At 44.5% G+C, this 144,179-nt stretch overlaps 1 protein-coding gene and 1 non-coding gene across 3 annotated transcripts; one reads left to right on the plus strand and one right to left on the minus strand.

The window, feature by feature from the left end:
- Nucleotides 1-17,376: 17,376 nt before the first annotated feature.
- LOC119929380 lies at nt 17,377-17,514 on the minus strand. Its single transcript, XR_005451506.1, has one exon. It is a non-coding gene; the product is annotated as a small nucleolar RNA SNORA7 (small nucleolar RNA).
- A 42,715-nt stretch (nt 17,515-60,229) lies between these two features.
- NDUFV2 (NADH:ubiquinone oxidoreductase core subunit V2) lies at nt 60,230-119,391 on the plus strand. 2 transcript variants are annotated; one of them, XM_038746921.1, is made up of 9 exons: nt 60,363-60,417; nt 64,653-64,760; nt 89,107-89,172; nt 94,282-94,344; nt 94,447-94,563; nt 96,271-96,439; nt 97,444-97,553; nt 100,887-100,963; nt 119,212-119,391. In XM_038746921.1, the coding sequence occupies exons 2-9, from the start codon at nt 64,752-64,754 to the stop codon at nt 119,303-119,305; spliced, it is 705 nt and encodes a 234-aa protein (XP_038602849.1). In that variant the 5' UTR covers nt 60,363-60,417; nt 64,653-64,751; the 3' UTR covers nt 119,306-119,391. The 2 variants fall into 2 exon arrangements, with proteins under 2 accessions (XP_038602848.1, XP_038602849.1); XM_038746920.1 differs by lacking the exon at nt 64,653-64,760 and having other exon boundaries at nt 60,230-60,417.
- Nucleotides 119,392-144,179: the final 24,788 nt, after the last annotated feature.

Here is a 144,179-nt window from a genome sequence, read left to right on the forward strand (position 1 = left end):
CTTTGCTCAAAGAAAACAATCATCTTTCCCAAATGCTGCTTGCCAAGCTGGTCTGATCACTGCAGTTGTCTCCCAACTGTCCATTGCTATTTTTCTTTATCTGAGATGATGCTTCACTATGCTTTTATATCAGTTGTTCTACCCTCTTTGCTTGTGGTTCCCCCTACCAGTTCACCAGCGTGGCTCAGTGGAAAAAAGCACGGGCTTTGGAGTCAGAGGTCGTGGGTTCAAATCCCGGCTCTGCCAATTATCAGCTGTGTGACTTTGGGCAAGTCACTTCACTTCTCTGTGCCTCAGTTACCTCATCTGTAAAATGGGGATTAAGACTGTGAGCCCGCCGTGGGATGACCTGATCACCTTGTAACCTCCCCAGTGCTTAGAACAGTGCTTTGCACATAGTAAGTGCTTAATAAATGTCCTCACACTACCTGCCCACAGAGCTGTATTGCTGGAATCAGTCCCTCAATCTTGAGGCGCTAACTACATTTCAGGACCTCATTGTTGGTGTCTTGTCTTGAGTAGGGTTTTCTAGCTGTGCTAGTGAAATAAATCAGTGGTCTTTAGTGAGTAATTACTATGTGCAGAGCACTGTGCTAAGGACTTGGGAGAGTACAATACAACAGAATCTGCTCTAGAAGCTGGAAATGTCTTCTGTCCTGAATCCAGGTCTCACAACAGTAAAAGAACTTGAACACCAGAACAGCCTTATACACATTCAACTTGGTAGGGGGATTGATAGCCATACTCTGTTTTACAGTCTGCCAAAAGCCAGGCTGGCCTTTTTTATCCTATATTCTATCTCTTTATCGGTGTATCAGTGGCTGCTTTTAATTTTGCAAACATTTTGAGTTTCCTGAAAGAGCACAGGTTTGGAAGTCAGAGAACCTGGGTTACAATCCTAACTTTGCCTCTTGTCCATTGGGTGACTTTGGGCCAGCACTTAACTTCTCTGTGCCTCAGTTTCCTCATCTGTAAAATGAAGATTAAATCCTATTTCCTCCTACTTAGACTATGAGGACTCATAGTCATAGCCCTTAGAATATGAGCTACACTGACTGTGTCCAACCTGATTATCTTGTATCTATCCCAGTGCTTAGTATAGTGCTTGGCCCAAAGTAAGCCTTTAACAAATCTTATAATTAAAGGTATCATAAATCTCAGATAACCATCACTGTTGCTTTGATTTTGGTGGATTACCAATCACCACAAAAGGTCATTATTTATTTTTTCATCCTCAGATTCCCTCTGTCCTCCTGTCCTATAGGGACAGCGTGGTCTAGTGGAAAGAGCACAGGTCTGGGGATTAGAGGACCAGGGTTCTGATCCTGGCTCTACCACTTGTCTTCTGTGTGACCTTGGACATATCACTTCTCTGTGCCTCAGTTATCTCATCTGTAAAATGGAGATTGAATCCTTCTCCCTCCTACTTAGACTGTGAGCCCCATGTGATACCTGATGACCTTGTATCTACCCCAGTGCTTAGTACAGCGCTTGGCACATAGTAAGGACTTAACAAAAGCCATCATCATTATTATTAAATTGGCACGTAGTAAGGTAGGGATTGGTCTCCATCTGTTGCCGAATTGTACTTTCCAAGCGCTTAGCACAGTGCTCTGCACACCGTAAGTGCTCAATAAATATGCCTGAATGAATGAATGAATGAACCAATATCATCACATATTTATTACTCTAATTATTTATTTATTTATTACTCTATTTATTTTACTTGTACTTACCTATTGTATTCGTTTTATTTTGTTAATATGTTTGGTTTTGTTCTCCGTCTCCCCCTTCTAGACTGTGAGCCCACTGTTGGGTAGGGACTGTCTCTATATGTTGCCAACTTGTACTTCCCAAGTGCTTAGTACAGTGCTCTGCACACAGTCAGCGCTCAATAAATACGATTGATTGATTGACTTCACAAATGCCACAATTATTATTATTATTATTAATTGGAAAGAGAAGATCAACTTCACTGACCTTGCCCATATGTCTAGGCCTCCCTCAAAGTTAGTGGCACTGCCTTTTAAAAGCATGTTTCTAGAGGCTCTCAAGTGAAATGTGGAAGTGGGGTAGCAGAGAAACTATTTACACTAGCAAAGGTTTTCTCAGAGTGAATGGAGCCGGAGTGGAAATGTCATTTGTCTCACTGGGTGCAGCGAGTTGAATTTTTCTTCTAGAGAAACGTGTGAGAAATCAGATATAACCCAGGGATTATCAGAAAGCAGAACCTCCAGGCAGCTATGAATCCTTTTGCAATAATTCCAGTTGTCGGTGCCACTAATGAATTCAAACCCAAACACAAGGGCTCACCCCACTAAAATCTTACACATGATTTATTCAGCAGGCCTATATTAGGAACTGACATGTTTTCTGTTTTTATCTTAACCAAAATCAAGAAAAAAAAGAGCAGAGATGGAAAAAATTGTCTTTGACAGCTAGACTGTTCAGAAATGATTCATTTAAGTTTATTGATGTTGCCTAGGAAGGAGTGTTGCTGATGCAAGCAAAGTTCATTCTGAGATCTTGCAGATTGAAGGTGATTTTTTGAAGCTAAGTGGATTCTGGGCTGATTCCCCAACAGAAGCTGAAAATAGGTAGCTGAGTTAAATTGGGTGACCATTTCCCTCCTTGAGAAAGGAAAAAAAATCTAGCTGTGTCTGAATTTGGGAGGGTACCAGTTTGGATTAGGTCTCCTCGAGGGTTCTCGTTTGGGGGTGGGAGTCTGCAGATGTAGGGGTTAATTTGAGACCAGGTCCTTTCTAGCTCCCCCGAGAAGACACTAGAGCCATCTTGGAGCTGACTGTGAGCTCAGGATTCATGGCCGAAGGGTATATCCACTCCAGAACAGCGTAAACCACCATGGATCCAAACCTAATCCCAAAAGTCTTGTTAAGAATGATCAGCAGATCCCAAAATCCAGGGAGGAATCAGCTGGCCCATGGCTTCTCAAGTCTCTGGTTGCAGCACCCTGCAATGTAACCTCAGTTAACTGCTCTGAAGGCATTGGTAGGCTAGTAAACATCCTCCATATAATGTTACTCCACATTCCAAAATCCACATCTGTCCCCTACCTTGCTCCCTTTATTCATCCCCCCTTTCCAGTTCCATGGCACTTATGTACATATCAGTAATTTTATTTATTCATATTAAGGTCTGTCTCCCCCTCTAGACTGCAAGATCACTGTGGGCAGGGAATGTGTCTGTTTATTGCTTTATCGTTGTCTCCCAAGCCCTTAGTTCAGTGCTCTGCACACAGTAATCTCTCAATAAATACGATTGTCTGATTGATTTCATCCAACATTGGTAAAACACGGTGTTAAACTAGGAAGTCTGCTCTCTGCTGCCAATCTGAAGACTGCTGTCAATCACTCAATCCATCATTGGTAATAATAACGATGATGGCATTTGTTAAGCACTTACTATGTGTGAAACACTTTTCTAAATTCTTAATGAGCTCTCACTGTGTGCATGGCACTGAACTAAGAGCTTGGGAGGGCACAGTAAAACATCTTTGTTAGACACAGTCCCGCAGATTACAGAAGGGTCCTCAGGCAAATTGATCAATTTTAGCAACTAGCTGCAAATCCACCGGATTGGAGGGAAGATTAACCTTGTGTAGTCTTGTGGGGGTGTCAAGCATTGGAATGTCATCCCAAGCGTTAAAACTGACCTGGATTTGTGCAGAGGGGAGTTGGGAGAAGTTTGACTGGGTGAGATCTGTTGTGTGGGTTCCCTTCCTCCAGATTATGCCTGAACAGGTGAAACCTGGCATGTGACATGTCGGTGGGACGTTCCATTAAAAATATTCGACTGGTAAACTGGCATTTCAGTGGGTGGCACCTTCAGGATCTGTTATCCTCTGGGAAGCTGGCATACTGAGGTGTGGACAGTGGTAACAATCTGCAACTAGTTGGTAAGGCTGACAGTGCTATTAAAGTGTATGCAAATGCAATCACCTGATGGATGACACTTTCCTGAAAACAATGTCCTTCCTTCACTGAGAGAGGGTTTTGTATCAGCACAGTCAGGTAAGACAATTCTGTCCAATTTTCTAAATTCTGATATGAATTTATTGACATTCACCAAATGCATGTTTCTTTCTTTCCCTTCTATCTAAGCAGCATAGACTACTGGAAAGAGCATGGGCCTGGGTGCCAGAGGACCTGGGTTCTAATCCCAGCTCCACTATATGTCTGCTGTGTAATCTTGAACAAGTTACTTAACTTCTCTTTGCCTCAGTAACCTCATCTGTAAAATGGGGATTAAGACTGTGAGCCCCCCGCGGGACAACCTGATCACCTTGTAACCTCCCCAGTGCTTAGAACAGTGCTTTACACGTAGTAAGTGCTTAATAAATGCTGTCATTATTGTTATTATTATCGTTATTCAGTTACCTCACCTGTACAATGGGGATTAAGACTGTGAGCCCCATGTGGGACATGGACTGAGTCCAACCTGATTACCTTGTATCTACCCCAGTGCTTAATACAGTGCCTGGCACATAGTAAATGTGGTGAGCCCATAAAAAGTTGCTTTGTAAATGACTGTTTGTGATACCACCACCACCAACAACAACGAAGAGACTGGCAAAGGCACTGAGGCTCTCTATTTGAGGCAAGTGATTGCGGGCCTGGTGGGGTGGAGCATGGAGGGAGGTATGGCTTTCTCTCCCTGTTCTACCCAGTAACAGGCCTGTCAGTGACTGTCATGAAGAGCCACAGCTGTGATGCCTAAGGCAGATAAAAGGCAGTCGTTTTGAATGCCAAGGGGGCACCTGGAGACAGGATGGAGGCACACAGAGGAGCAGAAGAATGCAGAGAAGCAAGACAGGGGCATGCTGAGACGCAAAGAGGAGCAAGCATTGAAGCAGCAGGAGAGCAGCACTTGGAAGCAGAAAGAAGCATTGGCAGAAGGGGCTCCTTTAACCCCAGACTGGTATTGGACCCTTGGTGGAGTGGAGTGAGTGATTGTATGTATATGTCTCTCCCTTTCAAGCTGGTAAAACTAAGTAAAGAAACTTTCCACATTAGCCTTGGTGATCAGAGGTGTGGTTTGACTTCTACTACGTGTCACCAAGGCTTCTGTGGTCCAGGAAGGTCCTGGTTAGTACCAACCGGGGGCTCGCAACAGTAAGCCCTTAACAAAAACCATTTAAAAAAAATTAACTTCCTGAAACACACCAGTCTCCTCATACCCTCATACCCAGCTTTGCCTGAGCCTCTCCATGGCTTCCAGGCTGTAACCTAAGGCGGACAGGGAGGGAATTCTTTGGAGGCTGCCAACAACACCTTTGTCTTCCATCCCAAGAACAAAAGATGAAGCTTCTTTGGCTGGGGGCAATCAAGAATCACAGCTAGATCTTTCCCAGTTCAATCAAATCAGGGACCCTAAATCGGTGGTTTTCAAATCGCTTGAGAGAATTACACAGTTAATAAGCTCCCTGGTGGCAAACATACTCCAAGACAGCAAGATCCATCTCCCCCCTAGGAGAATAGAACCCAGAGAGTCTTCAGATGGGAAGGGGGAAGAGGAGGATGTGACTCTCCTCAATCTATTTTACAGAGTGAATCCAGGCACTTTTGAACTACCAGTCTTTTCTGATCCCCTCAAAACTACAGGCCCCTACTTGGTAAACCATAACCCAGAACGAGGACTTTTGGAGTAGGTCAATGGGCTGATAACAACAGAATGCAACCTGACCTAATTATTATCATTCCGCAGAGAACCCGTTTCCTGTTTTATTGTAACATATTCAACTTTGTCAGAGTGATAAAAACTTAATGTAGCTGTTCCTCTTTTGGAGTGTATAGTGATAATTTGAAATGTGGGATAAGGTTGGAGAATTAATTTGCCTTAACTAAATTAAAACCTCTATAAATATCATGAAATAGACATCAGACCTGAGGCCTTCTAAATGTTTCAGTTTTGTCAAATTAGGTAAACTATATGTTTATCCTGATTTGTCTCCTACCTTTGTGGATGCTCCTTCTTGATCTCTTTCACTGGCTTCTTCTCTGCCTCCCACCCTCTAACTGTGGGGACCCTCAAGTCTCAGTTCTGAGTCTCCTTCTCTTCCACATGTACTCCCACTCCCTTGGAGAAGTCATTTGCTCCCTTGGCTTCCACTACCATCTTTACAGATGATAATTTATTCATATTAATGTCTTTCTCCTGCTCTAGACTGTAAGTTCATTGTGGGCAGGGAATGTGTCTGTTTATTGTTATATTGTACTCTCCCAAGGGCTTAGTACAGTTCTCCAGGGCTTAGTACAGTGTCTGGCACATAGAAAGCACTTAGCAAATGCCGTAATTATTATTAATTATTATTACAGTGCTCTGCATGCAGTAAGGGCTCAATAAATACCGCTGACTGACTGACCGACTGACTTTACACAGGTGATTCCCAAATTTACCTTTCCAACCTGACTTCTCTACTATCTCACATTTCCTCCTGCCTTCACAACATCTCTACCTGAAAGTTCAGCCAGTAGCTCAAACTCAACATGTTCAAAATTGAACTCATCTTTCCTCCCCATAAATTTTCTATCACTGCTTACAACACCACCATCCCACCCTGTCTCAAAAGCCTGAAACCATGGCATTATCCTGACCTCATCTGTTTCCTTCATCCCACATATTTAGTCAGTCCCTAACTCTTGTAGATTAATTTATTTATTTATATTAACGTCTGTCTTCCGCTCCGAACTGTAAGCCCATTGTGTCTACCAACTCTGTGATATCGTTATACTGTATTTGTCCAAACACAGTATGGTGTTCTCTACACGGTGAGTGCTCAATACATATGATTGATAAAATTTAAAAGCAAAATGAGCCTGAAGGGTAACTGTATTTTCTACCTAGCCCAAAGTAAGACTATGCCAGTCAGAAAAGTGTATTTATTTTAAATTACCTTCAATTGGAAAACACTAGAGTGTAAAGCTCCTCGAAGGTAGGAATCACGTGATCCAACTCCATTATACTCTCCCAAGCACTTATAACAGAGCTCTACCCACAGTAGCCACTCAATAAACTCCACTGATTGAAAACGGGAATGAAAATTTTATTTCCTTAAAATTGAAACCATAATCTGACCCTTTTAAGATAGGCAGTCTGACAGAAATAAAAGTCAGAGAATTATTATTGTGGTATGTTGTCCTTTATATGAGAATCAGATTTCAGTAACTGATTTCAGTAGTTCAGTAGCTAGATGGAGACTGAATGCAAAGGGATTACACTGTATGCCTATTCCTCCAACTTCACGTAAATGATACAATTTTATCAAACCTCTGAGAAAACCTACAAGGATTTTTCTTTCTGTTAATAAATAGGCACATCCAAAGCTAATTACAGATTTGTCTTTATAATCAATTTAGATCAAATTGATGTCAACGGAACAGATTTGTTTTTCTTTTCCCAACACTTTACCTATGATATTCAAAGGCAAATCAATTAACCAGTAGCCAGTCCTAAAATTTCAAGAAACCTGAAAAAATAGCATTTGTATGAATAACTTGGTTTTTAGCCCCCAAACAGGCATTTGATCATCTAAATGACACTGCACATGTTCACTAGCTACATAACTCTTAACCCTCTTCAGACTGAAGAACGAAACAATCAATGGTATGTATTTATTAAGTGCTTCCTGGATCCAGAGCACTGTAGTAAGCACTGGCAGTGGGCAGGGAACATGTTTGCTAACTCCGTTGTATTGGACTCTCGCAAGCACTTAGTACAGTGCTCTGCACATAGTGGGCCCTCAATAAATACCACTGATTAATTAATATCAAGTGCCTATTTGCCCTTCAGTTTATTTTCTGAAGCGAATGAGGGAGAGAGTTGATTATATCTAGATTTGGGCTATCAATTATGAATCCATTTAACTTAAAAGTCTTATTTTCAAATTGCTAGGGAGAGAGCAAAAGAAATTCAGAGAAGGGCCTTTTCATATGGACTTTTCAATTGGAGGGCTGCTGCTGCTCCTGCTGGCATAGCAACCAGATGCCTGGAAGATCAAAATGCTAGAGAGAAAGCATTGCACCAGCCCAGCTGTTCGGCATGGGGAATAACAACTACATTTTCTTTCTGGGTCATCAGAGTCTCTGCCAATGAAAGTGCTGTCAATACGTTTCCGGAATTTTGGCTTCCACCTCAGTGAATCGATGAACTTGCTCTGGGACCCCGGAGAGATCCAGGAACTCTGTCTCCTGGGCCCAATGCCTCTTTCCCTCTGCATCTTGCCACTTCCCCACCTTCTGAACAGGGAAGGCAGGACCTTACTTACTCTATTTATTTATTCATTTTACTTATTACTCTATTCATTTATTTATTTGACTTGTACATATCTATTCTATTTATTTCATTTTGTTAATATGTTTGGTTTTGTTCTCTGTCTCCCCTTTCTAGACTGTGAGCCCGCTGTTGGGCAGGGACCGTCTCTATATGTTGCCAACTTGTACTTCCCAAGCGCTTAGTACAGTGCTCTGCACACAGTAAGCGCTCAATAAATATGATTGATTGATTGATTGATTGACCTTGGGAACATGGTGGGGCAGTTGTGAATAGAGTAAGCAACATGGCATAGTGGATAGAGCACTGCCTGGGAGTCAGCAACTGATCCCGACTCTGGCACTTGTCTGCTGTGTGACCTTGGGTAAGTCGCTTAATTTCTCTGTGCCTCAGTTATCTTAGCTGTAAAATGGGGATTGAGACTGTGAGCTGTGCAACTGTAGAACTGTGAGGAACCTGATTTGCTTGTATCCACCCCAGTGCTTAGTACAGTGCCTGGCACATAGTAAGCGCTTTAAAAATACCATAATTATTAAATTATCATTCTCTCCTATCCTCCTGTTTCCCACAGGGGACTCCTGCACTACAGTGGGGTAGATAGAAGTTAATTAGGTTGAACACAGTCCCTTTCCCCCCATCGGGGATCCGTTCACAAGCTGCATGGTGTAGTGGACACAGCACATATCTGGGAGTCAGAAGGACCTGGGTTCTAATCCCGACTCCACCACACGTTTGCTGTATCACCTTGGGCAAATCACTTCACTTCACTGGGCCCCAGTTACCTCATCTATAAAATGGGGAATAAGAGTGAGAGCCCCACGTGGGACCGGGTCTGTGTCCAACATTGATTAACTTGTATCTACCTCAGAGTTTAGAACAGTGTTGGGCACATAGTAAGTGCTTAACAAGTAACTTTATTGTAATTATTATCATCAAGGATGGTAGTGAAGCTCTGCATACTGTCCTCTCCATCTACCGCTGATTATTTTTAACTTGTTAAATTTGTAGATGCTTCTAAGATAAGTGGATTGTATCCTGATTTTCCTCTTCCATTTAGATTTCCAGCCCTTTGTTGGCCAGGGATTGTGTCTTGATTTTCATATAACTAGGCCAACACTTAGCACAAGATCCTGTATAGTATGAGTGCTTAAGGAATGTTGTTGGTAACAGTGCAAATGAATACCTGGAATGCCCAGCAGCCCCTGATCTGAGCATGAGCAGGGCCTGAGGATTCTTAGTCTAGGGATGTCAGAAATGGATGTTAAAGTATCACTGAACAGGAGGGAAAATGCTGAAGTTTTGTTTGTTTTGTGTTTTGACGAGGCTGGGTGCTGTGAGGCAATGGAAAAGCCAGAGAGGTGGAAAATTCACTATATCCAGGTAGACAAAGAAACTCACTTCTGTATTGTTTCTCTTCCATATTTGTTTACAGGAGCACTCAAGAGATAGATACAAAGCAAGAATAAGCTTAAAAACTAGGGAAGACAAAGGATTGTTGGACCAAAGAAGGACAACTCCTCCTTCTTAACTCTCACATAAATAGATTATAGCATGACCTTTCCCAGCTGCAGTGCCTCGTTCTCGCCTATCCTGCCATCGACCCCCGGCCCACGTCATCCCCCGGGCCTGGAATGCCCTCCCTCTGCCAATCCGCCAAGCTAGCTCTCTTCCTCCCTTCAAGGCCCTACTGAGAGCTCACCTCCTCCAGGAGGCCTTCCCAGACTGAGCCCCTTCCTTCCTCTCCTCCTCGTCCCCCTCTCCATCCCCCCATCTTACCTCCTTCCTTCCCCACACCACCTGTATATATGTATATATGTTTGTACATGTTTATTACTCTATTTATTTATTTATTTATTTTACTTGTACATATCTATTCTACTTATTTTATTTTGTTAGTATGTTTGGTTTTGTTCTCTGTCTCCCCCTTTTAGACTGTGAGCCCACTGTTGGGTAGGGACTGTCTCTATATATTGCCAACTTGTACTTCCCAAGCGCTTAGTACAGTGCTCTGCACACAGTAAGTGCTCAATGATTGATTGATTGACCTTGGACAAATCAATTAACTTCTCTCTGCCTCAGTTACCTCATCTGTAAAATGAGGATTAAGACTCTGAGCCCCTCATGGGACAACCTGATTACCTTGTAACTACTCCAGTGCTTTGAACAGTGCTTGGCACATAGTAAGTGCTTAACAAATACCATTATAATTATTATTATTAAGCCAGGCAACACTGAGCTAATCTTGATTGCCCCAATCCTCCTTGATTCTTTTCCCAGTGTGTTGCCAACCTAATGACCCCTTTAAGAGAACCTGTTTCCTGTTCCCTTCCCATGAAGTGAATCTCAAGAGGTTTGGGGCTGGCTAATGTACTAATTCCATTGACAGCTTCTTCCCATGCCTGCTGTAGCTCTCAGAGATTAGTAACAATAATAGGGGTACTTATTTAATGCTCACTGTACTAAGCACTGGGATAGATACAAGATAATTAGGTTGGACACATAGGGCTCACCGTGTAAGGGAGAGAAAGAAAATTAAGTACTTAATCCCCATTTTATGAGTGAGGAGACAGATGAGGCACAGAGACGTTAAGTGATTTGCCCCAAATCAAACAGCAGGTAAGTGGCAGGCCTGGGATTAGATTCCAGGTTTCCTGACTCCCAGGACCATACTCTTTCCACTAGGCCATGGGATGTCTGTGAAGAATTCTAGAATTCTTCCCCCCTGACTCAGTTGCATCTCAGTTAAGGAGCTTCCCAATCAATCAATCAATCAATCAATCGTATTTATTGAGTGCTTACTATGTGCAGAGCACTGTACCAAGCGCTTGGGAAGTACAAATTGGCATCACATAGAGACAGTCCCTACCCAACAGTGGGCTCACAGTCTAAAAGGGGGAGACAGAGAACAGAACCAAACATACCAACAAAATAAAATAAGTAGGATAGAAATGTACAAGCAAAATAAATAAATAAATAAATAGAGTAATAAATATGTACAACCATATATACATATATACAGGTGCTGTGGGGAAGGGAAGGAGGTAAGACGGGGGGATGGAGAGGGGGACGAGGGGGAAAGGAAAGAAGGGGCTCAGTCTGGGAAGGCCTTCTGGAGGAGGTGAGCTCTCAGCAGGGCCTTGAAGGGAGGAAGAGAGCTAGCTTGGCGGATGGGCAGAGGGAGGGCATTCCAGGCCCGGGGGATGACGTGGGCCGGGGGTCGATGGCGGGACAGGCGAGAGCGAGGTACAGTGAGGAGATTAGTGGTGGAGGAGCGGAGGGGGTGGGCTGGGCAGTAGAAGGAGAGAAGGGAGGTGAGGTAGGAGGGGGCGAGGTGATGGACAGCCTTGAAGCCCAGGGTGAGGAGTTTCTGCCTGATGCGCAGATTGATCGGTAGCCATTGGAGGTTTTTGAGGAGGGGAGTAATATGTCCAGAGCGTTTCTGGACAAAGATAATCCGGGCAGCAGCATGAAGTATGGATTGAAGTGGAGAGAGACACGAGGATGGGAGATCAGAGAGAAGGCTGGTGCAGTAGTCCAGATGGGATAGGATGAGAGCTTGAATTAGCAGGGTAGCGGTTTGGATGGAGAGGAAAGGGCGGATCTTGGCAATCTTCCCACTGAGCCATAGTCCACAAGGACTGACAGACATCCTGAAGAAGCTGAGAGAGACTGGAAAATGGCTTTTCAGAGACCTAGGAGGGGGAAGTGGAATGCTTCAGAATATTGCTTAGTCCATGTAGAAGCCCCTGGGCCTGAAAACAAACCACTGAGCTTACCCACTTGCTCACTCCAACATGGCTGAAGTGGGGATAGTCATATACAGTTTAGATTTGAGTTTTCCTCTGGTGGCCCCCCTACCCTCAAGGGGAGTCACTTGTCTGCTGTGTGGGACCTTGGGCAGGTGACTTCAATTCTCTGTGCCTCGGTTATCTCATCTGCAAAATAGGGTTTAAGACTGTGAGCCCGATGTGGGACAGGGACTGTCTCCAACCTGACTAGTTTATATCTACCCCAAAGCTTATTACAGTGACTGGCACAGAGTAAGTACTTAACAAATAACATAAAAAAGGGATTACTCTATGGCTTGACACAACTAATAGATGCCTCCTTATTCAAACTCCAAGAACAGCTTATTTCCAGGTACCTCCTCTTCATTTATAAAGATAAACTCAAATCCCTACCCGCTTCCCCCAGCCTCCACAACAGTAATGTCAATGGCCTCTGAGATGCTATCTTTGCTAGGGTAGGCTTGGAAACATTGTTTTCTCTGACCTGCTCTGTCAGGCCATCAGCAATTTTTTTTACTTCAGAGTTGCCATATCCCTTGCAGTCTTCGTGTCAAGCCAAGCATGGCCAAACATGCTGAGATAACTGTGCCACCAGAACCACTGATGGATTAAAAATTGAATCTTGGGAGGATTTTCAGTGCAGTGACCGACAGGTACTTTCCAAACCTCATGGGAACAGGGTGATTTCAACAATGAGAGGCTGACCCAAAACTGCTTCTATTTCCATTTCATGGGCCATCACCAGAAATATTGGTTTGGAGCTGATCTTTTCCTGTGTCATTGTGTCTCAACTCAAGGTTGCCGGGCTAGGCGGGACAGATTGCCAGGCTTGTTGGCCAGTAGGATAAATCCCAAGCCCAGTGGAACCTATTTAAACTGGGCTGATCCCTCTTTTTCTCTTGATCAATCAATCGATGGTATTAACTGAGCACCTATTGTGTGCAGAGCACTATACTAACGAGCTGTGCGGTCTAGTGGATAGAGCAGGGGCTTGGGAGTCAGAAGGACCTGGGTTCTAATCCCAGCTCCGCCACTTGTCTGCTGTGTAATCTTGAGCAGGTCACTTGGCTTCTCTGTGCCTCAGTTACCTCATCTGTAAAATGGGGATTAAGACTGTGAGTCCCATATGGGACATGGACTCCGTGCCATACCGCAGAGTTAGTACAGTGCCTGGCACATTGTAAGTGTCACAGTACCACAAATACCACAATTATTATTATTATTATTACACAGGGAACTACGGCTGCAATCTTTTCTCTTCACAGTGCCCAAATTTCAATTTGAAATAGAATTGTCACAATTTGTACTACTTCCAAGAAAGGATGAGCTGAAGCAAAGTGGGTGAGGGATAGAAAAGAAGGGGGATAAGAAACCCCAACTAGTTTTTCCAAGGACAAATAGTTTTTGAGACTATTCCAGGATGTTTGATAGGGATATAGGTGAGGGAGAAGATCAGAAAATTATCATAGATAGAGGAGTACAAGATGCCTGGCCTGGAATGCCCTCCCTCCACACATCCACCAAACTAGCTTTCTTCCTTCAAAGCCCTACTGAGAGCTCACCTCCTCCAGGAGGCCTTCCCACACTGAGCCCCCTTTTTCCTCTCCTCTTCCCCATCCCCCCACCCTACCTCCTTCCCCTCCCCACAGCATCTGTATATATGTTTGTACAGATTTATTACTCTATTTATTTTACATGTACATATTTACTATTCTATTTATTTCATTGACGATGCGCATCTAGCTTTATTTCTATTTATTCTGATGACTTGCCACCTGTCCACATGTTTTGTTTTGTTGTCTGTCTCCCCCTTCTAGACTGTGAGCCCGTTATTGGGTAGGGACCGTCTCTATATGTTGCCAACTTGTACTTCCCAAGCGCTTAGTACAGTGCTCTGCACACAGTAAGTGCTCAATAAATATGATTGAATGAATGAATGAGTGAATGTTCAAATGGGCAAAGAATTACCGTCTTACGAATCACAAGGCAGTGACATTTGGGGAAGCGTTGGGTGTACAAAATAAATTAAGCTCTTTTGAATAATTGGGACTGGCTCAACAGGATCCTAATACGAACCATATAAACCAATCAAATGTTAATAGCCCAATCAAAGCCTAGTACTTGGAGCCCAGCAAGAAAGATAATCTTCTCCCAAAAAGCAATTATTCTCAGATTAGGACCTGATGATAAATGTTAACTTATTGCTCTCCAGTGTCCCAACCTACCTTGTAGATGGTGACTTGGGCCTTGTTTATGAGTGAATGACATGAAATGTGACACGTTAGCTTCATCTACTATCTTGGATTTGTTCCTGGGACTCTTTCCCTGGAACAATGATTCTTCACGCCTCGAACAGATGTAATGGAGAAACTTCAGATCTCAGCACCGGAGAGTGAAGAGATCATAACTGTGGTATTTGTTAAGTGCTTACTATGTGCCAGGCACTTACTGAGCATTGAGGTGGATACAAGTAAATGGGTCCCAGGGTGTCCCACAGGGAGTTCCCAGTCTTAATCCCCATTTTACAGATGAGATAACTGAGGCCTAAAGAAGTTAAGTGACTACTTGTCCAAGGTCTCACAGTAGACAACTGGTGAAGCGGGGATTAGAACCCGGGTTCTTCTGACTCTCAGGTCTGTGCTCTATCCACTAATCCATGCTGCTTCTCCTTTCCTTGATTAATATGAGTAGCAATCACCCTATCATCGACTAAAATATGAATTTGGGGCAGAGGGTTTGAAACCATCGAGCGTGATCTCCCTAAAATCTCCCATGCTCCTCTCTAGTCCCTTCCTCCTGTTCCCTCTTCAACTCTTCCATCTTTGCCAGCAGTATCTCAAGAGGAAATCTTCTGTCTCCTCCATAATCCACCCCAACCACCTGCCCTTCCAATCCCATTCCTTCACACCTCAACAAAACACTTGTCCCTTCCCTTCTTTCCTCACTGACCACAATCTTCAACTTCTCACTTTTCACCCAAACCTTGTCCTCCCCACGACTGTCCCATCACTGTAAACACCGCCACCACCACTACCATCCACCCTGTCTCACAAGCTTTGGCATTATCCTTGACTTATCTCTCACATTCAACAGGCATATTTTTCTGTGCCTCAGTTATCTCATCCGTAAAATGGGGATTGAGACTGTGAGCCCCATGTGTCCAACCAGATTTGCTTGTATCCACCCCAGAGCTTAGTAGAGTGCCTGGCATATAGTAAACGCTTAACAAATACCATAATTATTATATTAATTCTATCACCAAATCCTAACGGTTTTCCTTTCACAACAGCTCTATAATCCACCATTTCCTCTCCATCCAAACTGTTGGCACGTTAATCCAAGCACTTAAAATACCCACCCTGACTCCTGCATTAGCCTCCTCACTGACCTCCCTGACTCTAGCCCCTCCCTTCTCCAGTTCGTACTTCATCATTTTTCTGGAAAACCATTCGGTCCACGTCTCCCCACTCCTCAAAAACTTCCAATGGTTGTCCATCCATCTCCAAATTAAACAGAAAATCCTTACCATTGACTTTGAAGCACTCAAGCAGCTTTCTCCATCTTACCTTAACTTACCGATCTCGCACTTCAATCCAACCAACATACACTGCTCCTTTAATGCCAATCAACTCCCTGTACCTAAATCTCATCTATATCACCGCCTACCCCTTGCCCATGTTCTCCCTCTGTACTGGAACTCTTTCCCCCTTCATATCCAACAGACGACCACTCTTGCCACCTTCAAAGCCTTATTAAATTCCCATGTCCTCCAAGAGGCCTCCCCAGACCAGGCCCCCATTTCCCCTACTCCCTCTCCCTTCTGCATCACCTAAGCACTTGGATCTGTACCCCTTAAGCACTTGAAATTCACCCCCACACCCTCAATCCCACAGCATTTATGAATATATCCTTATATTCTCCCATTTCCCCTGCCTGTAATTCATTTTAATGTCTGCCTCCCATCTGGACTGAAAGCTCCTATGTGCCAGGCACTGTACTAAGCGCTAGGGTGGGTACAAGCAAATTGGGTTGGACACAGTCCCTGTCCCGTGAGGGGCTCACCGTCTCAATCCTCTTTTTCCAGAGGAGGTAACTGAGACACAGACAAGTGAAGTGACTTGCCGAAGGTCACATGGTTGAAAAGTGGTGGAGCTGAGATTAGAACCCATGACTTTCTGAGTCCCAGGCCCATGCTCTATCCACTACGCCATGCTGGTTGGAAGGTTGGGTAAGGAACGATAAAAATAATTGATAAGGCTTACTTTTTCTGGGCTGTCTTTATCATATATCTGAAGTTATTCTGGCATTGTTCTCAGGATTTCAGAATGCATTTTATTAATTTACTTATGCAACTATTTTACACCCTGGTTTGGTTTGCGCCGAATAAGGTTAAATGAATGGCAGAAAGACGGCCTCTCCAGCCTGAAATACAGCTATGAGCAAGAAAAGGGAACACTCCCACCTTCTGGCTGCTCATAATACCAGACTCCATGTTCCCTGCATTGGCTAATATTACTTTCATTCATTCAATTGTATTTATTGAGCGCTTACTGTGTGCAGAGCACTGCACTAAGCGCTTGGGAAGTACAAGTTGGCATCCACTGTGCTGTCTGGCCTAAGCTCCCTCAGCTTCCACGGATCAACCACTAAGTGAGTTTAAAAATGAGAACTTCCAAAACAATCTCATCACCAGGATCTAAATGTTATGGATAGCTCAGACTCACATCCCCATTTAATCAATCAATCAATCAATCAATCAATCGTATTTATTGAGCGCTTACTATGTGCAGAGCACTGTACTAAGCGCTTGGGAAGTACAAATTGGCAACACATAGAGACAGTCCCTACCCAACAGTGGGCTCACAGTCTAAAATTTAAGCCCTTATAGACTATGAGCCCACTGTTGGGTAGGGACTGTCCCTATATGTTGTCAACTTGTACTTCCCAAGCGCTTAGTACAGTGCTCTGCACACAGTAAGCGCTCAATAAATACGATTGATGATGATGAAGCCCTCTTTTCCCCAGCTCCCTCTCCCTTCTGTGTTGTCTATATACATGGACCTGTGTCCTTTGGCCTGTCTTATACTGCCAAGTTGTTTCCAACCATAATGACTCCATGGGCACATCTCTCCCAGAATGTCCCGCTCTCCATCTGCAATCGTTCTGGTAGTGTATCCATAGAGTTTTCTTGGTAAAAAATACAGAAGTGTTTTACCACTGCCTCCTTCCATACAGTAAACTAGAGTCTCCGCCCTCGGCTCCCTCTCCCGCCGCTGCTGCCCAGCGTGGGTGAGTTTTGACTTGTAGCAGATTGCCTTCCATTCGCTAGCCGCTGCCCAAGCTAGAAATAGAATTGGTATGCCTCTGCTTGACTCTCCGTCCTCTAGCTAATACTGGTAGAGTCCTAGAAACTCTCCAAGTGTGACCCTGAGAGGGGTGTGTCCTTTGGGAATTTGATATTAGACCCATCCTCAACCCCACGGCACATGCATGCTTCTGTATCACTTAAATATTATAAATTATTTATTTATATTAATGTCTCTCTCCCCCTCTAGACTGTAAGCTCACTGTGGGCAAGAAAAGTGGCTACCAACTGGGTTGTACTGTACTCTCCCAACCGCTTAGCACAGTGATCTGCCCACAGTAAGTGCTCAATAAATACCATTGTTGATGATGATGATGATGATGATGATGACAACTCAAATCCACTTTCTTCTTTTTGGTGTCTTTTAGACTGTGAGCCCACTGTTGGGTAGGGACTGTCTCTATATGTTGCCAATTTGTACTTCCCAAGCGCTTAGTACAGTGCTCTGCACATAGTAAGCGCTCAATAAATACGATTGATTGATTGATTGATTGGTGGCTACGAAACCAAAGCGTTATTTATTGAGCACTTAGAGTGTGCAGAGCACTGTCCTAAGCATTTGGGAGAGTACAATATAACAAAGTTGGTAGACACATTCCCTGTCCATAAATAGATTACAGGCTAGAGGGGAAGACCCTTCTCTTGGGGAAGGGAAAGAGAAGTCTCTATGCACATGCTTCCCTCTCTAATGAGTCAGTTCTTCCCTGTCCGGGATTCATGACGTGAGATTTCTGTCTTGACGTCGTTTCCCAGCAACAAACTCTAAATTGTTCTCCATTTCTCTCATGAGCATTCCCCCAGGAAACAGGTAATTATATCTCTAGCTCAGGCGGATACTATTACCCACACAGTCCCTGCTGGAGTAACAATCAGTGTTCATATAGTGCTCTTCATCGTTTAAATTGATTTAGGAACATTAATTTACCCAGTGGATTACAAAGAAGCTGATTCAGAGGCTTTGCAATTAATGGATTTCCTGTTGTATGACATAATTCCCAAAGATTATGTCAATAGCCAGACTCTAAGTTGATAATAATATCTGCCACTGATTCCATAGGCCTGCTGGGATAGCTTGTCTGCTCTTAGGCATGAGTTGTACAAGAGGGGGTTAATAGGAAATTCTGAAAGCAAGTTGAAGCTGAGAATAAAATGGTTCTTGGGCCTGAAGTGGAAAAGGGAAAAATAATTAAAGCTTCTGAGCTCGTCCATCCCCACAGTCCTCTGCATGTAAGCTTGTTGGGGGCAGGAAATTTGCCTGTTTATTGTTAATAATAATAATAATAAATGATGCTGGCATTTATTAAGTGCTTACTATGTGCAAAGCACTGTTTAAAAGAGCTAGGGAGGTTACAATGTGATCAGGTTGTCCCATTGGGGGCTCACAGTCTTAATCCCCATTTTACAGATGAGGTAACTGAGGCACAGAGAAGTTAAATTCATGGGTTCATGGGTTCAAATCCCGGCTCCGCCAAATGTCAGCTGTGTGACTTTGGGCAAGTCACTTAACTTCTCTGTGCCTCAGTTACCTCATCTGTAAAATGGGGATTGAAACTGTGAGCCCCATGAGGGACAACCTGATAATCTTGTAGCCTCCCCAGCGCTTAGAACAGTGCTTTGCACACAGTAAGCGCTCAATAAATGCCATTATTATTATTATTAAATGACTTACCCAAAGTCACACAGCTGACTATTGGTGGAGCCAGGGTTTGAACCCATGACCTCTGACTCCAAAGCCCTTGCTCTTTCCACTGAGCCACGCTGCTTCTCTCCCAATTGCTTAATACCTTGCTCTGCACATAGAAAGTGCTCAGTAAATACAACTGAATGAATGAAAGGGTTGTTCCGACCAATTTTCTGGATTGTTCTGGTCCCAAGCCACTCTATATCTATTCTATTTATTTTATTTTGTTAGTATGTTTGGTTTTGTTCTCTGTCTCCCCCTTCTAGACTGTGAGCCCACTGTTGGGTAGGGACCGTCTCTATATGTTGCCAACTTGTACTTCCCAAGCGCTTAGTACAGTGCTCTGCACGCAGTAAGCGCTCAATAAATACGATTGATTGATTGATTGATTGATTAATGAACTGCTGTGAAGCATATAAACTGGAGCACCAGAACCCAGGATTCCAGAAACGCAGGGGCCATGCCAGCAGGGATCAAGGGGCAGAGTTTGGGGATCCAGGAAATTCCCCAAATTCCAAAGGGCAGGAGAACTCCCCGGCTGGGAAAGAACACAGGAAGGAAGGAGAATCACATAAATTCTACTGTCACCACCCAACTCACTTCTAACCTCCAAGCCCAAACAAGACCTGAGAAATCCTCAGTCAGGGAAGATCAAGGGGCCACGGGCCATGGGGTGGAAATTCCAAGTGTGCTATCACCCCTAGAACGATGGATGCCATTTTCCATGCTGTGGGCATTTATCAAATGTGCCACCCTTTAGGTATAGCTCAGCAGGTAATCCACTCAGCTGTCATGGGAGTTAAAGATCATATGGCAACGTGGCTCAGTGGAAAGAGCCCGGGCTTGGGAGTCAGATGTCGTGGGTTCTAATCCCAGCTCTGCCACCTGTCAGCTGTGTGACTTTAGGCAAGTCACTTCACTTCTCTGTCCCTCAGTTCCCTCATCTGTAAATCAATCAATCAATCATATTTATTGAGTGCTTACTGTGTGCAGAGCAATGTACTAAGCACTTGGGAAGTCCAAGTTGGCAACATATAGAGACAGTCCCTACCCAACAGTGGGCTCACAGTCTAAAAGGGGGAGACAGAGAACAAAACCAAACATACTAACAAAAGAAAATAAATAGAATAGATATGTACAAGTAAAATAAATAAATAAATAGAGTAATAAATATGTACAGACATATATGCATATATACAGGTGCTGTGGGGAAGGGAAGGAGGTAAGATGGGGGGGTGGAGAGGGGGACGAGGGGGAAAAATGGGGATTAAGACTGTGAGCCCCACGTGGGACAACCTGATCACCTTGCATCCACCCAGCGCTTAGAACAGTGCTTGGCACATAGTAAGTGCTTAACAAATACCAACATATATGTTGCCAACTTGTACTTCCCAAGGGCTTAGTACAGTGCTCTGCACACAGTGAGCGCTCAATAAATACGATTAAATGAATGAATGAATGAATGAGTGAAATTTCTTGTGAATGTGTGGCTGAAGGTATCTAGTTGAGAAGGACTTTCTCTTTCACACTGAGCATATGTTAAGTACCATCCTTTACCAAACCTATGAATAAGCATTTACCAATGTTATTATCAATTCTGCCACTTGTTACCATGACTCTCTCAAAATGTTCATTCTAAAGAGCCATTTCATTCCACTCTAGGCTGCTCTACCTGGTGTCATCTTCTACTAGCAGTTGACTGCTGTGTCACCTTGTTGTCTTTTTTATAGTGTTTGTTCAGCACTTATGTGTAAAACGCTGTTCTAAGCACTGGGGTAGGTATAAATTTATTAGGCTGGACATGGTCCCCGTCCCTTATAGGGCTCACAGTCTAAATAGGAGGGAGAACAGGGGAACTGAGGCCCAGAGAAGTTAAATGACTTGCCCAAGGTCACACAGCAAGCAATTGGTAATTGAGATTAGAACCCAGGTCCTCTGACTCCCAGGGCTTCACTGTCTTCTTTGCTTATAGGCCATCCACGTCAGTTCATCATATGGCAGTAGCTTCAGTAACCGGCTATCGTCTATTCTTCTCAAACGTTGGCCTAGCAAGCTATGGGGATGAGCAATTTTCAGGCTTCTATACTTAGCGTGCTTTAAGACTTTGTGATCTCATTTTGCGTTTGATATTAACTAAGGAAAGTAAGTGACGCTGACAAAAAGTACTGAAGAAATCAAATGAGAAGCAGCGTGGCTCAGTGGAAAGAGCCCGGGCACCACCAATTGTCAGCTGTGTGACTTTGGGCAAGCCAGTTAATTTCTCTGTGCCTCAGTTACCTCATCGTAAAATGGGGATTAAGACTGTGAGCCCCCCGTGGGACAACCTGATCACCTTGTAACCTCCCCAGCGCTTAAAACAGTGCTCTGCACATAGTAAGCGCTTAATAAATGCCATCAAAAAAAATGTGAAACCCATGGTAGGACCAGGTCTCTTGGCTCTGTAGAAGTTTTAATACTACAGTGGGCTCATAGATCTTTAGTTTGCTATAAAGCTTTATGCACTGTTGGCACCACATTCTGCCTGTTAATCTCCTAAAAGATGCTAAATTTCTTGATTCAGTTTTCAACTTTTACTGTATGTGCATTTTTGAGCTCTGTTCTGCCAAAGGTAGCAGAAATCAGTATTTGCTGATGAAATCCTTTGGTTTTGTAGGGTATTTTTTAAATAGGTTTCAGAATTTCCAGGTGCTAGCTAGTGTATGACATGAGTTTTCTTCAGAGTTATTGCCAGTCCATAGCACTTAGCTAACTCTGTAATAAAGATTTCATAATTGTTAGAATTCTTTTATGTATGGGTTTCCAGAGCACAGTCACCAGGCTATAGTAGCTCAAGGATAACTGATTCATATATTTTGCTGCTCTTAATCTGTTGAACTGGAAGAATTTCTCAGACAAGGAATTGCGTGTTCTGACTGGCTTCCAAGTCTTCGTGTCATCACCTGCAATCAATAATATTTATTGAATGCGTACTGTAGGCAGAGTACTGTACTAAGCATTTGGAAGAGTACAATAAAGGTAAAAGACATGATTCCTGCCCTCAAAGAGTTTACAATCTAGCCAGGGAAACAGTCATTAAAATAAATTACAAGTAGGAGAAAATTATAGAGTATGTAAGTATGGATATCAGTGCTTTGGGAGATTTTGAGCACTTAAAAATAGTAATAGTAAGCGTGGTATTGTTAAGAGTTACAATATGCCAAGTACTGTATTCAAGCTAATAAAAGATATTCAGTCCAGACACGGTCCCTGTCCCACATAAGGCTCACAGTCAAAAAGTAGGAGAGAATGGGTATTTAATGTCTATTTTACAGATGAGGAAACTGAGGTCCAGAGAAGTAAAGTGACTTGAATGAGGACACACAACAGGCAAACAATGGAGCCAAAATTAGCAAGGTCCATGCTCTTTCCCCTAGGCCAAGAAGTACTGAAGTGGCAACTGTGGGAGATAGAAGGTGGAGTGGTTAGAAATTAATTGGAAAAGGCATCCTAAAGACAGTGTGATTTTGAAAGGGCTTTGAAGTAAGGGAAAACTGTGGCCTGTCAGTTATAAAGTGTGAGGAAGATCCACGTTCGTTGTAGGCAGGGACGTGTCTGTTCATTGTTGTGCTCTCCCAAGCTCTTAGTATAGTGCTCTGCCCACAGTAAGTGCCCAGTAAATATGACTGAATGGATGAATGAATGAATCAATCAATGATATTTATTGAGCACTTACTATGTGCAGAGCACTGTATTAAGGGCTTGTGAGAGTACGCTAAAACAGAATTAGCAGATACATTCTGTGCCCATAACGAGCTTACAGTCTAGGGGGGGATACAGACATTAATATGAATAGATAATTCATAATGTATACTTTAAAAATGTGTACGTAAGTGCTGAGGGGTTGAGGATGGGGTGAATATCACTTATCCAGAGGTCTCAGATCCAAGTGCATAGATGACTGATGCAGAAGGGAGAGCCAACTAGGGAAAAGAGGGCACAACTGGGGAAGGCTTCTTGGCAGACATGTGACTTTAATAATGCTTTGAAAATGGAGAGAATGGTGGTCTGGCACATATAAATGGGGAGGAAGTTCCAGGCTAGGAGGAGGAGTTGGGTAAGGGGTCGGTAGTGAGATAGACAAGAACAGTTGCCTCCTCTTCCACACTCCTCCTCCCCGTAAGTCTGTACTATTCTCCCACAGAGACCTCCGCTCTCGACCCATCCATCTCTCTCAGAGCATCGCACCCCACCTAGCTTCCATACTCCTTCTACCCACTCTTGATGACCAAATAGATGCTCTGAACTCCACCCTCTCTACTCAACTCACTCGCTTCTTTATCCCTTAGTTGTTCTCGCACCACTGACCCACAGCCCTGGATCACCTCCACTGTCTGCTTCCTTCTCTCTTATGCTCAAGCCGCTGAATGCTGCTGCAGAAATCTAAATATCAAACCAACCTTGTCCACTTCAAGTTTGTCCTTTCTTGCCTTAATTCTGCCCTCTCCTCTGCCCAGCAAAACTATTCCTCTTCCCTTACTGACATGAATGCCCATCACCCTCATCAGTTGTTCTGTACATTTAACTCCCTCCTCAAGCCCCCTGTCCCTCCCCCTCCCTCATCCCTTACCCCCAGTGATCTGGCCACTTGCATCATTAGGAAAATTAACACCATCAGATCTCAGCTTCCCAAAATCACCCCTCCCCCTCCCCCATTCCCCTTCCTGCATTCCCCCTCCTCTTGACCCCCTTTTCAACTTTCCCATCCTTCACAGCAGTATCTTCAGAGGAAATCTCCTTCCTCCTTTCAAGTGCCAACTCCTCCACTTGAGCATTGGACCCCATTCCCTCGCACCTTCCCTTCTCCCCTCAACTTCCATCTTCAACCTCTCACTTTCCAATGGCTTCTTCCCCTCTGCCTTCAAACATGCCCACGTCTCCACCATCCTAAAATAACCTTCCCTTGACCCCAAAGCCACCTCCAGTTATCGGCCCATCTCCCTCTTACCCTTCCTTTCCAAACTCTTGGAGTGAGTCGTTTACACTCACTGCCTCAAATTCCTCTCCTCCAACTCTTGCCTGGACCCCCTCCAGTCTGGCTTCTGTCCCCTCCACTTCACTGAAACCGCCCTCTCAAAGGTCACCAATGACCTCCTTCTTGCCAAATCCAATGGTTTATGCTCCATCCTGATCCTCCTTGACCTCTCAGCTGTCTTTGACACTGTGGACCATCCCCTTCTCCTCAATATGTTATCCAATCTTGGCTTCACTGACTCCATCCTCTCCTGGTTCTCCTCTTATCTCTCCGGCCATTCATTCTCATTCTCCTTCATGGGCTCCTTCTCCCCCTCCCATCCCCTAACTGTGGAGGTCCCTCAAGGGTCATTTCTTGATCCCCTTCTATCCTCCATCTACACTCACTCCCTTGGTGAACTCCTTCACTCCCACACCTTCAACTATCAACTCTATGCAGATGACACCCAAATCTATATCTCCTCTGCTGTTCTCTCTCCTTCCTTCCAGGCTCACATCTCCTCCTACCTTCAGGACATCTCTACTTGGATGTCCTCCCACCACCTAAAACTCAACATGTCCAAGATAGAGTTCCTTATATTCCCTCCCAAACCCTGTCCTCTACCTGATTTTCCCATCACTGTGGACAGCACTACCATCCTTCCTGTCTCAAAAGCCCACAACCTTGGTTTCATCCTTGACTCCACTCTCTCAATCATTCATTCATTCAATCGTATTTATTGAGCGCTTACTGTGTGCAGAGCACTGTACTAAGCGCTTAGGAAGTACAAGTCGGCAACATATAGAGACGGTCCCTACCCAACAGCAGGTTCACTGTCTAGAAGGGGGAGACAGACAACAAAACAAAATATCCCTTGTTCACCCCACATATCCAATCCATCACCAAAGCCTGCCGATCTCACCTTCACAACATCACCAAGATCCGCCCTTTCCTCTCCATCCAAACCACTACCACATTAGTACAATTACTCATCCTATCCCAACTGGCCTACTGAGTCAGCCTCCTTTCTGACCTCCCAACCTCCCATCTGTCCCCGCTTCAGTCCATACTTCACTCTGCTGCCTGGATTATCTTTCTACAGAAACATTCAGCTCATGTCACCCCCACCTCCTCAAAAATCTCCAGTGGTTGCCTATCAACCTCCATATCAAACAAAAACTCCTCAGTATTGTCTTCAGAGCTCTCCATCACCTTGCCCCTTCTTACCTCACCTCCCTTCTCTCCTTCTACATCCCAGCCCACACACTCCGCTCCTCTGATGCTAACCTTCTCACTGTGCCTCATTCTCACCTGTCCCACCATCGACCCCTGGCCCAAGTCCTACCTCTGGCCTGGAATACCCTCCCTCCTCAAATCTGTCAAACAATCACACTCCCCTCCTTCAAAGCTCTATTGAAGACTCACCTCCTTCCCAGACTAAGTCCCCACTTTTTCCCTCAGCTTTCCCTCCCCTCTTCATAGCCACGACTTGCTCCCTTTTTTCTACCCACCTCTCTCTGCCCACAGCACTTGTGTATATATGTACATAACTAAAATTCTATTTATTTATACTGATGCCTGTTTGCTTGTTTTGATGTGTGTTTATCTATAATTCTATTTATTTATATTGATGCCTGTTTACCTGTTTTGATGCCTGTCTCCCCCCTTCTAGACGGTAAGCCCAACATGGGCAGGGATTGTCCCTCTTTATTGCTGAATTGTACTTTCCAAGTGCTTCTTACAGTGCTTTGCACACAGTAAGCGCTCAATAAATATGAATGAATGAATGAATGAGGGCACAGTGAGTAAATTGGAGCAAGAGGGGTGGAGAGTATGGGCTGGGCTGTAGTAGGAGATCAGTGAAGTGAGGTAGGATGGGGTGAGCTGACAGCTTTAAAGCTGGTGACAAGGAGTTTCTTTTTGATTCAGAGATGATGGACAGTCTTTAGAGGTTCTTGGGGAATGGGAAGACAAAGACTGAATGTTTTTGTTGAAAAATGATTCATGCAGCAGAGTGAAGTATGGACTGGTGTGAGGAGAGACAGGAGGCTGGGAGTTCAGCGAGGAGGCAAATGCAGCAGTCAAGATGGGATAGGATAAGTGCTTAAATCATCATGATAGCAGCCTGGATGGAGAGAAAAGGGTAGAGTTTTTTTGTGGTATTTGTTAAGCGTTTACTATGTGCCAGGCAGGGTATTAAGCGCTTGGAGAGATACAAGTTTATCAGGTTGGACACAGTTCCTGTCCTACATGGGTTCACAGTCTTTATTCCCCATTTTACAAATGAGGGAACTGAGGCACAGAGAAGTTAAGTGGCTTGCCCAAGGTCACAAAGCTGACAAGTGGCAAAGTCGGGATTAGAATCCAGGTCCTTCTGACTCCGAGGTCCATGCTCTATCCATTTGGCCACGCTGCTTCTCATGGCCTTTTCAACATTTTAGCAATGTTGTGAAGGTAGAACTGACAGGATTTTGTGACAGATTTAATATAGTAATAATAACAATAATAATAATAATGACATTTGTTAAGCGCTTACTATGCACAAAGCAATGTTCTAAGCACTGGGGGGAATACAAGGTGAACAGGTTGTCCCACGTGGGGTTCACAGTCTTAATCCCCATTTTACAGTGAGGTAACTGAGGCCCAGAGAAGTAAAGTAACTTGCCCAAAGTCACACAGCTGAAAAGTGGCAGAGCGGGGATTAGAACCCATGACCTCTGGCTCCCAAGCCCGTGCTCTTTCCACTGAGCCACGGGTGGAATGAGAGATATGAGTTGAGGAAAATGCCAAGGGCTTGTAAAATAGGGAGGTTAGTGGTGTTGTCTACGATGATGGGACAAGTTGTCTGCTGTGTGACCTTGGGCAAGTTATTTCACTACCCTGTGCCTCAGTTACCTCATCTGTAAAATGGAGATTGAGACTGTGATCCCCACTTGGGGCAGGGACTGTGTCCAATCTGATTTGCTGGCACGTAGTAAGCACTTAACAAATACCTTTATTATTATAATTATTATCATGATTATTGCTATTAATAATAATAACTGGGAGAGGGTAGGATTTTTAATTATAAAAAACTGGGAGAAGGTAGGATTTAGGTGGGAAGATAAGAAGCTCAGTTTTGGACACACATAGTTTGATGTGTCAGCTGAATACCCAAGCAGGGATTTCCTGAAGGCAGGAGGAAATAAGAGATGGCAGAGTAGGAGAGAGATCCAGGCTGGAGATGTAGATTTGGGAATCATCTGCATAGAGATGGTTATTGAAGCCATGGGAGCAAATAAATTCTCCAAAGGAGTGGGTGTAGAGGGAGAATAGAAGGAGATCTAAAACTGAGCCTTGAGGGACCCCCCACTGTCAGAAGGTGGGAGGTAAAAGAGGAGTCAGTAGAAGAGACTGAGAAGGAGCAGTTAGAGAGATAGAAGAACCAAGAGAGGACATTGAATCCAAGTTTGGCAAAAGTTTTAAGGAGATGGTCTACAGTGTCAAAAACACCTAAAAAGGCCTAAAAGGATTAGGATAGAGTAGAGGACATCTGATTTGGTGAGAAGAAGGTCATTGGTTTCCTAAGAGAGGGCTGTTTCTTTGGAGAGAAGGGGATGGAAGCCAGAATGGAGGGATCTTGGAGAGAATTGGAGGAGAGGAAGTAGAGACAATTGGTGCAAGCAACTCTACGAGGCTACAGGAAAGAGCATGGGCTTGGGAATAAGAGGTCATGAGTTATAATCGTGGCTCCATTACTTATCAGCTGTATGACTTTGGGTGAGTCATTTAACTTCTCTGTGCCTCAGTTACCTCAACTGTAAAATGGGGATTAAGACTGTGAACCCCACGTGGGACAACCTGATTACCTTGTATCTACCCCAGTGCTTAGAGCATTGCTTGGCACATAGGAAGCACTTAACAAATACTATTATTAGTAGTAATAATAATGATTTTGAAGAGAAATGAAAGGAGAGTGATGCAACAATAACTGGATAGAACTATGGGGCCAAGGGTGAGTTAGGATAGGGGCTACCTAAACATAAAGTAGCATGGCTTAGTGGATAGAGCACAGAACTTGATGTCAGGTCATGGGTTCTAATCCTGGATCTGCCACTTGTCTGCTGCGTGACCTTGGGTGAGTCACTTCACATCCCTATGCCTCACTTACTTCATCTGTAAAATGGAGATTGAGACTGTGAGCCCCACGTGGGACAGGGACTGTGTCCAACCTGATTTGCTTGTATCCACCCCAGCGCTTAGTACAGGGCTTGGCACATAGGAAGTGCTTAATGAATACCATTATTATGATTATTATTAATATTATTGAAAGCAGTGGGGAAGAAGCCACTGGAAAGTGAACTGTTCAAGATGGCAATCTAGAAGGGAAGAAGAGAGTGGGTGAGAATTTTAAAAAGGTATAAAGAGACGAGGTCAGAAGCACAGGTAGATGGGGTAGAGAGATTTCATCTTGAGTTACTATAGGGAATATAGGGAGAGCCCAAGAGGGTGAAGGAGGGGTCACTGATTGGAAAGAAGAAGGGGAGACTTTAGGAAGATCACGCCTGATGGTTTCACTTTTGTTGAAGAAGTATGAGGCCAGGTCATTAGGGGAAAGAGATGGTGGAGACAGGGGGATAGGAGGCTTGAGGAGGGATTTAAATGTCTGAAACAGATGACAGGACAGTTGTTATGGATGTAAAATAGGAAAAATTGTTGTTGGACAGTGGAGAGGGCTTTAGTTGTCCTGGGGATCCCACAGACATTTCAAGGGCCTGCGTTCAACCTCCAGGCTGCTGCTCTGACAGGACTGATGCGGACATTTGTATTCTTTTGCTCCAGGGAATTAAAGGCAGAAGAGCACTGTGGCCTAATGGATAGAACACAGGCCTGGGAATCAGAAGGACCTGGGTTCAGTCAGTCAGTCAATCAATTGTATTTATTAAAAGTGCATAATGTGTGCAGAGAATTGTACTAAGCACTTGAGAGAGTACAATACAACAATAAAGAGACACATTCCCTGCCCACAACAAGCCTACGTCTAGAGGGTTTACAGTCCAGAGGGTTCTAATCCCATCTCAGCCACTTATCTGCTATGTGACGTTGGGCAAGTCACTTCACTTCTCTGTGCCTCAGTTGCCTCATCTGTAAACTGGGGATTAAGCCGGTGAACCCTATGTGGGACAGGGACGTGTCCAACTCGATTATCCTGTATCTATCACAGTGCTTAGAACAGCGTCTGGCACATAATAAGTGCTTAAGAAATACCATTTTTTCTTTAAGAAAAGGGTGTGGGCCTGGAAATCACATCCTGGGTTCTAATCCCCACTCCACCACTAATCAGCTGTGTGACCTTAGGCAAGCTGCTTAACTTATCTGTGCCTCAACTTCCTCCTCTGTAAAATGGGGATTCAATGCCTGGTCCCCCTCCTACTTAGATTGTGAGCTCCATAGGGGACAGGGACTGTGTTTGACCTGATTAACATGTATACCTACCCCAGCATTTAAAATAGGGTTTGACACAGAGTAAACGCTTAACAAATACAATAATGAGCTTCTCAAATCTCAAATGAACATCACTTTAAAGGTATACCTTACTGGTAAATGGCTTTTCTAACGTGTAAGCTTCTTGTAGGCAAGGATCATGTCTACCAACTCTATTGCGTTGTACTCTCCTAAGCACTTATGTTGTGCTCTGCACGTAGCAAATGCTTAATAAATACCATTGATTGGCTAATTGATTAGTCATGTTTGCCTACCACTTAGGTAATGAATGAATCAATCAATCAATCATATTTATTGAGCGCTTACTGTGTGCAGAGCACTGTACCAAGGGCTTGGGAAGTACAAGTTGGCAACATATAGAGACAGTCCCTACCCAACAGTGGGCTCACAGTCTAGAAGGGGGAGACAGAGAACAAAACCAAACATATTAACAAAATAAAATAAATAGAATAGATATGTACAAGTAAAATAAATAAATAAATAAATAGAGTAATAAATACGTACAAACATATATACATATATACAGGTGCTGTGGGGAAGGGAAGGAGGTAAGACGGGGGATGGAGAGGGGGACGAGGGGGAGAGGAAGGAGGGGGCTCAGTCTGGGAAGGCCTCCTGGAGGAGGTGAAATGGTTCCCATCCGGAGGTATCCTAGTCATAGGGAATAAATTTCAACATCCAAAATAAAGCATAACTTCCAGGGTTGATTTATCTTTTGCCTCTCTTAGCTGAGGCTCCATGTGGAACAGGTTTCATTGCCCAAGTACACAAAGTTCTTGACCTTGGGGCTATGGAACATGCCTAATTCCCATCCATGTTCTTTTCCCCAGTGCTTAGTATGGTGCTCTGCACACAGAAAGCGCTCAATAACTGCCATTGATTGATGGACTGATTTGGTAGAAAATAAGGTATTTGACCTTCTCTTGGAACACAATCACTCAATTCAAACATTGTTCCTATGGGAAAATTCTTTCCAACCTACAGTATTTCACCTTAAGATAGAGTTTCCACAAAACAGTGTGGCTCAATGGAAAGAGCCTGGGCTTTGGAGTCTGTGGTCATTCATTCATTCATTCAATCGTATTTATTGAGCGCTTCCTGTGTGCAGAGCACTGTACTAAGCGCTTGGGAAGTACAAGTTGGCAACATATAGAGACGGTCCCTACCCAACAGTGGGCTCACAGCCTTTCAAATCCCGGCTCCGCCACTTGTCAATCAATCAATCAATCAATCGTACTTATTGAGCACTTACTATGTGCAGAACACTGTACTAAGCGCTTGGGAAGTACAAATTGGCATCACATAGAGACAGTCCCTACCCAACAGTGGGCTCACAGTCTAAAAGGGGGAGACAGAGAACAGAACCAAACATACCAACAAAATAAAATAAGTAGGATAGAAATGTACAAGTAAAATAAATAAATAAATAAATAAATAGAGTAATAAATATGTACAACCATATATATAAATAGAGTAATAAATATGTACAAACATATATACATATATACAGGTGCTGTGGGGAAGGGAAGGAGGTAAGACGGGGGATGGAGAGGGGGGTGAGGGGGAGAGGAAGGAGGGAGCTCAGTCTGGGAAGGCCTCCTAGAGGAGGTGAAATGGTTCCCATCCTGAGGTATCCTAATCATAGGGAATAAATTTCAACATCCAAAATAAAGCATAACTTCCAGGGTTGATTTATCTTTTGCCTCTCTTAGCTGAGGCTCCATGTGGAACAGGTTTGGAACATGTGGAACTTGTCAGCCGTGTGACTTTGGGCAAGCCACTTAAGTTCTCGGTGCCTCAGTTCCCTCACCTGTAAAGTGGGGTTAAGACTGTGAGCCCCACGTGGCACAACCTGATCACCTTGTAACCTCCCCGGCGCTTAGAACAGTGCTTTGCACATAGTAAGTGCTTAATAAATGCTATTATTGTTATTATTATTATTATTATTATTATTATTATTATTATTATTATTAGGAATTCAGGGACCTCCTGTAACTGTAATCTCATGAAGAAGAGAAGGGTATCCTGGCCCACTAGATGGCATAATTGAACAACAGACCTTTCTTGCTCTGTGACATTTTCAGTAGATTGGTGAGCAGAGCAGTAAGTGCTTAACAAATACCATATTATTATTATTATTATCATTATTACTGTGTGTAGAGCATCGTCCAAAACACTTGGGAGTGTACAGTGTAACAGAGTTGTTAGATACGTTCACTGCCCACAACGAGTTTACAGTCTAATAATAATAAGAATGATGATGGTATTTGTTAAGCACTTACTATGTCCCAAGCACTATTCTAAGTGCTGGGGGAGATACAAGGTAATTAGGTTGCCCCACGTGGGGCTCACAGTCTTAATCCCCATTTTACAGATGAGGCAACTGGGGCCAAGAGAAGTTAAGTGACTTGCCCAAGTTCACACAGCTGACAAGTGGTGGAACTGGGATTAGAACCCATGACCTTTGACTCCCAAGCCCGGGCTCTTTCCACTGAGCCACACTGCTTCTCCAGGCTGGAGGGAAGACAGACATTAATAAAAATAAATAAATTTTGGGCATGTACCTAAGTGCTTTGAGGCTGAGGGAGGGGTTAATAAAAGGTGGTCATGGGTGCTAATCCTGCTCTTCCACTTAATAATAATAATAATAATAATGGTGTTTAATAAGCGCTTACTATGTGCAAAGCACAGTGACCTCATCTGTAAAATGGGGATGAAGCCTGTGAGCCCCACGTGGGACAACCTAATTACATATGTTTGTACATATTTATTACTCTATTTATTTATTTATTTTACTTGTACCTATCTATTCTATTTATTTTATTTTGTTAGTATGTTTGATTTTGTTCTCTGTCTCCCCCTTTTAGACTGTGAGCCCACTGTTGGGTAGGGACTGTCTCTATATGTTGCCATCTTGTACTTCCTAAGCGCTTACTACAGTGCTCTGCACACAGTAAGCGCTCAATAAATACGATTGACGATGATGAGAGGTTACAAGGTGATCAGGTTGTCCCACGGAGGGCTCACCTGTCTGCTGTGTGACCTTGAGCAAGTCACACAACTTCTCTGTGCCTCAGCCACCACAGCTGTGAAATGGGGATTGAGACTGTGAGCCCCACCTGGGACAATCTGATTACCTTGTATTTATCCCACTGCTTAGAACAGTGCTTGGCACCTAGTAAGCACTTAATAGATACCATAAAAAAATACAAGTACAAGGGTGACACAGAAAGGAGAGGGAGAAGAGGAATTGAGGGCTTAGTCAGGGAAGGCTTCTGGGAGGAGATGTGCCTTCAATAAGGTTTTGAAGATGGGGAGAGAGATCATCTATCCTATCCAGCTCCTATCTGACCCTGATGAAGGTACGTACCCCTGGTTTGCCTAGATTCAAGTATGGGGGGGTGGAAAGAGGGGTTAAAACCCTTCTTAGCTGGCTCAGAACCAGACCAGAGTAGTCAAAGATAGAAGCAACACCTCCGCAGTCGTATCTTTTCTCCCCCCTGCCTCATCACCCTGCTCTTCTTCACTCTTGACTGTCCATTTAAGTTCCCGGGAGGGATAAATCATCCAAAGGTCAAACTAACTGCTCCACCCATCCCACTTTAGAAGGATTATTGACCTAAAGTCACATCACAGCCCTGTCAGCCTGATCGCGGAAAAGCCAGCGGTTCGGATCTCACTGACCTGCGTCTCTGATGGGGAAAGTTTGGAAGGAAAACATGTTGCGGATCTTTGGGCTGGTTCCAATTTGGGCTTTTTTTTTCCTGTGGTATTTGTTGTGTTGCCAACTTGTACTTCCCAAGCGCTTAGTACAGTGCTCTGCACACAGTAAGCGCTCAATAAATACGATTGATTGATTGTAAGTGCTTACTGTGTGCCAAGCGCTGTCCTAAGCCCCGGGGTAGTTACAAGGTAATCAGAATGGACGTAGTCAGTGCCTCACATGGGGCTCACAGTCTTAATCCCCATTTTACAGATGAGGTAACTGAAGCACAGAGAAGATAAGTGACTTGCTCAAGGTCACACAGCCGACAAGCGGCAGAGCGAAGATTAGAACTCAGTCCTTCTGACTCCCAGAACAATGCTCTTTCAATCAATCAATCAATCAGTCGTTTTTATTGAGCGCTTCCTATGTGCAGAGCACTGTACTAAGCGCTTGGGAAGTACAAATTGGCAACACATAGAGACAGTCCCTACCCAACAGTGGGCTCACAGTCTAAAAGACTAAAAGCGCTAAAAGACTTTCCTCTAGGCCTTGCTGCTTCCCTGCTTGAACGTTAACATCCCAATCTCAAATCAGCTCTCATGTGGTGTTGGCAAGGATGCTTTATTCAACTCCTGTTTCCTTTCGTTGTATGAGCAATAGTTCACAAATGTATTCTATTTCCTTGGGAAAATGCTAGGGAACTAGCTGTTTCTGAGCCAGTCTGTGAAAATATTTAAACTTCCAATGTTTAAACCCAATGAATATTTACAAATCAATGCCACCTGCTTAAACAGACTGCATTTCAGTAGGAATAAATAGACATTTTTCTCTTCCGGCGGCACACAAGGTTTCTCCTTTAGGAGCAGCTCCGCCTAGTGGAAAGTGCATGGGCTCGGGAGTCAGAGGATCTGGGTTCTAATCCTGCTCTGCCACTTGCCTGTTGTGTGATCTCGGACAAGTCACTTAACTGCTTTGCCCTTCAGTTTCCTCATCTGTATAACCTCTAGACTCTAAGGTCATTATGAGCTGAGAATGTTGCATTGTATTGTAATAATAATAATAATAATAATAATAATGGCATTTGTTAAGCACTTACTATGTGCAAAGCACTGTTCTAAGCGCTGGGGGATACAAGGTGATCAGGTTGTTCCACGTGGGGCTCACAGTCTTAATCCCCAATTAACAGATGAGGTAACTGAGGCTCAGAGAATCAATCGTATTTATTGAGTGCTTACTGTGTGCAGAGCACTGTACTAAGCGCTTAAGTGAAGCACTGAAGTGAAGCAGAGAAGTGAAGTGACTTGCCCAAGGTCACACAGCAGACATGTGGCGGAGCGGGATTCGAACCCATGACCTCTGACTCCAAAGCCTGTGCTCTTTCCACTGAGCATGCTGCTTCTCACCCAAGCGCTTAGTACAGAGCTCTGTACATAGTAAGCACTCAGTAAATACCATTGATTGATTGATTATAACGGGATTAAATCCCTCCTACAGACTAAGAGCCCCATATGGGACAGGGGTTGTGTTCAGCCTGATTATCTACCCCAGTGCTTGGTACAGTGCTTGGCACATAGTAAGTGCATACCAAATACCATAGTAATAATAATTATTGCTATTATTGTCAATAATAATAATAATTATCAACAATCAATAATATAATAATAATAATGGTATTTATTAAGCACTTACTATGTGCCAAGCATTGTTCTAAGCGCTGAATATACTGTAACCTCATTGTGGGAAGGGAACGCATCTTCCAACTCTGTTGTATTATGCTCTCCCAAGTGTTTAGTGCAGTCCTCTGCACACAGTAAGCACTCAATAAATACCACTGATTGATTGATAAGTAAAAAAAACCTATGCAGAGCTATGAGGTCTTTTGGGTCCAGATTAGACTTTTCCCATGGTCTCCATACACATACACATCCATTCTCCACACAAGGAGAATCTGTTCATCTCCTCCCATCCAGTTCTCTGGACCAAGGATGGTTCTCTGCCCAAATGCTGAAAAATGTTCATGAATCTCCAACCACTTCCTCCTGAGCCTTGTCTTTTCTGATCCCATAGTTTTGAACAGGGTGGTCTCTTGGCCTCATATACTTTAGAAAACCAAAGAAGATGGTTCATGACGCTATCTTGTAACTCTAAATACCAGCCTCATGCTTTCCCCAGCCCTCGAGGCTGAGTCTGCTGGGAAGAAAAGGGGCACCCTGTCTCAACTCCCATCCTGTTCCTCAGTTCATCCCTTTATCCATTTGAATGGTGAGGGGTGTTTTCATAGAAGCATCTGTAGAGAGTCAATATCTTTGGTTAGCTCCCAAGTGTTTAGTACAGTCCTCTGCACACAGTAAGCACTCAATAAATACTACTGATGGATTGATAAGTAAAAAAAACCTATGCAGAGCTATGAGGTCTTTTGGGTCCAAATTAGACTTTTCCCATGGTCTCCATACACATACACATCCATTCTCCATACAAGGAGAATCTGTTCATCTCCTCCCATCCAGTTCTCTGGACCAAGGATGGTTCTCTGCCCCAGATGTTGAAAAATGGTCACGAATCTCCAGCGACTTCCCCCTGAGCCTTGTCTTTTCTGATCCCATAGTTTTGAACAGGGTGGTCTCTTGGCCTCATATACTTTAGAAAACCAAAGAAGATGGTTCATGACGCTATCTTGTAAATCTAAATACCAGCCTCATGCTTTCCCCAGCCCTCGAGGCTGAGTCTGCTGGGAAGAAAAGGGGCACCCTGTCTCAACTCCCATCCTGTTCCTCAGTTCATCCCTTTATCCATTTGAATGGTGAGGGGTGTTTTCATAGAAGCATCTGTAGAGAGTCAATATCTTTGGTTAGCTCCCAAGTGTTTAGTACAGTCCTCGGCACACAGTAAGCACTCAATAAATACCACTGATGGATTGATAAGTAAAAAAAACCTATGCAGAGCTATGAGGTCTTTTGGGTCCAAATTAGACTTTTCCCATGGTCTCCTTACACGTACACATCCATTCTCCATACAAGGAGAATCTGTTCATCTCCTCCCATCCAGTTCTCTGGACCAAGGATGGTTCTCTGCCCCAGATGTTGAAAAATGGTCACGAATCTCCAGCGACTTCCCCCTGAGCCTTGTCTTTTCTGATCCCATAGTTTTGAACTGGGTGGTCTCTTGGCCTCATATACTTTAGAAAACCAAAGAAGATGGTTCATGACGCTATCTTGTAAATCTAAATACCAGCCTCATGCTTTCCCCAGCCCTCGAGGCTGAGTCTGCTGGGAAGAAAAGGGGCACCCTGTCTCAACTCCCATCCTGTTCCTCAGTTCATCCCTTTATCCATTTGAATGGTGAGGGGTGTTTTCATAGAAGCATCTGTAGAGAGTCAATATCTTTGGTTAGCTCCCAAGTGTTTAGTACAGTCCTCGGCACACAGTAAGCACTCAATAAATACCACTGATGGATTGATAAGTAAAAAAAACCTATGCAGAGCTATGAGGTCTTTTGGGTCCAAATTAGACTTTTCCCATGGTCTCCATACACATACACATTCATTCTCCATACAAGGAGAATCTGTTCATCTCCTCCCATCCAGTTCTCTGGACCAAGGATGGTTCTCTGCCCAAATGCTGAAAAATGTTCATGACTCTCCAACCACTTCCTCCTGAGCCTTGTCTTTTCTGATCCCATAGTTTTGAACAGGGTGGTCTCTTGGCCTCATATACTTTAGAAAACCAAAGAAGATGGTTCATGACGCTATCTTGTAACTCTAAATACCAGCCTCATGCTTTCCCCAGCCCTCGAGGCTGAGTCTGCTGGGAAGAAAAGGGGCACCCTGTCTCAACTCCCATCCTGTTCCTCAGTTCATCCCTTTATCCATTTGAATGGTGAGGGGTGTTTTCATAGAAGCATCTGTAGAGAGTCAATATCTTTGGTTAGCCCAGAGTCTCTTCTTCTCCTTTCGGGGATTTCAGCCAAGCAAACATCCTTGATCCTCAGAGGAGGTTGTGTGGATGAAGGAAAAATCAGCCTGCGTATTCCAGGGTAGCCACAGGGGTGTTCCAAAGAACCATGAGAAGAGTACAGAGCACCACACCAATAAGAAATGAAAAAGCAATTTTTGTGTTTTTAACAGTCATCGATTTGGGGATTTGAAGGTGAGACAAAAAGAGAATGTTAATTTATTGGGGGCCAGTACTTCGGCAAGATATTTAGCACCAAGAAACTCATCAACTCAGATCCATCAGCGTCTCCTGTCAGAAAAAACCTTGAGTCATATAAATATTTCATAAATTTGATGAATGCAGAGGTCAGCGTGTTAAGTGAAAGCTTCAAAAGATGTATCACTTAACAGATAGGTTCTCTGAATGCATCTTCATTTTCAGGAGGCTTTTTTATTTTTACTTCTTTTCCCGGCCTGTGAACAATTTATGGGTTCTAAATGTTTGAAGCGTCGGTTGTGAATCTTCCTGAGATTGAGAGTTGAAGGCTGCACGGTGTCTTTCAGGAGGTGGATTTCTGGAGGTTTCTATTCCAGCAGGCTCTCCGAAAGCCGAGGATAAATGTCTCTTAAAGGTGAGTCCGAGAGTGTCAAAGGGCTAATGCATCCCCATCTCTTCCCCACAAATCCCCAAGCCAAAACCCCAAGCTGCTGGAATCTTTCGGGAATGGAGCAGTCACCACAGCTTTTCTTTCCTTTCTCAGGAGTATTCCACTAGCCAGGTAGCATGGCATAGTGAATAAATCGTGTGCCTGGGAGTCGGATGGTCAGCTGTCCTAATCCCAACTCCACCACTTATCTGCTGTTTGGCCTTGGGAAAGTCACTTCCCTTCCCTGTGCTTCAATTACCTCACTGTAAAATAGGGATTGAGACGGTGAAGCCCATGTGGACAGGCACTGTGTCCAACCTTATCATCATCATCATCATCAATCGTATTTATTGAGCGCTTACTATGTGCAGAGCACTGTACTAAGCGCTTGGGAAGTACAAATTGGCAACATATAGAGACAGTCCCTACCCAACAGTGGGCTCACAGTCTAAAAGGGGGAGACAGAGAACAAAACCAAACATACTAACAAAATAAAATAAATAGAATAGATACGTACAAATAAAATAAATAAATAAATAAATAAATAGAGTAATAAACACGTGCACACATTTTTCTAATAAATACTAACTCCGGTGTTCGTAAAGTGCTTACTAGGTGGGCCAGGCACTGTTCTAAGCACTGGGGTAAATACAAGTTAATCAGGTCAGGCTCAGTACCCGTCCCACAATGAGCTCACAGTCTAAGTAGGAAGGAGAACAAATGTTGAATCCCCACTTTGCAGAGAAGACTGAGGCACAGAGAAGTTAAGTGAGTTGCCCAAGATCACACAGCAGGCAAATGGAAAAGTTGGGATTAGAACCCAGGTCCTCTGACCCCCCGGGTCCATGCTCATTCCACTTGGCCGCACTGCTTCTGAGAAAATACCGAGCCACGAAACAGCGCTACTACACAGAAGAGGACAGAAAAAAGTAATTATTTCTCTAAATGAAGTTTAGCGGTTGAGATACCGAAGCCTAAATTCAGATAAGTGTGAGAGCCTTATGTTTACGTCACTGGAATTCTCACCGCTAAGTCCGAGAGATGCAGGATCACAGTCTTAGCTTGACTCACTGCACTGTTTGAAATATTGTAGTAGTCTCCGACTTTCAGACTGAGAGCTTGATCGGAGTTTATGCTCTTCTGTGGTTCGATCTTGACTAGCAGTGGGTATGCCAATGTATTGAGCTGGATTTTTAAAATGTCAGTGTGTCGAGTCCGCTTTGAGGAATTGATACCTGAGCTTGTAACGGCCCTAAAGTAAATGTTTTGGAAAGTGGATTTAGGAGTGGTCAGGGTGCTGTTTATCCTTATGCTTGTGTTTCTTCCTAAAGTGTCATAATAATAGTAATATTTTGTTAGTATGTTTGGTTTTGTTCTCTGTCTCCCCCTTTTAGACTGTGAGCCCACTGTTGGGTAGGGACTGTCTCTATTGTTGCCAACTTGTACTTCCCAAGCGCTTAGTACAGTGCTCTGCACAGAGTAAGCGCTCAATAAGTACGATTGATTGATTGATTGATTGCTTCTCTCTTCATATCTCCCTGACTGCCATCTTCAACCATTCCCTTTCTGACAGCTCTTTCCCTTCTACCTTCAAATGTGCACATGTCTCCCTTATCCTAAAACAACCTCCTCTGGATCCTACTGCACCTCCTTCTATTTTCTACCAACTTTTTTATATTGTACTCTCCCAAGCACTCAGTACAGTCCTCCACACACAGTAAGTTCTCAATAAATACCGCTGATCGAGTGATTGATTGATTCCTGCCCAAGTCCCTTGCATGGATTGATTTTGCTCTTCTAGGTATTGGTTCTAGGTTTTTGTTCTATCAATCAATAAATCAATCATATTTATTGAGCACCTACTCTTTGCAGAGCACTATACTAAGATCTTGGGTAAGTACAATATAACAGTTGGTGAGATGTTCCCAGCCTACATCTAATTTATAGTCTAGAGAGGTTCTAGGTGTGAGATCTTCCAATGTGCTTTCTTCCAATTCCTATCTTTTTTCTTTATCTTTATGGTATTTGTAATTCCTTGCTTCTAGAGAAGCAGTGTGGCTCAGTGGAAAGAGAACGGGCTTGGGATTCAGAGGTGTGAGATCTTCCAATGTGCTTTCTTCCAATTCCTATCTTTTTTCTTTATCTATATGGTATTTGTAATTCCTTGCTTCTAGAGAAGCAGTGTGGCTCAGTGGAAAGAGAACGGGCTTGGGATTCAGAGGCCATGGGTTCGAATCCCGACTCTGGCACATGTCTGCTGTGTGACCTTGGGCAAGACACTTCACTTCTCTGAGCCTCAGTTACCTCATCTGTAAAATGGGGATTAAGACTGTAAGCCCCACGTGGGACAACTTCATCACCTTGTATCCCCCCCAGCATTTAGAACAGTGCTCTGCACATAGTAAGTGCTTAACAAATGCTATTATTATTATTATTATTATTATTATTATTCTTGATCGCCTACAATCTGGTTTCCACTCCTTTCACGTCACCAAGACTGCTCTCTCTCCAAGCTCGCCAAAGACCTCATTTTTGACTGATCTAACAAACTCCACTCCATCCTAGTCCTTCTGGACCTTTCAGTGGCCTTCAACAATATAGACCACTCTCTTCTGGAAACTAACTCCTTGTATCTAACCCAAAGCTTACAGCAGTGCACGGCACTTAGTAAGCATTTAACAAATACCATTATTATTATTATTATTGTTATTAAACTATAACTAAACTTGGATTTTCTAACACAATCTTCTCCCAGTTCTCCTCCTACCTCTCTAGCCAATCTTCAGTCTCTTTTGCCAACTTTGCCACTGCCAAACTGAATTTCCTGCAAGACTCTGTTCCGGGACCCCTTCTTTGGAGCTACACTCCCTCCCTCGGGAGACGCAGTATGAGATAGAGGAAAGAGCGTGGGCCTGGGAATCTGCTTTGGTTATTATTACTCTTAATTAATATTGTTACTCTATAATATTATATTTTATTATTATTATTATTACTCTATTTTACTTGTACATATTCTATTTATTTTATTTTGTTAGTATGTTTTGTTTTGTTGTCTGTCTCCCCCTTCTAGACTGTGAGCCCACTGTTGGGTAGGGACCGTCTCTATATGTTGCCAGCTTGGACTTCCCAAGAACTTAGTACAGTGCGCTTAATAGAAGCACTCAATAAATACGATTGAATGAATGAATGAATCAGAGGCCCTGTGTCCGAATCCTCCTGGCTCTTCCACTTATCTGCTGGATGACTTTGGGCACATCACTTAACTTCTCTGTGCCTCCGTATCCTCATCTATAAAATAGGGATTCAATACCTGTTCTCCCTCCCCCTTAGAATGAGAGCTTCACGTGGGACAGAGGTGTCCAATCTGATTGTCTTGTATCTTCCCTAGCACTTAGTACAGTGCTTGGCACATATAATAAGTGCATAACAAATGCCGCAGTTATTACTATAGAGCTCACCCTCTCCCACAGCTTCAACTACCCCCACTACACAGTGATTCCAAATCTCCGTTTAGACAGTGCTTGAGGAGCACTGTGGCCTAGAGGAAAGAGCTCAAGTCTGGGAGTCAGAGGTCCTGGGTCTAATCCTGCTGGCTCTACCAGTTGCCTGCTGTGTGATCCTGGGCAAGTCACTTAACTCCTCTGTGCTTCCTCATGTTCTAGAATGTGAGCCCGTTGTTGGGTAGGGACCGTCTCTATCTGTTGCCAACTTGTACTTCCCAAGCGCTTAGTACAGTGCTCTGCACACAGTAAGCGCTCAATAAATAAGATTGAATGAATGAATGAATGTGTAAAATGGGGATTCAATTTGCCTGCTCCTCCTCCTACTTAAAATGTGATCCCCAGATGAGACAGGGACTGTGTCTGACCTGTTCTACTTGTATCTGCCCTGGTGTTTAGAAAAGTACTTGACATGGCAAGCACTTGACAAATAGAATGATGATAATAACAATAATAATAATAATAATAATGGTATTTGTTAAGCACTTACTATGTGCCAAGCACTGTTCTAAGGGCTGGGGTAGCTACAAGGTAAATGTAAGGCTCACAGTCTTAACCCATTTTACAGATGAGGGAACTGGGGCACAGAGAAGTTAAGTGACTTGCCCAAGGTCACACAGCAGACAAGTGGTGGAGCCAGGACTGGAACCCATGTCCTCTGACTCCCAAGCCTGGGCTCTTTCCACTGAGCCATAATAATACCTCTTTGGCTGTAACCTCTCTCCTCCCCTACAGTCTTGTATTTCCTCCTGCCTCCAGGACATCTCTACATAGAAGTTCTACCAGCACCTCAAGCTCAACATGTCCAAAACTGAACTCCTCATCTTTCCTCCTAAATCTTCCCTTCCACCTAACTTTCCCACCTCAGTTGACCTCACCATCCTCCTTGTCTCTCCATCTCACAGTCTTGGCATGATCCTTGACTCCTTCCTCTCTTTCCAGACGTAGTCACCAACTCCTGTTGGGTCTTCTTCCATAACAGTTCCAGAATCAGAAAAGCACCGTCGTCTAGTGGATAGAGCACAGCTTGGGAGTCAGAAGGACTTGGGTCCTAATCCCAGCACTGACACTTATCTGCCGTGTGACCTTGGGCAGGTCACTGAACTTCTCTATGTCCCAGTTACCTCATCTGTAAAATGGGGATTTAGACTGTGGGCTCCATGTGGAACATGGACTGTGTCCAACCTGATTAACCTGTATCTACCTCAGCACATAGTAGGCGCTTAACAAATACCTTTCCTCTATATCTCAATGGCCACTACATCTGTCCAGGCATGTGCTTCAGTCCTCAGTCATATTTCCTGAGCACTTACTGTTTGAAGAGCATTGTACTACGTTTATGGGAGACTACAATGTAACGATAAAACAGACAAGTTCCCCATTGACCTTCCTGCTTCCATTCTCTCTTCTCTCTAGTCCATACCTCACTCTCAGCTTCAAGGCTGTCCATCACCTCGCCCCCCTCCTACCTCACCTCTCTTCTCTCCTTCTACAGCCCAGCCGCACCATCCGCTCCTCTGTCGCTAACCTCCTCACTGTACCTTGTTCTCACCTGTCCCGCCGTCAACCCCCGGCCCACGTCCTCCCCTTGGCCTGGAATGCCCTCCCTCCACACTTCCGCCAAGCTAGCTCTCTTCCACCCTTCAAAGCACTACTGAGAGCTCACCTCCTCCAAGAGGCCTTCCCAAACTGAGCCCCCATTTTCCTCTCCTCCCTCCCATCCCGCTGCCCTACCTCCTTCCCCTCCCCACAGCACCTGTATGTATGTTTGTACAGATGTATTACTCTATTTATTTTACTTGTACATATTTATTATTCTATTTATTTTGTTAATGATGTGCATTTGGCTTGAATTCTATTTGTTCTGACGTCTTGACACCTGTCCACTTGTTTTGTTTTGTTGTCTGTCTCCCCCTTCTAGACTGTGAGCCCATTGTTGGGCAGGGACCATCTCTATATAATAATAATTATTATGATGGCATTTATTAAGCACTTACTATGTGCAATGCACTGTTCTATGCGCTGGATTGGATGTTACCAATTTGTACTTCCCAAGCTCTTAGTACAGTGCTCTGCACACAGTAAGCGCTCAATAAATATGACTGAATGAATGAATGAATGAATGAGTTTTCTAAAACATACCTTCACACATGCTTCCCCTCTTCTCAAAAGCTTTGAATTGCTAACAATTCTTCTCTGTTTTTGAAGGATTTAAGGCCCTCAAATCAGCTCTCTCCCTCTTATTTATCCCCTGTCTTCTCACACTATCCTTAGGTCGCACTTATAATTCCTCTAAAGTTAATCTACTCCCTGTGGCCCAGTCTTATCTCCCCCAATGCCAATCTCTTGCTAATGCCCTTCCTCCTCCTTGGAAACCCCTCCCCTTTCATTCATTCATTCATTCATTCAATCGTATTTATTGAGCGCTTACTGTGTGCAGAGCACTGTTCTAAGCGCTTGGGAAGTACAAGTTGGCAACATATAGAGACGGTCCCTACCCAACAGCGGGCTCACAGTTCAGAAGGGGGAGACAGACAACAAAACAAAACGTATTAACAAAATAAAATAAATAGAATAAATATGTACAAGTAAAATAAATAGAGTAATAAATATGTACAATATGTACAATATGCTTTAAACTGTAAGCTCATTGTGGGCAGGAATGTGTCTGTTGTTAAATTGTACTTTCCCAAGGGCGTTGTACAGTGCTCTGTACACAGTAAGTGCTCAATAAATATTAATGAATAAAAGAATGAATGAACCCCCCCACAAAACGTGACCAGCTGGAATTAACGTGTGAGGAATCCTTTTGCATTTAGAGGTTTTCAGTCCAATGGTAGGTAGGTTGGATCCTCCCCCTTAGATGTTGGCTGATTCATACTCCCCTTTGAAAACATTCCTTTTAGAGTCAATCAATCCACGAAATTTATTGAGTGTTTACTATGTGCAGAGCATTGTTCTAAGCGCTTAGGAGAGTACAGCACCACTGAGTTTAAAGTTACGTTCCCTACCCACAATGAGCTTAGAGTCTAGAGGGGGAAGAAAGACATTAATATAAATAATTTATAGCGTGTAAATTAAAGATATGTACCTAAGTGCTATGGGGTTGAGGGAGGGGCGCATATCAAATGCCCAAAGGTCACAGATCTAAGTGCAGAGATGACACAGAAGGGAGAGAGAGCTGGGGAAAAGAGGACTTAATCAGGAAAGTCTTCTTAGAGGAGATGCAACCTAAATAATAATAATAGAGAAACCAAAAGTGCTACTGAAGGACTTTGATTTTGTTGTGGGTAGACAATATGTTTTTGTTTATTGTTATGTCGTACTCTCCCGAGCACTTAGTGCCATGCTTTGCACATAGTAAGTGCTCAGTAAATGCGATTGAATGAATGAATGAATGAAAAGACTGTGAGCCCGTTGTTGGGTAGGGACTGTCTCTACTTCATACCCAAGCAGACCACCATGGTCCCCATTTTCAAGGCCTTCTGAAATCTCGAGGGCGAGGATTGCAGCTATTAACTCCATTCAATCAATCAATCAAAGAATCACATTTACAGAGCACTGTACTAAGCATTTGGAAAGTTCAATACAACATAATTAGACACGTTCCCTGCCCATAATGAGTTTACAGTCTAGAGGGGGAGACAGACATTAATATGACTAAATAAGTAATTTAGAATATAAAATTCAAAGATATGTGCGTATGTGCTGTGGGGTTGAGGGTGGGGAGAATATCAAATGCCCAAAGGTCACAGATTGAAGTGCAAAGATGACGCAGAAGGGAGAGCGAGCCGGGGAAAAGAGGGCTTAATTGGGAAAGACCTCTTGGAAGATGTGACCTTAGTAATGCTTTGAAGGTGGAGAGAGGGGAGGTCTGGTGTATAGGGAGGGGCTGGGGGAGGATGTGGGAAAGGGGTCCGTGATGAGATAGATGAGACTGGGACACAGTGAGTAAACTGGTGTTGTAGGAGAGGAGGGTACAGGCTGGACTGTACTAGGAGATTAGTGAGGTGAGGAAGGATGGGGTGAGCTGATTGAGTGTTTTAAAGCCAATGGTAAGGAGTTTCTGTCTGATGTGGGCAGTCACTGGAGGTTCTTGAGGAGTGAAGAGACATGAACTAAACACTTTCGTTGATAAATGATTTATGCAGCAGGGTGAAGTATGGATTGGAGTGGAGAGAGACAGGAGGCCTGGAGGTTAGCCAGAAGGCAGATGCAATTGTCAAGGTGGGATAGGATAGTCAATCAATCAATGACGTTTCTTGAGTCCTTACTATGTGCAGAGCACTGTACTAAGAGCTCTTAGTATCAGGGCCAGAGTTAAGGACAGGTGAAACAACAACTTCATATGGTGTTGCCATATTTCCTCTCCTCTCCCTCCTTTCCAATTGCCACCACCCTTCCGCATCCAAGCATGTTGGTGGTGGTCAGGAGAGAGGAGCACTTGAGCAAAAGATGGAGTCACATGCTTGGGAATCAATCAATCAATCGTATTTATTGAGCGCTTACTGTGTGCAGAGCACTGTACTAAGCCCTTGGGAAGTACAAGTTGGCAACATATAGAGACAGTCCCTACCCAACAGTGGGCTCATAGTCTAAAAGGGGGAGACAGAGAACAAAACCAAACATACTAACAAAATAAAATAAATAGAATAGATATGTACAAGTTAAATAAATAAATAAATAAATAAATAAAGAGTAATAAATATGTACAAACATATATACATATATACAGGTGCTGTGGGGAAGGGAAGGAGGTAAGATGAGGGGGATGGAGAGGGGGACAAGGGGGAGAGGAAGGAAGGGGCTCAGTCTGGGAAGGCCTCCTGGAGGAGGTGAACTCTCAGTAGGGCCTTGAAGGGAGGAAGAGAGCTAGCTTGGCGGATGGGCAGTTGGAGGGCATTCCAGGTCCGGGGGATGACGTGGGCCGGGGGTCGATGGCGGGACAGGCGAGAACGAGGTACGGTGAGGAGATTAGCGTCGGAGGAGCGGAGGGTGTGGGCTGGGCTGGAGAAGGAGAGAAGGGAGGTGAGGTAGGAGGGGGCGAGGTGATGGACAGCCTTGAAGCCCAGGGTGAGGAGTTTCTGCCTGATGCGCAGATTGATTGGTAGCCACTGGAGATTTTTGAGGAGGGGAGTAACATGCCCAGAGCATTTCTGGACAAAGACAATCCGGGCAGCAGCATGAAGTATGGATTGAAGTGGGGAGAGACACGAGGATGGGAGATCAGAGAGAAGGCTGGTGCAGTAGTCCAGTCGGGATAGGATGAGAGCTTGAACGAGCAGGGTAGCGGTTTGGATGGAGAGGAAAGGGCGGATCTTGGCAATGTTGCGGAGCTGAGACCGGCAGGTTTTGGTGACGGCTTGGATGTGAGGGGTGAATGAGAGAGCGGAGTCGAGGATGACACCAAGGTTGCGGGCTTGTGAGATGGGAAGGATGGTAGTGCCGTCAACAGAGATGGGAAAGTCAGGGAGAGGGAAGACAAGGAGTTCAAAGCACAAGTAAAGCTCCCATGAACCCCTGCTTTTCTGAGGCCCTGTCAGGAGAGGAGGCCTAGAGGCACAGGGGCAGCCGCCAGTGCCCGTGGCCTGAGGATCCATTTGGTCTGACCCTCACTCAGCAACTTCTGGTCCCTGGTAGATTACTTTGGTTCTAATAATAATAGTATTTGTTAAGCACTCACTACGTGTCAAGCACTCTTCTAAGCGCTGGGGCAGATACAAGCCAATCAGGTTGGACACAAGGGGCTCCCAGTCTTAATCCCCATTTTATAGATGAGGTAACTGAGGCACAGAGAAGTTAAGTGACTTGGCTAAGTTCATACAGGAGACAAGTAGCAGAGTCAGAATTAGAACCCAGGTCCCTCTGACATCCAGGCCCGTGCACTAACCACTAGGCCATGCTGCTTCATAATACCTTTGTGGCTCGTACTGTGACTCATTCCCTTTCTCCCTGGGAAGAGCTTTAAAACTTCCCCCAGCAATGGCTTTTCTCCAAAGACCCTGGGAAAAAAACCACTTTTTCCAAGTCATAGTCCCCTGAGCACTAACTAGTCTCATGCTTTCAGCTGATGTAATTCTCTGTGCTTTACAAATGCCCCCAATTTCCATTATTTTGTGACCCATGAGATTCTTGTTGGTAGTACAAGATGGTGAAAAAACACCTTGTGTTTGTTAGTAAGTATTTAGGATGTTACTGTCTGGATAATAGGAGGTGACCGGGGGTGGAAAGAATCCCGAATGAGAAACTTAAGGAGCTAGGAATGGCGTACCCAAACAGGATTCCAATAATAAAGTAACAAATTGATTCTAAATAAATGTGCCCAGAGCTATGTTGAGGGCACGTGAGTCCAGAGGTCAGAAGCACAAACAGCATTGACTTTGTCAGAGCGATATAAGGCAAAGAGTTACCTCAGTCAGTGTAGACAGCTGGATTTCATCCTCCCTCTGAGGAGCTCATCTCTGACCCTGACTCATACCCCGACCTAAAATTGGATGAAAGGGGTCATGGAGGTTCAAAGGTTCCAGATGTTGCCGGAGACTCCAGGGAGAGAACTGGTCTCAGCAGGGCAGAAGTTCACTGGAGCCTCTGGGAAAGACATGGTGGGGCGGTGGGCGGGAGAAGATGATGTGGACCTTGCAGTTGAGCACTATCATGAATCTTGAAATTTGGAAAGAAACGGTTACTTGACGTGAAATCCACAGAGGCTTATTTGTGCTTTTAAGTTAGCAATGAACAGGCTAAACCCACCAGGAACATTGACATCTTGTTGGCGGACTGCAAGTCAGTGGTCCCCAACTCATGGCCTTGTGACTTTGGAGTCCCCACAGTGTCCCCCCAAGAATTTGGGGGTGATGCCATTTTTCTCCTCCGTGCATGAGCGGTCTGGATGCCAAGTTTAGGGCTCTCAAAGCTCAGGCAGATTGGGATGAAATCAAAATAGGCACACTCCAACCCAAAGAGATATCAGCTTTGCAAGAGTCTGAGTGGTTTGGAAATACTTCTCCCTAACTCATTCATGCTCGTTGGGGTTCCTGACCAGGGATCTTGGCAGGGTGCCCCCAAACCACTTTCCCTGCACTGGATGAGCACCCCTCCTACTCAAAATGATTTGGATGCACTAGGTTAAATGACCTTTCACCTCATTTTTTCTAGTAGTTTGCCCTCGAAAATCACAACAGTAGGGCTCTTCTGCCCCGATTCTCATTGCCTCCTGCTCCAATTCATCCTCCATCATCTTGGAAACACCACTAGAGGAAGTTGTTTGCTCACCCCTTCACTCGTCGGAGTAGTAGTCATAGTAATAGTAGTAGTAGTAGTTGGCAGAGCACTGTACTAAGCACTTGGGAGAGTACAATATAACAATAAACAGATACGTTCACTGCCCACAATGAGTAATAGTAATAATAATGACATTTCTTAAGCGCTTACTATGTGCAAAGCACTGTTAAGCGCTGGGGAGGTTACAAGGTGATCAGGTTGTCCCACGGGGGGCTCACAGTCTTAATCCCCATTTTACAGATGAGGGAACTGAGGCCCAGAGAAGTTGTGACATGCCCAAAGTCACACAGCTGACAAGTGGAGGAGCGGGATTTGAACCCATGACCTCTGACTCCAAAGCCCGGGCTCTTTCCACTGAGCCATGCTGGAGTACAGTCTAGAGGGGGGAGACAGACATTAATATAAAATAAATTAATTACAGATATGTACATAAGTGCTGTAGGGCTGGGAGGGGGGATAAATAAAGGGAGCAAGTCAGGGCGACTCGGAAGGGAGAGGGAGAAGAGGAAAAGGGGACTTAGTCAGGGAAGGCCTCTTGGAGGAGATGTGCCTTCAATACGACTTTGAAGGGGGGAAGAGTGATTGTCTGCCGGATTTGAGGAGGGAGGGCATTCCAGGCCAAAGGTGGGATGTGATCAGTGGTGAGATAGATGAAATCAAGGCAGTAGTAGTAATAGGGGTAATGGTATTTAATAATAATAACGATGGTATTTGTTAAGTGCTTACTATGTGCAAAGCACTGTTCTAAGCGCTGGGGTGGATATACGGTTATACAGGGTAACTGCTACCCTGCTCGTTCAAGCTCTCATCCTACCCCGTCTGGACTACTGCATCAGCCTTCTCTCTGATCTCCCATCCTCGTGTCTCTCCCCATTTCAATCCATACTTCATGCCGCTGCCCGGATTGTCTTTGTCCAGAAACGCTCTGGGCATGTTACTCCCCTCCTCAAAAAGCTCCAGTGGCTACCAATCAATCTGCGCATCGGGCAGAAACTCCTCACCCTGGGCTTCAAGGCTGTCCATCCCCTCGCCCCCTCCTACCTAACCTCCGTTCTCTCCTTCTACTGCCCAGCCCGCACCCTCCGCTCCCCCGCCGCTAATCTCCTCACCGTGCCTCGTTCTCGCATGTCCCGCCATCGACCCCCGGCCCACGTCCTCCCCCTGGCCTGGAATGCCCTCCCTCTGCCCATCCGCCAAGCTAGCTCTCTTCAAGGCCCTACTGAGAGCTCACCTCCTCCAGGAGGCCTTCCCACACTGAGCCCCCTCCTTCCTCTCCCCCTCGTCTCCCGTCCATCCCCCCTTCCCTTCCCCACAGCACCTGTATATATGTATATATATTTGTACATATTTATTACTCTATTCATTTATTTATTTATTTTACTTGTACATATCTATTCTATTTATTTTATTTTGTTAGCATGTTTGGTTTTGTTCTCTGTCTCCCCCTTCTAGACTGTGAGCCCCCTGTTGGGTAGGGACTGTCTCTATATGTTGCCAACTTGTACTTCCCAAGCGCTTAGTACAGTGCTCTGCACACAGTAAGCACTCAATAAATATGATTGATTGATTGATTGATTGATCAGGTTGTCTCATGTGGGGCTCACTGTCAGTCCCCATTTTACAGAAGAGGTAGCCTAGGCACAGAGAAGTTAAGTGACTTGCCCAAAGTCACACGGCTGAGTCACTGTGGGCAGGGAATGTGTCTACCAACTCTGTTATACTGTACTCTCCTAAGTACTTAGTACAGTGATCTATCCATGGTAAGCGCTCAGTAAATATGACTGACTGATTGAATTCAATCTGGCCTTCCCAGATTGAGCCCCTTCCTTCCTCTCCCCCTCGTCCCCCTCTCCATCCCCCCGTCTTACCTCCTTCCCTTCCCCACAGCACCTGTATATATGTACATATGTTTGTACATATTTATTACTCTATTGATTTATTTATTTATTTTACTTGTACATATCTATTCTATTTATTTTATTTTGTTAGTATGTTTGGTTTTGTCTCCCCCTTTTAGACTGTGAGCCCACTGTTGGGTAGGGACTGTCTCTATATGTTGCCAATTTGTACTTCCCAAGCACTTAGTACAGTGCTCTGCACACAGTAAGCGCTCAATAAATACAATTGATGATGATGATGATGATGAATTCCCACTTGGTGCAATGCACTATATTAAGTGTTTGGGAAAGTACAACAGAAAGAAAGGCATGTTGCCTACGCACAAGGAGCTGACTCTCTAACAGGGGACTCAGATGAGGCACCCGATGGCCAGGCCTATTTCTGCCTTATACCACATGAACAAAGCCTTCTTCCCAAGCCTTAAAAAACTGGGAAAATGTGGTGGCCATTTTCCCACCAAGAACTGAGCGTCTGGAGTGAAGAGGTGCCTGGAGACTGATCCTCTAGTTTTAATGTTGATATTTTCAATTTAGCATACATGCTACTTGCTCACCTTATGGATTTTTTAATCTGGTGAGAGAGATTTGCTGCTCCTGTTCTCAGAGGAGGGAAGATGCTCAGGTGGTGGTAGCTGAAATCAATCAATCAATAGTATTTATCGAGTGCTTACTGTGTGCAGAGCACTGTACAAAGTGTTTGAGAGTACAATAAAATAGAATTGGTAGATACAAGCCTTGCCCAAAGGATCTTCTTTAGAGAAGCAGCGTGGCTTAGTAGAAAAAGCTTGGGCTTGGGAGTCAGAGGTCATGGATTCTAATCCCGGCTCTGCCACTTGTCTGCAGTGTGACCTTGGGCAAGTCGCTTAACTTCTCTGTGCCTCAGCTCCCTCATCTGTAAAATGGGGATTAAAACTGTGAGCCCCACGTGGGACAACCTGATTACCTCGTGTCTACCCCAGTGCTTAGAACAGTGCTTGGCACATAGTAAGTGCTTAACAAATACCATTATTATTATTATTATAGGGGGAGACAAATAGTAAAGTAAATTATAGAGAGGGGAAATGGAAGTGTAGGTGAAGATGTACATGAGAACTGTGGGGCTGGGGTTTAAGGTGAATATTAAGTACTCAAGGGGTACAGACCCAAGAGTGTAGGAGATGCAGAAGGGAAAATGAGGGCTTACTCAGGGAAGGTCTCTTGGAGGAGATGTTATTTTTGTAGGACTTCGAATGTAGGGAGAGTGGTGGTACTATGTATATATGTTTGTACATATTTATTACTCTATTTATTTATTTATTTATTTTACTTGTACATATCTATTCTATTTATTTTATTTTGTTAGTATGTTTGGTTTTGTTCTCTGTCTCCCCCTTTTAGACTGTGAGCCCACTGTTGGGTAGGGACTGTCTCTATATGTTGCCAATTTGTACTTCCCAAGCGCTTAGTACAGTGCTCTGCACATAGTAAGCGCTCAATAAATACGATTGATGATGACGATGATGATGGTGACCAGTCAGTCAATAGTATTTATTGAGCACTTACTGAGACCACGGTATTGAAATATGAACTGCAATAGAAGGCTCAATGTAACTTTCCCATACCAGCCGTATAAAGAGAGAGGAGGCTTTTGTTTATGTATTCGGTTTTTTTTCTGATCAGAAGACTCAGCCTGCTCTCACTGTTATCCAACAAAAGGAAAGGAAGAGTAAGCTGACAGACCATTCTGCAGAGAAAGATCTTTGTTCTTTGAGTCTGATTTTTTTTTCCCATGGAAATGTATCTCCCATTATATAGGTAAAACCAGTGGTGAGGAGCGGATGGGGCACCAGCCTTCCGGCCCATGCAGGGATCTGCTTTTGTTTGTTTGTTCGTTTTATTCTTAAAAGGCATTTGTTCAAATCCCAGCTCTGCCAAATAGCTGTGTGACTTTGGGCAAGTCACTTCACTTCTCTGGGCCTCAGTTACCTCATCCGGAAAATGGGGATGAAGGCTGTGAGCCCCCTGAGGGACAACCTGATCACCTTGTAACCTCCCCAGTGCTTAGAACAGTGCTTTGCACATAGTAAGCGCTTAATAAATACCATCATTATTATTATTATTATTTGTTAAGTACTTGCTTTGTGCCAGGCACTGTGCTAAGCACTGGTACTAATCAGGTTGGGCAGAGTTCATGTCCCACATGGGACTCACAGTCTTAATCCCCACTTTACAGATGAGGCAAATGGGGCACAGAGAAGCTAAGTGACTTGCCCAAGATCACACAGCAGACAGAAACAAGCTAATCGGGTTGGACACAGTCCACGTCCTACATGGGATTCAGTCTTAATCCCCATTTTACAGGTGACTGTAGAGGTAACTGAGGCACAGAGAAGTGACATGACTTGTCCAAGATTCCACAGCAGACAAGTGACAGAGCCAGCTCTGTTCTGTAATGCCATCAATTTGTACTTCCCAAGCGCTTAGTACAGTGCTCTGCACACAGTAAGCGCTCAATAAATACGATTGATGAAGATGATCCCCAGCACAGTGGCACTACCACCAAAGCCAAGACACGGGCATGTGTCCGTGTAACCCCCAGGGGAGAAGGAGCCTGGCCTGGGTTTTAATCCTGGCTCTGTCACATGTCTGCTGCATGACCTTGGGTAAGTCATTCAAATTCTCTGTGCCTCAGTTACCTCGTCTGTAAAATGGGTGTTAACGCTTTGAGCCTCATACAGGTCGTGGACTATGGCCAACCTGACTAGTTTGTATTTACCTCAGCACTTAGTACTGGCACTTACTGGTACTAAGTGTCTGGCACTTAGTAAGTGCTTAACAAATACCATAAACAAACAACAATGCAGGTCACTAAAAGAGAACAGCACTCCGAACACAATGGCACCCAGGAGAGTGTATATTGTCTTTCTCCCTCTCCTGTCCTTACTGCCCCTTCTTCAACTCCCCCATCTTTCCCAGCATTATGTCTAGAGAAGATCTCCTGCCTTGCCTTGATCACCTTGTATCCCCCCAGCTCTTAGAACAGTGCTTTGCACATAGTAAGCGCTTAACAAATGCCATTATTATTATTAACAAATGCCATTATTATTATTGCCTCAAGATCCACTCCCTCCACCTGCGCATCTGACCCCATTCCTTCACACCTTATCAAAACACTTGCCCCCTCCCTTCTTCCCTCCCTAACAGCCACCTTCAACTCTGTGCTCTCCAATGGCTTCTTTCCCACTGCTTTCAAGCATGCCCATATCTCCCCTATCATAAAAAAAAACCCTCCCTTGACCTCACGGCTCCCTCCAGTCATTGCCCCATCTCCCTCCTACCACATTCTTTTTCAAACTCCTTGAGCAAGCTGTCTACACCCACTGTCTCAAGTTCCTCTCCTCCAATTCACTTCTTGACCTCGTCCAATCTGGCTTCTATCCCCTTCACTCCAAAGAAATCACCCTCTCAGAGGTCACCAATGATCTCCTTCTTGCCAAATCCAACAGACTATACTCCATCCTAATCCTTCTCAACCTCTCAGAGGCCCCCCATGACCACCCCCTTCTCCTGGAAACATTATCCAACCTTGGCTTCATTGACACTGTCCTCTCCTGGTTCTCCTCCTCCCTTTCTGGCTGCTCATTCTCCATCTTTTTCAGGGGCTCCTCGTCCGCTTCCCATCCTCTAACTGTGGGGGTCCCTCAGGGTTCAGTTCTGGGTCCACTTCTATTTTCCATCTACACCCATTCCCTCGGAAAACTCATTCGCTCATATGGCTTCAACTACCACCTCTATGCGAATGATACCCAAATCTACCCAGAGCTTAGTACAGTGCCTGGCACATGGTAAGCCCTTAACAAATACCATAATTACATCTCCAGCCCTTGCATTCTCACATTTCTTCCTGCTTTCAAGACGCCTCCACAGCACCTGTATATATGTATATATGTTTGTACGTATTTATTACTCTATTTATTTATTTATTTATTTTACTTGTACATATATATTCTATTTATTTTATTTTGTTAGTATGTTTGGTTTTGTTCTCTGTCTCCCCCTTTTAGACTGTGAGCCCACTTTGGGTAGGGACTGTCTCTATATGTTGCCAATTTGTACTTCCCAAGCGCTTAGTACAGTGCTCTGCACATAGTAAGCGCTCAATAAATACGACTGATGATGATGATGATGATGATGATGTTCTCCCATCACCTCAAACTTAATATGACCAAAACTGAACTTCTTATCTTCCCAACCAAACCCTCTCCTCCCACTTACTTTCCCATCATTGTAGACGGCACCACCATCCTTCCTGTCTCACAAGCCCAGAATATTGACATTATTCTTGACTCCTCTCTGTCATTCAACCCACATATTCATCATCAATCATATTTACTGAGCACTTACTGTGTGCAGAGCACTGTACTAAGCGCTTGGGAAGTACAAGTTGGCAACATATAGAGACAGTCCCTACCCAGCAGTGGGCTCACAGTCTAAAATACTGTGATTCAAGCCATAACTAAATCCTGTCATTTCTACTTTCATCACATTGCTACAATCTGCCCCTTCCTCCCCATCCAAACTGCTAACACATTAATACAAGCACTTATCCTATCCCACCTTGATTATTATGTCAGCCTCCTTGCTGACCTCCCTGCCTCCTATCTCTCCCCCCTCCAGTCCATACTTCACTCTGCTTGTCCAGATCATTTTTCTATAAAAACATTCAGACCGTGTTTCCCCACTCCTCGAGAAATTCCCCTGGTTGCCTATCCACCTTCCTTCAATCCTTTAATTATATTTATTGAGCATTTACTGTGTGCAAAGCACTTTACTAAGCACTTAGCACCTCCGCATCAAAACAAAACTCTTCACCATTGGCTTTAAAGCACTACTTTCCCACTACAACCCAACCCACACACTTTATTCCTCTAACGCTAACCTTCTCACCGTACCGGAATCTTGTCTATCTAGCCCAAATCCTGTTTCTGGCCTGGAATGCCCTCCCTCCTCATATCTGACAATTTCTCTCCTCTCCTTCAAAGAATTAATGAAGGCACATCTCCAAGAAGCCTTCCCTTGACTAAACCCTCCTCTCCTCTTCTCCCATGTATTCAATTGTATTTATTGAGCGCTTACTGTGTGCAGAGCACTGGACTAAGCACGTGGGAAGTACAAGTTAGCAACATCTGGAGACGGTCCCTACCCAACAGTGGGCTCACAGTCTAGAAGGGGGAGACAGCCAACAAAACAAAACATATAAACCAAATAAAATAAATAGAATAAATATGTACAAGTAAAATAGAGTAATAAATATGTACAAACATATACATATTCATTCATTCAGTCGTATTTATTGAGCGCTTACTGTGTGCAGAGCACTGTACTAAGCGCTTGGGAAGTACAAGTCGGCAACACATAGAGACAGTCCCTACCCAACAGTGGGCTCACAGTCTAGAAGGGGGAGACAGAGAACAAAACCAAACATACTAACAAAATAAAATAAATAGAATAGATATGTACAAGATAAATAAATAGAGTAATAAGTATGTACAATCAATCAATCGTATTTATTGAGCGCTTACTGTGTGCAGAGCACTGTACTAAGCGCTTGGGAAGTACAAGTTGGCAACACATAGAGACAGTCCCTACCCAACAGCGGGCTCACAGTCTAGAATGGGGAGACAGACAACAAAACCAAACATACTAACAAAATAAAATAGAGTAGATATGTACAAGTAAGATAAATAAATAGAGTAATAAATATGTACAATCAATCAATCGCATTTATTGAGTGCTTACTGTGTGCAGAGCACTGTACTAAGCGCTTGGGAAGTACAAGTTGGCAACATATAGAGACAGTCCCTACCCAACAGCGGGTTCACAGTCTAGAAGGGGGAGACAGAGAACAAAACCAAACATACTAACAAAATAAAATAAATAGAATAGATATGTACAAGTAAGATAAATAAATAGAGTAATAAATATGTACAATCAATCAATCGTATTTATTGAGCGCTTACTGTGTGCAGAGCACTGTACTAAGCTCTTGGGAAGTACAAGTCGGCAACATATAGAGACAGTCCCTACCCAACAGTGGTATCGACAAGTAGGGTACAAAATAGGTTAACTTGGTGTAAATCGGCCGCAGGGTTCCTGTACCCAGGGTGGTGACGCAGATGGGAAAAATGACTCAGAGACATCATCACCATCATCATCAATCGTATTTATTGAGCGCTTACTGTGTGCAGAGCACTGTACTAAGCGCTTGGGAAGTACAAGTTGGCAACATATAGAGACAGTCCCTACCCAACAGTGGTATCGACAAGTAGGGTACAAAATAGGTTAACTTGGTGTAAATCGGCCGCAGGGTTCCTGTACCCAGGGTGGTGACGCAGATGGGAAAAATGACTCAGAGACATCATCACCATCATCATCAATCGTATTTATTGAGCGCTTACTGTGTGCAGAGCACTGTACTAAGCGCTTGGGAAGTACAAGTTGGCAACATATAGAGACAGTCCCTACCCAACAGTGGTATCGACAAGTAGGGTACAAAATAGGTTAACTCGGTGTAAATCGGCCGCAGGGTTCTTGTACCCCGGGTGGTGACGCAGATGGGAAAAATGACTCGGAGTCATGAGTTCAGATAGAGCAGCAAAGAAGGAAAGTGGCTACCTGCCCGTTCACCTCCCGGGAGAAGGACGAGTGACAAGCAGCCCCGGATCCCAATATCACTGTGTCTTTTATTGAGTTACAGCAACATGGGAGTGGGGCATTTGGAAATTTCAGGAATTCAATTGGGACCGGCCGGGTGTTACAAATTCTCTTTGTTCTCCGTTCCTACGGCCTTGTGCAAGATGTTGTTATTTGCCCTATGGCCCTGCATAGATAGGTCTGTAGATTCTCGTTAATAGGGAGGTAAATTCTCGTTAATAGGGAGGTAAATTCTCATTATCTTCGGATGGGTGTTTCTTGATGGCCTTGAAGGCACCTGTAAATATATATATATATATCTCTATATATCTCTATATATAGATATATATCTCTATATATCTCTATATATCTCTATATATATCTATATAGATACTTCTGGGATGGTTGCCTTCCCAGACGGAACCCCTTCCTTCCTCTCCCCCTCATCATCCCCCCATCTTACCTCCTTCCCTTCCCCACAGCACCTGTATATATGTATATATGTTTGCACATATTTATTACTCTATTTATCTTACTTGTACATATATATAGATATATATAGAGATATATAGAGATATATAGAGATATATATAGAGATATATAGAGATATATATATAGACACACACATATATATATACACACATATATATGTATATATATGTATATATTTATTTACCTGTATATATGTATATATGTTTGTACATATTTATTACTCTATTTATTTATTTATCTTACTTGTACATATCTATTCTATTTATTTTATTTTGTTAGTATGTTTGGTTTTGTTCTCTGTCTCCCCCTTCTAGACAGTGAGCCCACTGTTGGGTAGGGACTGTCTCTATATGTTGCCAACTTGGACTTCCCAAGCGCTTAGTACAGTGCTCTGCACACAGTAAGCGCTCAATAAATACGATTGATTGATTGATTGATCTGTTGCAGACGTGTTCTCTTGGCCAGCACAAATGGAGGGTTACTGTCAGCGTACACAAAATGGAGTCCGTCACATCAAGTCCGCTAGTGGACAACAACTGTGAGTCCCCTTCTAGACTGTGAGCCCACTGTTGGGTAGGGACCGTCTCTAGATGTTGCCAACTTGTACTTCCCAAGCGCTTAGTACAGTGCTTGGCACACAGTAAGTGCTCAATAAATACGATTGAATGAATGAATGAACAAACGAATGAACGAACGAACTTCTGGGATGGTTGCCTTCCCAGACGGAGCCCCTTCCTTCCTCTCCCCCTCGTCATCCCCCCATCTTACCTCCTTCCCTTCCCCACAGCACCTGTATATATGTATATATGTTTGCACATATTTATTACTCTATTTATCTTACTTGTACATATCTATTCTATTTATTTTATTTTGTTAGTATGTTTTGTTTTGTTCTCTGTCTCCCCCTTCTAGACTCTGAGCCCCCTGTTGGGTAGGGACCGTCTCTATATGTTGCCAACTTGTACTTCCCAAGCGCTTAGTACAGTGCTCGGCACACAGTAAGCTCTCAATAAATAGGATTGATTGATTGATTAAGCGCTTACTATGTGCACAGCACTGTTCTAAGCGCTGGGGAGGTTACAAGGTGATCAGGTTGTCCCGCGGGGGGCTCACAGTCTTCATCCCCATTTTACAGATGAGGGAACTGAGGTACAGAGAAGTGACTTGCCCAAAGTCACACAGCTTACAATTGTCAGAGGTGGGATTTGAACCCATGATCTCTGCCCGGGCTCTTTCCACTGAGCCACGCTGCTTCTCTAATGAATGAATGAATGAATGAATGAATGAACGAACGAACGAACGAATGAACTTCTGGGGTGGTTGCTTTTCCTGTGGGTGGCGGTTCTCACTTCCTCCAGGAGGCCTTCCCAGACTGAGCCCCTTCCTTCCTCTCCCCCTCGTCCCCCTCTCCATCCCCCCATCTTACCTCCTTCCCTTCCCCACAGCACCTGTATAAATGTATATATGTTTGTACATATTTATTACTCTATTTATTTATTTCTTTATTTTACTTGCACATATCTATTCTATTTATTTTATTTTGTTAGTATGTTTGGTTTTGTTCTCTGTCTCCCCCTTCTAGACTGTAAGCCCACTGTTGGGTAGGGACCGTCTCTAGATGTTGCCTACTTGGACTTCCCAAGTGCTTAGCACAGTGCTCGGCACACAGTAAGCGCTCAATAAATATGATTGATTGATTGCTTGATCTGTTGCAGACTTGTTCTCTCGGCCTGCACAAATGGAGGGTTACTGTCCACCTACACAAAATGGAGTCAGTCACGTCAAGTCCGCCAGTGGACAACAACTGGGAGTCCCCTTCTAGACTGTGAGCCCGCTGTTGGTCTCTAGATGTTGCCAACTTGGACTTCCCCAGCGCTTAGCACAGTGCTCGGCACACAGTAAGTGCTCAATAAATCTGATTGATTGCTTGATCTGTTGCAGACTTGTTCTCTCGCCCTGCACAAATGGAGGGTTACCGTCCGCCTACACAAAATGGAGTCAGTCACGTCAAGTCCGCCAGTGGACAACAACTGGGAGTCCCCTTCTAGGCTGTGAGCCCGCTGTTGGTTTCTAGATGTTGCCAACTTGGACTTCCCCAGCGCTTAGCACAGTGCTCGGCACACAGTAAGCGCTCAATAAATACGATTGAATGAATGAATGAACGAATGAACTTCAGGGACGGTTGCTTTTCCTGAGGGAGGCGGTTGACATTGAGGGCACCTTGGCGTCGCCTGGCGCGCGCGGCCGGGGTGGGGCTGCGGGGGCGCATGCGCACGCGCGGCTCCGAGAGGCTCCGAGCGTCTACGAGAGGCTCCGAGAGGCTCCGAGCGTCTACGAGAGGCTCCGAGAGGCTCCGAGCGTCAGCGCGTGCGGCCGGGGAGGGGCTGCGGGAGCGCGTGCGCATGCGCTCCGAGCGTCTCCGAGCGTGCGGCCGGGGAGGGGCTGCGCACGCGCGGCTCCGAACGGCTCCGAACGGCTCCGAACGGCTCCGAACGGCTCCGAACGGCTCCGAACGGCTCCGAACGGCTCCGAACGGCTCCGAACGGCTCCGAACGTCGGGCCTGCTGGACGCCGAGCTCCTCAAGGCCTGCCAAGGTGGCGCCATGTTTCTGTCCTCGTCCCTGAGGGCCGGGGCGTCCGGCCTGTCCCTCCTGTCCGGCATGTCCGGCCTGTGCGGCCTGTCCGCCTTTTGGGTAAGATGCGGATGGCCATGGCCATGGCCGCCGCCGCGTCAACGGGGGCCTCGCCCCGTGGCCGGACCGGGCCAGGCCACGGCGGCCTTCAGCCGGGGTCAAAGGTCACGGCGCGCGGGGCCTGGGCCACCGCCCGGATGTTGGCGTGGGCCGGGGTTATAATTCTATTTCTTTGCATTAATGATGCATATATAATAATAGTGTTGGTATTTAATAATAATGAAGGCATTTATTAAGCGCTTATTGTGTGCGAAGCCCTGTTCTCAACGCTGGGGAGGTTACGAGGTGATCAGGTTGCCCCACAGGTGGCTCCCAGTCTTAATCCCCGTTTGACGGTTGAGGTAACTGAGGCCCAGTGAAGTGACCCGCCCAAAGTCACCCAGCTGACAACCGGCAGAGTCGGGATTTGAACCCATGACTTGGGACTCACGTCATCCCCCGGGCCTGGAATGCCCTCCCTCTGCCCATCCGCCAAGCTAGCTCTCTTCCTCCCTGCAAGGCCCTGCTGAGAGCTCACCTCCTCCAGGAGGCCTTCCCAGACTGAGCCCCTTCCTTCCTCTCCCCCTCGTCCCCGTCTCCTTCCCCACAGCACCTGTATATATGTATATATGTTTGTACATATTTATTACTCTATTTATTTTACTTGTACATATCTATTCTATTTATTTTGTTTTGTTAGTATGTTTGGTTTTGTTCTCTGTCTCCCCCTTTTAGACTGTGAGCCCACTGTTGGGTAGGGACTGTCTCTATATGTTGCCAATTTGTACTTTCTAAGCGCTTAGTACAGTGCTCTGCACATCATAAGCACTCAATAAATACGACTGATGATGATGATGATGATGACTCCAAAGCCCAGGCTCTTTCCACTGAGCCATGCCATCCCCCCCCGCCCCGCCTTACCTCCTTCCCTTCCCCACAGCACCTGTATATATGTATATATGTTTGTAACAGTAATAATAATAATAATGGCATTTATTAAGCGCTTACTATGTGCAGAGCACTGTTCTAAGCGCTGGGGGGGGGATACAAGGTGGTCAAGCTGTCCCACGTGGGGCTCACAGTCTTAATCCCCGTTTTACAGATGAGGGAACTGAGGCTCAGAGAAGGAAAGTGACTTGCCCAAGGTCACACAGCGGACATGTGGCGGAGTCGGGACTCGAACCCATGACCTCTGACTCCAAAGCCCGGGCTCCTTCCAATGAGCCACACTGCTTCTCTGTGATTCTCTTAATCCCCATTTGACGGTTGAGGTAACTGAGGCACAGTGAAGTGACCCGGCCAAAGCCACCCAGCTGACAATTGGCAGAGCCAGGATTTGAACCCATGGCTTGGGACTCCAGAGCCCAGGCTCTTTCCACCGAGCCACGCATCTAAGTTAACCTCCTGGCGCTTAGAACAGTGCTTTGCACGTAGTAAGCGCTTAATAAATGCCATCATCATTATTATTATTATTACTAGGTGCCAAGCACCGTTCTAAGCGCTGGGGGTGCGGGGGGGGGGGATACAAGGTAATCAAGGTTGTCCCACGTAGAGAAGCAGCGTGGCTCAGTGGAAAGAGCCGGGCTTTGGAGTCAGAGGTCATGGGTTCAAATCCCGGCTCCGCCAGTTGTCAGCTGTGTAACTCTGGGCAAGTCACTTTACTTCTCTGGGCCTCAGTTCCCTCATCTGTAAAATGGGGTTGAAGACTGTGCACCCCCCATGGGACAACCTGATCACCTTGTAACCTCCCCAGCACTTAGAACAGTGCTTTGCACGTAGTAAGCGCTTAACAAATACCATCATCATCACCACGTGGGGCTCACAATCTTCATCCCCATTTTACAGATGAGGGAACTGAGGCCCAGAGAAGGTAAGTGAGTTGCCCAAAGTCACACAGCTGATGACAAGTGGCGGAGCCGGTGTTTGAACCCATAATAATAATCACGATGGCACTTATTAAGCACTTACTATGTACGATGCATTGTTCTAAGCGCTGGGGAGGTTACAAAGTGATCAGGTTGTCCCATGGGGGGCAGTCTGGGCCTCAGTTCCCTCTTCTGTAAAATGGGGTTGAAGACTGTGCACCCCCCTTGGGACAACCTGATCACCTTGTAACCTCCCCAGTGCTTAGAACAATGCATCGCACATAGTAACCGCTTAGTAAGTGCCATCATGATTATTATGGGTTCAAATCCCAGCTCCGCCACTTGTCAGCTGTGTGACTTTGGGCAACTCACTTACCTTCTCTGGGCCTCAGTTCCCTCATCTGTAAAATGGGGATGAAGATTGTGAGCCCCACGTGATGATGATGATGATGGTATTTGTTAAGCGCTTACTATGTGCAAAGCACTGTTCTGAGCGCTGGGGAGGTTACAAGGTGATCAGGTTATCCCATGGGGGGGGGGGGGGGCGTACAGTCTTAATCCCCATTTTACAGATGAAGGAACTGAGGCCCAGAGAAGTAAAGTGACTTGCCCAAAGTCACACAGCTGACAAGTGGTGGAGCTGGGATTTGAACCCATAACCTCTGACTCCAAAGCCCAGGCTCGTTCCACTGGACCACGCTGCTTCTCTATCTATATACATAGGAGATATATATATATAATATACATAGGAGATATATATAATATACATAGGAGATATATATAATATATATAGGAGATATATATATAATAAGTGATGATGGTATTTAAGTGCTTACTATGTGCCAAGCACTGTTCTAAGCACAGGGGTAGACAGGATAATCAGGTTGTCCCACATGGGGCTCACAGTCTTCATCCCCATTTTACAGATGAGGTAACTGAGGCGCAGAGAAGTTAAGTGACTTGCCCAAGGTCACACAGCAGACAAATGGCGGAGGTGGGATTAGAACCCACGTCCTCTGACTTCCAAGCCCGCACTCTATCCACTAAGCCACGCTGCTTCATAGTATTTGTTAAACGCTTACTGTGTGCCAAGCACTGTTCTAAGCGCTGGTAGATATAAGGTTATCAGGTTGTCCCATGTAGGGCTCACAGTCTTAATCCCCATCCCCATTGAATGAATGAATGAATAGTGGCATTTATTAAGAACGTACTGTGTACAGAGCACCGTTCTAAGTGCTGGGGAGGTTACAAGGTGATCAGGTTGTCCCACGGGGGCTCACAGTCTTAATCCCCATTTTACAGATGAGGGAACTGAGGCACGGAGAAGTTAAGTGACTTGCCCAAAGTCACACAGCTGACAATTGGCAGAACCGGGATTTGAACCCATGACCTCTGACTCCAAAGCCCGTGCTCTTTCCACTGAGCCACGCTGGGTGCGTAGGTTGAGTTTTTTGTTTTTTAGGTTGGGAAAGTACAATACAACAATAGAGAGTGACAATCTCTGCCCAGAGAACATGTCTGTCAACTCTATTGTACTCTTTCAAGCGCTTAGTACAATGCTCTGCACACAGTAAGCCCTCAGTAAATACCACTGATTGCTGGTCGGGGGTGGCTTCTCAGTTAGACATTTGCCCCATAGGAATGTCTTTCTCGTGATGCTCCACGAGCCCGCTGTTGGGTAGGGACCGTCTCTATATGTTGCCAACTTGTACTTCCCCAGCGCTTAGTACAGTGCTCTGCACACAGTAAGCGCTCAATAAATACGACTGAATTGAATGAATGAATGAATGAATTTTCAGATGAAGAAACTGAGGCACCGAGAAGTTAAGTGACTTGCCCAAAGTCACACAGCAGACAAGTGGAGGAAGCAGGATTAGAACCTAAACCCTTCTGTCTTCCAGTGCTCCTCCTCCTAACCCTTTTCCTCCCCTCCTTCCCCTTTTTCCATCTTTCTCCCTTCTCTCCCTTAACCCCTTTTTCACCCTGGAGTTGGGGATTCCCTGATGGGTTTTGAATTGTTTACAAAGGGAGTCAAAAGGGGGAACAGAAGCCCCTTGGTGCCATCTGTGAAATTGTTGTGAACTCAGTGAAATTTGTTGTCCAACACATTTTACACATGGATATGGTAACACTATATAACCAAAGTGGGGTTGGTGGTGTGGAGGAAAGAAGACAAATTGGTTAGCAGCAGATATCCGAGCTTGACGTGACTTATATCTGAGATGCTCCACCTCTTTCATCTTCTCTAGCTGTCAGAAGCCTCGTATGCTTTAGGCAAGGGCCTGGATAGAGTATTCAGTAAATTAAGTCGGTATCAAGAATAATGATTTTTAAACAGAGTGGCTCTAAGGCCTGAAATTTGCCTCCCAACCACCTGCCCATTTTCAACAGTGATGACAAGTGAAAGAACTACTCCAAGTCCAAAGCCACCAAGTCCCAGAATTTAGCAGTGCTTGTGGCAATAGCTACACTGAACTCCTTCAGATCTGCATGTCCAAGGTATCTCATTTAGTCGTATTTATTGAGTGCTTACTGTGTGCAGTAATATTACTCTATTTATTTTACTTGTACATACCTATCCTATTTATTTTATTTTGTTAGTATGTTTGGTTTTGTTCTCTGTCTCCCCCTTTTAGACTGTGAGCCCACTGTTGGGTAGGGACTGTCTCTAGATGTTGCCAATTTGTACTTCCCAAGCGCTTAGTACAGTGCTCTGCACATAGTAAGCGCTCAATAAATACGATTGATGATGATGATGATGCAGAGTACTGTGCTAAGCACTTGGAAAGTACAATTCAGCAACAGAGGCAATCTGTGGCCACACCGGGCTTGCAGTCTGGGGCCGGGGGAGGGACGGGGACAGTCATCGAAACAAGTAAACAGGCATCAATGTAAATAAATAGAATTATAGATACATACATAATGCATTATATCTACATAAGTGCTGTGGGGCGGGGGGAAGAGCAAAGGGAGCAAGTCTAGGTGATGCGGAAGGGAGGGGGAGCTGAGGAAAAGGGGGGCTGAGTCTGGGAAGGCCTCTTGGAGGAGGTGTGCCTTCAGTAGGGCTTTGGAGAGGGGTGGGAAGAGTGATCGTTTGGCGGATTTGAGGAGGGAGGGTGTTCCAGGCCAGAGGTAGGAGGATGTGGGCCAGGGGTTGACGGCGGGACAGGCGAGAATGAGGCACAGTGAGAAGGTTGGCATCAGAGGAGCAGAGTGTGTGGGCTGGGATGTAGAAGGAGAGAAGGGAGGTGAGGTAAGAGAAGCAGCGTGGCTCGGTGGGAAGAGCCCGGGCTTTGGAGTCAGAGGTCATGGGTTCAAATCCCTACTCCGCCAATTGTCAGCTGGGTGACTTTGGGCAAGTCACTTAACTTCTCTGGGCCTCATCTGTAAAAAGAGGATTAAGACTGTGAGTCCCACGTGGGACAACCCGATCACCTTGTAACCTCCCCAGCGCTTAGAACAGTGCTTTGCACTTAGCGCTTAATAAATACCATTATTATTATAAGGGGCAAGGTGATGGAGAGCTTTGAAGCCAATAGTGAGGAGTTTCTGTTTGATACAGAGATTGATAGGCAACCACTGGAGATTTTGGGTCGGGGGGTGGAGGGGGTGGCATGAGCGAACATTTCTGTAGAAAGATAATCCCAGCAGCAGAGTGAAGTGTGGACTGAACTGGGGAGAGGTAGGAGGTTGGGAGGTCGGAAAGGAGGCTGATTCAGTAATCCAGTTAGGATAGGGGCTCCCAGACTGAGCCCCTTCCTTCCTCTCCCCCTCATACCCCTCTCCATCCCCCCCATCTTACCTCCTTCCCTTCCCCACAGCACCTGTATATATGTATATACGTTTGTACGTATTTATTACTCTGTTTTACTTGTACATATCAATTCTATTTATTTTATTTTGTTAGTATGTTTGGTTTTGTTCTCTGTCTCCCCCTTTTAGACTGTGAGCCCATTGTTGGGTAGGGACTGTCTCTATATGTTGCCAATTTGTACTTCCCAAGCGCTTAGTACAGTGCTCTGCACATAGTAAGCGCTCAATAAATACGATTGATTGATAGGATGAGTGATTGTACTAACTTGTACTGTTAAGAGGTCAGTTCCTGGTTGTCAGGGAACGTGTCTACCAATCTGTTGTACTGTACTCTCCCAAGTGCTTAGTACACACAGAGTTAGTGCTTAATTAATATCATAGATTGGGCTGGGCACTTGTCTGCTGTGTGACCTTGGGCAAATTCTCTGTGACACGGTTACCTCATCCTTAAAATGGAGATTGAGACTGTGAACCCCATGTGGCACAGTGACTGTATCCAACCTGATTAGACTTTTAGACTGTGAGCCCACTGTTGGGTAGGGACTGTCTCTATATGTTGCCAACTTGTACTTCCCAAGCGCTTAGTACAGTGCTCTGCACACAGTAAGCGCTCAATAAATACGATTGGTGATGATGATGATTTAGCTTATATCTTCCCTAGTGCTTTGAACAGTGCCTTAAACACTAAGCCCGTAACAAATGCCATTACAAATTTTAAAAGAATGTGTTAGCCTGGGAAAGCCTCAAGAAGGATGGGAGCTTTGGGATTCTTTTGAGAAGGGATTTATAAGGAAAGGAATGCGGCTCGGCAATGCCAGATGGAGAGTGCATTCTGTGGGGTGTTGGGAGGTGATGCTCTGAGCGGTATCTCTGGGGCAGGAGATTTGATGAGGGGGGAAAGGGAGACGGTGAACTTGGGAAGAGCAGGGGACTGGGGATCATCCCCTTCTCCTGGAAACACTATCAAAACTTTGTTTCATTGACACTGACCTCTCCTGATTCTCTTCCCTTTCTGGCTGCTCCTTTTAAGCCTATCTCCCAAGTGCCTCCCCTACCTCCCAACCCCTAACTAAGGATTCCTTTCTATTTGCCCTATCCCTATTCTACTTGAGTCTGTTTTCTCCTCTCCGTCATCATCCTCATCAGTCGTATTTATTGAGCGCTCACTGTGTGCAGAGCACTGTACTAAGCGCTTGGGAAGTACAAATTGGCAACATATAGAGACAGTCCCTACCCAACAGTGGGCTCACAGTGGGCTCTCCACTGTAAGCTTCCAGGGGGCAGGGAACATGCATTCCAACTCTTTTGTATTGTACTCTCCCAAGCGCTTAGTACAGTGCTCCGAACACAGTAAGAACACAATAAATACATTTGGAGAACTCATTCCCTTGGAGAGCATCTGCTCCCACTATTTTAACTACCATCTCTACACGAATGACTCCCAAATTTACATCTCCAGCCCTGATCACTCCCCTTCTTTGGAATCTCGCATTTGCTCCTGCTTTCAGGATATCTCTACCTCATCATCATCATCATCAATCGTATTTATTGAGCGCTTACTATGTGCAGAGCACTGTACTAAGCGCTTGGGAAGTACAAATTGGCAACATATAGAGACAGTCCCTACCCAACAGTGGGCTCACAGTCTACCTGGATATCTTGTCACCCTAAACTGAGCATGTCCAAAACTGAACTTCTCATCTTTCCTCCCAAACTTTCACTTCCCTCCAGCTTTCCCAACACTGTTGACATAACTACCACCCCCGTCTCACAAGTCTGCAACTTTGGCATCCATTACTCATCTCTCTCCTTCAATGCACATATTCAGTCAGTCACTAATCTTGCCAGTCAGTGGTATTTATTCAGCACTTTGTGCAGAGTACTGTACTAAGCGCTTGGGAACGTATATCAGAGTTAGTAGAAGAAATCCCTGCCCACAAAGAGCTTACAGTATATAGGGGGAGACAGACATTAAAGAAGACTAGGGGTAGGACAAATGGAGTATAAGAATTTTTACACAGTAGTACTGTGAACTGGGGATCAAAGTGCTTAATGGGTACACAGCCAAGTTTATAGTCAATGAAGAGAGGAGGGTGGCTAGAGGAAATTGGGAATGCTTCTTGGAGGAATTGTGATTTTTAGGAGGGTTTTGAAGGTCAGGAGGGTGGCGGACTGTCGGATATGAAGAGGGAGGGAGTTTCTGACCAGAGGAAGGACTTGGGCAAGGGGTTGGTGGTGGGATAGATGAGATCAAAGTACAGAGAGTAGGTTGGTGTTAGAGAAGTGAAATGCGTGGTTGGTCATAGTAGTAGATCAGTTAGGTTAGGTAGGAGGGAGAGAGCTGATTGAGGGTCTTAAAGCAGGTTGTAAGGAGTCTCTTGCATGGATGGAGGCAATGGTAAACCACTTCTGTACTTTTACCAAGAAAACTCAATGGATATCCTACCAGAATGATTGCAGATGGAGTTGGAGCATTCTGGGGGAGATGTGTCCATGGCGTCGCTATGGGTCGGAGGTGACAACATCAAAAGACAAGACAAGGAGTCTCTGATGTGGAGATGGATGGTTTTTTGAGGAGTAGGGAGATATGGACTGAATGGTTTTTCAGAAAAATGATCTGGCTAATAAAGTGACGTATGGGCTGGAGAGAGGAAAGATAGGGTGCAGGGAGGTCAGTGCAGAGGCTGATGCAATAACCAATATTGAGTACTTGGATCAGCATGGTAGTTTGGGTGGAAAGGCAAGGGTGCATTCTAGAGATGTCGTGAAGGCGTAACTGACGGGATTTGGTGACAGATATAATGAGAAATATGAGTTGAGGATATTGCCAAGGTTATGGCCTTGTGAGATGTGCTGTCTACAGTGATAGGGAAGTCAGGAGGAGTTCAGGATTTGGTTGAGAAGATGAAACCCAATGTTGGGTAGGGACCGTCTCTATATGTTGCCAACTTGTACTTCCCAAGAGCTTAGTACAGCGCTCTGCACACAGTAAGCGCTCAATAAATATGATTGAATGAATGAATGAAGAGTTCTATTTTGGACATAGCCAAGTTTGAGTGTCAGCGGGACTTCCAATCAATCAATCAATCAATCGTATTTATTGAGCGCTTACTATGTGCAGAGCACTGTACTAAGCGCTTGGGAAGTACAAATTGGCATCACATAGAGACAGTCCCTACCCAACAGTGGGCTCACAGTCTAAAAGGGGGAGACAGAGAACAGAACCAAACATACCAACAAAATAAAATAAGTAGGATAGAAATGTACAAGTAAAATAAATAAATAAATAAATAAATAGAGTAATAAATATGTACAACCATATATACATATATACAGGTGCTGTGGGGAAGGGAAGGAGGTAAGACGAGGGGATGGAGAGGGGGACGAGGGGGAGAGGAAAGAAGGGGCTCAGTCTGGGAAGGCCTCCTGGAGGAGGTGAGCTCTCAGCAGGGCCTTGAAGGGAGGAAGAGAGCTAGCTTGGCGGAGGGGGAGAGGGAGGGCATTCCAGGCCCGGGGGGATGACGTGGGCCGGGGGTCGACGGCGGGACAGGCGAGAGCGAGGTACAGTGAGGAGATTAGTGGTGGAGGAGCGGAGGGTGCGGGCTGGGCTGGAGAAGGAGAGAAGGGAGGTGAGGTAGGAGGGGGCGAGGTGATGGACAGCCTTGAAGCCCAGGGTGAGGAGTTTCTGCCTGATTTGTAGGTTGACAGGCAGCCACTGGAGATTTTTGAGGAGGGGAGTAATATGTCCAGGGCGTTTCTGGACAAAGATAATCCGGGCAGCAGCATGAAGGATGGATTGAAGTGGAGAGAGACACGAGGATGGGAGATCAGAGAGAAGGCTAGTGCAGTAGTCCAGACGGGATAGGATGAGAGCTTGAATTAGCAGGGTAGCAGTTTGGATGGAGAGGAAAGGGCGGATCTTGGCAATGTTGCGGAGCTGAGACCGGCAGGTTTTGGTGACGGCTTGGATGTGAGGGGTGAATGAGAGAGCGGAGTCGAGGATGACACCAAGGTTGCGGGCTTGTGAGACGGGAAGGATGGTAGTTCCAAATAGAGATGTCCTGAAGGCCAGGAAGAAATAGGAGACTGCAGAGAAGGGGAGAGCTAAAATCATCTTCTCCAGGGAGCCTTCTCTGACTAAGCTGTCGACACCCCCTTATTTTGCTTTCATACTGCCATACCTATTTATTTAATTCCACCCCTAAGCACTTACTCCATCCCCACCCCCACTGTGCGTGTGTGTGTATAAGGAGGCATGTGAATATGACATATATACACACACACATATACACGTCTCCTTATATTCAGTTGCTTCCTTATGTGTAATTTATTACATCTGACTCCCCGCCTCGATTGTCAACTCCTTGAAGACAGGGATCGGCTCTATCAACTGTTATACGGCGTGGCTCAGTGGAAAGAGCACAGGCTTGGGAGTCAGAGGTCTTGGGTTCTAATCCTGGCTCTGCCCCTTGTCAGCTGTGTGACTTTGGGCAAGTCACTTAACTTCTCTGTGCCTCAGTTACCTCATCTGTCAAGTGGGGATTAAGACTGTGAGCCCCACGTGGGGCAACCTGATCACCTTGTATCCCCCCAGTGCTTCAATCATCAGTCAATCAGTCGTATTTATTGAGCGCTTACTGTGTGCAGAGCACTGTACTAAGCGCTTGGGAAGTACAAGTTGGCAACATATAGAGACAGTCCCTACCCAACAGTGGGCTCACAGTCTAGAAGAGTGGGCTTCACACCTAGTAAGCGCTTAACAAATACGATCATTATTGTTATACTTTACCGAGCTCTTGGGTAGTGTTTTGTATAAAGTGAGTGTTCAATAAATGCCAGTGATTGATTGATTGGGGAAGAAGAGGTCTGTCTGGTTTGGGAGAACCACTGAGTGAGCATCAAGCTTGATGGTCAGGAGATTGTTATATTGGAATGGCGGCTGAGAAGCACAGAACAGTGCTTTGCACATAGTAAGCGCTTAATGACATTTAGAAAAAAATGGCTTGTGAGAGGAATGACCAAACAATCAATCAGTGGTATTTACTGAGCACTTACTGTGTGCCAAGCACTGTACTAGGCACATGGGAGAAAACAATACAGTAGATACAGTCTTGGCCCACAAAGAGTTTGCAGTCTAGAGGGGCAAATAGATAGAAGGGAAGGTGAATAGGAGAAATAAGGATCTCATAAGGGAAGGCGTCCTGGAGGAGATGTGATTTTATGAGGGCTTTGAAAATGCCAAGAGTTGATGATGATGATGATGATGATGATATGGGGGCGGAAATGAGTTCCAGGCTAGAGCAGGGACCTGGGCAAAGGGTCATTTGTGAATGATGTAGTCGAATGCTGATTTGTTTTGCCGTGAGAAGAATGAACTAGAAGCCCAGTGACCGGTCAAGAGGCTGTTGCAAAAGTACCTTGGTATGAGGCGATAGCAGCTATTTTCTTGGAGTGAAAATAAATCTGCTGGCTTTTGAGATATTGCAGAAGGGGAAAACCATCTGAAAGAATAAAACATGTCTCCAAGATTTGAGCATGAGGGAGAAGGTGGGCATTGTTAGGAAGAGGAGAGAGTTTGAAAGAAAATTCAGATTTAGACTCTGAATTTTTTTATGGTATTTGTTAAGCATTTACTGTGTTCCAAGCCCAGTGCTAAGCACTGGGGTAGGTAGATACAAGCTAATCAGGATGGACACACTCCGTGTCTCACATGGGGCTCACAGTCTTAATCCCCATTTTACAGATGAGGTAACTGAGGTGAAGAGAAATTAATAATAATAATGGTGGTATTTATTAAGCACTCACTATGTGCCAAGCACTGTTCTAAGCACTGGGATAGATACAAGGTTATGAGGTTGTCCCACGTGGGGCTCAGAGTCTTAATCTTAATATATGTTGCCAATTTGTACTTCCCAAGCGCTTAGTACAGTGCTCTGCACATAGTAAGCGCTCAATAAATACGATTGATTGATTGAGTGATTAATCCCCATTTTGCAGATAAAGTAACAGAGGCACAGAGAAGTTAAGTGACTTGCCCCGAGTCGCACAGCTGACAAGTGGCTGAGCCGGGATTAGAACTCACGACCTCTGACTCCCAAGCCTGGGCTCTTTCCACTAAGTCAAGCTGCTTCTCTAAGTGACGTGCCCAAGGCCCCACGGCAGATGAGTGGCGGAGCTGGGATTAGAACTCAGGGCCTTCTGATTCCCTGCCCCGATGCCGAGGTGGGGGCAGAGACAAGAGACAAGAAGAATTGTGAGCCAGGATTTGAGATATTCCTGTACCATTTACCACAAATAATTAAGCCAGTTGAATCTATTATGAATACATGATATCTGTCATGCTGATTCTCGGAATTCCATACTTAAATGCTTGTAGTGTAATCCTGCTTACTGTAACCTCTAATGCGCCGGTAATTTTTTTTGTTTTATGTAATTTGCATTTCTCTAGAGACTTTCTGTCAAATATTCTGCTTAAAACTCTAAAGTTAGAGGACATCCCATGAGTACTATTTGAATAAATTTGGTATTGTATAATCAGTCAGTGGAATTTGAGTGCTTACTGTGGGCAGCACCTTACTAAGCACTTGGGAGAGTACAGTAGGCTGTAGACTGTACTCTACACAGTAAGTTTGTGGGCAAAGGTGTCTACCAACTCTGTTCCATTGTTCTGTTGTATTCTCCCAAGCGTTTAGCACAGTGCTTTGCAGCCAGTAAGTGCTCAATAAATATGACTGATTGAGTTGGTAGACATAGTCCCTGCTCATGAGGGGCTTGCAGTTTAGGGGACGCACTCTTAGCCTAGGGGAGGGTATTACCGCCTAAAGGACTTTGCTGGTGTTAGTCACGTAATAATAATAATAATGGCATTTATTAAGCGCTTACTTCGTACAAAGCACTGTTCTAAGAGAAGCGGTGTGGCGCAGTGGAAAGAGCCCGGGCTTTGGAGTCAGAGGTTGTGGGTTCGAATCCCGGCTCCACCACAAGTGTGCTGTGTGACCTTGGGCAAGCCACTTAACTTCTCTGAGCCTCAGTTCCCTCATCTGTAAAAATGGGGATTAAGATTGTGAGCCCCACGTGGGACAACTTGATCACATTGTATCCCCCCCCAGCGCTTAGAACAGTGCTTTGCACATAGTAAGCGCTTAACAAATGCCATGATCATCATCAAGTGCAGAGGAGGTTAGAAGGTGATCAGGTTGTCCCGGTGTGGGGGGTGCAGAGTCTTAATCCCCGTTTTACAGATGAGGCAGCTGAGGCACAGAGAAGTTAAGTGGCTTGCCCAAAGTCACACAGCTGACAATTGGCGGAGCTGGGATTTGAACCCATGACCTCTGCCTCCAAAGCCCTTGCTCTTTCCACTGAGCCATGCTGCTTCTCTAACAGCTCAAAGTCTCAAACCCCATTTTACAGGTGAGGGAATTGAGGCTCAAAGACTTGCCCAGGGTCACACAGCAGACACGTGGCGGAGCTGGGATTAGAACCCATGATAGCACCTAGTGCTATGCCAAGAGCCCTTGTGGACGCCCAACAGAGATCATCTCCTATTTCAAAGTATGTTTTCAAATCATCATCATCATCAATCGTATTTACTGAGCGCTTACTGTGTGCAGAGCACTGTACTAAGCGCTTGGGAAGTACAAGTTGGCAACATATAGGGACAGTCCCTACCCAACAGTGGGCTCACAGTCTAAAAGGGGGAGACAGACAACAAAACCAAACATACTAGCAAAATAAAATAAATAGAATAGATATGTACAAGTAAAATAAATAAACAGATGAATTAAAAGCCCTGTAGAGGAATATTTGGAAAGAGCAATCAGTCAACTAATGGTATTTGTTGAGCATTCACTGTGTGCAGGACATCATACTGTGCACTTAGGAGAGCACAATACAACAGAGCTGGTAGACACATTCCCTACCCACAGTGAGCTTACTGTCTAGAGGGGGAGGCAGACATTAATATAAATCAATCAGCCGTGGATCTGTACATCAGTGACGTGGGGCTGAGGGTGGGGTGAATATCAGATGCTCAAAGGGTACAGATCCAAATGCATAGGTGATGAGGAAGGGAGGGCTAAATCGGGGAAGACCTATTGGAGGAGATGTGAACCTAATAAAAGGCTTTTAAGGTGGGGTGAGTGGTGGTCTGGTGTAAAGGGATAGGGGTCAGCAGTAAAATAGACCAGGTTGATCAAGGCACAGTGAGTGAGCTGATGCTAGAGGAGCAAACATTGCAGGCTGGGTTGTAGACGACCAATACGGCAATATTTAAGTTTAAATTCAGTCCTGTGAACTTCATTATCTTCATTTGGGAGAAAAGTTTTCAGTTCATTCCATTCCGTTATTATCAACAGTATTGGTAAGTTGTGACAGTCCCATAGTTTTATCTACCTATGAATTTGAAGTTGCCAGCTGGATTGCGGTCACTGAGCGCTTTGGCTTGGAGATGACCCCAGGCAGTGGGATTGAAAGGGTTGGAGTATGGGGGAGGGTGCAGGTTCCTCCCTTTTCTCTTTTCAGTCAGTAGGATTTATTGACTGGCCACTGGATATAGAGGATAGAGTTGGCAAGAAGGAGATCATTGTTGATCTTAGAGGGGGCTGTTTTCCATGGAGTGAAGAGGATGGAAGCTAGATCGCAGTGAGCAAGGAAAGAATTGGAGGAGAGGAAGTGGAGGCAAGAGGTGTAGACGGCTTGCTCGGGGAGTGAGTCTGGAGAGGAATGGTCAGGGGGAGATGGACAAAACTGGGGGGGGGGGGGGGTGTTAGGCCAAGGGAGGGTTTTTGTTTTTGTTTTAGAATAGGGCATGTTTGAAAACTGTGGGAATGTGAAGCGGTTGAAGGTGTTTTTCAGGGAGGGAAGAAGGAGGGGGGGCAAGTGTTTTGATAAGGTTCCATGGGGTGGATAGGAAGGGCAGATGGAGCAGGTTGAATTTGAGAGAAGTGGGAAGATCTCCTCGAGATACAGCTGGTAAAGACTGAGCCCCTTCCGTCCTCTCCCCCTCGTCCCCCTCTCCATCCCCCCCATCTTACCTCCTTCCCTTCTGCACAGCACCTGTATATATGTATATATGTTTGTACATATTTATTACTCTATTTATTTATTTATTTATTTTATTTGTACATATCTATTCTATTTATTTTATTTTGTTAGTATGTTTGGTTTTGTTCTCTGTCTCCCCCTTTTAGACTGTGAGCCCACTGTTGGGTAGGGACTGTCTCTATATGTTGCCAATTTGTACTTCCCAAGCGCTTAGTACAGTGCTCTGCACATAGTAAGCGCTCAATAAATATGATTGATGATGATGATGATGATAGGCAGGTCAAGTGGAGAGGCATAGGCCAGAAGGTAGAAAAGGGGGTATAATGATGACCCTTTTCTTCCAGGAACTCCTTTTTCTGCCTTCTGCCCTATGCCTCTCCTTTTGACTCGCCTAATAAATCTACATGCTGATTACCGTTCTCATTTCTTTATTTTCTACCCAACAACTTTTGCCTCGATTGACGGGGCTTCGAGTTAAGGAAGATATACGTGAGTCTAAACTTCAGGATCTGAAGATGATGCACCAGACAGACTCTGCCATTGTCATTGTGTTCAAATAGAAATAGAAAGATGTGTGACTGATCATTCTTTGCGAATTGTGTGAATGGTAAAGACTGTTGCTGGGCTGTAGCATTTGTTATCTCCAGTAACTGATGCTGTTTTCAAATGTTGATGTTGCAGTCTTCATAAACTTTTGCTCCGAGAATCACCCTTTTCCCTATTGTTGACCAGGTTGGTCTGCTTGCTGTCTCCAACAGTCCCCGTTGTGTTAAATTTATCTGAGGTTTGGCTCTGTTGTATCTTTAAGGTTTTTCTTCTGTTTTTGTATGTGGTCCAGTCAGTGACTTCGGCTAACGTGTCGTCTATCCCCTTCACACGTCTGACCCGGCAAAGATGAGATGTATAAGCACGGTTTCACTGACGGTGGATTGACAGCATTCTAGAACCTCATAATAATATCATTATTGTGGTATTTGTTAAGCGCTTGCTACATGCAAAAGTACTGTGATAGGTGCTGCAATTGGTACAATGTCAGCAGATTGGACAGAGTCCCTGTCCCACGTGATGCTGTCTGTCTGTGAGAAAGAGAACTTGTATTTCTCCCCATTTTATAGATGAGGTAGCTGAGACGCAGAGAAGTAAAGTGACTTGCCCAGGGTCATGTAGCAGGCACCTGGCAGAGCCGGGATTTCCGCTAGGCCATGCTGCTTCTTAAAATTCTTTTTAAATTCAGTTTTCTACCTGTTAGGCTACCTTTGGGTCATTAAATAAAGTGCGGTCTGAGTTGCAGAATTCAGGGCCCATATCACATTTATGTAGTCTCTAGATACAGCAAGAACATGAGTGGCCGGGAAAAGAGAGTCCGAGTGATGCTGTGCAAACCACTTCCACTCTGAGCAATTTGTCTCCACCGTCAGCGAATTGGAAATCCTTAGCTGTATGTGGCCCTTCGTAGGTACAGGACTGGTGGATAACCTTGATCATCTCGTATAATAATAATAATAATAATAATAATCATATTTGTTAAATGCTTACTATTTGCCAAGCACAGTTCTAAGCACTCGGGGAGATTCAAGGTAATCAGTTTGTCCCACATGGGGCTCACCGTCTTAATCCCCATTTTACAGATGAGGTAACTGAGGCTCAGAGAAGTTAAGTGACTTGCCAAAGTCACACAACTGACAAGTGGCGGAGCTGGGATTAGAACCCATGAGCCATGCTGCTAATCAACCTGATTATCTTGTATTTACCCCAGCGCTTAGAACAGTGCCTGGCACAGAGTAAGCTCTTAGGAAAATTCCATAAAATAAACAAAAGAAAAAGCCCTGCACTGCAGAGAATCCTTTTAAATTTTTCTTGGCTCCTTGAAATTTGTGTGAAATTGAGCAAAGAACTTGGAATGTATCTTTTCTTTGCATTCCTAGGAAAATTGCCTTGATGCTTTGTAAATATTTATACCTGCTTCCTTCTAATTGTCTTAGCATAGTTTTTTGCATACAGTAGAATAATAATAATAATAATGGCATTTATTAAGTGCTTACTATGTGCAAAGCACTGTTCTAAGTGCTGGGGAGGTTACAAAGTGTTCAGGTTGTCCCACGGAGGGCTCACAGTCTTAATTCCCATTTTACAGATAAGGTAATGGAGGCCCAGAGAAGTTAAGTGATTTGCCCAAAGTCGCACAGCTGACAATTGGCGGAGCCGGGATTTGAACCCATGACTTCTGACTCCAAAGCCCGTGCTATCTCCACTGAGCCACGCTGCTTCTCAGTAAAAGCAGTAAATACTAGTGACTGACTTTTGGTTCATTTGAAACACCTTTTGTGCACAGTATCATGAATCTTTTATAACTTAGTGGAAAAGCCAAAAAAAAAATTGACCATTGCCTCAGGTTCACTGATTTTTTTGTTGTTGTTGTTTGTTCCCCAGTCAATCATATTTATTGAGCACTTACAAGGTAAAGAACAGGTTCCAGCCCTTCTAGTATTTGACTTTGGATAATTGACTTCTTTTTGCCATCATTTTGGAGATTATCCCCAGACTGAGCCCCTTCCTTCCTCTCCCCCTCGCCCCCCCTCCATCCCCCCCATCTTACCTCCTTCCCTTCCCCACAGCACCTGTATATATGTATATATGTTTGTACATATTTATTACTCTATTTATTTATTTTACTTGTACATATCTATTCTATTTATTTTATTTTGCTAGTATGTTTGGTTTTGTTCTCTGTCTCCCCCTTTTAGACTGTGAGCCCACTGTTGGGTAGGGACTGTCTCTATACGTTGCCAATTTGTACTTCCCAAGCACTTAGTACAGTGCTCTGCACATAGTAAGCGCTCAATAAATACGATTGATTGATTGATTGATTGATTATCATCCATCCTTTACCAACCAATTTAAACATCCCCTGTAATATATGTATTCAACTAGTGTACCCAACCAGATCTCCTTTAACTCAGGGGTTTCATTCTTGGAGAATGCCCAGGTGCAGACACACAAACCGTTCCTTCCAACACTACAGCGCTTAGAACAGTGCTCTGCACATAGTAAGCGCTTAATAAATGCCATTATTATTATTATTATTACAGCACACCATAGCCAGACAGGCTCATATCCCTGAACGTACGTTCCCTAATTCTGTAGAGCTGCCTTATCCCAAATAGGTAGTGGCAGAACTGAGTGTAGAGCCCAGAGGCGGTCAGGCCGCAGCTCTTCACTTGCTGTGTGGTTTGCCCACGATGCGCTCGATTATTTTTCCGTGAGCTGCAGCATTCCCCTGCTGTCTCTGCTCACCGCCGCATTGAAGAACAACTGGAGAGGGGAGCTCCCTCTCCCGCGGCCCCTGCTAGAGACTGCAGTGCGGGTTCTCTCTCAGCCACTCATTCCCAGCCACTGGGAATGGAGACGGAGGACTCCACCGTAGACAGCACCGCTATCCATCCTGTCTCCCAATCCCATAACCTTACCATTACCCTCGACTCATCTCTCTCATTCAACCCACGTATTTAGTCGCTAAATCCCGTCGGTCCTAGCTTCATAACATCGCAAAAATCTGCCCTTTCCTTTCCGTCCAGACTTCAGCTGCTGATCCAAGCACTCATCTTGTCCCACCTCGACTACTGCATCTACCTTACTGATCTCCCTGGCTCCTGACTCCCCAAATTCCTGACGAACCTCCAGTGGTTGCCCATCTTCCTCCGCATCGAACAGTACCTCCTATCCATTACCTTTAAAACACTTCATCATCTTCGCCCCCTCCTACCTTACCTTGCTGATTCCCCTCTAAAACTCAGCCCACCCACTTCGCTGCTCTAATACCAACGTGTTCACTGTACCTCTGCCTCATCTGCATCTCCCCCGAACCTTCTCCATGTCCTTCCTCTGGTTTGGAACTCCCTCTCCTTTCATCATCATCATCATCAATCGTATTTATTGAGCGCTTACTGTGTGCAGAAGACTGTACTAAGAGCTTGGGAAGTACACATTGGCAACATATAGAGACAGTCCCTGCCCAACAGTGGGCTCACAGTCTAAAAGGGGGAGACAGAGAACAAAACCAAACATACTAACACAATAAAATAAATAGAATAGATATGTACAAGTAAAAGAAATAAATAAAAAAATAGAGTAATAAATTTGTACAAACATATATACATATATACAGGTGCTGTGGGGAAGGGAAGGAGGGAAGACGGGGGGATGGAGAGGGGGACGAGGGGGAGAGGAGGGAAGGGGCTCAGTGTGGGAAGGCCTCCTGGAGGAGGTGAGCTCTCAGTAGGGCCTTGAAGGGGGGAAGAGAGCTAGCTTGGCGGATGGGCAGAGGGAGGGCATTCCAGGCAAGCCGCCACTTTCCCTACCTTCAAAATCTTATGAAAATCACATCTCTAAAAGAGACCTTCCCCAACTATAAGCCGTCCATCGATCTGTTGTATTTATTGAATGCTTACTGTGTGGGGAGCACAAACTAAGCATTTGGGAGAGTACAGTATAACAGAGTTGCTAGGCATGTTTCCTGTCCACAGTGAGCTTACAGTCTAAAGGGGGAACCTTCATCTCCCCTACTCCCTCTCCTTTCTGCATCACGTATGCACCAGGATTTTTACCCTTTAAGCACTTGATATTCACTGCGTCTTCCCTCCCCTCAGCACTTCAGCACATATTCATAATTTATTTTGACGTGTTTTCCTCTCTAGACTGTAAACTCCTTATGGGTAGGGAACATGGCTACCAACACTGGTGTACATTAATCTCCAGCTGTTTAGCACAGTGCTCTGTACATAATAAGAGCTCAATAAATACCATTAATTGACTGGGGCAGGATGGGAGCAGCCGTTGTACTGGGGTGCTGTTCTGCTCCCCTCTTTTCCGCGTGCCCCTTTAGGGCAGAAAGAAGCAGCGTGGCTTAGAAGAGCGTGGACCTCGGAGTCGGAGGATCTAGACTCTAATACTTGCTCTGCCGCATGCCTGGCTGTGTACGACCTTGGGCAAGTCACTTCTCGGTGCCTCAGTTACTCATCTGCAAAATGGGGATTCAATACCTGTTCTCCCTTCACCTTAGAAAGTGAGCCTTTATCTGGGACAGAGATTGTGTCTGAGATGATTGTAGCTACTCCAGTGCTTATTACGGTACTTCACACCTAGTAAATGCTTAACAAATACCACAGTTTTTATTATTAATTCCCCACCCACCCCGCCTTACCTCCTTTCCTTCCCCACACCACCTGTATGTATGTTTGTACATATTTATTACTCTATTTATCTTATTTTGTTAATATGTTTTGTTTTGTTGTCTGTTTCCCCCTTCTAGACTGTGAGCCTGCTGTTGGGTAGGGACCGTCTCTATATGTTGCCAACTTGGACTTCCGAAGCGCTTAGTACAGTGCTCTGCACACAGTAAGCGCTCAGTAAATGCGATTGAATGAAAGGGGGCAGGAGGACATGATGGGGTGCCAGGGCTGATCCCCCAAAAACCCACCCTCAGCCTGGCTGGCAGAGTGGGTCAGGGGGGTGTCTAGGATGGCGGTTTCCTTACTGTACTTCATTTATTAGATATTACTAGATTATAATTTCTGTCAAAGTTTATGAGCTTAATTTGTTTAAACAGCTGAACTTTATGGGTAGCCATGGCAATTGAAAGAGGAGCGAAGATATTTTTGTTTAGCATTTTTAGCTGAACTTTGCTGACCTGCTAGATTGTAAGGTGGAGGGTGGAGAGAGCATATCTAGAAATTCTGTGGTACTCTCTCAAATGCCTCTTACAGCGCACTGCACATGAAAAGAGATCAACAAATTGTACTGATACAAAATGTTCCCCAAAGAGGTCACATTAAGAAAGTACATCGTCCCTGTTGAACTCTCCCAAGCATTTAGTGTAGGGCTGTGCCCGCAGTAGGTGCTCAAATATTCTTTAATGATAAAATATAGTGCTCAAATCTAATAATGGAAAATTCAGATATTTAAAATAAAAAAGTAAATGATTGAATAGTTGCATAACTGGTTAGCTTCGAGGTACATAAGTGTCATCAGGGATAAAACAGCTCTTTACCATTTCTAAACTAAAGAAGAAAATATTTGACATGCACATTTAAAATAATGAACAGTTTTAAAATTACAAAAACAGGTGCTGACAACTGATATAGCAGATTTAACAAATCACTGAAGGGTTCAGGACAATGCTTTTTTCCTCTGCTTTCTTTCCTATTTAGTCTCGGCTTAAGTAATCTAATACATTTTTACCTTCAAGACTTTCTTTTTAGAAAGTCTTTGACTTAGAGAAGCAGCATGGCGTAGTGGATAGAGCACGGGCCTGGGAATCAGAACGTCATGGATTCTAATCCCGGCTCCGCCACTTGTCTGCTGTGTGACCGTGGGCAAGTTACTTCACTTTTCTGGGCCTCAGTTACCTCATCTGTACAATGGGGATTGAGACAGTGAGCCCTATATGGAACAGCGACTGTGTCCAACTCGATTTGCTTGTGTCTGCCTCAGCGCTTCGTATAGTGCCTGGCACAAAGTAAGCACTTAACAAATACCATCCTAGCGCTTAGTACAGTGCCTGGCAAGAAATACTTGCTGGTTCAATCTCTCATCCTATCCCAACTGGATTACTGCATCAGCCTCCTCTCTGATCTCCCATCCTCCTGTCTCTCCCCACTTCAGTCTCTACTTCACTCTGCTGCCTGGATTATCTTTGTGCAGAAACACTCTGGGCATGTTACTCCCCTCCTCAAAAGTCTCCAGTGGCTGCCTGTCAACCTACAAATCAGGCAAAAACTCCTCACCCTTGGCTTCAAGGCTGTCCATCACCTTGCCCCCTCTTACCTCACCTCCCTTCTCTCCTTCTCCAGCCCAGCCCGCAACCTCCGCTCCTCCACCGCTGATCTCCTCACCGTACCTCGTTCTCACCTGTCCCGCCATCGACCCCCGGCCCACGTCATCTCCCGTGCCTGGAATGCCCTCCCTCTGCCCATCCACCAAGCTAGCTCTCTTCCTCCCTTCAAAGCCCTCCTGAGAGTTCACCTCCTCCAGGAAGCCTTCCCAGACTGAGCCCCCTTTTTCCTCTCCTCCTCCCCATCCCTCCCCCAGCCTACCTCCTTCCCCTCCCCACAGCACTTGTATATATTTGTAAAGATTTATTACTCTATTTATTTTACTTGTACATATTTACTATCTTCTAGACTGTGAGCCCGCTGTTGGGTAGGGACCGTCTCTATATGTTGCCAACTTGTACTTCCCAAGCGCTTAGTACAGTGCTCTGCACACAGTAAGCCCTCAATAAATACGATTGAGTGAATGAATTCTATTTATTTTGTTAATGATGTTCATATAGCTAATGATGTTAATATATATTTAATATATAGTTAATGATGTTCATATATATTTATTACTCTATTTATTTATTTTACTTGTATATATCTATTCTATTTATTTTATTTTGTTAGTATGTTTGGTTTTGTTCTCTGTCTCCCCCTTTTAAACTGTGAGCCCACTGTTGGGTAGGGACCGTCTCTATATGTTGCCAACTTGTACTTCCCAAGCGCTTAGTACAGTGCTCTGCACACAGTAAGCGCTCAATAAATACGATTGAATGAATGAATTCTATTTATTTTGTTAATGATGTTCATATAGCTAATGATGTTAATATATATTTAATATATAGTTAATGATGTTCGTGTATGTTTATTACTCTATTTTGCTTGTATACATCTATTCTATTTATTTTATTTTGTTAGTATGTTTGGTTTTGTTCTCTGTCTCCCCCTTTTAGACTGTGAGCCCACTGTTGGGTAGGGACCGTCTCTATGTGTTGCCAACTTGTACTTCCCAAGCGCTTAGTACAGTGCTCTGCACACAGTAAGCGCTCAATAAATACGATTGAATGAATGAATTCTATTTATTTTGTTAATGATGTTCATATAGCTAATGATGTTAATATATATTTAATATATAGTTAATGATGTTCGTGTATGTTTATTACTCTATTTTGCTTGTATATATCTATTCTATTTATTTGATTTTGTTAGTATGTTTGGTTTTGTTCTCTGTCTCCCCCTTCTAGACTGTGAGCCCACTGTTGGGTAGGGACTGTCTCTATGTGTTGCCAACTTGTACTTCCCAAGCGCTTAGTACAGTGCTCTGCACACAGCGCTCAATAAATATGATTGAATGAATGAATTCTATTTATTTTGTTAATGATGTTCATATAGCTAATGATGTTAATATATATTTAATATATAGTTAATGATGTTCGTATATATTTATTACTCTATTTATTTATTTATTTATTTATTTTACTTGTATATATCTATTCTATTTATTTTATTTTGTTAGTATGTTTGGTTTTGTTCTCTGTCTCCCCCTTTTAGACTGTGAGCCCACTGTTGGGTAGGGACTGTCTCTATATGTTGCCAACTTGTACTTCCCAAGCGCTTAGTACAGTGCTCTGCACACAGTAAGCGCTCAATAAATACGATTGATTATCGATTTAGCTTTAATTCTATTCGTTCTGACAACTTTGACACCTGTCTACATGTTTTGTTTTGTTGCCTGTCTCCCCCTTCTAGACTGTGAGCCCGTTGTTGGGTAGGGACTGTCTCTCTATGTTGCTGACTTGTACTTCCCAAGCTCTTAGTCCAGTGCTCTGCACACAGTAAGCGCTCAATAAATACGATTGAATGAATGAATGAATGACTATTATTATTTAGAAAGTGGACTCAATCAGTTTTTCTGTAGCACATGTTTTCATTATAATAGCAAAAACATTTTTTAAGTGCTTTCTCTGCTCCAAAGTGTTAGGGTCTTCATTCATTAGGGAGAGGACGTGGGCCGGGGGTCGATGGCGGGACAGGAGAGAACGAGGCACAGTGAGGAGATTAGCGGCAGAGGAGCGGAGGGTGCGGGCTGGGCTGGAGAAGGAGAGAAGGGAGTTGAGGGTAGATACAAGACTGTCAGATCTGACCACCTCTGTCCCACAAGAAGCTCACAGTCTCAGAGGAGAGGAGAGCAGGTATCTTATCTCCATTTTACAGATGAGGGAATTGAGGCACAGAGAGGGCTCCCAGAATGAGCCCCTTCCTTCCTCTCCCCCTCGTCCCCCTCTCCGTCCCCCCATCTTACCTCCTTCCCTTCCCCACAGCACCTGTATATATGTATATATGTTTGTACATATTTATTACTCTATTATACTTGTACATATCTATTCTATTTATTGTATTTTGTTAGTATGTTTGGTTTTGTTCTCTGTCTCCCCATTTTAGACTGTGAGCCCACTGTTTGGTAGGGACTGTCTCTATATGTTGCCAATTTGTACTTTCCAAGCGCTTAGTACAGTGCTCTGCACATAGTAAGCGCTCAATAAATATGATTGATGATGATAGGTAACTTGCCCAAGTGCACATAGCAGACCTGGGACCTAGGATCTGGGTTCTAATACCGGCTCCGCCACCTGTGTGCTCTGTGACCTTGGGCAAGTCACTTAACTTCTGTGTGCCTCAGTTACCTCATCTGCAAAATGGGTATTTAGACTGTGAGCCCCACGTGGAACAGGGGCTATATAATAATAGTAATAATAATAATGGCATTTGTTAAGCGCTTACTATGTGCAAAGCACTGTTCTAAGCACTAGGGAGGGTACAAGGTGATCAGGTTGTCCCAGGCGGGGCTCACGGTCTTCATCCCCATTTTACAGATGAGGGAACTGAGGCTCAGAGAAGTGAAGTGACTTGCCCAAGGTCACACAGCAGACATGTGGCGGAGCCGGGATTCGAACCCATGACCTCTGACTCCAAAGCCCGGGCACTTTCCACTGAGCCACGCTGCTTCTCTATATCCAAACTGATTATCTTGTGTCTACCTCAGCGTTAAGTTCAATGGTGGGCACATAGCACTTAACAAGTAGCATTAAAAAAAAAAAAAGCCGGGACTTGAATCCCGGAATCAGGAGATTCCCGGATCTTTCCAGTAGGCCAGGCATTTGGATAGAACGTCATTGAGGAATTATCAACCAATTAAATTTTTTGAGTGCTTAGCCTGTGCAGATCCTTGGGAGAGTCTAATAGAGTTCCAGCTGCTGAAGTCCAGTGGGGGAGAAGGACACTAAAATAAATTGCACATAGGAAGGAAGCAATAGAGTATAAAAATTTGTGCATGAGTGCAACAGGGAGGTGAATTAGCAAGCATTCTTCGCACAGCAGTGCATTCTCCTGGACACAGCCCGGTGTGGTGTTGGAAGAAATAGATTGCACCCACGTGCTGTGTCTATCAAGGTGTGAGTGTAATGTAGAACCTGGATCCTGAGAATCTATGAAGATTACCAGAAAATACACACCATCACACCCAGTAAGAACAGCATATGCAGTGCACTGGGTCTGTTGTGAGCACTTAGTTTGGTGTGATTCAATGTGACGTACTTCACGATATGACTCCAAAGTGATCTGCATGTGATCTAAAGTGATCTGTTTTCATGACCACAAGTTTCTCTGTGAACACAATCCCCACTTCACAGGAGAACTTTATTGTATGTCAGTTTTTACTGTTCTCCCATTGCACCTCTACGCTAGGGTGGCCAAGCCTCCTGAGCTGAAGAGCTCCTACCTCACCTCCCTTCTCTCCTTCTCCAGCCCAGTCCGCACCCTCCGCTCCTCCGCCGTTGATCTCCTCCCCGTACCTCGCTCTCGCCTGTCCCGCCATCGACCCCCGGCCCACGTCATCCCCCGGGCCTGGAATGCCCTCCCTCTGCCCATCCGCCAAGCTAGCTCTCTTCCTCCCTTCAAGGCCCTGCTGAGAGCTCACCTCCTCCAGGAGGCCTTCCCAGACTGAGCCCCTTCCTTCCTCTCCCCCTCGTCCCCCTCTCCATCCCCCCATCTTACCTCCTTCCCTTCCCCACAGCACCTGTATATACGTATATATGTTTGTACATATTTTTTACTCTATTTATTTATTTATTTTATTTGTACATATCTATTCTATTTATTTTACTTTGTTAGTATGTTTGGTTTTGTTCTCTGTCTCCCCCTTTTAGACTGTGAGCCCACTGTTGGGTAGGGACTGTCTCTATATGTTGCCAATTTGTACTTCCCAAGCGCTTAGTACAGTGCTCTGCACATAGTAAGCGCTCAATAAATACGATTGATGATGATGATGATGATGACGAGGCCCAAACATCATAGGGTCCAGTGCTGCCGATCAAAAGAAAGTCCTTGAAGCAGAATAGGGAATCAGCCTGGGGAAGAGGGGGCAGAGAGCAAGCATCCTTGAATGACGGGATGGCGAGAAAAGGCAGGGGCAAGGAGGGGACAAGCAGCACCCCAGTACAGGCTCATGTGGGTGCCACCATCAAAAAGGCTGGAGCAGCAGAACATGATAGCTTATCACCCGTGGGCATTGCGGGGAGAAATAAATAATAAAGCATATTAATAATAATAATATATATTAATAAAGCAATAATAAAGCATAAATAAATAAATATTGCTGTGTGCAATCCACACAGCAAGGGAAGAACCACCGCAGCTTGCTCACCTCTGTTGTATGCAGATCACTTGAGAGTCATATCATGAAGTACAGCACATTGAATCACACCAAGTGCTCACAACATACCCAGCGCACTGCATATGCTGTTCTTATTGGGTGTGATGTTGTGTATTTTCTGGTAATCTTAATAGAAATAAATAATAAAGCCTCTGTGTGCAATCCACACAGCAAGGGAAGAACCACCGCAGCTTGCTCACCTCTGTTGTATGCAGATCACTTTAGAGTCATATCATTAAGTACAGCACATTGAATCACAACAAACTAAGTGCTCACAACATACCCAGCGCACTGCATATGCTGTTCCTTTTGGGTGTGATGTTGTGTATTTTCTGGTAATCTTAATGGAAATAAATAATAAAGCCTCTGCGTGCAATCCACACAGCAAGGGAAGAACCACCGCAGCTTGCTCACCTCTGTTGTATGCAGATCACTTGAGAGTCATATCATGAAGTACATCACATTGAATCACACCAAACTAAGTGCTCACAACATACCCAGCGCACTGCATATGCTGTTCTTATTGGATGGGATGTTGTGTATTTTCTGGTAATCTTAATGGAAATAAATAATAAAGCCTCTGTGTGCAATCCACACAGCTAAGGGAAGAACCACCGCAGCTTGCTCACCTCTGTTGTATGCAGATCACTTGAGAGTCATATCATTAAGTACAGCACATTGAATCACACCAAACTAAGTGCTCACAACATACCCAGCGCACTGCATATGCTGTTCTGATTGGATGGGATGTTGTGTATTTTCTGGTAATCTTAATGGAAATAAATAATAAAGCCTCTGTGTGCAATCCACACAGCAAGGGAAGAACCACCGCAGCTTGCTCACCTCTGTTGTATGCAGATCACTTTAGAGTCATATCATTAAGTACAGCACATTGAATCACACCAAGTGGTCACAACATACCCAGCGCACTGCATATGCTGTTCTTATTGGGTGTGATGTTGTGTATTTTCTGGTAATCTTAATAGAAATAAATAATAAAGCCTCTGTGTGCAATCCACACAGCAGGGGAAGAACCACCGCAGCTTGCTCACCTCTGTTGTATGCAGATCACTTGAGAGTCATATCATTAAGTACAGCACATTGAATCACACCAAACTAAGTGCTCACAACATACCCAGTGCACTGCATATGCTGTTCTTACTGGGTGTGATGTTGTGTATTTTCTGGTAATCTTAATGGAAATAAATAATAAAGCCTCTGCGTGCAATCCACACAGCAAGGGAAGAACCACCGCAGCTTGCTCACCTCTGTTGTATGCAGATCACTTTAGAGTCATATCATTAAGTACAGCACATTGAATCATACCAAACTAAGTGCTCACAACATACCCAGTGCACTGCATATGTTGTTCTTTTTGGGTGTGATGGTTGTGTATTTTCTGGTAATCTTAATAGATTCTCAAGATCCAGGTTCTAGTGGAATTAGTGGGATCTCGGTGTTCAGTGTAGAGCAAAGACTGAACCCAAAAGTCAGGGAAACTAAACAGTCTAGAAAAATCTTTCTCTTTCTTAGGTTGCCCGTTGGTCTGCCAGTAAAGCCAACTAGGGAACTAAATGGCTTTTCACCAGTTGTCAAAACAACAGTTGTGTGGCTGCCTAAACCCAGGGAAGTTCGGAAGGAAAATATCAAAACAATTCCTTCCAATCCAATTCAACATGGTCAGATGACAGCACAGTTTTGGGGGTTTTTAAGTGATTTCTTTCAAGTGATTAGTGTGTGCCAGGCACTGTACTAAATGCTGGGGTAGATAGAAGTTAATTAGGCTGGACACAGTCCCTGTCCCGTAAATTAGGCTGGACACAGTCCCTGTCCCGTATGGGGCTCACAGTCTTAATCCCGTAAGACTATGAGCCCCCCGTGGGACAAACTGATCACCTTGTAACCTCCCCAGCACTTAGAACAGTGCTTTCCACATAATAAGTGCTTAATAAATGCCATCGTTATTATTATTATTTTACAGATGAGGTAACTGAGGCACAGAGAAGCGACTTGCCCAAGGTCACACAGCAGACAAATGGCAGGCCAGGATTAGAACCCAGGTCCCTCTGATTCCCAGGCCCATGCTCTATCCAATCAACTGAATTACTTCAGTTGATTAAGATAGTAATTAATACTTCAGCTGAGTTCTAGAGCCAATAAGTGGCTAAAAAGTGTGACTGGCACCTCCAAATTTGATTTTCCTTGCCATGAAAAGGAAACACATTTGGGAAACTCAAAACAGCACTGAATCAATCCGTGGGATTTATTGAGTGCTTACTGTGTTCAGAGAGAGCACTGGAAAAGAGTACACTATACTGAGTAAGATTGTCATCCACAGTGTCCCCAAATGAGAGAAGGTAAATAAACTTAATGGTATTTTAGTGTGCACACCTTGAAAAATATGTAACAAATTTTCCCAAGTCTTATTTTAATTGTTTTGTTTTCTGGGTTTTTTTTTTCCTAGGGAAGACAGACAAGATATTTACACACAACTGTTGTGCGTAAAGGAGCTGGTGGTGCCTTATTTGTGGTAAGTCCTACTGAGAGCTCACCTCCTCCAGGAGGCCTTCCCAGACTGAGCTCCTTCCTTCCTCTCCCCCTCGTCCCCCTCTCCATCCCCCCGTCTTACCTCCTTCCCTTCCCCACAGCACCTGTATATATGTATATATGTTTGTACATATTTATTACTCTATTTATTTATTTTACTTGTACATATCTGTTCTGTTTTATTTTGTAGTATGTTTGGTTTTGTCTCCCCCTTTTAGACTGTGAGCCCACTGTTGGTTAGGGACTGTCTCTATATGTTGCCAATTTGTACTTCCCAAGCGCTTAGTACAGTGCTCTGCACACAGTAAGCGCTCAATAAATACGATTGATGATGATGATGATGATGATAAATTACTTGGTTGAAATGGAAAACTTGGGGCAACCTTAAGCATCTTATACAATTATAATCTATAACACTGGATTCAAAGGGCTCTCTAAAAGTGAGTAGCTGAGCTGATTTTTGAATAATGGGGAAATTTCACATTAGCCCTGAACAGATCTTTTCCCGGCTTTTGGCTGGCTAAAAGTTTTCTGAACTGGTAGATGGTGGCCATCGCTTTAGGCCTCTGCTAACTACTCTCTTTCCCATTCTTTGGCTGCTGGAGCATGGGAGGTCTTCCCACATTCTTCTTTTGTCTCATCAGTTGTGGGCTCCTCAATATGATTCCCTGCTACTTTGATGGATTATTACTATTTTCCATTTATTAGCCAGTTTTCTCGCAGATTCATGACCCTTCCCTCGTCATGGAAAAGTGAATAATATCACATTGTTCCGGAACCACAGTGAAGCTGAAAGCATTATTATATTTTATTAAGTTATTACTTTGGGCCTGGCACTGAGGTAAGCATTGTGTAGATACAAAAGTAAAACAATTCGGACATTGTCCCTGTCCCATAAGGGATCGCAGTCTAGAAAATGGGAATGACAAACGATGGGAAAGTTACAAATTCAGCAATCAGAAATGAAGAGCAGTACATAATTAGGTTAAACCGTATTTGCCCTTTTTTAGTTTTTGGAACTAAAGGATTTAAGAACTATGGCAACATGGCCTGAAGGAAAGAGCACCGGCCTGGGAGTCTAATTCTGACTCTGCCAGTTGCTTGCTGTGTGACCGTGGGCAAGTCACTTCACTTCTCTGGGCCTCAGTTCTCCTGTTCACCCTCCTACTTCGAATGCGAGCCCCATGCGAGATAGTGACTGTGCCCAATTTATCTACCCCAGGGCTTAGAACAGCGTTTGACGCCGAGTAAGCCGCTTAACAAATACCGATGAAAAAAGCGTGGTCACATTTTTTTTTATCATCGGCATCTTACAGTGCTCCGATTGCCGTTGCCTGGGAGGCTCCTTTTGCTGCCACTTCTCTAGACTTGTAGACTCTAAAGTCCACCCGGAGCTTTTACCGGCACTGTTCCGGCTGACTTCCTCCCTTCAAGGCCCTGCTGAGAGCTCACCTCCTCCAGGAGGCCTTCCCAGACTGAGCCCCTTCCTTCCTCTCCCCCTCGTCCCCCTCTCCATCCCCCCATCTTACCTCCTTCCCTTCCCCACAGCACCTGTATATATGTATATATGGTTGTACATATTTATTATTCTATTTATTTATTTATTTATTTATTTTACTTGTACATTTCTATCCTATTTATTTTATTTTGTTGGTATGTTTGGTTCTATTCTCTGTCTCCCCCTTTTAGACTGTGAGCCCACTGTTGGGTAGGGACTGTCTCTATGTGTTGCCAATTTGTACTTCCCAAGCGCTTAGTACAGTGCTCTGCACATAGTAAGCGCTCAATAAATACGATTGATTGATTGATTGATTGATAGTGTGGGAATAGGACCCTCCTATTCCCCCTCCCACCAACCCCAGCCAAGCCTACATTTACCAAGAAACTGGCTGAAGTGGGTTTTGTTGATTTTTGTTTGTTGTTTTTTTATGGTACCTATTTGTGATAGGCACGTGCTGGGGTAGGTACAAGCTAATCAGATTGGACACAATCGCTGCCCCGTATGGGACTCACAGTCTTAGTCCCCATTATACAGATGACGTAACTGAGGAGAGAGAAGTTAACAGCCTTGTTGAAGGTCACACAGCGGACGAGTCTTTTAGACTGTGAGCCCACTGTTGGGTAGGGACTGTCTCTATATGTTGCCAATTTGTACTTCCCAAGCGCTTAGTATAGTGCTCTGCACATAGTAAGCACTCAATAAATATGATTGATGATGAGTGACAGAGCCGGCATTAGAACCCAGGTCCTCTGGCACCCTGGCCCGTGCTCTATCCATTAGGCCATGCTGCTCTTCCTGCTTGTGCTTCTTTCCTGTACCAAGCTGACATCAAGAAAGTGGACCTGTTCCCTTGACCACAATATTTGTGGTATTTGGTAAACACTTGCTACGTACATCACAGTAGGGTAGATACAAGTTAATTAGGTTGTAACTTAGTACATGTCCCAGTAGGGCTCACAAACCTATGGACAACTACTAAATCCCATCAATTAGAGCCCCTAAATAGGTGAGGCTAGCGAGTGAACCAGGAGTTCACAGTAGCAGTAGTAGATACTTCTCCATTATAAGTTTCTAGCTGGAAAATAAGTAGCCTTTTATTGAGAACTCTTTCCTGCTGCCTCCTTTCTTCTGCTCTCTCCCTCCACCACCACAGACATCCATTAGACTACACTTCCTCAGGGTAGGGACTTTGTCCTCCGTTTCTATTGTACTCTCCCAAGTGCTTGGTACATGACAGTGTTCTGCACAGGATTGGCACCCAATAAACACTATTGAATGGCCGTCTCTTTTGGAGCCCTCTTCTGAAATTAAGGGTCAGGTGCACGGACCGATAAAGAGTATCTAAAAGGGCCTTTTCTCTCTGTTTTATCACGAGGGCTACATTTGAGAATCATTGAGAGTACATTTTGAGAATGGGCCAAAATGTAAGTGATTATTACTTGAGGCTTTCCTCTACTGTTTACCTTTGGGACAGTATATTAAGCAATGGGATTTCGATATTAAAGAAGCCAAGGCACCACTAAAATGTGATGATTTGAATTGGAAAAATTATCCATCCTTCCATTCACCAATTCCCCAGATTCCCCAACTCACCAGTTGGGAATTCCCAATTCCGAGGGTCACTTGGAGCCCTCTTCTGAAATTAAGGGTCAGGTGCACGGACCGATAAAGAGTATCTAAAAGGGCCTTTTCTCTCCGTTTTATCATGAGGGCTACATTTGAGAATCAGTGAGAATACATTTTGAGAATGGGCTAAAATGTAAGTGATTATTACTTGAGGCTTTCCTCCACTCTTTACCTTTGGGACAGAACATTAAGCAATGACATTTCGATATTAAAGAAACCAAGGCACCACTAAAATGCGATGATTTGAATTGGAAAAAGAATCCATCCTTCCATTCACCGATTCCCCAGATTCCCCAACTCACCAGTTGGGAATTCCCAATTCCGTGGGTCACTTGGAGCCCTCTTCTGAAATTAAAGGGTCAGGTGCACGGACCGATAAAGAGTATCTAAAAGGGCCTTTTCTCTCTGTTTTATCATGAAGGCTACATTTGAGAATCATTGAGAATACATTTTGAGAATGGGCCAAAATGTAAGTGATTATTACTTGAGGCTTTGCTCTACTCTTTACCTTTGGGACAGTACATTAAGCAATGGGATTTCGATATTAAAGAAGCCAAGGCACCACTATAATGCGATGATTTGAATTGGAAAAATAATCCATCCTTCCATTCACCAATTCCCCAGATTCCCCAACTCACCAGTTGGGAATTCCCAATTCCGTGGGTCACCTGTGTCCTCTGTCTACTATATGACCCTGTTAAGTTCTCTTCCCTTTCTTCTTTTTTCCAGTTTAGGAGTGGGAAGTAGAAGTGTATGGAGAGGAAAGGGAGAAAGGCGCACACACACCAAGCACTTCGTGAGAAGCAGCTACGGCCTAATGGAAAGAGCCTAGGCCTGGGACTCACAGACCTGGGTTCTAATCCTAGCTCTACCACTTGTCTGCTGTGTGACCTTGGGCAAGTCACTTAACTTCTCTGGGCCCCAGTTGCCTCATCTGTAAAATGGGGATTAAGACTAAGAGCCCTATGTGAGACCTGGACTGTGTCCAACCTGATTAGCTTTCATCTACCCCAGGGCTTAGTCCAGTGCCCGGCACATAGTAGGTGCTTAATAAGTAACATTTAAAAAAATATTTACACAAAGCAGAATGTTGACTTATTAAGTCTTGTTCTGCTCTATCCCTGGCTCTAGCACTTCTATTATGAGGATTAGAGAGAGGGAAGAAAGAGTTGCTGAAGAGCCACAAGTTGCTAGAATTTAAACACAGTTGTTGGGCTCACTGCCCTCATTTTTACAGCAAGAATTTTAGTAAATATTTAAATTATGACCAGTTGAGCAGTACTGTACTTTGGGCTTCGGGGTTCATTGTTATCACAAGGTAATGAGTTTGTGGAAAATTTTGTGGTTTGACAAAAATGTTTGCATAGGATAGGTGTTATTTTAACATTGCTGAGAAGCAGTGTGGCCTAGGGGAGGGAGCACAGGCATGTTAGGCAGTGGATCTGGGTTCTAATCCAGGCTCGACCAAATTTGCTGGGTGACCTTGGGTAAGTCACTAAACTTCTCTGTACCTCAGTCCTGTCACCTGCAAAATGGGGATTCAATACGTGTTCTCCCTCCCACTTAGTCTATGAGCCCCATGTGGGATCTGTGTTTTCTTATATCTACTCTAGCCCTTAGTGACTTTATAGTCATAGTAAACACTTAATAGCACAATTATTATTATTATTGAACCCTGATATTCATTTTATCACTTGATTTTAATTGGTCCTCCGAGCATAATTTTGAAATTATAATTATGAAACTATGTTTACATAGATAGAAAATGGTTGATGTTATGACCACTTGCTGCCTTTCACCAAACACATGCACCTGCAGTTAAAATGAAAAGTGACTTTTATTGGCATTTCAAATTTCAGAATCCCCATTTCAGTTCAACGTTAGTCTTTATTGATCACTCGGGGATTAACTACCTTAATTTCCTGTCCACCAATTCCCTTCTTTTCTGTCACTTTGTTCTTGTAGCACAGAGATACTCCTGAGAATAACCCAGATACTCCATTTGACTTTACACCAGAAAACTATAAGGTAAGAGAAAATTAAGAGTGTTTAATACATGAAGTGAATCTAAAATTTGTACTTGGAGTATATTACAAGTGCTACCTGTTTTTTTTTTAAAAAAAAATACAGAGAATAGAGGCAATAGTGAAGAACTATCCCGAGGGACACAAAGCGGCAGCTGTGCTTCCAGTTCTAGATTTGGCTCAGAGACAGAATGGATGGCTGCCCATCTCCGCTATGAACAAGGTACATTTCTCTTGCCTTAAGAATCCTAGTAATTGTTTTAACAAGTGATCGTTGTTTGAAGGGAGAAATCAGAGTGCTCTGTTATGGGCGCTTCTGTTTGTGTCAGAACTACCTACCCCACAGATAGCAGTTCTCCTTGAGAGAATTCCAGTTGTGCTGCCACTGGTCCCATTAAAAATGCCAGAGTGATTGGGGAGATGGCACTTTAAAAGTGTAATACCAGGAAAGCGGCACAGTAAAGCAACTAAATTGCAAACCCTGGTTTTATGTGTAAGACTAAAGACAGAGATGTGGTGACACGTTAATAGTGTGATAGAAGAAGAAGAAGAAATCGATGATCGAAGAAAATAATACAGAAAGGAAAGTTTTGAATTTATTTAGTCTTAATATTCCAAAATCCTAAACTTTTATCATCATCATCATCAGTCGTATTTATTGAGCGCTTACTATGTGCAGAGCACTGTACTAAGCGCTTGGGAAGTACAAATTGGCAACATATAGAGACAGTCCCTACCCAACAGTGGGCTCACAGTCTAAAAGGGGGAGGCAGAGAACAAAACCGAACATACTAACAAAATAAAATAAATAGAATAGATATGTACAAGTAAAATAAATAAAGAAATAAATAGAGTAATAAATATGTACAAACATATATACATATATACAGGTGCTGTGGGGAAGGGAAGGAGGTAAGATGGGGGGATGGAGAGGGGGGCGAGGGGGAGAGGAAGGAAAGGGCTCAGTCTGGGAAGGCCTCCTGGAGGAGGTGAGCTCTCTTTGCTATGCCCAGGTGAATTACTGAGTGGCAGTGGATAGATGAAGTTTATTTATTTTTTATTTATTTTATTTTGTTAGTATGTTTGGTTTTGTTCTCTGTCTCCCCCTTTTCGACTGTGAGCCCACTGTTGGGTAGGGACTGTCTCTATATGTTGCCAATTTGTACTTCCCAAGCGCTTAGTACAGTGCTGTGCACATAGTAAGCGCTCAATAAATACGATTGATGATGCTGAAGTTCTTAAGCAGATGGAAAAAGATGTGCCCTGCCAGAGGAAAATACACTTTCAGGTTCATCTAGAAAAAGGTGTTTAGAAATGTTAATTCTCCTTCCACCTTAGGCTGTGAGCCCCAGGTGGAACAGGGAATTTGTCCTACCGGATTATCTTGTTTTTATCCCAGTGCTTAGTACAGTGCTTGGCACATGGTAAGCACTTAATAAATGCCTCCACTATTATTATCATTGCTACTAATAATAAAAATTGCTTTTTCAGAAAGCATTTTTTGCCAGAACTTCAGGATTCGTAGTTCAGACCATCAGTTTCTATTTTTGAATTGCCTTTGACTTTTAAAGAAGTGGGGTTATATCTTTAGGATACATGGCAGAAGATAAAAATGAACTGACCTGTTCGTTCAGAAAGATGTGAATAACTAGCCCCACTATTGAGATGCTAGCACTCTTGTCGGCCCATGGTCCATATAAATTGTCTTTTTAAATCCATTTGAATAGTCAGATTAATGGCTTTTCTCCAAAAAGTGATGGGTTCATTCTTTTTAGGGGCAAGAACAACCTCAGTTTCTGCTCTTAACTATTAGTTTGTATGTGCTCAAGATAAAGCCAAGTCAATTTTAAAACTCAATTGCTAATGGAAAGACCACAGATTTTCAGGGAAAAATTTGCTAAGATATCTTTTTTTTTTTTAAATATTTTAGGTGGCAGAAGTTTTAGGAGTGCCTCCAATGAGAGTATATGAAGTAGCAACTTTCTACACAATGTATAATCGAAAGCCTGTTGGAAAGTATCACATTCAAGTGTGCACAACTACACCATGCATGCTGCGAGATTCTGACAGCATATTAGAGGCTCTTCAGAAGAAGCTTGGTAAGTAATATATCATGTGTGTTCAGAATGGTAGTTTATCAGTTCTGTAAGATCCCTTCTTAGTGTGGCACCTTTTCTTCCTGCCATTTTCACCTTCTTGCTTGGAAAAAAAAATTGTGCTCTCTATTTCTGTCTCTTTGGGGAACCCTATTTTTAAATGTGGCATGGTGCTCTACATGTTTAGAAATACAGAACTAGGTTACCTTTTTTTCTGTCACCTAGAAGCCATCACAAATAATAATAAGTATGGTATTTAAGTGCCTACTACGTATCAAGCACTGTTCTAAGCACTGGGGTAGATACAGATTAATCAGGTCAGATACATGGGGTTCCCAGTCTAAGAGGGAGAAAGTACTCAATCCCCATTTACAGATGAGGAAAATGAGGCACAAAGAGGTTAAGTGACTTACCCAAGGTCACACGGCAGGCAAGTTACACAGCTGGAATTAGAGCTCAGGTCCTCTGACTCCCATTCTCTTTCCAGTAGGACAAAATAGTTTTGAAGTGACCTGATTACATAGTTTAATTCATTAAATAGTTTAATGCAATCACATAATTGCACATTAATTCTGCCAGGGAAGGTGGTGAAAGGGTACTGATTTAAACCTGGGAAATTTTAAAAAACAGAATCTGAATTATATAAAGAGACTAGAAGGTCTTTAAGCACTTTTGTAAAAGTAATACAACATGAACGTTTCTAGGTAGTGAGTAAATAATAGTTAAATGCTGTTTTACAATATCAACAATTACGGCATGCATTAAGCACGTACTATGTGCTGAACAGGTGGGAGTAAGTCCCTGTTCCCTGATCCTCAGTTTACAGGAATTGGGCCCCAGGGAGGACCAACTCTCAGCCCCGTGCTCTTTGCCCAAGTCCACAATGATGCCGCATAACACCTCAACGTGTAAAATACCGATCAGATATCATGGAGCAGAGAGAAAGCTTTGAAGATATAACAATACTAACAAAATAATGAGTCAACTTGTATTCTTTTGCTTTTCAGGTATAAAAGTTGGGGAAACGACACCTGACAAGCTTTTCACACTGATAGAAGTGGAATGTTTAGGTGCCTGTGTAAATGCACCAATGGTTCAAATAAATGATAATTACTATGTGAGTATTTTATCAATGAGTTCACCCACAAAAATCAACAGCGGTGTTAGTGTTCCGGCCACGGCGTGACTTTTCTCACACTTATGCCAGCCTGTAAACCATTGAGATTACCACCATATTAATAGCAATGAGGGGAATAATATTTAGTGCTTCTTCACACTGGTAGTGATGCCATTGTCCATGGAATGTATTTGGCAAAGAAAGTCCCATATTCTACTTGTAATTCAATCTCCTTTTTATAGAGTGGGACATTCTCATCTTTTGTGTGAAATCAAATTCCGTGCCTGGTTAACTGTAGATTTATTCTAGAAGCTGAATAGAGAAAACTGCCTTCAAATTTTCAGGTTTGTAACCTGGGTTGTTTTCCTAAGAAAATCTGAGAGTCCCCTGGCCAATACCTTTTCCTTGAAGTTCCAGTTGTTTCTATTTTCAGCGAAGGTCTCCGTGGGCAGACCCTTTGGACATTTTACAGCTACCTGTGTTATTTTATAGCTCTTCACTTGGGCTGATACTGCTGAATTAATCTAGTCTGTTCATATTTTTCAGTACTTTGTTTTTCATGTTTTAATTCTCTCATCCTGTAGTGATAAATCAGCCACTCAACACATTAAGTAGCTCAGCCATCAAGTTGTTTTTTTTTTTTTTCCACTAAATACCTGGGCTTTTAGAAAACAAGACAGTGAAGCAGAAATCGATTTCAGTGGACTTATGTTTGTCCCTCCAAGCATAGTATCCACTTCCTTTAAGCTAAGCTTCTTTCAGTTTTCCTTTGCTTCATACTCTCTAAGCTGTCATGTCAAAAGATGAAATTTTTGAAAACTATAAAACCTTTTGTCTTTTGTCCCTGTTTTATCTCTCACTGTCAGAACAAATAATTTATGGGTGTCCTAATTCATTCACCTTCTCACCAGAATTAATCCTCTCTAGGATTTATTTAAAAAGGAATAGCATATTCTACTCTCTCTTTCCTGCTATGCTGTGCTCTAAAGAAAAAGGGTTTAGCCCAAGGATATGCATACAGTGGTGGCTGTATAACTAGTGACAGTTTGGTTGCAAAATGAGTAGAGCAGGGGTGGAAAAAGTCAGAATTTCTGTCGTCATTTGTGTTTTAAAACTATTCTAGCTTAAGGCAGTACTCTTTGGTAATTATATTGAGCTAGCCTTGATTTAAGTATGTCAAACTATTCTTCTAAATTAAAGCGATCTTTAGATATCATAGAGCAGTTTTCAGAATGGTTCATTCAACTACTACTAGAAAGTAGTTTTCATAACAGAATCATTGATTTGAAGTAGTACTGCAAGTGACTGTTTCACTGTTGAACTGAGCTAAGGCTTTCTTATCAAGGGGAAATTTGATCCATTGGGATCATAAAACTTCGCTGTACCTGGAGTGCTTTCATTTTACTGCTATAGTAATCCTGATTTTTAGATGTCTAAGTGCTCAAGTTTCTTACCTATCTGTGCTTCTTCCCCTCCCTTTTTTAATTGTCCCCTTTTCCCTTTATTTATCCAGGAGCTGCTTTTCTTCTTCTCGTTTCAAACTTTCATCGTTTGCTTTGAGTAATGTTGTCTAAGCCTAACATCCAAAACCGATGAGACTATAAAAGTGGCCTTATAGGCAACTGCTATAGAATAAAACCACAACAGTTCACTTATATGGAGTTAAAAAGCCCTTTGCAAATATGGCAGTATTCAGGGAACATTAATGGCAGGCTAGTTTAACTTAAGCTGCCTGAAAAAGCCCTTTTCTTTGTTGTGTTTCATTTAAGCCCAGGATAGTCCATTCATCACAATAGTGGGAGTAGTCACTGTGGAATCTGAATACCATACCACAGCAACATTAGCTTGAGTTCCTGTGGTCTATTTTTGCCCAGTCTCCACCAAAGTTAATTGAATTGTTCAACCAGTCACAGGAAAGGGGGAAAAAGGCTAGACTGTACCAGTAACTTAAAAAGAATATATGCCACCGTGGACTTCTCTACCAAAGCCTCCTTTTCTCCTGTCTGATCTCTGAAAGCAAACTGTTCTTATTTTTAAGAATGAGAAGAGGCCTGAAGACTATTACCAAAGTTTATAAAGAATTTATATATGCTAAAGCATATGTTATGGGGATAACTCCTGAACTAAATACTTGAGGGACCATTGAGAGGAAGGAATTGTCTGTGATGTATTAAACCGTTGAAAATCGAAGGTTTGATAAGTTGTTTTATAATATGTGCTGAACTACCTGTGTTTTGGTTCTTTTACAAGTCAAGATTTTGTGAACCAAGTGAAGAATATAGCTGGTCTCAAGACAAATCGTGTAATTTTACCGCACTGTAGTAATCAGCTTTCTGTGGCTTACTTTGCCGAAACTTGAAATCCTACCAATTCTGGCTGGTGGCTTTGGTTAACTGGTACCAATAAAAACAAAAGAAATGATTACCCGATAAAATCAGTTCTTACAACTATGATGTAGGTAATACTGCAATCCCAATAGATCCCTAGGCATCCTCTAGACTGTAAGCTCGTTATGGGCAGGGCACATTTCTGCTAATTCCGTTGTACTCTCCCAAGTGCTTAGTACAGTGCTGTGCACGTAGTAAGGACCCGATGAATACGATTGATCTCAGTTATAGCCAACGGTGTTCTTCAAATAGGACATATTTTGATACTGCTAAAATTAGCCTGCATTGGGAATAAAATAAACGAGGACGAAATTTTTTCAAGAGAAAAGGATAAGTTGAAAATTACTACTTGAGTTTGTTTAATTCAGTTTTTACTGGAGTCACAAATCGAATACACCCTTTCCAAGTCACGGTATTTAAAGGTTCCCATGGGTAGCAACCCTTTAAATAATCCAGAACACTCCCCCGCTCCCCACAGTAAAACGTGGATTTAAAATTCCTTTTCCTTCCAAATGTATAAGAACCAACCTTGCTAGCCAGCGGCACACAGGTTTCCCAGCAGGGTCAGGTTGGGTACCGGGCATTTTCTGGAGCTCCTTCCTCGGAGGATTCTCTTCCTCTCTCCTTGGGGTAGGATGACATGGAACCAACTTTCTTCCACCTACATGAACCGCAGTTCCTGGTCTCTTGTTGCTGCCAAACTTTCATGGCAACCCCATGGGAGACCTCAGGGAGAACTCTGAACGTGCTACGATCAATCGTAGACAATCCGTGAAGAGTTTGGGGCAGAAATGTCCAAGGAATTTCTCCCCCAGTGTGACAGTTGCTGATGTTAGAGGTAGGCAGGGGTGCCAAGTATAGAAACTGCCCTCTCAGTAGTGTAGGGACAACCAAAGTCAAAAATCTGGAAAAATTTTCAAGTGTATTATGCTATCTTGTATTACAGGAAGATCTGACACCCAAGGATATTGAAGATATCATTGATGAGCTGAAGGCTGGCAAAGTCCCAAAACCTGGACCAAGGTATATTTCATTTGTTTCATTTCTTCTAGACTGTGAGCCCACTGATGGGTAGGGACCGTCTCTATATGTTGCCAACTTGTATTTCCCAAGCGCTTAGTACAGTGCTCTGCACACAGTAAGCGCTCAATAAATACGATTGATTGATTGTATAAAGCAAATTGAATTAGTACTCAGAAATCTTTAGAGGAAACAATTTTATTTCCCCCTGTTTTTTTTTAAATATGGTATTCATTCAGTGCTTACTATAAGCCGGGCACTGTACTAACCGCTAGGGTAGGTAGAAGCTAAGCAGGTTGAGCACAGTGCCTGTCCCTCATGGGGCTCACCATCTTAATCCCTATTTTACAGATGAGGGAACTGAGGCCCAGAGAATAATAATAATAATAATGGTATTTGTTAAGTGCCTACTGTATGCCAGGCACTGTTCTAATCGCTGGAGTAAATGCAAGATAATCAGGTTGGGGACAGTCCGTGTCCCCATTTTCCAGATGAGGGAACGGAGGCACAGAGAAGTGAGTTGACCTGCTCAAGGTCACACAGCAGACAAGTGGCAGAACCAGGATTAGAATGCAGGTCCTCCTGGTTCCCAGGCCCGTGCATTTTCCACTAGGCCTTGCTGCTTCTCCGTTTTCCACAAAGCTTTAGATTAACTGCTCCAGTAACTTAATCATCATCATCATCATCATCAATCGTATTTATTGAGCGCTTACTGTGTGCAGAGCACTGTACTAAGCGCTTGGGAAGTACAAGTTGGCAACAGAAAGAGACAGTCCCTACCCAACAGTGGGCTAGACAGTAGTAACATTCATGTACTAGGCCAGTGGCGCAACCTTAAGAGGAAGAACCCACCTCAACCTTAAGAGGAAGGCTCTCTACCTTACAATGTAAAAAGCATTCACTTTCCCCATCTGTTTTGTAGGTATGGATATTTCAGCCTATCCCTGGTGTTTAAAAGTGATGCCGCTGATGGTGAGATTGTCTCTCAGTCTCACACACAAGTGGATTCAATCAGTCAGTGGTGTTTGAGTGCTTACTGTGTGCAGAGCACTGTACTAAGCGCTTGGGAGAGTACAACACAACAGAATTAGCGGGCACGTTCCCTGTCCCTCATGGGGCTCACAATCTTAATCCCTATTTTACAGATGAGGGAACTGAGGCCCAGAGAATAATAATAATAATAATGGTATTTGTTAAGTGCTTACTGTATGCCAGGCACTGTTCTAATCGCTGGAGTAAATACAAGATAATCAGGTTGGACACAGTCCGTGTCCCCATTTTCCAGATGAGGGAACGGAGGCACAGAGAAGTGAGTTGACTTGCTCAAGGTCACACAGCAGACAAGTGGCAGAACCAGGGTTAGAATGCAGGTCCTCCTGATTCCCAGGCCCGTGCACTTTCCACTAGGCCTTGCTGCTTCTCCGTTTTCCACAAAGCTTTAGATTAACTGCTCCAGTAACTTAATCATCATCATCATCATCATCATCAATCGTATTTATTGAGCGCTTACTGTGTGCTGAGCACTGTACTAAGCGCTTGGGAAGTACAAGTTGGCAACATAAAGAGACAGTCCCTACCCAACAGTGGGCTAGACAGTAGTAACATTCATGTACTAGGCCAGTGGCTCAACCTTAAGAGGAAGAACCCACCTCAACCTTAAGAGGAAGGCTCTCTACCTTACAATGTAAAAAGCATTCACTTTCCCCATCTGTTTTATAGGTATGCATATTTCAGCCTATCCCTGGTGTTTAAAAGTGATGCCGCTGATGGTGAGATTGTCTCTCAATCTCACACACAAGTGGATTCAATCAGTCAGTGGTGTTTGAGTGCTTACTATGTGCAGAGCACTGTACTTAGCGCTTGGGAGAGTACAACACAACAGAATTAGCGGGCACGTTCCCTGTCCCTCATGGGGCTCACAATCTTAATCCCTATTTTACAGATGAGGGAACTGAGGCCCAGAGAATAATAATAATAATAATGGTATTTGTTAAGTGCTTACTGTATGCCAGGCATTGTTCTAATCGCTGGAGTAAATGCAAGATAATCAGGTTGGACACAGTCCGTGTCCCCATTTTCCAGATGAGGGAACGGAGGCACAGAGAAGTGAGTTGACCTGCTCAAGGTCTCACAGCAGACAAGTGGAAGAACCAGGATTAGAATGCAGGTCCTCCTGATTCCCAGGCCCGTGCACTTTCCACTAGGCCTTGCTGCTTCTCCGTTTTCCACAAAGCTTTAGATTAACTGCTCCAGTAACTTAATCATCATCATCATCATCATCAGTCGTATTTATTGAGCGCTTACTGTGTGCAGAGCACTGCACTAAGCGCTTGGGAAGTACAAGTTGGCAACATAAAGAGGCAGTCCCTACCCAACAGTGGGCTAGACAGTAGTAACATTCATGTACTAGGCCAGTGGCTCAACCTTAAGAGGAAGAACCCACCTCAACCTTAAGAGGAAGACTCTACCTTACAATGTAAAAAGCATTCACTTTCCCCATCTGTTTTATAGGTATGCATATTTCAACCTATCCCTGGTGTTTAAAAGTGATGCTGCTGATGGTGAGATTGTCTCTCAGTCTCACACACAAGTGGATTCAATCAGTCAGTGGTGTTTGAGTGCTTACTGTGTGCAGAGCACTGTACTAAGCGCTTGGGAGAGTACAACACAACAGAATTAGCGGGCACGTTCCCTGTCCCTCATGGGGCTCACAATCTTAATCCTTATTTTACAGATGAGGGAACTGAGGCCCAGAGAATAATAATAATAATAATGATGGTATTTGTTAAGTGCCTACTGTTAAGAGCCTACCGTCTAGATATCTCTTACTATTTACCGTATCTCCTTGCTGTTTAGGATGAGCATCAGCAAAGATGCTGTTGATGGACTCCCCTTTCTCTTGTCAACCAACCTAATTGGGGCTACCTACATTTCCCAGGATTTTAGGAATGTGAGCCCATTTTAGACTGTGAGCCCACTGTTGGGTAGGGACTGTCTCTATATGTTGCCAATTTGTACTTCCCAAGCGCTTAGTACAGTGCTCTGCACATAGTAAGCGCTCAATAAGTACGATTGATGATGATGATGATGAATGGGGGAAGGGGAAACATTCCTTTGCCAGCACAGGCCCTTGATTATTCTGTAGTGGTGGTTTATGCTAGGCCATCATTCATTCATTCATTCAATCTTATTTATTGAGCACTTACTGTACTGTACTAAGCACTGTACTAAGCGCTTGGGAAGTCCAAGTTGGCAACATATAGGGACGGTCCCTACCCAACAGTGGGCTCACAGTCTAGAAGGGTATTTGAGTAGTACAACATTGAGTATTACAACGTTACTCAAATCCTCACACACTCATCCGATCCCCCTGGGCAGAGCAGTAAGGCAGCCAGCAAGAAGTGCTGACGGAGTCTTGGGGCACAATATCAACCAAGGGCACGACCAAGATCCTGTGTCCTTGCCAATTTTTCGTAAGCCATTTGTTAAGTATTATTATTATTATTATTATTAAGTACGGCACTCAGGTTAGCTTTAGTTAGAAGCAGGAGGAGGGAGTCTTTACCTGCTTTTTTACGAAAACAATGGAAAAGTAAAGTCAAATAATCCCCAGGTAAACTAAATCAAAGCCCCCTCCTTCCCCACACAAAAAAAATCCCCCGAGCAGACATAAAGAAATCAAAATGAAATGGGAGGAAAGTAAGGATCTGTGTAATTACCTGAAGCAAAGCATTTCCACTGTGCCATGCAGCATTCCTTTCCCCTCCAACCCCACACCCCCCAGCCAGTTTATTTAGAAATGTAATCACCTGTTTCAAAGGGCTAGTTCCCTCCACCCATCCTAGTGAACAGGGGCTTTTCCCAGCCTGCATTCTGGAAAAAAAAAACAGCCCTAAGGGAGGAGAGGACCTAATAATAATAATAATAATAATAATAATAATAATAATAATAATAATAATAATAATAATGTCATTTGTTTAGCGCTTACTATGTGCAAAGCACTGTTCTAAGTGCTGGGGAGGATACAGGGTAAGCGGGTTGTCCCACATGGGGCTCACAGTCTTCATCCCCATTTTACAGATGAGGTAACTGAGGCCCAGAGAAGTGAAGTGACTTTCCCAAGGTCGCACAGCTGACAAGTGGCGGAGCCGGGATTAGAACCCATGACCTCTGACTCCGAAGCCCGTGCTCTTTCCACTGAGGCACGCTAGGAGCTATTAGATTCAGGATTCCATTTACTAGTAATGATGGCATTTGTTAAGTGCTTACTGTTGTGCAAACCGCTGTTCTAAGTGCTGAGGGGGATACAAGGTGATCAAGTTGTTCCGCGTGGGGCTCACAGTCTTAATCCCCATTTTACAGACGAGGTAGCTGAGGCTCAGAGAAATTGTGACTTGCCCAAGGTCACACAGCAGAGGAGGCGGAGCTGGGATTAGAACCCGTGACCTCCGGCTCCCAAGCCCGGGCTGTTTCTACTGAGCCACGCTGCCCTTGGACCTATTGAAATGGGCTGAATTTGAGCCGCGGATCTAGAGTGGAAAAAGTTTTAACTGGTATCTTTCACTAAAGAGGCTCAAATCGCCTTTTCCGTGGGTATCGAGGAGCTCGTGTTAAATTTGCACTCGGTGGAACTAGAAAGGCTTGGCAGCTTTTGAAATGAGTATTCTCTCCATTAAGATGGGCATCTGAAACAAGTCAGCCCCCCACTATGAAGGGTAATGCGGAGAACATGAACAGAAAGGCTCCAGTGACTTCATCATCATCATCATCAATCGTATTTATTGAGCGCTTACTATGTGCAGAGCACTGTACTAAGCGCTTGGGAAGTACAAACTGGCAACATATAGAGACAGTCCCTACCCAACAGTGGGCTCACAGTCTAAAAGGGGGAGACAGAGAACAAAACCAAATGTACTAACAAAATAATCAATCAATCAATCAATCGATCGTATTTATTGAGCGCTTACTATGTGCAGAGCACTGTACTAAGCGCTTGGGAAGTACAAATTGGCAACACACAGAGACAGTCCCTACCCAACAGTGGGCTCGCAGTCTAAAAGGGGGAGACAGAGAACAGAACCAAACATACCAACAAAATAAAATAAATAGGATAGAAATGTACAAGTAAAATAAATAAATAAATAAATAAATAAATAGAGTAATAACAGTGGGCTCACAGTCTAAAAGGGGAAGACAGAGAACAAAGCCAAACGTACCAACAAAATAAAATGAATAGAATAGATATGTACAAATAAAATAAATAAATAAATAGGGTAAAAAATATGTACAATATATTGTACATATATTTTACAGAGTGAAATATGTACTTCACTCTGTAAAAGCCGGTGCTTTCATTGTTCTCCCCTCCCTATCCCTCAACCGTTTTGACGGATGCACTGGATACCATTTTCATTCAAATAACACGCACACTTATTTGACATCAAGCATTCGTGGCGGAATTCAAAGGCAACCGGTTTCTGATGTACATATTTTTTACTCTATTTATTTATTTATTTATTTATTTCACTTGTACATTTCTATCCTATTTATTTTATTTTGTTGGTATGTTTGGTTCTGTTCTCTGTCTCCCCCTTTTAGACTGTGAGCCCACTGTTGGGTAGGGACTGTCTCTATGTGTTGCCAATTTGTACTTCCCAAGCGCTTAGTACAGTGCTCTGCACATAGTAAGCGCTCAATAAATACGATTGATTGATTGATTGATTGATGCTAGGGCCATCTTTTGAGGTCGTCAGGGGCCTCTGCTCATATTCACTCGAGAGTCCAAAGGCAAGTCACTTAACTTCTCCGTGCCTCAGTTACCTTATCTGTAAGATGGGGATTAAGCCTGTGAGCCCCCCATGGGACAACCTGATCACCTTGCTCCCTCCCCAGCACTTAGAACAGCACTTAGAATAAATGCCATCGTTATTATTATTATTAATAGTGATATTTGTTAAGCGCTTACTGTGGGAAACACTATCTTGCTGGGGTAGTTGCAACATAATCAGAACAGGCACGGTCCCCATCCCCCAGATCAGTCAGTCAATCATATTTATTGAGCACTTACTGTATGCAGAGCACTGTACTAAGCACTTGGGAGAGTACAGCAGAAATGTTCCCTGCCCGAAGCAGCATAGCTCGGTGGAAAGAGCGCGGGCTTTGGAGTCGGAGGTCATGGGTTCGAATCCTGACCCTGTCACATGTCTGCTGTGTGAACTTGGGCAAGTCACTTAACTTCCTTCCCCTCCCCCTCGTCCCCCTCTCCATCCCCCCCATCTTACCTCCTTCCCTTCCCCACAGCACATGTATATATGTTTGTACATATTTATTACTCTATTTATTTTACTTGTACATATCTATTCTATTTATTTTATTTTGTTGGTATGTTTGGTTTTGTTCTCCGTCTCCCCCTTTTAGACCGTGGGCCCACTGTTGGGTAGGGACTGTCTCTATATGTTGCCAACTTGTACTTCCCAAGCGCTTAGTACAGTGCTCTGCACACAGTGGGCGCTCAATAAATACGATTGATTGATTGATTAACTTCTCTGAGCCTGTTACCTCATCTGTCAAATGGGGATTAAGATTGGGAGCACCACGTGGGGCAACTTGATCCCCTCCCAGCGCTTAGAACAGTGCTGTGCACATAGTAAGCGCTTAACAAATGCCATCATGATATATTAGAAGGATCTGCAGCCTCAACCTCATCTTTTTACTGCAACTTTCTGTCCCCGCAAGTCCAGTGCTGTGCTCTGTAGGGTAGCTGCTTAACAAACACCGCCGCTGTTGATGGATGGACAGAAAGCTGGCCGAAATTCCAGTGTCCACCGGGTAGGAAAGAGAAAGCTATATATAGCCGGGCTATTCCGTAAAGCCGAAGAAGAAGTAACAAGATTGAGGAGTTTCTTTACGGTAGAGTACAGCAGACTGGACCCAAGCCTCATTTTAACGCGTCCTCCCAAAATGGGGGCTCTGAGCAATCAGGCTTTTATTTTCTGTCTCAGATCAATCAATCAATCAATCAATCAATCAATCGTATTTATTGAGCGCTTACTGTGTGCAGAGCACTGTACTAAGCACTTGGGAAGTACAAATTGGCAACACATAGAGACAGTCCCCACCCAACAGTGGGCTCACAGTCTAAAAGGGGGAAACAGAGAACAAAACCAAACATACCAACAAAATAAAATAAATAGGAAAGAAATGTACAAGTAAAATAAATAGAGTAATAAATATGTACAAACATCTATACATATATACAGGTGCTGTGGGGAAGGGAAGGAGGTAAGATGGGGGGATTGAGAGGGGGACGAGGGGGAGAGGAAGGAAGGGGCTCAGTCTGGGAAGGCCTCCTGGAGGAGGTGAGCTCTCAGCAGGGCCTTGAAGGGAGATAATAATAATAATGATGGCATTTGTTAAGTGCTTACTATGTGCAAAGCATGTTCTAAGTGCTGGGGAGGTACAATAATAATAATAATAATGATGGCATTTATTAAGCGCTTACTATGTGCAAAGCACTGTTCTAAGCACCGGGGAGGTTACAAGGGGATCAGGTTGTCCCACGTGGGGCTCACAGTCTTAGTCCCCAATTTACAGATGAGGGAACTGAGGCACAGAGAAGTTAAGTGGCTTGCCCAAGGTCACACAGCTGACAAGTGGCCAGAATTCAAACCCACGACCTCTGACTCCGAATCCCGCACTCTTTCCACTGAGCCACGCTGCTCCCCTAATTATTCTTATTATTTTGATGATGATGGTGTTTAAGCGCTTACTGTGTGTGAAGCACTGTTCTAAGTGCTGGGGGGTGGGGGGACACAAGGTGATCAGGTTGTCCCACGTGGGGCTCACACTCGTAACCCCCATTTTACAGATGAGGTAACTGAGGCACAGAGAAGTGAAGTGGCTTGCCCAAAGTCACACAGCTGGCAAGTGGTGGTGCCGGGATTAGAACCCATGACATCTCCCTTCAAGGCCCTACTGAGAGCTCACCTCCTCCAGGAGGCCTTCCCAGACTGAGCCCCTTCCTTCCTCTCCCCCTCGCCCCCCTCTCCATCCCCCCATCTTACCTCCTTCCCTTCCCCACACCACCTGTATATATGTATATATGTTTGTACATATTTATTACTCTATTTTACTTGTACATATCTATTCTATTTATTTTATTTTGTTAGTATATTTGGTTTTGTTCTCTGCCTCCCCCTTTTAGACTGTGAGCCCACTGTTGGGTAGGGACTGTCACTATGTGGTGCCAACTTGTACTTCCCAAGCGCTTAGTACAGAGCTCTGCACACAGTAAGCGCTCAATAAATACGATTGATGATGATGCAGCGCCAAGGAAAAAACAGTTTCAGTACTTCTTGAATAGGGTATTAAGACCGTTTTGTTGCTGATTTAGGAAGTGGTGGCATCTCAAAGGTGGCCCCAAAAATGCTTTTCAGAAGCCTTTATCAGTTATTCCCATTTGCAATTGTGAATTTGTAATTCTACACAAACGGGAAGAGAGATGTCGGGTAATTGGGAGGCGGGGGCAGTGGTAGCTTTGCATCCAAACAGTTCCACTTTGCCTGGCAGGGAGGCAAAGTGGAAAGGCTTAACTGTGGGGAATGGGCGGTCTTCCTGCCCACCTACTTTAGCCAGATCTGCTTAATCAATCAATCAATCAATCAATCGTATTTATTGAGCGCTTACTATGTGCAGAGCACATATGTGCTTAAGACACTTGGATCTAGTAGTTGAGCCAAGACAATAAACAGGAGGCTTGCAGTCTTTTTATTTTCTTAGTATGTTCGGTTTTGTTCTCTGTCTCCCCCTTTTAGACTGTGAGCCCACTGCTGGGTAGGGACTGTCTCTATAAGTTGCCAACTTGGACTTCCCAAGCGCTTAGTACAGTGCTCTGCACACAGTAAGCGCTTAATAAATGCCATCGTTATTATTATTGTATCTCCCCAGCACTTAGAACATGCTTTGCACATAGTGAGCACTTAACAAATGCCATCATTATTATTATTATTATTATGCTGCAGATGCTGCTGCTTCTCTATCTATATACATAGGAGATATAATAAGTGATGATGGTATTTGTTAAGTGCTTACTATGTGCCAAGCACTGTTCTAAGCACAAGGGTAGACAGGATAATCAGGTTGTCCCACATGGGGCTCACAGTCTTCATCCCCATTTTACAGGTGAGGTAACTGAGGCGCAGAGAAGTTAAGTGACTTGCCCAAGGTCACACAGCAGACAAGTGGCGGAGGTGGGATTAGAACCCACGCCCTCTGACTTCCAGGCCCGCACTCTATCCACTAAGCCACGCTGCTTCATAGTATTTGTTAAACGCTTCCTGTGTGCCAAGCACTGTTCTAAGCGCTGGTAGATACAAGGTTATCAGGTTGTCCCATGTAGGGCTCACGGTCTTAATCCCCATTTTCAGATGAAGAAACTGAGGCACCGAGAAGTTAAGTGACTTGCCCAAAGTCACACAGCAGACAAGTGGAGGCCTTCCCAGACTGAGCCCCTTCCTTCCTCTCCCCCTCGTCCCCCTCTCCATCCCCCCCATCTTACCTCCTTCCCTTCCCCACACCACCTGTATACATGTATATATGTTTGTCCATATTTATTACTCTATTTATTTATTTTAGACTGTGAGCCCTCTGTTGGGTAGGGACTGTCTCTGTATGTTGCCAATTTGTACTTCCCAAGCGCTTAGTACAGTGCTCTGCACATAGTAAGTGCTCAATAAATACGATTGATGATGATGATGATGATGATTTATTTATTTTACTTGTACATATCTATTCTATTTATTTTATTTTGTTAGTATATGTGGTTTTGTTCTCTGTCTCCCCCTTTTAGACTGCGAGCCCACTGCTGGGTAGGGACTGTCTCTATGTGTTGCCAACTTGTACTGCCCAAGCGCTTAGTACAGTGCTCTGCACACAGTAAGCGCTCCATAAATACGATTGATGATGATGATCTGGCTCCAAAGCCCATGCTCTTTTCACTGAGCCACGCTGTTGTCTGCTTGTGGATCGGATAATGGTGTATCTTTGTGTTGCTGCTGTTCTTTGGTCTCTGTTTAAACAGATGCCCTTTCTGAGCTAGTCCGAGTGTCAAACTGAGTGATGCTGTACTGAACGGGTGAAGGCCCAGTGGGAGGTGACCACAGATGGACCCCTTTTTCCTATCAGCTGTTAGGCCCAGGGGTAATCAATCAATCAATCAATCAATCGTATTTATTGAGCACTTACTATGTGCAGAGCACTGTACTAAGCGCTTGGGAAGTACAAATTGGCAACACATAGAGACAGTCCCTACCCAACAGTGGGCTCACAGTCTAAAAGGGGGAGACAGAGAACAGAACCAAACATACCAACAAAATAAAATAAATAGGATAGAAATGTACAAGTAAGATAAATAGAGTAATAAATATGTACAACCATATATACATATATACAGGTGCTGTGGGGAAGGGAAGGAGGTAAGATGGGGGGATGGAGGGGGGGGGCGAGGGGGAGAGGAAGGAAGGGGCTCAGTCTGGGAAGGCCTCCTGGAGGAGGTGAGCTCTCAGCAGGGCCTTGAAGGGAGGAAGAGAGCTAGCTTGGCGGAGGGGCAGAGGGATTGGGGGCATTCCAGGCCCGGGGGATCATCATCATCATCATCAATCGTATTTATTGAGCGCTTACTATGTGCAGAGCACTGTACTAAGCGCTTGGGAAGTACAAATTGGCAACATATAAAGACAGTCCCTACCCAACAGTGGGCTCACAGTCTAAAAGGGGGAGACAGAGAACAAAACCAAACATACTAACAAAATAAAATAAATAGAATAGATATGTACAAACAAAATAAATAAATAAATAAATAAATAGAGTAAAAATATGTACAAACATATGTACATATATACAGGTGCTGTGGGGAAGGGAAGGAGGTAAGATGGGGGGGATGGAGAGGGGGACGAGGGGGAGAGGAAGGAAGGGGCTCAGTCTGGGAAGGCTTCCTGGAGGAGGTGAGCTCTCAGCAGGGCCTTGAAGGGAGGGGGATGACGGCGGGAGAGGCGAGAACGAGGTACGGTGAGGAGATTAGCGGTAATCCAGTGAGAAAGGGTGCGGGCCATCATCACCCGGACAGAAAGTGCTCAAGCATGTGTTCTCCAGCCCGTAGGCCGTCCCTTTTTCCCCCCGTAGTTGTAGCATCTGCTCCGTTCAGCGGGAAAGAATACACCGGCGGGAATTTGGCCAGGTTCCTGGATTAGCCTCGGCTCCCAATCCAAGAAGAAGGTGGCGACGGCCAAGGAAGGAACGGTGAAATCCTGAAAATGCCGAAGAAATGGCCGACGGAAGTGTCCAGCCCGGTGGTAGCGAGGACCGGTTGAGGCCTCCCGGGCCAACTGCCTAGCCACGGTCCTCTTGGCTCAGTGGAAAGAGCCTGAGCTTTGGCGTCGGAGGTCACGGGTTCAAATCCCAGCTCCGCCGCTTGTCAGCTGTGTGACTTTGGGCAAGTCACTTCTCTGGGCCTCAGTGGCCTCATCTGTAAAATGGGGATCATCAGCATCGTCAGTCGTATTTATTGAGCGCTTACCGTGTGCAGAGCGCTGTACGAAGCGCTTGGGAAGTACAAATTGGCAACATCATCATCAATCGTATTTATTGAGCGCTTACTGCGTGCAGAGCACTGTACGAAGCGCTTGGGAAGTACAAATTGGCAACATCATCATCAATCGTATTTATTGAGCGCTTACTGCGTGCAGAGCACTGTACGAAGCGCTTGGGAAGTACAGATTGGCAACATCATCATCAATCGTATTTATTGAGCGCTTACTGTGTGCAGAGCACTGTACGAAGCGCTTGGGAAGTACAAATTGGCAACATTATATTATCAATCGTATTGAGCGCTTACTATGTGCAGAGCACTGTACCAAGCGCTTGGGAAGTACAAGCTGGCAACATATAGAGACAGTCCCTACCCAACAGTGGGCTCACAGTCTAAGAGGGGGAGACAGAGAACAAAACCAAACATACTAACAAAATAAAATAAATAGAATAGATATGTACAAATAAAATAAATAAATAAATAGAGTAAAAAATACGTACAAACATATATACATGTATACAGGTGCTGTGGGGAAGGGAAGGAGGTAAGATGGGGGGGATGGAGAGGGGGATGAGGGGAAGAGGAAGGAAGGGGCTCAGTCTGGGAAGGCCTATATAGAGACAGTCCCTACCCAACAGTGGGCTCACGGTCTAAAAGAAAAATAATGGCATTTATTAAGCGCTTACTATGTGCAAAGCACTGTTCTAAGCACTGGGGAGGTTACAAGGTGATCAGGTTGTCCCACGGTGGGGCTCACCGTCTTCATCCCCATTTTACAGAGGAGGCACAGAGAAGTGAAGTGACTTGCCCAAAGTCACACAGCAGACATGTGGCGGAGCCGGGATTCGAACCCATGGCCTCTGACTCCAAAGCCCGGGCTCTTTCCACTGAGCCACGCTGCTGAAGACTGGGAGTCCCACGTGGGACAACCTGATCACCTTGTAACCTCCCCAGCGCTTCGAAGTGCTTTGCACATAGTAAGCGCTTCATAAATGCCATTATTCATTCATTCATTCATTCAATCGTATTTATTGAGCGCTTACTGTGTGCAGAGCACTGTACTAAGCGCTTGGGAAGTCCAAGTTGGCAACATATAGAGACGGTCCCTACCCAGCAGCGGGCTCACAGTCTAGAAGGGGGAGACAGAGAACAAAACCAAACATACTAACAAAATAAAATAAATATGTACAAATAAAATAGAGTAATAAATACGTACAAATATATATACAGGTGCTATGGGGAAGGGAAGGGGGGGATTCATTCAATCGTATTTATTGAGCGCTTACTTCAAATCCCGGCTCCGCCAATTGTCAGCTGTGTGAATTTGGGCGAGTCACTTAACTTCTCTGTGCCTCAGTCACCTCATCTGTAAAATGGGGATGAAGAATGTGAGCCCCACGTGGGACAACCTGATCACCTTGTAACCTCCCCAGCGCTTAGAACAGTGCTTGGCACATAGTAAGCGCTTAATAAATGCCATTATTATTATTATTAAGTAGGAGGGAGGACAGGTACTGAGCATTCCTGTTCCACATGGGGCTCGCAGTCTAAGTAGCCGTAGTAAGCAGCTGAGAAGCAGCGTGGCTCAGTGGAAAGAGCACGGGTTTTGGAGTCAGAGGTCATGGGTTCAAATCCCAGCTCCGCCAATTGTCAGCTGTGTGACTTTGGGCGAGTCACTTAACTTCTCGGTGCCTCAGTCACCTCATCTGTAAAATGGGGATGAAGACTGTGAGCCCCACGTGGGACAACCTGATCGTCTTGGAACCTCCCCAGCGCTTAGAACAGTGCTTTGCACATAGTAAGCACTTAATAAATGCCATAATTATTATTATTAAGTAGGAGTAACCTCGTGCTTAGAACAGTGCTTTGCACATAGTAAGCGCTTAATAAATGCCATTATTATTATTATTAAGTAGGAGGGAGGACAGGTACTGAATCCCCATTGTACAATTGAGGAAACTGAGGCCCAGAGAATTTCATAGACTGGCCCAAGCTCACACCGCGTATGAGGGGGAGCCAGGATTAGAACTCAGGTCCTCTGACTTCTGGACCTGTGTTGTTTTAACTAGGCCACACTGCTTCAGGGAAAAGTTGTAGGCTCCGTGGTCAAGGTGTTGTTGGCCAACTGTATTGGCAGCATCATACTAGGCCCGTACAAAATCAATCGTATTTATTGAGCGCTTACTGTGTGCAGAGCACTGTACTAAGCGCTTGGGAAGTACAAGTTGGCAACATAAGTCAAGGGAACAATTCCGGCCCTTGAAAAATTAGTTCACAAGAAAGAAGAGAAGCAGTGCGGCTTAGTGGTAAGAACACAGGCTTGGGAGTCAGAGGTCATGTGTTCTAATCCCGGCTCCACCACTTGTCAGCTGTGTGACTTCAGGCAAGTCACTTAACTTCTCTGGGCTTGAGTTACCTCATCCGTAAAACGGGGATGAAGACTGTGAGCCCCCCGTGGGACAACCTGATCGTCTTGTAACCCCTCCAGTGCTTAGAACAGTGTTTGGCACATAGTAAGCGCTTAACAAATACCATAATTATTATAAGAGGCCCAAACATAAATAGTTCTTAACTGATTTAAAAGCAGGGTAATCATTTAATCTAAAATAGACTTTTAACAACAATGAAGTTGGAAGTAGGGACCAGTAATTCATTTTAAGCCTAAAATCATAAGGAATTGGGGTTGGCTTGGCAGCTGAAAATAATACGAGATTATAAAGCTTTGTACAGTAGCAAGGCAGACAACTTTTTTTTGTTCCTGTTTTTTGTTTTAGATTTATTAAATTTTAACCTGTTCCTTTCTGAGGGGTTTTATTAATTTGGAGAAAAGCTCTTGGTAATAATAATGAATGGTATTTGTTAAGCGCTTACTATCATCATCATCATCATCAATCGTATTTATTGAGCGCTTACTGTGTGCAGAGCACTGTACTAAGCGCTTGGGAAGTACAAGTTGGCAACATATAGAGACAGACAAGCAGTGTTCAAAAGCCCCTTAGCAGCTTTTTGCACTAACTGAAAATTCCATTTTTGAAGGTGCTTTTTTATGCTAAAGTTGAATGTGGTGATCAATAGTTGATGATGTTTGCGTTAGTTAAAAAAAATACTTTGAGCTCAAAAAAATAACGTCTGGCTATAGTAGAAATGCAGAGATTAAGTGGACCGTAGGTGGGAATTGGTCAGAGCACTAAGAATGGGCATCAGGAAAAGTCATCATGTAACTTCTCCCTTTTAGTGGCCTAGTGGAACTGGCAAGGGCCTGGGGGGTCAGAGGATCTGGGTTCTAATCCTGCTCCACACTTACCTGCTCTGTGACTTTGGGCAAGGCACATAACTTCTCTGTGCTTCAGTTCCTTCATCCGCAGAATGGGGATTTAATACCTGTTCTTCCTCCTACTTCAGACTGTGAGCCCATGTGAGATCATCTTGTATCTACCCCAGCACTTAGAACAGAGGTTGGCACATAGTAAGTGCTTAACAAATGACCCGTTTAGTGAATGTGTTGGGTTAGCGCTTGCAACTGCATTGTCTATTACATTTAGAAGGTAAAAAGCTGATTTCAGCAAGTGAATATCAATTGTAAATCAAGCTCAGTCGCTTTGGGGTTTTTAAAAGGAAGATAGAGTCCTTTATCTTGACTGAAACCCCTTTGTGGAATTAATGTGCAGCCCAAGTCTTTAATAGACTGTTTTGTTCCTTCATTCTTAAATGCTGAATAAATATATTCTATTGTTCTCATGGCATATTCACCCTCAAATAACCTTTTGGTAAATCGCGCTTCAATATTTACCATATTTCCGCTGTCTCGTTCACCCCACATATCCAATCCGTCACCAAACCCTGCCGGTCTCACCCCCGCCCCATCGCCAAGATCCGCCCTTTCCTCTCCCTCCAAACCGCTACCTTTCTGGTTCAATCTCTCATCCTCTCCCAACTGGACTGCTTTCTTTTCTACTTAGTCTTGGCTTAAACAATCCAATACATTTTTACCTTCAAGACTTCCTTTTCCGAAAGTCTCTGACTTAGAGAAGCAGCGTGGCGGTAGTGGCTAGAGCACGGGCCCGGGAATCAGAACGCCGTGGATTCTAATCCCGGCTCCGCCACTTGTCCGCTGGGTGACCGTGGGCAAGTTACTTCCCTTTTCTGGGCCTCAGTTACCTCATCTGTACAATGGGGATTGAGACAGCCCTATATGGAACAGCGACTGGGTCCAACTCGATTTGCTTGTATCTGCCCCAGCGCTTAGTATAGTGCCTGGCACAAAGTAAGCACTTAACAAATACCATCCCAGCGCTTAGTACAGGGCCTGGCGAGAAATACTTGCTGGTTCAGTCTCTCATCCTATCCCAACTAGATTACTGCATCAGCCTCCTCTCTGATCTCCCAACCTCTTGTCTCTCCCCACTTCAGTCTATACTTCACGCTGCTGCCCGGATCATCTCTGTGCAGAAACGCTCTGGGCATGTTACTCCCCTCTTCAAAAATCTCCAGTGGCTGCCTGTCAACCTACAAATCAGGCAAAAACTCCTCACTCTCGGCTTCAAGGCCGTCCATCACCTCGCCCCCTCCTACCTCACCTCCCTTCTCTCCTTCTCCAGCCCCTCCCGCACCCTCCGCTCCTCCGCCGCTAATCTCCTCCCCGTACCTCATTCTCGCCTGTCCCGCCGTCGACCCCCGGCCCCCGTCATCCCCCTGGCCTGGAATGATAATAATGGCATTTCTTAAGCGCTTACTATGTGCAAAGCACTGTTCTAAGCGCTGGGGAGGTTACAAGGCGATCAGGTTGGCCCACGGGGGGCTCACAGTCTTAATCCTCATTTTACAGATGAGGGAACTGAGGCACAGAGAAATGAAGTGACTTGCCCAAAGTCACACGGCTGACAGTTGGCGGAGCCGGGATTTGAACCCATGACCTCTGACTCCAAAGCCCGGGCTCTTTCCACCGAGCCACGCTGCTTCTAAGCGTGGAATGCCCTCCCTCTGCCCATCCGCCAAGCTAGCTCTCATCCTCCCTTCAAAGCCCTACTGAGAGCTCACCTCCTCCAGGAGGCCTTCCCAGACTGAGCCCCCTTTTTCCTCTCCTCCTCCCCGCCCTCCCTCCTTCCCCTCCCCACAGCCCTTGTATATATATATATTTGTACAGATTTATTACTCTATTTTAGTTGTACATATTCACTATTCTATTTATTTTGTTAATGATGGGCATATAGCTTTAATTCTATTTGTTCTGACGCTTTTGACACCTGTCCACATGGTTTGTTTTGTTGTCCTGTCTCCCCCTTCTAGACTGTGAGCCCGTTGTTGGGTAGGGACCGTCTCTGTATGTTGCTGCCTTGTACTTCCCAAGCGCTTAGTACAGCGCTCTGCACACAGTAGGCGCTCAGTAAATCCGATTGAATGAATGGATCATCATCAATCGTAGTTGTTGAGCGCTTACTATGTGCAGAGCACTGGACTGAGCGCTTAATGAATGAATGAACTGTAGCACTCTACAAATAAATAATGAATACGATTGAATAATTAAATAATTAATAATAATAATAATCATAATATAATAATAATTAAATAATAAATGCGATTGAATGAATGAATCATCCTCAATCGTATTTATTGAGCGCTTACTATGTGCAGAGCACTGTACTAAGCACTTAATGAATGAACTGCAGCACTCTACAAATAAATGATAAATACAATTGAATAATTAAATAATAATTAATTAATTATAACATAATAATAATTAAATAATGAATGTGATTGAATGAATGAATCATCATCAATCGTAGTTATTGAGCGCTTACTATGTGCAGAGCACTGTACTGAGCGCTTAATGAATGAATGAACTGTAGCACCCTACAAATAAATAACAAATACGATTGAATAATTAAATAATAATAATAATATCATAATAATTAATTAAATAATAAATGCGATTGAATGAATGAATCATCATCAGTCGTAGTTATTGAGCGCTTACTGTGTGCAGAGCACTGTACTAAGTGCTTCATGAATGAATGAACTGTAGCACTCTACAAATAAATAATAAATACGATTGAATAATTAAATAATAATTAATTAATAATAATATCAAAATAATTAAATAATGAATACGATTGAATGAATGAATCATCAATCGTAGTTATTGAGCGCTTACTATGTGCAGAGCACTGTACTAAGCGCTTCATGAATGAGTGAACTGTAGCACTCTACAAATAAATAATAAATACGATTGAATAATTAAATAATAATTAATTAATAATAATATAATAATTATTATTAAATAATAAATGCGATTGAATGAATGAATCATCCTCAATCGTATTTATTGAGCGCTTACTATGTGCAGAGCACTGTACTAAGCGCTTCATGAATGAATGCACTGTAGCACTCTACAAATAAATAATAAATACGGTTGAATAATTAATTAATAATAATAATATAATGATAATTAAATAATAAATACGATTGAATGATTAATTAATAATAATAATATAATGCTAATTAAATAATAAATACGATTGAGTGAATGAATCATCCTCAATCGTCTTTATTGAGCGCTTACTATGTGCAGAGCACTGTACTGAGCGCTTAATGAATGAATGAACTGTGGCACTCTGTAAACAAAGGCTGTGAGACATGAAACCAGTGACTTTTTTTTCCCTCCTCCCAGGAGTGGCCGCTTTTCCTGCGAACCGGCTGGAGGCCTCACTTCTTTGGCTGAGCCCCCCAAAGGACCGGGATTTGGGATTCAAGCGGGGCTCTGAGTAACTGTGGTATTTGTTAAGTGTAAAAGCTCGTTACCGGTGAAAACATCTCCCAGTACACTTAATAAAACATATTTACCCACCTCCATCTAGATCAGTAGTGTGCTTCCTCGGGTCCCTGGCAAAAAGCACGGCGGAGTGGGCAGGGCGCGGGCCTGGGAATCAGAAGGTCCCGGGTTCTAATTCCGCCTCTGCCACCTGCCTGCTGTGTGACTTTGGGCAAGTCACTTAATTTCTCTGTGCCTCAGTTACCTCAGACTGTGAGCCCACTGTTGGGTAGGGGCTGTCTCTGTATGTTGCCAATTTGTACTTCCCAAGCGCTTAGTACAGTGCTCTGCACATAGTAAGCGCTCAATAAATACGATTGATGATGATGATGATGATCTGTAAAATGGGGGTTGACTGTGAGCCCCAGGTGGGACAACCTGATTACCTTGTATCTGCCCCAGTGCTTAGAACAGTGCTTGGCACATAGTAAGCGCTTAACAAGTACCACAATTATCATTTATTTTACTTGTACATATCTAGTCTATTTTATTTTGTTAGTATGTTTTGGTTTTGTTCTCTGTCTCCCCCTTTTTAGACTGTGAGCCCGCTGTTGGGTAGGGACTGTCTATATGTTGCCAACTTGTACTTCCCAAGCGCTTAGTACAGTGCTCTGCACACAGTAAGCGCTCAATACGATTGATTGATTGATTGATAATAATAATTGCATTTATTTAGCTCTTACTATGGGCAAAGCACTGTTCTAAGCACTGGGGAGGTTACAAGGTGATCAGGTTGTCCCATGGGGGGCTCACAGTCTTCATCCCCATTTTACAGAGGCACTGAGGCCCAGAGAAGTTAAGTGACTTGCCCCAAGTCACACAGCTGACGATTGGCGGAGGCGGGATTCGAACCCATGACCTCTGACTCCAAGCCCGGGCTCCTTCCACTGATCCACGCTGCTTCTCCAATTATTACCCGCCAATCTCCCCAAATCAGATTAGTGTTTCGAACCGGCTGGGGTTCTCTACCCAATTTGGCCTTTCGTACTTGCCGGGGGAGAAAGCCATCAACTCCGGCCCTCCCTAGCCAGGTTGTCCGTCTTGTTTTGTTGTCCGTCTCCCCCTTCTAGACCGTGAGCCCCTCGTTGGGCAGGGACCATTTCTATATGTTACCGACTTGTACTTCCCAAGCGCTTAGTACAGTGCTCTGCACACAGTAAGTGCTCAATAAATACGATTGATTGATTGATGATTGAATAAATACGAATGAATGAATGAATGAATGTGGGGGTTGAAAGAGAAAGCAGAGTCAATGCCAAAGTTACGGATTTGGGAGACAGAAACACTACATAAATACTTAAAAAACCCTACCTGATTTAACCATATAATCCCAGAATGAGCCCCCTCCTTCCTCTTCCCCTCGTCCCCCTCCCCATCCCCCCCGCCTTATCTCTTTCCCCTCCCCGCAGCACCTGTATAGATGTATATATGTTTGTACGTATTTATTACTCCATTTATTTATTTTACTTGTACGTATTTATTCTACTTATTTTATTTTGTTCATATCATCATCATCATCAATCGTATTTATTGAGCGCTTACTATGTGCAGAGCACTGTACTAAGCGCTTGGGAAGTACAAATTGGCAACATACAGAGACAGTCCCTACCCAACAGTGGGCTCACAGTCTAAAAGAGTCTAATATGTTTTGTTTTGTTGTCCGTCTCCCCCTTCTAGACTGTGAGCCCGCTGTTGGGCAGGGACCGCCTCTATATGTTGCCAACTTGTACTTCCCAAGCGCTTAGTACAGTGCTCTGCACACAGTAAGCGCTCAATAAATACGATTGAATGAAATGAATGAATCTCACGTTCCTAACTTCAGTGATTTAAATAGTTGACACCATTTTTCGTATCCCTATGTGTGAAGTGACCAATTATTTTGCTTCTCCCCCGTACCAGGCTTTGGTTATTTAGGATCTCCACCGGAGAGTAAATAAAGTGAAATTCATAGCGGTTTGGCTACTTGGGGCTTCTGGTAAAAAGGGCTGGAAGGCTCTAGATGGAAATGAGATCGAGGGATCGTCAATGGATTTTCTTTACTCAAGCTCTCCTTGTCGCTCCTATTATCCCAGATAACTGGAGTTAGTGGAAACCCTGCCAGATCTATTTTCCTGATTTCTCCAGGCACTCGGTAGAATGGAAAGACGTACTGAAAACACACTTAGAGGTATATGAGGATAGCATTAACAAGCCAGCTACTATAAAAAGAGGGAGAGAGCAAACAGCTCTTCATTGTGCTCTTTGGTCAATCAATCAATCAATCAATCAATCGTATTTATTGAGCGCTTGGGAAGTACAAGCTGGCAACATATAGAGACAGTCCCTACCCAACAGCGGGCTCACAGTCTAAAAGGGGGAGACAGAGAACAAAACCAAACAGACTAACAAAATAAAATAAATAGAATAGATATGTACAAGTAAAATAAATAGAGTAATAAATATGTACAAACATATATACAGGTGCTGTGGGGAAGGGAAGGAGGTAAGATGGGATGGAGAGGGGGACGAGGGGGAGATGAATCAATCAATCAATCAATCGTATTTATTGAGTGCTTACTGTGTGTGCTCTGCACATAGTAAGCGCTCAATAAATACGATTGATGATGTGTGCAGAGTACTGTACTAAGCACTTGGGAAGTACAAGTTGGCAACATATAGAGACAGTCCCTACCCAACAGCGGGCTCACAGTCTAAAAGGGGGAGACAGAGAACAAAACCAAACATACTAACAAAATAAAATAAATAGAATAGATATGTACAAGTAAAATAAATAAATAGAGTAATAAATATGTCCAAACATATATACAGGTGCTGTGGGGAAGGGAAGGAGGTAAGATGGGGGGATGGAGAGGGGGACGAGGGGGAGACGAATCAATCAATCAATCATATTTATTGAGTGCTTACTGTGTGCAGAGTACTGTACTAAGCGCTTGGGAAGTACAAGTTGGCAACATCTAGAGACAGTCCCTACCCAACAGCGGGCTCACAGTCTAAAAGGGGGAGACAGAGAACAAAACCAAACATACTAACAAAATAAAATAAATAGAATAGATATGTACAAGTAAAATAAATAAAAGAGTAATAAATATGTACAAACATATATACTGGTGCTGTGGGGAAGGGAAGGAGGTAAGATGGGGGGGATGGAGAGGGGGACGAGGGGGAGACGAATCAATCAATCGTATTTATTGAGCTTGGGAAGTACAAGTTGGCAACATCTAGAGACAGTCCCTACCCAACAGTGGGCTCACAGTCTAGAAGGGGGAGACAGAGAACAAAACCAAACATACTAACAAAATAAAATAAATAGAATAGATATGTACAAGTAAAATAAATAAATAAATAGAGTAATAAATATGTACAAACATATATACAGGTGCTGTGGGGAAGGGAAGGAGGTAAGATGGGGGGATGGAGAGGGACGAGGGGGAGATCAATCAATCAATCAATCAATCATATTTATTGAGCGCTTACTGTGTGCAGAGTACTGTACTAAGCGCTTGGGAAGTACAAGTTGGCAACATATACAGTCCCTATCCAACAGTGGGCTCACAGTCTAAAAGGGAGAGACGGAGAATAGATCCAAACATACTAACAAAATAGAATAGATATGTACAAGTAAAATAAATAAATAGAGTAATAAATATCTACAAACAAATATACATATATACAGGTGCTGTGGGGAAGGGAAGGAGGTAAGATGGGGGGATGGAGAGGGGGACGACGGGGAGAGGAAGGAAGGGGCTCAGTCTGGGAAGGCCTCCTGGAGGAGGTGAGCTCTCGGTAGGGCCTTGAAGGGCGGAAGAGAGCGAGCTTGGCGGATCAATCAATCAGTCAAATCAATCAACCACTAAACCAATTAATCAACGGTATTTCTTGCCTGCTTACTGTGTGCAGTGCACTGTACTAAGCACTGGGAGAGTGCAATACAATACAGTTCCCGACACGTGCCTTTATCAGGCCAATTCTGGTACTTCTGAAACCTCCAATTTAACCTCGCGCACTGAATACAATTAACTCAAGCAGCAGTGTGGTCTAGTGGATAGAGCACGGGCTTGGGAGTCAGAGGACCTGGGTTCAAATCCTGCTCTTCCCCTTGTCTGTTGTGTGTCCTTGGACAAGTCTCTTACCTCCTCTGTGCCTCAATTACCTAATCTGTAAAATGGAGATTAAGGTTGTGAGCCCCACGTGGGACATGGGCTATGTCCACCCTGATTCATTCATTCATTCAATCGTTTTATTGGGTGCTTACTGAGGGCAGAGCACTGTACTATGCGCTTGGAAAAGTACATCCTGTGAAATCTGTGAAGCCAAGGTTGGATAGCGTGTTGAGGAGAAGGGGGTGGTCCACAGTGTCGAAAGCTCACAGGGGGCTCCCAGTCTTAATCCCCATTTTACAGATGAGGTAACTGAGGCACAGAGAAGTTAAGTGACTTGCCCAAAGTCACACAGCTGACAATTGGCGGAGCGGGATTTGAACCCATGACCTCTGACTACAAAGCCTGTGCTCTTTCCACTGAGCCACGCTGCTTCTACACACTCTGCACACAGTAAGTGCTCAATAAATACGATTGAATGAATGAATGATTATTTTCTGTGCCTGTTACCTCATCTGTAAAATCAGGATTAATGTGAGCCCCCCTCGTGGGACATGATCACCTCATAACCTCCCCAGCACTTAACACAGTGCTTTGCATATAATAAGCGCTTAATAAATGCCATCATTATTATTATTATTCTCTGTGCCTCAGTTACCTCATCTGTAAAATAGGGATTAAAAATGTGACCCCCCGTGGGATAACCTGAATACCTGGTAACCACCCCAACGTTTAGAACAAGGCTTTGCACACAGTAAGTGCTTAATAAATGCCATTATTATTATTATTATTCTCTGTGCCCAGTTACCTCATCTGTAAAATGGGGATTCAAACTGTGAGCCCTCCATGGGACAAGCTGATCACCTCGTAACCTCCCCAACGCTTAGAACAGTGCTTTGCACACAGTAAACGCTTCTAGACTGTGAGCCCGTTGTTGGGTAGGGACCGTCTCTATATGTTGCCAACTTGTACTTCCCAAGCGCTTAGTACAGTGCTCTGCACACAGTAATTGCTCAATATATACGATTGAATGAATTATCATTCTCTCTGCCTCAGCTACCTCGTCTGTAAAATGGGGATTAAAACTGTGAGCCCCCCGTGGGGCAACCTGATCACCTCGTAACCTCCCCAATAATAATAATTGGCATTTGTTAAGCGCTTACTATGTGCAAAGCACTGTTCTAAGCGCTGGGGAGGATACAGGGTGATCAGGTTGTCCCATGTGGGGCTCACAGTCTTAATCCCCGTTTTACAGATGAGGTAACTGAGGCCCAGAGAAGTTAAGTGACTTGCCCAAGATCACACAGCAGACATGGGGTGGAGTCAGAATTCGAACCCATGACCTCTGACTCCAAAGCCCGTGCTCTTTCCACTGAGCCACGCTGCTTCCCCAACGCTTGGAACAGTGCTTTGCACATAGTTAGTGCTTAATAAATGCCATCATTATTATTATTATTTGTCTCTGTGCCTCAGTTACCTCATCTGTAAAATGGGGATTAAAACTGTGAGCCCCCGCCGTGGGACAAACTGAACACCTCGTAACCTCCCCAACGCTTAGAACAGTGCTTTGCACGCAGTAAGCGTTTAATAAGTGCCATCATCAATCGTATTTATTGAGCGCTTACTATGTGCAGAGCACTGTACGAAGCGCTTGGGAAGTACAAATTGGCAACATATAGAGACAGTCCCTACCCAACAGTGGGCTCACAGTCTAAAAGTCATTATTATTATTATTATTATTCTCTGTGCCTCAGCTCATCTGTAAAATGGGGATTAAAACTGTGAGCCCCCTGTGGGACAAGCTGATCACCTTGTAACCTCCCCCATGCTTAGAACAGTGTTTTGCACACAGTTAGCACTTAATAAATGCCATCATTGTTGTTATTATTATTATTATTATTATTATTATTATTATTATTATTATTATTGTGTCGTGTCCCGTCCCGCCTTGTGGAGGCCAGGCCTCTCTTTCCTTCTAGACTGTGAGCCCGCTGTTGGGTAGTGACCGCCTCTATATGTTGCCAACTTGTACTTCCCAAGCGCTTAGTACAGTGCTCTGCACACAGTAAGCGCTCAATAAATACGATTGATGATGATCATTGTTATTATTATTATTATTATTACTGTGTCGTGTCCCGTCCCACCTCGTGGAGGCCAGGCCTCTCTTTCCTTCTAGACTGTGAGCCCGCTGTTGGGTAGCAACCGCCTCTATATGTTGCTAACTTGTACTTCCCAAGCACTTAGTACAGTGCTCTGCACACAGTAAGCGCTCAATAAATACGATTGATGATGATCATTGTTATTATTATTATTATTATTACTGTGTTGTGTCCCGTCCCGCCTCGTGGAGGCCAGGCCTCTCTTTCCTTCTAGACTGTGAACCCACTGTTGGGTAGGGACCATCTCTATATGTTGCCAACTTGTACTTCCCAAGCGCTTAGTACAGTGCTCTGCACACAGTAAGCACTCAATAAATACGATTGATGATTATCATTGTTATTATTATATTATTATTATTGTGTCGTGTCCCGTCCCGCCTCGTGGAAGCCAGGCCTCTCTTTCTTTCTAGACTGTGAACCCGCTGTTGGGTAGGGACCGTCTCTATATGTTGCCAACTTGTACTTCCCAAGCGCTTAGTACAGTGCTCTGCACACAGTAAGCGCTCAATAAATACGATTGATGATGATCATTGTTATTATTATATTATTATTATTGTGTCGTGTCTCGTCCCGCCTCGTGGAAGCCAGGCCTCTCTTTCTTTCTAGACTGTGAACCCACTGTTGGGTAGGGACTGTCTCTATATGTTGCCAGCTTGGACTTCCCAAGCGCTTAGTACAGTGCTCTGCACACAGTAAGCGCTCAATAAATACGATTGATCATTGCTATCATTATTATTATTATTATTATTATTATTATTATTATGTCGTGTCCCGTCCCGCCTTGTGGAGGCCAGGCCTCTCTTTCCTTCCAGACTGTGAGCCCGCTGTTGGGTAGCGACCGCCTCTATATGTTGCCAACTTGTACTTCCCAAGCGCTTAGTACAGTGCTCTGCATACAGTAAGTGCTCAATAAATACGATTGATGATGATCATTGTTATTATTATTATTATTATTACTATTATTGTGTCATGTCCTGTCCCACCTCGTGGAGGCCAGGCCTCTCTTTCCTTCTAGACTGTGAGCCCACTGTTGGGTGGGGACCGTCTCTATATGTTGCCAACTTGGACTTCCCAAGCGCTTGGTACGGTGCTCTGCACACAGTAAGCGCTCAATAAGTACGATTGATTGATTAATTGATTGACAGATTTCCTTCCTTCGCCGCGAGGGCACGGCGCATGCGCAGGCCGCCCGGGGCCGAGGGCAGGGCGCATGCGCAGGCCGCCCGGCCTTCCGCGTCCGAAGCCGAGGGCAGGGCGCAGGCGCAGGCCGCCCGGCCTCCCGCTCCTGGGGCCGAGGGCAGGGCGCATGCGCAGGCCGCCCGGCCTCCCGCGCCCGGGGCCGAGGCGCAGGCGCAGCTCTGCCCAGCTTTCCATCGAGCGGCGCGAGCCGCAGCGTCTCCCTGCGCAGGCGCAGTGCCGGGCGTGAAATCCTCACTGCGCCATCGGCTCGGCCCCGGAGCCAACAGGGCCCTTAGCCGGCCGAGGGGGTTGGGGAGGGAAAGGAAAGGAGAAGGGAAACCTGTATATATGTTTGTACATATTTATTACTCTATTTATTTATTTTACCTGTACATATCTATTCTATTTATTTTATTTTGTTAGTATGCTTGGTTTTGTTCTCTGTCTCCCCCTTTTAGACTGTGAGCCCGCTGTTGGGTAGGGACCGTCTCTCTATGTTGCCCACTTGGACTTCCCAAGCGCTTAGTCCAGTGCTCTGCACACAGTAAGCGCTCAATAAATACGATTGAATGAATCCCCCGCCTTACCTCCTTCCCACAAGTGATCAGCTTGTCCCACGGCGGGGGCTCACAGTTTTAATCCGCATTTTACAGATGAGCTGAGGCACAGAGAATAATAATAATAATAAGAAGAAGAAGAAGAATAATAATAATGATGGCACTTATTAAGGAAAGGAGAAAGGAAAGGAAAGGGGAAAGGAAAAAGGAAAGGAAAGGGGAAAGGAGAAAGGAAAGGAAAGGAGAAAGGAAAAGGGAAAGGAAAGGAAAGGGGAAAGGAAAGAAGAAATGAAAGAAAGGAAAAGGAAAGGGGAAAGGAGAAAGGAAAGGGGAAAGGAAAGGGGAAAGGGAAAGGAAAGGGGAAAGGAAAAGGGAAAGGAAAGGAGAAAGGGAAAGGAAAGGAAAGGGGAAAGGAAAGAAGAAATGAAAGGAGAAAGGAAAGGAAAGGGGAAAGGAGAAAGGAAAGGGGAAAGGAAAAGGGAAAGGAAAGAGGAAAGGAAAGGGGAAAGGAAAAGGGAAAGGAAAGGAGAAAGGAAAAGGGAAAGGAAAGGGGAAAGGAAAGAAGAAAGGAAAGGAGAAAGGAAAGGGAAAAGGGAAAGGAAAGGAGAAAGGAAAGGAAAAGGGAAAGGAAAGGAAAGGGGAAAGGAAAGAAGAAATGAAAGGAGAAAGGAAAGGAAAGGGGAAAGGAGAAAGGAAAGGGGAAAGGAAAAGGGAAAGGAAAGAGGAAAGGAAAGGGGAAAGGGAAAGGAAAGGGGAAAGGAAAGAAGAAAAGAAAGGAAAGGGAAAGGAAAGGGGAAAGGAAAGGAAAAAGGAAAGGAGAAAAAGGAAAAAAAGGAAGGAAAGCGGCCTTTCCTCCCCCAGTCCCCTTCGGGGCAGCCCTTCCACAGCGTGCCTCACTTTTTGCTTGAAAAGATTCATGCACTGAAATAACCCTGCCCTCCCGGGCCTCCCAAAACACCCATTCAGCGGCCCACACGCCTCCGTGGAAGGGCTCGCCTCGCCGCCATTGCATTCATTCATTCATTCATTCATTCATTCATTCATTCAATCGTATTTATTGAGCGCTTACTGTGTGCAGAGCACCAGACTAAGCGCTTGGGAAGTCCAAGTTGGCAGTATATAGAGCCGGTCCCTACCCAACAGCGGGCTCACAGTCCAGGAGGGGGAAGGCAGACAACAACACAAAACATATTAACAAGATAAAATAAAGAGAATAAATATGTGCAAGTAAAATAAATGGAGTAATAAATATGTACAAGCATATATACAGGTGATACATAACCCAGGCCTGTGTTCAATCCATTAGACTACAACTGTTTACATAGGACGAGTAGAATTGATGCAGCAGGGGGGAGAAACTTCCGAAATAAAAACCTACGTTTTCCTACAAGCAAACAAATATTGCTAATTGATTACCTTCCTCCCGAAAGGGAAACTCAATCCATTGCGCCTAAACAATTAAATAAATTCAATTCACCTCGCGGAATAAATTTTACATAAAACTCAGGCTTTCTGTCCCCATCCTCTCTCTCTCTCTCACATCAATCAATCAATCAGTCAATCGTATCCAGCGCAGAGGCCCCTGTGCCACGCAGTGTGGCTCAGTGGAAAGAGCCCGGGCTTTGGCCCTCTCTGCCCATCTGCCAAGCTAGCTCTCTTCCTCCCTTCAATCAATCAATCAATCAGTCATATTTATTGAGCGCTTACTGTGTGCAGAGCACTGTACTAAGCGCTTGGGAAGTACAAGTTGGCAACGTATAGAGACGGTCCCTACCCAACAGTGGGCTCACAGTCTAGAAGGGGGAGACAGAGAACAAAACCAAACATATTAACAAAATAAAATAAATAGAATAGATATGTATTCTGGGCCTGGAATGCCCTCCCTCTGCCCACCCGCCAAGCTAGCTCTCTTCCTCCCTTCAAGGCCCTGCTGAGAGCTCACCTCCTCCAGGAGGCCTTCCCACACTGAGCCCCTTCCTTCCTCTCCCCCTCATCCCCGTCTCCATCCCCCCATCTAACCTCCTTCCCTTCCCCACAGCACCTGTTTATGTGTATATATGTTTGTACATATTTGTTACTCTATTTATTTATTTATTTATTTTACTTGTACATATCTATTCTATTTTATTTTGTTAGTATGTTTGGTTTTGTTCTGGGTCTCCCCCTTTTAGACTGTGAGCCCACTGTTGGGTAGGGACTGTCTCTATATGTTGCCAACTTGTACTTCCCAAGCGCTTAGTACAGTGCTCTGCACACAGTAAGCGCTCAATAAATACGATTGATTGATTGATTGATTGATTGATTGATTGAGTAGGCGCCCTGGGCCGAGGCCCAGTGCCCTTTCTGCCTCAGGCTGCGGACTGTCCTGCCCCAGCCCATTGGGGCGCTCAGAACAGCGCCTGGCATGTAATATTCATTCGTTCATTCATCCAATCGTATTTATTGAGCGCTTACCGTGTGCAGAGCACTGTACTAAGCGCTTGGGAAGTACAAGTTGGCAACATATAGAGACGATCACTACCCAACAGCGGGTTCACAGTCTAGAAGGGGGAGACAGACAACAAAAAAACATTAACAAAATAAAATGAATAGAATAATTATGTACAAGTAAAATAGAGTAACAAATATGTACAAACGTATATACAGGTGCATGGCTCAGTGGAAAGAGCACGGGCTTTGGAGTTAGAGGTCATGGGTTCAAATTCCGGCTCCGCCAACTGTCAGCTGTGTGACTTTGGGGAAGTCACTTAATTTCTCTGTGCCTCAGTTTCTCGTCTGTAAAATGGGGATAACAATAATAATAATAATAATAATAATAATGGCATTTGTTAAGCGCTTACTATGTGCAAAGCACTGTTCTAAGCACTGGGGGGGATACAAGGTGATCACCTCCTCCAGGAGGCCTTCCCAGACTGAGCCCCCTCCTTCCTCTCCCCCTCGCCCCCCCTCCATCCTCTGTCTTACCTCTTTCCCTTCCCCACAGCACCTGTATATATGTATATATGCTTGTACATATTTATTACTCTATTTATTTATTTTACTTGTACATATCTATTCTATTTATTTTATTTTGTTAGTATGTTTGGTTTTGTTCTCTGTCTCCCCCTTCTAGACTGTAAGCCCACTGTTGGGTAGGGACTATCTCTATATGTTGCCAACTTGTACTTCCCAAGCGCTTAGTACAGTGCTCTGCACCCGGTAAGCACTCAATAAATACGATTGATTGATTGATTGATTGATATACAGGTGCGTGGCTCAGTGGAAAGAGCACGGGCTTTGGAGTTAGAGAGCATGGGTTCAAATTCCGGCTCCACCAACTGTCAGCTGTGTGACTTTGGGCAAGTCACTTAATTTCTCCGTTCCTCAGTTACCTCATCTGTAAAATGGGGATAATAATAATAATAATGATGGCATTTGTTAAGCGCTTACTATGTGCAAAGCACTGTTCTAAGCGCTGGGGGGGATACAAGGTGACCCACGTGGGGCTCACAGTCTTAATCCTCCTTTTACAGATGAGGTAACTTAGGCTCAGCGACGTTAAGCGACTTGCCCAAGGTCACACAGCAGACGTGGGGCAGAGGCAGGATTCGAACCCATGACCTCTGACTCCAAAGCGCGTGCTCTTTCCACTGAGCCACGCTGCTTCTCTGTGAGCCCCCCGTGGGACAACCTGATCACCTTGTAACCTCCCCAGCGCTTAGAACAGTGCTGTGCACATAGTAAGTGCTTAATAAATGCCATCATCATCAAGGGCCGCCGACCCCTTCCCTTCCCACCCGCTATGGCGGGAGGGAAGCGGGGAGTGATGCCCGGTGGGGGCGAAGGGCCGGGCACGGGAAAAACAAAAACCTTTTTGTCAGGGCGGAAAGAAAATGGAAGGACTCAAGTAGGCGCCCTGGGCCGAGGCCCAGTGCCCTTTCTGTCTCAGGCTGTGGACTGTCCTGGCCCAGCCCTTCGGGTCGCTTAGAACAGCGCTTGGCATGTAGTATTCATCATCATCAATACGATTGATCATCATCATCATCATCAATCGTATTTATTGCGCACTTACTGTGTGCAGAGCACTGTACTAAGCGTTTGGGAACTACAAGTTGGCAGCATATAGAGACGGTCCCTACCCAACAGCGGGCTCACAGCCTAGAAATTGTCAGCTGTGTGACCTTGGGCTTCTCTGAGCCTCAGTGACCTCATCTGTAAAATGGGGATGAAGACTGTGAGCCCCACGGGGGACAACCCGATCACCCTGCATCCTCCCCAGAGATTGGAACGGTGCTATTGCACGTAGTAAGCGTTTAACACATGCCATCATCATCATTATTATTATAATCATAAATTCGATAGGGATCGTCTCTATATGCTGCCGACTTGTACTTCCCGAGCGCTTAGCACAGTGCTCTGCACGCAGTCAGCACCCAATAAATATGATTGAATGAATGAAGTGGGTGCTGACTGCGTGCAGAGCACCGTACTAAGCGCTTGGGAAGTACAAGTTGGCAACTTATAGAGATGGTCCCTACCCAAGAGCGGGCTCACGGCCTAGAAATTGTCAGCTGTGTGACCTTGGGCTTCTCTGAGCCTCAGTGACCTCGTCTGTAAAATGGGGATGAAGACTGTGAGCATCCTCCCCAGCGCTTGGAAACGGTGCTGTTGAACGTAGTAAGCGTTTAACAAATGCCATCATCATTATTATTATTATAATAAATTCGATAGGGACCGTCTCTGTATGCTGCCAACTTGTACTTCCCAAACGCTTAGTACAGTGCTCTGCACACAGTAAGCGCTCAATCAATACGACTGACTGAATGAATGAACTGAGCTCACAGTATAGAAATTGTCAGCTGTGTGACCTTGGGCTTCTCTGAGCCTCAGTGACCTCATCTGTAAAATGGGGATGAAGACTGTGAGCCCCCACGGGGGACAACCCGGTCACCTTGCATCCTCCCCAGAGATTGGAACGGTGCTATTGCACGTAGTAAGCGTTTAACAAATGCCATCATCATTATTATTATTATAATTAAATTTGATAGGGACCATCTCTATATGCTGCCAACGCTTAGTACAGTGCTCTGCACACAGTAAGTGCTCAATCAATACGACTGACTGACTGAATGAATTGAGCTCACAGTCTAGAAATTGCCAGCTGTGTGTGACCTTGGGCTTCTCTGAGCCTCAGTGACCTCATCTGTAAAATGGGGATGAAGACTGTGAGCCCCCACGGGGGACAACGCGGTCACCCTGCATCCTCCCCAGGGATTGGAAACGGTGCTGTTGAACGTAGTAAGCGTTTAACAAATGCCATCATCATTATTATTATTATAATAATAAATTCGATAGGGACCATCTCTAAATGCTGCCGATTTGTACCCTCCCCAGAGATTGGAACGGTGCTATTGCACGTAGTAAGCGTTTAACACATGCCATTACCATTATTATTATAATAATAATTGCTTAGTACAGTGCTCTGCACATAGTAAGCGCTCAATAAAGACGATTGATGATGATAATAAATTCGATAGGGACCGTCTCTAAATGCTGCCGATTTGTACCCTCCCCAGAGATTGGAACGGTGCTACTGCACGTAGTAAGCGTTTAACAAATGCCATCACCCTTATTATAATAATAATAATAATAATAATGTCTCTAAATGCTGCCGATTTGTACCCTCCCCAGAGATTGGAACGGTGCTATTGCACGGAGTAAGCGTTTAACACATGCCATCACCATTATTATTACAATAATAAGCTCTTAGTAGAGTGCTCTGCACATAGTAAGCGCTCAATAAATACGATTGATGATGATAATCCCTTCAAGGCCCTGCTGAGGGTCCTGCTGAGAGCTCACCTCCTCCAGGAGGCCTTCCCAGACTGAGCCCCTTCCTTCCTCTCCCCCTCGTCCCCCTCTCCATCCCCCCCATCTTGCCTCCTTCCCTTCCCCACAGCACCTGTATATATGTATCTATGTTTGTGCATATTTATTACTCTATTTATTTTACTTGTACATATCTATTCTATTTATTTTATTTTGTTAGTATGTTTGGCTTTGTTCTCTGTCTCCCCCTTCTAGACTGTGAGCCCACTGTTGGGTAGGGACTGTCTCTATATGTTGCCGACTTGTACTTCCCAAGCGCTTAGGACAGTGCTCTGTACATAGTAAGCGCTCAATAAATACGATTGATGATGATGATGATGATGATAATAAATTCGATAGGGACCGTCTCTAAATGCTGCCGATTTGTACCCTCCCCAGAGATTGGAACGGTGCTGTTGCACGTAGTAAGCGCTTAACAAATGCCATCACCATTATTATTATAATAATTAAATTCGGTAGGGACCGTCCCTAAATGCTGCCGATTTGCACCCTCCTACTATTGCACGTAGTAAGCGTTTAGCAAATGCCATTATTATTATTAATTATAATTAAATTCGCTGGGGACCGTCCCTAAATGCTGCCGATTTGCACCCTCCTACTATTGCCCGTAGTAAGCGCTTAACAAATGCCATTATTATTATTAATTATAATTAAATTCGCTGGGGACCGTCCCTAAAGGCTGCCGATTTGCACCCTCCTACTATTGCACGCAGTAAGCGTTTAACAAATGCCATTATTATTATTAATTACAATGAAATTCGCTAGGGGACCGTCCCTAATTGCTGCCGATTTGCACCCTCCTACTATTGCACGTAGTAAGCGCTTAACAAATGCCATTATTATTATTAATTATAATTAAATTCGCCGGGGACCGTCCCTAAAGGCTGCCGATTTGCACCCTCCTACTATTGCACGTAGTAAGCGTTTAACAAATACCATTATTATCATTATAATAATAAAATTCGCTGGGGACCGTCCCTAAATGCTGCCGATTTGCACCCTCCTACCATTGCACGTAGTAAGCGTTTAACAAATGCCATTATTATTATTATTATTATAAATTCGCTGGGACCGTCCCTAAATGCTGCCGATTTGCACCCTCCTACTATTGCACGTAGTAAGCGCTTAACACATGCCATTATTATTATTATAATAATAAATTCGCTAGGGACCGTCCCTAAAGGCTGCCGATTTGCACCCTCCTACTATTGCACGTAGTAACCGCTTAACAAATGCCATTATTATTATAAATTATAATTAAATTCGCTAGGGATCGTCCCTAAAGGCTGCCGATTTGCACCCTCCTACCATTGCACGTAGTAAGCGCTTAACAAATGCCATTATAATAATAATAATAATAATTAAATTCGCTGGGGGACCGTCCCTAAATGCTGCCGATTTGCACCCTCCTACTATTGCACGTAGTAAGCGTTTAACAAATGCCATTATCATTATTATAATTAAATTCGCTAGGGACCGTCCCTAAATGCTGCCGATTTGCACCCTCCTACTATTACACGTAGTAAGCGTTTAACACATGCCATTATTATTATTAATTATAATTAAATTCGCTGGGGACCGTCCCTAAATGCTGCCGATTTGCACCCTCCTACTATTGCACGTAGTAAGCGTTTAACACATGCCATTATTATTATTATAATAATATTTTATTGTTATTATAATATTTTATCATTATTACAATGAAATTCGCTAGGGACCGTCCCTAAATGCTGCCGATTTGCACCCTCCCACTATTGCACGTAGTAAGCGTTTAACACATGCCATTATTATTATAATAATAATATTTTATTATTATTATAATATTTTATTATTATTATAATGAAATTCGCTAGGGACCGTCCCTAAATGCTGCCGATTTGCACCCTCCTACCATTGCACGTAGTAAGCGTTTAACACATGCCATTATTATTATTATTATTATATTTTATTATTATTATAATATTTTATTATTATTATTATAATGAAATTCGCTAGGGACCGTCCCTAAATGCTGCCGATTTGCACCCTCCTACTATTGCACGTAGTAAGCGTTTAACAAATGCCATCATTATTATTATAATAATGAAATTCGCTGGGGACCGTCCCTAAATGCTGCCGATGTGCACCCTCCTACTATTGCACGTAGCAAGCGTTTAACATATGCCATCATTATTATTATTATAATGAAATTCGCTGGGGACCGTCCCTAAATGCTGCCGATTTGTACCCTCCTACCATTGCACGTAGTAAGCGTTTAACAAATGCCATTAATATTATTAATTATAATTAAATTCGCTAGGGACCGTCCCTAAAGGCTGCCGATTTGCACCCTCCTACTATTGCACGTAGTAAGCGTTTAACAAATGCCATCATTATTATTATAATAATGAAATTCGCTGGGGACCGTCCCTAAATGCTGCCGATTTGCACCCTCCTACTATTGCACGTAGTTAGCGTTTAACAAATGTCATTATTATTATTATAATAATTAAATTCGCTAGGGACCGTCCCTAAATGCTGCCGATTTGCACCCTCCTACTATGGCACGTAGTAAGCGCTTAACACATGCCATTATTATTGTTATAATAATGAAATTCGCTGGGGACCGTCCCTAAATGCTGTCGATTTGCACCCTCCTACTATTGCACGTAGTAAGCGTTTAACAAATGCCATCATTATTATTATAATAATGAAATTCGCTGGGGACCGTCCCTAAATGCTGCCGATGTGCACCCTCCTACTATTGCACGTAGCAATCGTTTAACATATGCCATCATTATTATTATTATAATGAAATTCGCTGGGGACCGTCCCTAAATGCTGCCGATTTGCACCCTCCTACTATTGCACGTAGTAAGCGTTTAACAAATGCCATTATTATAATAATCATAATAAATTCGCTAGGGACCGTCCCTAAATGCCGCCGATTTGCACCCTCCTACTATTTGCACGTAGTAAGCGTTTAACAAATGCCATTATTATAATAATAATGATAAATTCGCTAGGGACCGTCCCTAAATGCCGCCGATTTGCACCCTCCTACTATTGCACGTAGTAAGCGTTTAGTAAATGCCATAATAATAATAATAATAATAATAATAAATTCGATAGCAACCGTCTCCACACGCTGCCGACTCGTACGTCCCGAGCGCTCAGCACACAGTCGGCGCTCGATAAATACGGTTGGAATGAATGAATGAGCGAGCGAGCGAGTATCCGCGCATGCGCGTGCAGGGGGCGTGTCCCGCGTCTCTCTCGCGCGCGCCTCCGGCGGTCACGTGGGCGCGGCCCGGGCCCGGCGCGCGCCGCCGCCGGCGGTCACGTGGGCGCGGCCCGGGCCCGGCGCGCGCCGCCGCCGGCGGTCACGTGGGCGCGGCCCGGGCCTGGCGCGCGCCGCCCGGGGTCACGTGGGCGGGTCCCGTCCAATGGCAGGCCGTCGCTGGGCCCGGGAGCGAGCAGGCGGCGTGAGGGAGGGAGGGAGGGAGGGGGGCGGACGGGGCGGGGCGGGCCGCCCGGCCCCGGGCCATGGTCGCCGCCCTCCCCCCCCCCCCCCCTCACGCCGCCTCCGCTTCCCCACCAGCGTCGCCGCGGCCGGCTCTCGTCCGGGGCCGAACCCCCGGGCCCCTCCCTCCCCTCCCTCCCCTCCCCGGGCCCGGCGGCCGGGGCCGCGGCCGGGAGGGGGGCGTGGCAGGGAGGGGACGACGACGACGACGACGGGGAGGAAGAAGACGGACGGCGGTGAGGAGGAGGAGGAGCCGCTCGGGCCCGGCCGCCCATGAGGAGGAGGAGAGCCCAGCGCGCCGCGGCCCGGTAAGGGGACCCCCCCACAGCCTGCCCGCGCCACCCGGAACTCCGCGGCCGGGGGACGACGGAGGGAAGGAGGACGGAGGGCGGAGCGGAGCGGAGCGCGCCCGGGCCCGGGCCCGCCGCCTCAGGGGAAGCGGCCGCGCCGCGGGCCGGGACGGGCCTCTGTCCTGCTCTGGGGCTGTGCGCGCGCGCGCGCGCGTGTGTGTGTGTGTGTGTGTATGGATGTGTGTGTGTGAGAATGTGACGGGGGTGTGTGTATGTGTCTGAATGTGACGGGTGTGTGTGTGTGTGTGAATGTGACGGGGGTGTGTGTGAATGTGACGGGGGGTGTGTGTGTGAATGTGACGGGAGTGTGTGTGTGTGTGTGTGTGTGAGAATGTGACGGGGGTGTGTGTGTGAATGTGTGTGTGAATGTGACGTGTGTGTGAGAATGTGACGGGGGTGTGTGTGTGAATGTGACGGGGGTGTGTGTGTGTGTGCATGTGTGTGTGTGTGAGAATGTGACGGGGGTGTGTGTGTGTGTGTGTGAATGTGACGGATGTGTGTGTGAATGTGACGGATGTGTGTGTGAATGTGACGAGGGTGTGTGTGAATGTGACGGGGGTGTGTGTGTGTGTGAGAGAATGTGACGGGTGTGTGTTTGTGAATGTGACGAGGGTGTGTGTGAATGTGACGGGTGTGTGTGTGTGTGAGAATGTGACGGGTGTGTGTGTGTGAATGTGACGGGGGTGTGTGTCTGTGTGCATGTGTGTGTGTGAATGCGACGTGTGTGTGAGAATGTGACGGGGGTGTGTGTATGTGTCTGAATGTGACGGGTGTGTGTGTGTGTAAATGTGACGGGGGTGTGTGTGTGTGTGAATGTGACGGGTGTGTGTGTGTGTGTGTGTGAGAGAATGTGACGGGTGTGTGTGTGTGAATGTGACGGGGGTGTGTGTCTGTGTGGATGTGTGTGGGTGTGAATGTGACGTGTGTGTGAGAATGTGACGGGGGTGTGTGTGTGAATGTGACGGGGGTGTGTGTATGTGTCTGAATGTGACGGGGGTGTGTGTGTGTAAATGTGACGGGGGTGTGTGTGTGTGTGTGTGAATGTGACGGATGTGTGTGTGTGTGTGTGAGAGAATGTGACGGGTGTGTGTGTGTGAATGTGACGGGGGTGTGTGTCTGTGTGCATGTGTGTGTGTGAATGTGACGTGTGTGTGAGAATGTGACGGGGGTGTGTGTGTGAATGTGACGGGGGTGTGTGTATGTGTCTGAATGTGACGGGTGTGTGTGTGTGTAAATGTGACGGGGGTGTGTGTGTGTGTGAATGTGACGGGTGTGTGTGTGAATGTGACGGATGTGTGTGTGAATGTGACGGGGGTGTGTGAATGTGACGGGTGTGTGTGTGTGTGTGTGTGTGTGTGTGTGTGTGAATGTGACGGGGGTGTTTGTGTGTGTGAATGTGACGGGTGTGTGTGTGAATGTGACGGGTGTGTGTGTGTGTGAATGTGACGGGTGTGTGTGTGTGTGAATGTGACGGGGGTGTGTGTTTGAGTGTGTGTGAATGTGACGGCTGTGTGTGCGCGTGTGACGGGTGTGTGTGCGCGTGTGACGGGTGTGTGCGCGCGTGTGGCTGTGACGGGTGTTTGCGCGTGTGACCGACGGTTCCGTGTGTGCGTGTGTGCGCGCGTGTGACTGACGGGGGTGTGTGTGTGCGCGCGCGCGTGTGACTGGCGGGGGTGTGTCTGCGCGTGTGACTGTGACGGCGGGGGGGGGGCGCCTGTGTGTGACTGTGACGGCGGGGTGTGTGTGTGTGTGTTTGTGTGCGACTGACGGGGTGTCCGTGTGGGGGGTGTGTGTGTGTGTGTGTGAGACTGATGGGGTGTGTGTGTGTGTGTGTGTGTGTGTGTGGAGGGGGATTGAGGACGAGGAAAGCGGCGGCAGCAGCAGCATGGCCCCCTTGTCCAAAGCTGTCCGAGGGCCGGTTCCCCCCGACGGCTCCTCCGTCAGGCCCCACCGGGCCCGGGCCCCCCTCCGTGGGGCCTGCCCTGCCCACCCTCCTCAGCCGTCACCAGCAATCAATCAATCAATCGTATTTATTGAGCGCTTACCGTGTGCAGAGCACTGGACTAAGCGCTTGGGAAGTACAAGTCGGCAGCATCTAGAGACAGCAAACACTGCGCCACCGCTCCGGACCCCAACTGCACAATTTCGCAGCCAGTTGAAACCGTCAGAGGATTTTTTTTAGGCGGCGTGGCCCGCAACGCTAGACTTAAAACTGAGGAGGCCCGGGGTCCGGTCCACCTCGAGCAGAGTCGGAAAACGAGAAGGAATAATTGTTCCGAGCATCGGGGGTTGTCTTTAAAATGCTCTTGAAAGGATAGCATGCGAAATAAGTCACTAATTTTTTTTTTTTAATAAGTTTAAGGAGCTGTCTGTCGCAGCGAGCCGTGCCAGCGGGTCTTTAAAAAGATAGGTGAATGCACAACATCTTCCACTCGTGCATCATCATGTCGCTGCTTTCCTAGAGATTAGCTCAGCGCTGGCAGAACCTACGCTCCGTTGGCGCCAAGTGGCTTAAAGACAAAATGAGATGATAGGGAAGAGGATCTAGTGCTTCTATTCACGAGTTTTGTTGTTGGGATTGGAAGCCGTTCATTCGCTACGAAGGCCGAACCAAACGTGTTTCAGGCTCCCAGATGTTATTGCCGAGAGATGATCGGAAGTGTGTTATTAGTGACTTAAGCCTGTGGGGGTCTTAAAAAAACCCCAAAAAACATCGGTCATACTTTTTGCCTCCTCCTAACATCTGTAGGACGGTCCCTGTCCGGGGGACATCCAATATAAATTGGAGAGATGAACGGTACGTAAACATGGCAGAGAGAGGAGAAATATAGGTTCCTCGGAAAGAAAAATGAGCAAGTGCCAAGGGTGGGATGAAGGCTGCTGGCGGGGAGGGAGGTCTTTTAAAAACGGCCCAGATCCAACCTTGATCATTTTAACGTTTTGGGTGGCGAAAGCGCCTTTGAGGAGGGACGCCCATGCTGTTAAATAAAAAGTAGGAAAGGAGGGTATGCTTGTTTTGCCCGAAGATTGAAGGGAGATGGAGTGGGTGCAGTGGGAGTAAATGTGTAAAAAGGGAGCAACAGAAAGGTGAGGTCATTTGGAAGATCAGAACAAGGGCCCTTGGATTTGATTTGGAAAGCAGTAGTTGGCCAGTAGAAGGAGGAAGTAGGGAAAGGGATGGCAGTGACAGGTACGTGTTTAGCCTTACTGTTCAAAAACGATAGCCCTGATGGTGGTGTTTTCTATATGAGTTTTATATATATATTTATATATATATCATACAAGCCCAGTGCACGTTCATTTGGAAATAGGGGGCACAGATCATCAATGAGAGGGTTTTGGGCTGTCTTAAAATACTTTGCCCTCCTTTACATTAAAGGTATTGTAAAAAAAATCATTTTACCTAGTTTAGTGTACATACTACGAGATAACGGGCGCTAAGCTTTTAATGTTATGAGTCATGGTGTTTTGTATTTCATGATGTGAAAAACATGGCAGGTGTGCAGAGTCATTTTCAGCGTGTTCCACCAGGGTTGGGTTCAGAAAGTAGGCTGTTCTAAGGGCACCTGGTCAGGAATTGTGGTCTCTTGCCTTCCTCAGAGTTTGCTTATTGACACCTGCTGTCAGAAGACACGGTAACTACTTCATTATAGTGGCGTGTGGCTATGTAGATAAGCTATTTGAATGTCTTGTACATCTGGCAGGGAGCATGTCTACCTACCCTATTGTATTGTACTCTCCCAAGTGCTTAGTATAGTGCTCTGCATACAGTCGGTGCTCAACAAATGTCATTGGTTGATTTTGATGGGGGTTCTTTTATACCAGAGGAGGGAAGTTAATTTAGCCTGATTTCAAACCCCAGCCAACAGGGTGAGATCAGGCTGGAGATGAAATGTGAAAAGTTACAAGTGCCTCCCTCCCTCCATGGTAGTTCCTGACTGACTCCAAGACAGCTAGGCAGATGCAGTAACTGTGAAAAATTACATGTAATAATTCTGGTATTTTTCTGAGCATCCACTGAGTGCAGTGCCCTGTACTAAACACTCAATCAGTCAGTCAATCAATCGTATTTATTGAGCGCTTACTGTGTGCAGAGCACTGTACTAAGCGCTTGGGAAGTACAAGTTGGCAACATATAGAGACAGTCCCTACCCAACAGTGGGCTTACAGTCTAAAAGGGGGAGACAGGGAACAAAACCATACATACTAACAAAATAAAATAAATAGAATAGATATGTGCAGGTAAAATCAATCAATCAATAAAGTAGGACAGAAGCACAAGATACATTGCTTTCCCTCAAGGAGGGAGCACGGGCCTGGAAATCAAGAGAACCTGGGTTCTAATCCCCATTTCTCCCCTTGTCTGCTGTGTGACTTTGGACAAGTCACTTAACTTCCCTGTGCCTCAGCTGCCTTCATCTGTAAAATGGGGATTAAAGCTGTGAGCCCCATGTGGGACATGGATTGGGTCTACCTGATTACCTTGTAACTACCCCAGCACTTACTGTTGTGCCTGACACATGGTAAGTGCTTAGCAAATACCATGAAAAAGTGATCATATATAATACATGAGGAGACAGACATAAAAAATATATACAAAATGGAATCAGAGTAAAAAAAATGTACACATTTGTGTACAAGTTCTGCAGATGGGTAGAACAGATTCACAAATCCAAGAGGTGGCTTTTGATGTGATGCAATTTGGGGGTGTTAGAAACTAACAACAGCAACAACAATTAGGGTATTTAAGTGCTTACTTGGTGCCAAGCACTGGGGTATAGGTACAAGCTGATCAAGTTGGACCCAGTCCCTGTCCCATGTGGGGTTCACATTCTTAATTCCCATTTTGCAGATGAGGGAACTGAAGCATAGAGAAGTGAAGTGACTTGCCCAAGGTCACACAGTAGACGAGTGGCAGAGCTGAGACTAGAACCCAGGTTCTTCTGAGTCCCAGGCCCGTGCTCTATCCACTAGGCCACTAATTGGGGAAGGTGTATTGGAGAAGGCAGGATTTTAGGAGGGCTTTGAAGTTTTGGAATTTGTGAATTACTTTTATCAGTGGTGGGTATAAAATCAGATGGAGAGAGGTGTTTTGACAAATAAGTTGGTGTGCCAGTAAATCTGGATCTGCTCCCCAAACCAAATTTGGCCCATTCCTGGATTTGCTACCCAGTTTGGGGTGGTTCCTGCTAGAGAAGTAGAAATGCGTTAATCTGATGTGTGACAAATTTCCATTACCAAAGCAGTGAAAGAGAGAATTTTCTCCCTAGTCTTAATCTCATGTAAATATGGAGGAAGATATTAGTGTGATATTTAAGTGCTAATTTTGTGCCAAGCAATGTACTAAGCACTGGGGTAGATACAAGATAAACAGGGTGGATGCAGTTCTTGTTCCACATAGGGCTCCTAGTCTAAGTAGGAGGGAGTAGGATTAAATCCCCATTTTACGGATGAGGAAATTGAGACCCAAAGAAGTTTGCGACATTCTCAAGGTTACCCAACAGGCAAATGGCAGGACCAGGGTTAGGGTCCAAGTCCTCTGACTCCCAGGGCCGTGGTCTTTCCACAAGACCTTGAAATGGCTAGGAATTGTGGGATGAGGAGCAAAATTTAGGATTGTTCAGACCTCCCTTCCCAACACATTAAATTCCTGGAACTCTGCATCATTTGCAGAATAATAATCATTAAAATAACATGTTCTTTATAGAATGCTTTTGTTTTTCCAAAAGCCTATCATGTTAGTTATTTTATCATCACAGCATCCTTGTGAAGTAGGAGGAGGCTGGTGTTATTATTCCCATTTTACAGATGAGGAAACTGAAGCCCAGAGAGGTTAAGTAAATTGCCCACGATGATCCCATCATCATCAGTGGTATTTATTGAGCGCTTATTATGCGCAGATCACTGTAAACCGAGTCCCCGAGTTTACTGGCTCCTAACTAACCCCATGCTGTTTCCACTGGATCATGCCTCCCCTTTTTTTAGATATTGTGGCTTATTATTGTGGCATCATTTTAAAACTGTCTGAAACTGTGGCCAGTAAAGAAAATAATCTTGTTTTGCTTAAATGACAGATGACTTTGGATAATGTCTCATAGATGGGTTCAGATTGCTTTGAGATGCTTTTGTTAAATGATACCCATTACTCCCATCTTTGGTACTGAAGGTCATATGAAGTTTTCAACCTGAATTATTTAAGTCCTTTGTTAAGTGTAACTTCTTAATTCTGCCAAGGAATTGCCTTTTAATTATGGTACTTGTTAGGCGCCTACTAAGTGTCACGCATTCATTCGATTCAGTCGTATTCATCATCAATGGTGGGCTTGGAATGTCTCTGTCGATTGTTGTTTTGTACTCTCCCAAGCACACAGCACTCAATAAATACGACTGATTGAATGGTATTTACTGAGCACTTACTGTGTGCAGAGCACCGCACTAAGGGCTTGGGAGAATACAGTACAACAGAGTTGGTACACATGTTCCCTGCCCACAGTGAGCTTACAGTTTGTAGGGGGAGACAGACTTTAATGTAAGCACCATTCTAAGCTCTGGGGTAGGTACAAGATAATCGGGTTGGACACAGGGGGTCTAGGTAGGAGAGAGTAGGATTTAATCTCCATTTTACAGATGAGGAAACTGAGGCCCAGAAAAGTGATTTGCCCGAGGTCACTCAGCAGACCAGTGCCGGAGCTGGGTTCAGAACCCAGGTCCTCTGACTCCCCTGCCTGTGCTTTTTCCACTAGGCTACCCTGCTCCTCATTTAATCCTAAGGCTATCCATAATTCATTGAAGTTTTACAGAATGCCAGGAGCAGGGTAGGTGAAAAAGAGCTCTCTGGGCAGTGAGGCCGGGCCAGTGTGTGTATATACGAGTAGTCGCTTCTTGAGTGGGGAGGGAAATTAGACTCTGAGTTGCAGAAAAGAATGTTTTCCTAGACTGAAACCTTTTCCTCACTCCCCTCACCAAGAACTGTTTCCTCACCAGCCTTTAGAGTTCACTTACATAGAGACTCAGGTCCTTGTAATGTGTAATTAGTCCCGCAAAATTCTGACTTTGGAATGTGATTGCTACTTTTCTCGTATGACCTCCTGAGGCAAGAAGGCATCATCTCACAT

This window comes from Tachyglossus aculeatus, chromosome 5 (assembly GCF_015852505.1).
Source record: "Tachyglossus aculeatus isolate mTacAcu1 chromosome 5, mTacAcu1.pri, whole genome shotgun sequence".
In the NCBI taxonomy this organism is placed as follows: domain Eukaryota; kingdom Metazoa; phylum Chordata; class Mammalia; order Monotremata; family Tachyglossidae; genus Tachyglossus; species Tachyglossus aculeatus.

Excerpts from the sequence above, each read along its gene's own strand:
- NDUFV2 (XM_038746920.1), top strand. The coding sequence starts at position 60,328 with ATGTTTCTGTCCTCGTCCCTGAGGGCCGGGGCGTCCGGCCTGTCCCTC. Across the intron at positions 94,345-94,446 it reads TTACACCAGAAAACTATAAG|AGAATAGAGGCAATAGTGAA; the intron begins GTAAGAGAAAAT and ends AAAAAAATACAG. Across the intron at positions 100,964-119,211 it reads GTCCCAAAACCTGGACCAAG|GAGTGGCCGCTTTTCCTGCG; the intron begins GTATATTTCATT and ends CCCTCCTCCCAG.